We start from the raw sequence: 144,179 nt of genomic DNA, 5'->3' as shown, positions 1-144,179 counted from the left end.
TTTTCGCACATCCTTGCTAAATAGCTTACTGTGCTCAAAGGGTGCTGGTATTCAAGAGATGTTGTGGGGTATGGGAAGCTAATTATGCCACATTTAAAAGGCAGTTCAGCTCTACATGAAAGGAACAGTTCAGTGTAAAAATAAAAACTAGGTAAATAGATAAGCTTCGCAAAATAAAACATTTTTCTAATATAGTCAGGCAAAAATGTAATGTATAAAGGCTGGAGTGACTTTATAGCCAGAACACTACTTTATGCTTTTCAGCTCTCTAACTCTGATTTAATCAGTGACTTGAAAGGGGGCCACATGGGACAAAACTGTTCAGTGAGTTTGCAATTGATCCTCAGATTCAAAAGCAAACAGTTATGACCCATGTGCCCCCCCTCAAGTCACTGATTGGTTACTGCCTGGAAACACGTTTTATTATTACAGATATTTATTTCAAAATTTGCAATGATTTGATTAAAATCGAGTCTGTGGAAGATAGCCTTCCTTTGATGAGTTTCTTGATAACGGATACTATATCTGTATAATAGGAGAGGCCTGAAGAGAAAGAAGAGCAACAACAACAATAATAATAAAACTGTAGCCTTACAGAGCAATAATTCTTTTTTGACCCCTAATTGAAAGCTGGAAAGAGGTGGGCAAAAAAAATCAAAATAACTCAAATGGAAAAGCTGCTAAAAACAAGACATCTTATATACAGGTATGGGATCCATTATCCGGAAACCCATTATCCAGAAAGCTCCGAATTACGGAACGGCCGTCTCCCATAGAAACCATTTTATCCATATAATCCAAATTTTGAAAAATGATTTCCTTTTTTCTCCGTAATAATAAAACAGTAGCTTGTACTTGATCCCAACTAAGATATAATCAATCCCTATTGGAAGCAAAACCAGCCTATTAGGTTTATTTAATGTTTAATACCTGTATTAAAACATGAAGATAACATAAAGATAAACTGCCCCTTTATGACATGTAGCCATCCATTCCATTGAAATTCCCAATTGTTATTTCTTTACACCTTTTAACGAAACAGTTTCAGACAAAAGGACGAATTACTCGAGGGAGGGAACATGTAAAGAGACACTTTATTTCTTCGCAGGAGCAGGATAACAACTGATAAAAACATATGTTTTAGATCCTTTATGAGACACCAGCAGCCAACAGAAGCTACTGCCAAATATTTACATCATTATAAAAAATAGGCTATGAATGTTTGACTATAATTCACCTGTAAAAGCAATGTCAAAAGGCAACAGACTATTTATTAACCCTGAAAATGTACAGGGGCAGAACTCGGGTAGAACAGTTAAGGAGGTTGGAGAAAATAGAAAATGGTGCAAGGTTTGGTCTAATAACACTTAAAACCCCATCAGGCACTAGTTATTCTACAGTTAGGGCAGAGAAACACGCTCAGATTCGGGGAGATTTAGTCGCCTGGAGATAAATTGCCTTTTCTTTGGGGCGACTAATCTCTTCCTGAACTGCTTCCCGCCAGCTAGAATCTAAATCACCGGCGGGATGGAACTCGGAGTGCTTCGTTTTCCGAAGTCGTCCGCAGTTTCCTGGTGAGGCAACTTCAGGCGACTTCGGAAAACGAAGTGCACTGATTGCCATCCCGTCGGCGATTTACATTCTAGCTGGCGAGAGGCAGTTCAGGGAGATAAATTGAGCGAAGAAGAGCGTGTGTCTCTGCCCTAACAGTTCAAAGTCTCACCTATTCATTCACTAGGGGGAGTAATTATCAAAGAATGACAATAGAGTTCATCGCAGTTCACTGGCATTGAACTCTACAGCTCTCTATTCACCAGTGTGAATAACATAAACAGAGGTTGCCCTATTTTTACCCTTTGATAAATGCACACCCGTACAACCATATTGAGAACTGTGAAAGTCGTGGTGAACTCTATTTTCACCCCTAGCTCTGAGATACTAATGTGAATTGTCTCTCAGCCCTGAGGCAGTCTGAGGGCCTACGAACGACTAAAGGAGCTGGAATCTCAGACAGTTGGAACTGGGAATGCAAACAAAGAGTGAACATTGATTTAATGTATTTACAGAACCTGTGACCTGGCTAAATATGAGCTAATTTTCAAAAAATCCACCCCAGAGATTTCTAGGAAACCAGGAGAATGGGTTTCTTTATTCAAGAGCAAATATTTTATCAAACGGTCACAGGCAATACCAGATGCTCAACTGCGACAAAAGCAGATTACAGTTTAATGGGAGCATTATTTTGAGTGGAAAAAAATCTCATTGTAGGGCAATGACATTTAGTTACTTGCAGATCATAAAAAAAAATCCAGGGCTGGTTGTTTGTGCCCTTGAAACATCAGAAGGTTATGGCCTTTGGATGACCCCCAAATGACACTGAGGGATATTTGGAATGTGGTACTGATTGTGGCTCCTCCTTCCATTTCACTTTGAATGATTTATTATTTCTATAATCATCCTTTATAGAATGTTATATATGTATAGTACTATAGGTACATGGGGCTGCAGTCAAGGGTAGAGCACTGTTACATGTGACTCCACACCTCAACTGGGATCTGGTGGAAGTGTTAGAAGAAGGGTCCCTAATGTAATTATGACTCAGTCACTCTCAAAAGGAGACTTGAGGGCTAGTGCTTCTCAAACATGGTCCCTTAGAAGCCTGCTGGGCACTTATTTACACCACTGCTACCAGGATTCTCACAGTGTACTCCAAAGACTTTCACTCATATCCCTGAGCCCTACCAACCAGGGCTGTGATTATATATAAGTACCCATTGGTCATGCCTAGGGTGGAAAGTTTAGGGAGCCCATAGACACTTCACAATCACTGCTTTAGTTGTTAAACCACAAATATTAAGACTACTAAAAAAATTTTTTGCATCATTCTTGTCTACTCAAACATACATAAAAACTGTTTTATTGGTCTACTTTTCTATATACTACATCTTCAGATACAGGCTGGCACAAACCGGACATCACTTAGAGGTGGATGCAGTTAAAACGTAAAGAAGAAAGTACCTCTATATGGAGCCTTACACGTTTGGTGCCTTGTGGGCACTTAGTCAAAGGCATAAGTCATTGCCATTAAAGTGCCCACAAGGCACAAAACACGTACAGATTGAGATGTTTTCTTAAATAAACTACTGGTGATGTCTGGTTAGTGCCAGCCTGTAGCTGGAGGTCTGGGACATGAGCACTTGGACTTTGGTAAGTTAACCCTTGAATCCAGGATTTGGTTCAGGATTCTGCCTTTTTCAGCAGGATTCAAAACTGGCTGAATCCAAGTGCCTGGCTGAACCACTTGGACTTTGGTAAGTTAACCCCTGAATCCAGGATTTGGTTCAGGATTCTGCCTTTTTCAGCAGGATTCAAAACTGGCTGAATCCAAGTGCCTGGCTGAACCATATCCTTACAGGGGTAGTTCAAAGTTATCTTTTAGTATGTTATAGAATGGCCTAAACTAAGCAACTTTTCAATTGGTCTTCATTTTTTATTTTATGTAGTTTTTGAATGATTTGGCTTCTTCTTCTGACTCTTTCCAATTTTCCAATGTGGTGTCACTGACCCCATCTAAAAAAGCAAATGCTCTATTGGGCTACAAATGTATTGATATTGCTACTTGTTATTACTCATCTTTCTCTTCAGACCTCTCCTATTCATATTCCAGTCTTTTATTCAAATCAATGCATGGTTGCTAGGGTAATTTGGAACCTTGAAACCAGGTAGCTAAAATTACAACCTGGAGAGCTGCTGAATAAAAAGTTAAATAGCTCAAAAAACACAAATAATAAAAATTGAAAACCAAATTGTCTCAGAATATCACTCTCTACATCGGTGGTCCCCAACCTTTTTTGGTCTGGGGACCGATGTAGAGCCAATTTTGTTTGTAAGAACTGGGAGAGGGGGTCGGGAGGGGTCGGTGTCCAATTCTGGAGAGCCAGTGTCCAATTCGGTGCCCTGTGTAAATTGTCCCCTAGGCTCGGCGGCCTAGTTCAAGACTGTCCCCGGCCTGGTGGTTGGGGACCCCTGCTCTACATCATACTAACAGTTCATTTAAAGGTGAACAACCCCTTCAAAATAGTGTGTTTTTTTGGAATGCGAACAAGGAAATCACAATATTCTATGCACTTTTTGTACCTATTTTTACCCTAATTTGCATGTGCAAACTAGGGTTCAGATTTGGTTAGGGTTACTCACTGGTAACAGGTTAAAGAGCTGCAATGCAGAAAGTAGTGTTCTGGCTATTATGTGAGATATCCAGTCACTCCAGCCTTTATACATTACATTTTTTGCTCACTAACTATATTAGAAACATTATTTATTTAGAAGTAATTAAAGGAAACGATTTGATCTGGTTTGTAAGATAAGTGAAGCTAAACATTGTGATGCCCTTTGTGTATAAATGAGGCTTGTGCAGTGATTTATACTCACCCCGTAAAAAGGGACTGTTTGCTTTACTCCCATCTTAAATAACCTTCACACATTCCTTTGCGAGTACCAATATCCTTAATGGCCTCTTTATAAAAAGCATTTGGTGCCATGGAATGTGGGTGTCAACAGTGTGAGGGTTAATGGCTGTTACTGCTATATGCTCGTCCAATTTAATTGTATCATTAAGAACTCTTTAAAGAATACAGTTGAAAGGTCACTGAATATGTACTACTTCCCATATGAAAAGAGTCCTTTATCATTCACAGGAAAAGAATGTTGTACCCTTCCATGAGACAACCTTAAGATACAGTATATAACATTTCACTTTCTCTGTAGTTCAGCCCAATTTTTGTTCTTTGCACATTTCCCCGTTTTTGACCCTGTATTTTAAGGTCAAATATTCATAAACAGGGGTTTTCTTTCCATAAAGGGGGTGGTTCACCTTTAAGTTAACTTTTAGTATGTTATAGAATGGCCAGGTCTCAGCAACTTTTTCAATTGGTCTTCATTATTTATTTATTTTTATAGTTTTTTAATAAATTCTGACCCTTTCCAGCTTTTCAAATTTTCAAACAAATGCTCTGTAAGGCTACACATTTATTTGTTACTTAACTTCTTATTCTGTTACTCTCCTATTCATATTTCAGTCTCTTATTAAAATAAATGATAAATCAGTTCATGGTTGCTAGGATAATTTCAACCCTAGCAACCAGATTGTTAAAATTACAAACTGGAGAGCTGCTGGATAAAAAGCTAATCTCAAACGTTATTTTCAGTTTCATGGCGGCTACAAAAAAAGCCCTATTTCTGTTCTGGATTTTAGAGTTTCCCCCTTCCATAGATGGTATTTTAACTCAATAAAATTAGCTATGCTGGCAAGAGGCCATAAGAACTAGTTCAGAAACACAGTTTTACAGATAATTGGTCTGTTAATTTCGATCAAGTGGACCCTAGGCACAAATCTAAAATTTTGGAGCTGTTACAGTTTTAATTATTTTTCGTTTTGGGCCACTTTAGAGGTTCTTTATCTTTAAAAACGTTTTGATTTCATATTTCTTTGGCTTTGGTATTGCTGAGTATGAGTTCTGGGAAGATACTAATCCCTACAGTTCTGTATCCACAGATATGGTGGCAAGCAATCTTTTTCTAGCAGTATGGTGGTGCAATGGTTAGCACACCTAGGTTTGATTCAAGTCAGGCATGATCTGCAAGAAGTTTGTATGTTCTCCCTGTGTCTATGTGGGTTTTCTCTCAAACAGACAAGTTCATTGGGACCTTACATTGTAAGCTCCACTGTGGCAGCGAATGATGTAAAAATGCTGTGAAAGTTGAATATATGTTGTATATATCTGTTTTTTGAGTTTACCTCTATTTCCATGACTGACACTGATAAATAGGACCAGTCCCTAATTGTGTTGCTGTGTGGTTAATATACCACCACTCATAATTAAGCCAAGTTATGTACAACCAGAAATTAAACATAAATAACAAGCTTGTAAAGTACAATCTTATTCTTAAATAGTTTATGTTTAACAGTTCTTTCTATGCACACTTTGATATAGGATAAGTTGAGTTTATAAATTCTAATGGTAATGACTTGTGGAGTATTCATTATATGTTAATTGTCCTCTGCATTCCATCCAAGGAGGCCCATTTACTAAAGGTTGAATGTTAGTGGTATTAGAGCCTTTTGAAACCATGATTACACTCTGTGTTTCTAAAATCACAAAAAGTACAAACGAAAATAGTTGTCGAAACAATTCGAAAACCCTGAATTTTTCATGAACGAACAAAACATTTGTACGACAATGAACGTTTTAATCTCCGAAAACCTCTAAAACCACAAACCGAACATCCATTGATATCGACATGACCTTAACAGCTTTTACTTTCCATACTTTAGTATTCAGAGATTGTATAGTTTGTATACATTACGAAAAAATCATTGATTAAGTAGCTATATTAAAAAATATGTTTGTTTGATCTAAAAAGTAAGATTCGGAGAAACAAACGTTCTACAAAATTTCATAAATCTGCCCCATAATGTCTTGATATGGCTGGATAAGGTGTGAGCGCCTGAACTGATTTCATTGTCTGTGCAGATACCACATTGAAAGGTAAACAAACACAGGAAGGAAGTGCTATCCTTACGGTTCTTATCTTCTGTTTCAATGGGCGAACTAAATATTTTTTTGCAATTTTATGATAGTATTATTTGACATTGCCTCCCATTTAATTATTATAAAACCAAACCATTACAAGTGTGTGTAAAGATCAATGTATAGTTTATAAGTGTTTGTAAAGATCACTGTAAATTTCACCAAGTTTTTCTTAATCTTGGCCAAAACAACAGTTTCTCCAATAGATATTGAGGGGCATATCCTGTTGGTAAAGGACTAATAGGTCTGTTTGGAAACCCTGAGTGATGTAATTGTTAAGACGGCTATTTACATTTTTAGATTTTCAAAAGATTTTTTTGTTATCGTACGACCAAGTTGATTGTGAACCAATGGTTTAAAAATACTGTGCTAATTGAAAACAAAAGGGATATCGTCTAGTAGTTGAAACTGGGTCCAAATGTCCCAATTTAATAGACAATGTATGCTGCACTGTATTGTTTACTCTTTTTTCAGTTTTTGTTTGTTCTTGTTGTACAACATGTTGTACAACATTGTACTTGGCTACATGCCCCCCATATTTGCCTGGAGAGCAATCACATCCAGTGTTTGAAATTCCTATTAACCTAACATTTGTAGGTCATGTACTGCAGCTTTATTATGTGCCAAATTAATTGCACTTCTCATAAAAATAGTTACAGTTCCTATGTGCAGTAAGAGCTGCCCTGTTCACCCAACAGTTAACAATCTTTCCTGGCTGTAGAAATGACCAGCAACCCCTCAACGTGCTGCTGATGCCTTAGACTCTATTAAAACATTTCATTGCACATCTAATCAGCCGGCCATGATGTCATGTCTGGAATGATCCCGTAACGAATAATCTGACATTCTCAACACAGATTTCTCATTATCTGTACTTGATCATTCTCCTAAATTCCTTTTTCTTTCTTCTTTCCAGTCATTTTTTCTTTTAAAATTTTATATTCACTTGACTATCTGTATGCAAAATACTGTGGATCTGCTAATTGCTATGATGTTAGGAAGGACATAACCATTCTTCTAGTGTTCTTAACAGACACAGCCTTTAAAAAAAGCCCAACCCAAAGACAGATGATTATTTGCAAGTGGCTTAATTCTCAGACCAGGGATTGGCTGCCTGGGAAAGGATTTCTAGTTCATAGTATGGACGCATCCCCTTTTCTTGCTGTGCAAACCCCAATGGCAGTATTTAATTTGTAGCTGCTGGCTCAACCAGAGTGAAGTGGAGAAGGTATTTGCTGATGTTATCTAAAAAGTTTCAGCAGTAGGGTTCCTGTTAGCTCTCACAAGGTTAGCTCTCATGATTGTAAAGCTGGTCATAGACGCAAAGATTTAATTGTACGCATCTCAGTTTGGTACGATTTTCGGGCCATCTGTGGAGTGTCCCGTCATTTTTCGTGAGATGTTGTTCAGTTGATCGGACAGGTTAGAAAATTTCTGTCGGCTACCGATAATATCTCTGCATGTATTGCCGATCTGACGATATCTGTGGGAGACTGTCATCAGCTTTTGTCGGACATAACTTTCGTACGATTGCTGTCAGGGGCAGAACGTCGTCTGATCTGTTCTTTTACTACTTTATTTGATCTGATTGGTTAACGGCAGTTCAGGAGATGGCACTGAATGATCGTTTGTCCGATATGAAGGTAAATCTGCACGTCTATGGCCACCTTAAGCTGATATGGGACTTGGGACAAGGGACACACAAACAAGTCCAGGCCCGGACTGGCAATCTCTGGGTTCAGGCAAATGCCAGAGGGGCTGCTATAAGTTGCCATAGAAAGTCACTATATATTGGGCTGGTGGGAGGCTGTTTGGGCTGCTCTGTGGCCTGTTTGGGCCTCTGTGTACCTGAAATGCCAGGGCCTATTTTGAATCTCAGTCCAAGCCTGCACATGTCTAATATGATGTGGGAGAACCTGGGCTACAGTATAGCGTTACCTGAAGAGCAAATGATGAATTTATTGGACCCATATTCTCCCAGGAATTCCTACATTCTGCAAGTCATTTCTTCTACTTTATCAAACGCCAAAAATGATGAAAAAAAGTCTGAGCTTCGCATGATTATTAAAAGTCATGCACAACTTCAATATTTTCTCCAAATAACGTATTTAAGATAAAAGCAACATCAAAATAAAATGGCAACTGCCAACTGGTAGCCACTCAAGAATCACAAGTCTGCTTTAACAACCCTCACTCATACAGCACATAGTTAAATGCCTTAACATGCTTTGCTGCCTGCCATTAAGTTGATTTTATGAAGCAAATTATATACTGATTCCATTAAAACAGAGAACTACGTGTATTTATTGAATGGAAAGCAATGGAATTCAAGAATTAATCAATGCTTCTCACACATAGTTTTCTTGTAGGCAATCCGTTGGAAATCTAGAAAGGACACTACAGATGTGAATGTAATCTGGATGCTTTTTATTGCTTCTTCTCTATTTAGAAAAAGTGAAGTCAATATATTTTATAATTTTATTCCCATGTATTATTATCGATGCATCAAAACAAATGCACGTGTGCTTGCCTATTGATGCAGAGTGCATCTAAGATTTCCATCCTAAAGTGCTGGCTCTTTCTTAAAAATCATGACAGAATTCCTTTAAATTCGTCCCTTACTAAGTCTAACCTATGTCAGTCTTAGCCCCTCTCTAAATCCTCATTCTCTTGCAAACAAGGCAGCAAAACTGAATTATCATACTGGTTAATTGAGGTATGAAGGCAACAACACTCCCAAATGAATGATTGGTAGTTTATGATGCCCAGACTGGGGAGGTTATGATGCCCAGATGGTAGGCCATATAAGAATGTTTATATTAGGGATACACAGAATCCAGGATTCGGTTCTGGATTTGGCCTTTTTCAGGAGGATTTAGATTCGGCCGAATCTTTCTGCCCGGTCAAACAGAATTTGCATATGCAAATTAGGCGTGGAGGGAAATAGCGTGACTTTTTGTCACAAAACAAGGAAGTAAAACTGTTTTCCCCTTCCCACCCCTAATTTTCATATGCAAATTCGGATTTGTTTCGGTAATCTTTCGCGAAGGATTCGGGGGTTCGGCCAAATCCAAAATAGTGGATTCGGTGCATCCCTAGTTTATATACATGGTACATGCATAAAGCAAAGTTTTAGGGAGCCAAGGAGCCAATCAAACACTATGCCTGAAGATATTTTGTGTTTTGCATTTGTGTTTGATTCCGAATTGAGTTTTGCAGTTTTGTATAAAGAGGAAAGACTAGAATATTTCTTTTTGTAATGTCGACTGCAGTCTTGGACTTGCGCAAATGCATAAATCTTGTGGTCATTTCCTGTCGTACAAAACAATGAGCTGATTTGTTACTGTCTGTTAGCTCTGGAAATGCCTTTTGGATACCAGTGATTTATAAAGAAAGATATCATAATTGGACAAAACTCTATGCTACTCTACTTCTACAAAAAAGAGCTATGAAGATGGATTGCAATAGCTTGATCATCAACAGCAGTCGGGGTCTAAGACTTGCCTCAGTCTAAATATTTATACTAAATTGCAAAAAAAGATTAGAAGGTGCACACTCTTTTTCAATGCGAGTCCAGTAGGAGGCTGCCCATTAAAGAGAATGTAAAGGCAAAACAATAAAATGCCATTTTTACTTTCTTTAATGAAAAAGAAACATATCTCCAATATACTTTAATTAACAAATGTGTACCATTTTTATAATAAACCTGACTGGTTTTGCTTCCAATAAGGATTAACTATATCTTAGTTGGGCTTAAGTACAAGGTCCTGTTTTATTATTACAGAGAAAAAGGAAATAATTTCTAAAAATTTGGATTATTTGGATAAAATGGAGTCTATGGGAGATGGCCTTTCTGGATAAGGGGTTTCTAGATAATGGGTCCCATACCTGTTTATGACATACCATTTATAGACTTGAGACTGCAGATCTACTGTTATTACTGAAACTGTATTAATTAACATTTTTGACAAAGAATACATACCCCATGTGGGAAAGCTAATTGTACCTATATGCAAATGCCAAGATTAGCCATTGCGATAATACAATTTGTCAAAGTGTTTGTTTCAACTATATTCAAATCTGGCCAGTTTATTATTATCATTTGACACACTATATAGAGGCCACAGGAGGTTTCACTACCCACAAATACAATTTTAATGTAACTTGGCCACAAAACTCCTGGGTCATCTATGGAAACTATATAATTTACAAGCTACACGATATTATAAATAGGGCTTAAGTATGTTTTAATGAAGTTTCATGCAAGTGAAACATTAACGTAAATCAAAAAATATATTCTGTTGGCAGCAGGGTGTTTAATCTCAGACTGTAGATATATAGATTCTGGTGTGTTTTTCCAATGTTCCTAATCACAGACTTTCATTTCTTTAAAAAAAAATGTTGTTAATTAGTATAAAAGTATTTTTCTTCTGCGGTCTAGACGCGGAAACATCCAAATCTGTTCCTTTGAAATGTGGCCATGTGGGACAACGCTCAGTTCTTGTTCGTTGTTCTCCATGTTTTGTTAAATCCAGATGGATACCCAAAAAAAAAATTCAATGTAAAGGAAACTCACCCATGCAGTTTAATGCTTTGTGAACATAGAAAGTCTTTTCAAGGCAAGAAGATTGCAAGGCAGCAATTATGGCAGAAAGAAAAAAGGATCAAATGTTTTTATAATGAACAAGGAAACTCTCATAATCAGCATTTGGTAAAAAGTCGGCAATTCTGAGTTAAAGGGGGAGAGCAAATTAAAATGTACTTTTATTCAGATGTAGACTGTGATATTCTCACACAATTGAAATATAGGGGCATATTTATCAAGTTCATCGAATTTCGAATTGAAGAAAACGTTGAAATGCGAATTCAAAAAGACCAAGCGAAATTAAGTCAAAGTTTTTTCTTTGGTCGAACAGTTTTAGATCAAATAGGTCCATATTCAGCTGAATTTGGATCGTACGAATCGAAGGAATAGCGCATTCGACAGCAATTCAGCAGGTTTTAGATGGCGAATGGTCGAAGTCGAATTTTTAAAGAGACAGTACATGATAAATTTCAATATTCACATTTTTTCAAATTCAAATCGAAATGGGACTATTCTCTAGTCGAATTACACAAAAATAGCTTGAAATTCAAATTTTTTTCATTCGAAAATTCACCTTCTTTTCTTGTTTTAAATTCACATTTTTTTCATTCGAAAATTCACCTTCTTTTCTTGTCACCCCTCCCCATAGCCTCACCATTGTGTATCTTTTGACAAAAAGAAAGCAAAGTCCATGATCTTGAAACAATGGGGAAGCCACCAGTTGTCTGATTAAACAACTCCCAACACATTCTTTCTTAGAGAGTGATATTGTGGATTCTATAGTCTAGCTGGAATTTGAGCAAACAGCATTAAACATATGTACAGTAAATGAGTTTGTTAATATTGAAGGAAAGGTAACAATCATTTATGACATTTAAAGGTAAGTATAAGATATACAATCTACTGTACATGGAGGAGAAGAGAGATGGTATTAGGAGGATGAAGGTATTATATGTATATACAGAAAGCTCCAAATTACAGGCCATCTCCTATCTATAGACTTCATTTTATTCAATTATTTCATGTATTAAAAAAATGATTTCCTTTTTTTCTGTAATAATAAAATAGTACCTTGTACTTGATAAAGTCATGTTAGTGCTGTTGTGTAGCTCCATTTTTTTGGGTAAAGTCCAAAATAGGAAAAAAGGCAGATGAATAATGAAATATACAATATCAAAAAAGCAAAATGTTATTAAAAGATGATCTCTTACCAGGGTAACCCCCAGTTCCAAGGGTTTGCCAATTTTTTGGGACAATACAGAGCATTCAAATGTAGTAAGAGGTCATTCTGTAGTAAAGCAGTAGCCAAAGATGTTTTATGAAAGTAAAAAAAATCTTTATTAGGACATGTGTAAGCCTGACGTGTTTCGTGCCTGAAGTAGGCACTTACTCATAGGCAGTCCATCTTCGGCATTCTGACCTGGCCTGTGACCCCGACTACGCTATTGCCTCCTGATTTTGTTCTATGCTTTCCGTTTGGTATAGACCTGGCCTGTGACCCCAACTACGCTATTGCCTCCTGATATTGTACTACGCTGTCCATTTGGTATTGACCTGGCCTGTGATTCCAACTACGCTTTCTGTTCTCCAACACTGTATAACGTGCGGTTCCCTTGCTTGCCTAGAACTCTTCCCTTGGTCCTCTCATATTAAGACCTGGTGGCAACCGAGTAGCCGAGGGCTCCTCCCAATCGTAACAATAACCCTATTCAGGTTGCCCAACTATAGTCATTGTGATTACAGTGCATATGTATCAACACTGACGCGTTTCGTGCCCTTAAGGCACTTCCTCTGAGGAAGTGCCTTAAGGGCACGAAACGCGTCAGTGTTGATACATATGCACTGTACCTTAGCTGGTATGTAATGAACGAATTACCGTAATATCGAGTAAATAATAAAGACAACCCTACACAATGGATACTTTTGATCTAGTGTGCCTATGCATATACTTAACAATTGTCCTCAAGTTTGTTGATTAGCTATTGTACACATAGCAATTTCTGGAAAGCTGCCTACCACCTTTTTCCCAAACCAGAATCCACCATTAAAACACAATTTCCCCAACACATCTCCATTGGTGTCAATGGAAATTACATGAAACATATGAATCACATGGAAATCATTGTGCTGGCCTATGACATACTACAGGCCCAAAAAAACCCTACATATGCCATAGGCCTTCATGCCTCATGTAATGGAAAAACCTCACTGCAATAGATAAATCAATGTGCAACTCATGAAATGTAATCTAAGCCAAAAAACCCAATTCTGTGGTTCCTTGGGGAATGGTGGGAAACACATTTTAATTATTGGCTCACATTTCTCCTCTGTGACAAGCCATGTTTTTAAACTACTCTAACACTCAATTTATAGCGCTGCTAAAACTCATTTTCACCTCAGACTGGAACTTAAATTCAAGCAAAGGTCAGGAAAAAAATATAAATGAGCCGCAGTTGTTTATAGCTATCACGTAGGCTGAAATGGATCTGTACGCCGGAGAGACAGTATCAAGCCAACATCTTTCAACTCTTTCCAAACAAATAATAAGAGGCTGTTATATGATGTGTTTATGAACAGCAGGCAGCACTACTGTAACTTGGGTTTTGCATGCTTGTTGTATCAGAACAAAATGGAACACAGCACTGAACTACAGTTACGTTTTATTTGGTTTATTTGCTTTTTTACATACAACCAAAGACCAACAGACACGTTTTACAGTCAGAAGCTTGATCTTAATCCTTCTTTTAAGAAGTACAGATTAATGGTTTTGAAGTCCAGCATATTGTGCATGCTCCTTGAGCTAGAGTCCTGCTGTGGGTCAGGTACCAATAGGATATCTGCAAAGAGATTAGGATTTAGACAAAAAAGTCATGATGACCTGATCTTGTGGGCAGTTCTTGGGTACCCTTCATTGGGAGTTGAGTAGGCTGCTGGCGGCTGTAAAGCATTGTTTTAAAAAATATTTAGTTCCCTGGCAATCTGGCTTGTTAGTGATGTAACTTTCATTCTCCCAACCAAATAGTGATTTCACTTCTGGTTCCCCATGTCTGCCCTAACTACTCATATAATTTCCAGTTTGAGAGACTTCCAGCAGGGGGTGGGTCGGCTATGGAAAACTTTTTGGTCAGGTGGGTTTGAGCAGCCAGACACTTGTGGATGCAGAGGTCCAGGTCAGATCATGGTTGTGTAGGTCCAGGTTGGATGTGGGTCTGCTAAAACATTTAGCATTTCTGAGTAGAGATGCATCTGTCACCCCTATATGTGTGTGAGAGAGCGAATTAATAGTTAAATTGCAGTGCAATGTTTTCTGTATTTCATGTTTCTCCTGTTATTATGTGATGTAATAAAGTTTGTTATAAGGAGGAGATATCTACAGCAGGAATTGGAAGTCAACTGACCATGTATCAAGTTGTCTGTTGCTGAGATATTGTGCAGGTCAAGAGTCCAAGCCATATGGGATATACAGTATCCCCAAACAGTGGCTTGTGAGCAACATGTTTCTCTCCAACCCCTTGGATGTTGCTCTCAGTGGCCTCAAAGCAGGGGCTTATTTTTGAAATCAAGGCTTGGAGGCAAGTTTTGGTTGCTTAAAAAACAGCTTTACTGCCAAACAGAGCCTCCTGTAGGCTGCCAGTGCAGATAGAGGCTACCAAATAGCCAATCACAGCCCTTATTCGGTACCCCCATGAATGCTTTTCATGCTTGTGTTGCTCCCCAACTTTACATTTGAATGTGGCTCATGGGTAAAAAAGGTGGGGGATCTCTGGGATAGACTGTAAGCTAGACAATCAGAGCAAGACCTGGCATAGTGTTGTTCATTGTTAAAAACTTTGTAAATAAATGAAGATTTTGGAACTGATAAATGAGTCTTCTATTTTTCATTTAGAATTTTTCAGCCACCACATTTGTTATTGAATACCATAGTTAGCCGATCATTCTGCCTTTTAACACCCAACTGTTTACTTCCTAATAAGTGGCAGCTATGAGTTATTAGACCTGTGACTTTTATTACATTGAAGTCCTTCTAAGCACAGTCTGAAAGGTAAAGGCTTTACAGTATAACAGTCTCCTCATCTCTCCATTCATCCAAGCAGGACTTAAAATGAGTGACTGCCACTCTCAGGAGGGTTTTTGTCATTCTGTTTTGGACTTGCACACCTCTCAACAAGCTTTTTGTCTCACCGTCTAGTGGGTGCTCTCGTCTTATTCCTATAGCCAAGCTTTTTTTATAAACTAGTTGTTGTGGATTATTAGACTAGATAAGTAGAAAACATTATACCATTTATTCATAAAATAATTAAAGGGGACATATGCCTCCATTTTTCATGAGAATAAAGAGTGTGTGTGAGAAGAGGAGAACAACATTGTAGAGATGGTTTATTGTCTGAGGTTTTCTGGTAGGCCCCTGACATCCCAGTCCAACATTGGTGGCATGACATCACATCACTGAGGATGTAGCCAACCAAATGCTTCAATAATTGGTACTAGCTGGGGTATTGTAGTGCAGTGTATTGTAATTGCAAAAAGGTATGTTTACTCTGAAACTAAAAGTACACAGCAACCAATCAGATGTTTGCTTTCAAGAAATAGACCAGTTAATGCTGCCTATGGGTTTCTCCTTAGAGAGTTTCCATGAAAAAACCCCATAGTTAATTTAGTTTTCCCCATGGGTCACTAGAGGTGGCACAGACATTGCTCCTGATATTAAATTAATTAAAAGAAAATTATTTATATTTCCCTACTTTGCATACAAAATTGTGACACAAGGAAAAGTTGTTTTAAAAAGTACATTATGAAGAAGTTATTGTACCGTGTTCAGAGCTAAATTATTGACTTTTGCTGCCAACTACATCCCAAACACTGAGGGGGTGGCAATATAAATTTTTATTCATCTATCAAGAATGAGTCATTTGCTTTTGGAAGTCGATTGTCTCCATATAAATTCCAGATACCTTCCAGTTTCTCATACTGTAAATAGCAAATGACCCAGTTTTACAGATATATTTCCAAGAATGAAGTCCGCTGGATCTTAGAAAGTAATATTAATAATTCCAGGAAAATCCATGTTATTCTTTTATGAATATTCGGTCCAGATCTATTCCGGGGCATCTAAGGTCAGACTCTAGAAATGGTGGATCTATTTTTCATTGCATGTTCTAGGTCTTGGCTTAAACCTTTTCTAGGAAGATTGAAAGGAACACGCTACTGACCAATTATGTGTTTTCAAGAAATTCTAATTATTCTGCAATGCTTTTCTTGATGATTAAAATGAGTATCCTGACTCAATGTTGAACTCAGGCTCCTTGGCTAACACAAACTGCAGTGTTGTGAGTCATTAGAATGTCTGACTATGGCAAACGTTGCCTATTAAATGTCTGTTATTATTCTTCAAGCCTTCTTGCTTTATTGCTGGACTCCAGTAAGGAAAGTTTAGTTAAGACCTGGCAGACTCATATAAAGAAAAAAAAATTTTCTCATATTTTACCAGAAACAAACTCAACCTAATTCCCATCCATGATTTTGGCTAATTTACTAATAATTAAACTTGAAAAAAAAAAGTTTATAGGCGTAAAATATTGAATTTATCGAGTTTTCAAGCGAAAACAAATGTTATACACCCCAAAAACATAATCAAAAAACATATTCAAATTGTTAATTGTGAAAAGTGACCGCTGCCATTGCCTTTCACATGAATTCAACAGGTTTTAACTGGAGTATTTTCAGATTAGGATTTTTTGCTGCTTTGGGGCATAATAAATCTCGAAAAAAAAGAAATTTCTCTAGAAAAAACCTGAATTTTTAAAGAAAACAAAACCCGACCTTTAGAGGTTTATTTATCAAAGCTTGAGTTTGGGAGCTTCGTTAGATTTTTATGAACTCACAACTTGAATGTTTTCTGACTTATGAAAGAACCTGAATGTAAAAAACTCAAATCAGTGAATTTGGTGTGAAAAACCTGAATACTCAAATGAATCAAGTTTTTGGTGAAAATTTTTTTTCAAGTGAAACCCACTGAAAACAACCCAAACATCATAAAGGCTACAAACACCTCTGCCATTGACTTCTACATGACCTTGACAGGTTTTAGCTGGAGTATTTCTGGATTCAAGCTATTTCCAGCTTTGGGGCATAATACATTTTTTTTTCAAAAAATAAAAATTTTAGTTTTTATTTTAAACCCTGAAAATTCGAGTTTTGATAAATACCCTTGAAAACTTTTATTTTTAGGGTAAAATACAAATCAACCTTAATGAATAACCCCAGTGCATTTGGATCTTGCAAAACATAAGGGTATTATGTATTATGTATATCCCAACCAGCACCAAAGATGAAATATGATTTATTTATAATAGGATGTACATTGCCTTCATACTTCTTTTTATGTTCAGTAAATCATATTGGCATGGGATTTTGTGAACCGGTAGCCATAGCTATCCATGTATTTGGGTTGATTTGTATCATTGGGAGCAGCCATTATTACTCTAATAGGTCCTCAGCCAAGTCCTCAACTGAAAAAAATCATCTCCCTAGGCTAAATGTACATGAAACCTAATTAGAGGCATACTTGGCATGACAAAAGATTCTTCATCTCTCAGGTCCAAGGTCCTTAAAGGAAAACTATACCCCCCAAACAATGTAGGTCTCTATAAAAAAAGATATTGCATAAAACAGCTCATACAGTATGTAAAATCCTACTTCATGTCAATAAACCATTTTCATAATAATATACTTTTCTAGTAGTATGCGCCATTGGGAAATCATACATAGAAAATTGCCATTTTAAAAAATAATAGCCGTCCCCTGGGATTGTACGATTCACTGTGCACACAGACATACCAACCACCCTTACTTGTTAGGTCACATGAGCCAATTAACAGACAGAGTTTTGTCTTTTGCTTCAACACTTCTTCCTGTTACAGTTAGAGCTGCAGTATTTCTGGTCAGGTGATGTCTGAGGAAGCACAAAGAACATCACGAAATGGTGGTTCAAGGCAAGAGATGCAGTATAAAAGGGCAAGATTTATTTAAATATATAGACCAGTTTGGTAAGATTCTTTAATATGCCACTTAATATGATATAATCTATCTGTTGATTCAGTGTTCATTTTGGGGGTATAGTTTTCCTTTAAACATTTTGTGGGACCCTGAAACCATTCACATTCACCATGGCAATATGACAGCAATACACAAGGGAACAGGGACTGAACTTTTCTTCTTTTCAACATACAAGGAAAACATATGTTCTTGCTCTTCCTGGAGGTCACATCTGCATTCTAAAATGAATGAAGGCAAGTTGCAGCGTGTCTGTCAAAAATACAGCTTGCTCTTATTTCATAATGTATTTTATTCAGCGTGCTCTAGGATATATTATGGGTACATGTATCAAGCTGTCTGCAGCTGAGCATTCCAGCTTCCAGCAACTGATTTATGAAGTGACAAGCTCTACTCCTCTGTCCTACTGATAGACCCATAGCCCTGCACTAGATTTAGGCCTAGAAGTCTGGTCAAGGATGTCTACTTAAGGATTACTGAGAGACAATACAGGCACCACGAAGTATCCTAAATTCTAGCAAAGGGGATTGCTGTGCTCACCACTTATAATTTTTAAATCACTGAGTGGGGCGGCAATGAGGGGGCAACCACAATATTCATATAAACAAAAAAAAGAGACTCTCTGCACTCCCCTGTATCAATAAATTCTGCATATAATAAGGACTTGTCGCTGCTCCCATCATTCCCAGCTTAGTAACATAGTAAGTAGTAATGGGAGAATTTGACCAATCTAAATTTATTTTAAAAAAAAATCATATTTTTAAAACTCGGATGAATGGAATCGACCCAAAATCTCGAATCAAATTCGATTTTTAAAAACTTGATTTGAGTTTTTTCTCCGAAAAAAAACCTAGAATGTCAGGAAGGCAGGAAACAACTCAAAATTGTCGAATTCAAGTTCTTAAAGGGCCAGAGTATGATACATTTCGAAAATGGAATTAAAAATTTTTAAAAACTCGAATCGAATTTGACAGTTTTGACCATAAAAAAACGCAAAAATTCAAATTTGATTTGATAAATCCGCCCCTTAGGGATGTGCTATGGTGCCAAATAGTGCTCTTGCACTTGTGTTTCGGGGATTCAGGAACTATGTGTTGGAATCCAAGAATGGCTCCCACATTATACTCAGAAAAACAGGGAAATACAGGGAAATACAGTATAATTCTATGATAGCTGAGCCGTGCTTTGTAAGCATGTCAACACAGTCTAAACTCTTGCATAACTCATAATATATTTTATATACACTTGCATGTTCCATTTGCTGCACATCATGACCATTTACATTCCTGTGCATACACAAAGAACCCCCCCCAAATTCCAGGATTTTTTTTTCTTTTCTAGGCAACAATCCAACTTCACATTGAGAGTACAGTACAAATAGAGTAAGGGCCAGTCCACAAGGGGTAAGATGGGACGCTGGTATTGTACATGTGTTGGACACTTTCTGTCATTTTATCCCCTCACTGTTTCTAATTCAAACACAGCTGTGTTCGGTGAGAATGTTCAACTGCTTAAAAAGACAGGTCGGAGGAATGTTACAAGCTGTTGTTGGAAGCCAGAAGACAGATCCGTAGAAGACTACTCCATCCAGAGCTGGCATTGGAGTGGGAAAATTTCGCTTCATTTAACAGCTTACTTTTAGGGCCGGGTACGAGGCACAAGTCTTTGAAGTAAATAAACAAATGCAAATACGTTTTTTTTTTCTCCGCCTCTTGTTTCATCCACACTTCATTACAGCTGCGGCCCGAAATAGGCTTGATTATTTGATAAAGACAAACTTGTTATCCTGAAGCCGAGGGCATTCAATGCTGGGCGCTCACTCCATTAACCAACTTTGTATAGTCTGTACTGGATGTGTAAATATGCAATGTATGTATGTGTGTGTTTATATAGATGTGCACTTTATCTGTAGGATAATACTTTAACTATGTGCTATTGAGCTTGTGTCAGGGTTCTGACACATAGTAGGTGCTGATATGGAGCATACACAGTGCCTGTGGGAGACAGAGAGACACCCGACTTATAGTACAACTTTGACCCATCTACCACAGGTAGCCCATGGGCACACATGCTGAAGGCTCTGGCTGCATATTTTTTGCAGTCTGAGAGAGGCAGATCCGCCTGGAGATGCCTCCTTAGGAAAAGGCCAGACGTGGCGTTTTTAAAAAAGCTCCGCCAGGCGTAAATACGCATAAACTGCACTACCACTAAAACTAATGGAAAACACACTATGGCAATTCACACAGGCTGCTTACAAGCCAAAATCCGCCACAGGACGCCAGTATTGGCGTTTTTCAGCAGAAACGCCAATACGTCAAGAAACTACCAAATCAATAGACTCTATGGGATCTGCACGTTTGAAACCACACTTTGCGTAAATATGCAACGTATTTTAAATATGGCGTGCAAATTCTTAATGAGAACAATGAGAAGTGCATGTTGGGAAAAAAAATCTACTTGCTGAAAAACGCATGAAAAACGCATGTTGACGGTCTCGTGTGGTTTCAGTGGCGTATTTAGGCCTGGCTTTTCTCTTTTAAAAACGCAACTTAAAAATGCCACGTCTGGCCTTGCCCTTACACATATTTGGGCTGACCTCAGCTTCAGCTCCACTGTATGTGACTGCACACAGGCTGATTGTAATCATAGCAATGCCGCTGGCAACAGCCTATGTGCCCATAGCTGATCAGGAGCTGTTGTCAGCCTGAGTAATTTAGCAGGCTGAGTGACGTAGATCTGCTCAGTGCCACTGCTCCATTGATTTGTATCCGGTCACACACAGGCTGAGGTCAGCCCAATTACGCAGGCTGAAAACAGCCACTGACAACAGCCTGTGTGTCCTTAGCTTTAGGCCCCGAAAACACATGCGGATATTTGCAGCGTTTTCACGTGGTCTGAGCCGCGAGCTCACCTAAATACATTATTGCGCCAATGCCGGAGGTTGAAACCGCTAATGTATTTATGCAGCGGTCTGGTTTTTTTTTTTTTTTTTTTTTTAAACTGCGGCCTATAGAGATGCTGCAGAGAATCTGTAGCGTCCGGTCCTAGCCTTAGGCCCCGGATACACATGCGGATATTTGCAGCATTTTCAGTGCGGTCCGCTCTGCGTTTTTAAAAAAAAGCAGACCAATGCGTAAATACACTAGCGGTTTCAACAACCAGCAATGGCACGCTAGCGTATTTATGCGGCGGTCAGCTCGCGGCTCAGACCATCAGGGCCAGATTTATATAGCAGGCGATCCTATGCCTGATGTTGTTCCTGGCCCTGTCCCCACTGTTTTTTCCGCTCAAATTTTCATCATCGGGACTTGAGAAATGGGGAAGGAAATTTAAAAACCATCTTATCTCCTGTGCCTCCCCAGTATCTCTGAATCAATGTGGGTGTGGTTGGGCAGCATGCCGCCCCCTAAAATCCTCCCGCCCGGGCCTTGGTAGCCTCTCCACAAATCCGGGCCTGCAGACCGTGTCAAAAACGCTGCAAATATCCGAATTCTCTGGAGCATCTCTCGGCATCTCTATAGGCAGGGCTGATCTCGAGATGAAATGCAAAATGTTGTGTTTCAGTGGCAAAAATCGGGCCAGTAGGCGGCAGGAGCTGAAGGGCAGTGGGGGAGAGAATTCTTGGCCTATGTTTCTCCGCAATCTTCTGGCCCTAACCATACACATTCTCATGACTGCACCCTGCTATGCCCCCCCCACTGAAGAAATATCCTTTGCAGAACCACCCACTAAAAACCGTGGGAAAGGGTTTTCCATAAATGCTGAGGAGCAATGGTTTGCAGTGTAACACTGACAGGTCCACATGGATTGGCCTCAGAAGTGATGCAGTAATGGTCATGTGGGTTGGGTGGTGGGTATGAACATGGCTGGTCCTTAGGGTCTGGTTTTCCTGATCTGGATACATAGTGATGTATGGGCAGCTAGGCGGCACTGATGCTTTGGGTTCAGTTCTGACTAGCTGCATGGAAGTTGTGTGTGCTCAGCATGTTTCTATGGGATTGTAGGGGCCTCTTCTCCCACAATCCAAAAAACATGGCAGTTTATGAATCATGTGATCAAACTGAGCCGTGTGTGTGCATAACAGAGAACATAGATTGTAAGCAATACTGCGGCAGCCCTCCAGCGCCAATGTACAACCTCTGTAAAACATTGGCTCAAGATTAAATTCTAAGCCTAACTGTATTTTTCATTAAATGCCATGTTCATACAATAGGGACATGGCTGGCCATGCTTGTCTCTTAGAGATATTCTAAGCTATCAAAAAATGTGTCTCTGAGCATTCCAGCAAACTTTCAGGTAAGTAATGAAAACACAGGTCACTTTCATATATTTTGTTTTGGTCTAAACTGACCCCTGGGTCTTTCTCTCTTTTCCCAGGGTTCCAAGCAATGACATCTCATGCACGTTCTATTTGCATCACACTGTAAATTTCACAAGAGAATATTAAAATGCAGTATTGCAACGCAACTCCTAGAAGAAGTATAGTTCTTATTGATCTCATCCTTCCCCCTCCTAACGCCCCGTCTCAGTGAGATCAGGAGTCTCAGAATTCCATTCTACATACAGGCTTTACAATGCACATACTTAGAATACTTGATTTCTTGGCATTGTATGTGCTTAGTTAAAGGATATCGATGGTGATTGCAATGTAAAGAACTTCCGCTGGTAGATCTCTAAGCTTGTGATTTCATTTGTCGTTGTTTCAACGGGATAAGAAGACTATGAATAAACTAACAGTTTGAATTCTTTTGTTTGTTTTATTTGTGATAATATGCAAACCATTCGCCCTACAGCTGATGCATGGTATACATTCTCCAGGAGGAGGATTCTCAGACAGATCTCTTTTTATAACAAAGCACTAACATTGAACTCTACAAATATTCATGAACAAACATCAGAATACAGGTATGGGATCTGTTATCCTGGGGGTTTTCAGATAATGGATCTTTCTGTAATTTGGATCTTCATACCTTCAGTTTATTGAAAAATCATGTAAACAGTAAATACACCCAATAGGCTTATTTTATCTTAGTGAGAATGAGGTATTGATTTATTATAACAGTGAAAAAGAAAAACATTTTTAAAAATCTGGATTACTGTACTTAGATAAAATAGAGTCTATAGGAGATGGCCATTCCGTAATTCGGAGCTTTCTGGATAACGCGTTTCCAGATAACAGATCCCATACCTGTACACCCCAAATGGAAAAACACTCTTAAGTAGCCTTGGATCAGTAAAAAAATAAAAAACAATTTTAAACCCAACCCTCCAATTTAAATCAGAGAAAATCCTCTGGTTTGGCCAACTTTATGGTTAAGGTCTATGTCAAAATATCAGGCTGGGCAGAATATGATGCTAAATGTGACAACTGAATAAATCTTTTCACTTTTCACCCACTTATAAAGTAAACACTTTTGGCTAACCAGACATGTCACCTACTTTAATATCATGCCCCCCCCATAACAGCAATGCAAAAGGAAGGCAAGAGTAATCATTCAAATCAAGGTACAGGTATGGGACTTGTTATCCAGAATGCTCAGGACCTGGGGTTTTCTGGATATTGGATCTGTCCATAATTTGGATCTTCACAACTTAAGCCCACTAGAAATTAATGTAAACATTAAATAAACCCAATAGGCTGGTTTTGCCTCCAATAAGAATTAATTATATCTTAGTTGGGATCAAGTACAAGCTACTGTTATATTATTACGGTACAGAGAAAAAGGGAATTCAGTTTTAAAAATGTGAATTATTTGGATAAAATGGAGTCTATGGAAGATGGCCTTTCCGTAATGCTGAACTTTCTAGATAACGGGTTTCCGGATAAGGGATAACTGAACTGTTTTATTATTACAGAGAAAAAGCAAATCATTTTTAAAAATGTTTAATTATTTAACATAAAATATACCCACAGACTGTTTACAATGTACACATATATCAAGAAACAAGAATAAGGGGCTTCTAGATACACTTACTAAGCTAGAACAAAACCCTCCCATAACCCCATCCCAGCTCTCACACATTAGGAAAAATGTAAATATATAATAAATCTTGCATTTCTGGAGTCTGGCATCCAGTCTGTCATTGACAGCCTTAACTTGTTACATGAATTTTCCCTGTTTTGTGCTCATTTCACTATTCAACAGCTTTAACCACTCTTCTGTAATGGTGAAGCCCTGAATGGGGAACAGGAGATGGGACAAAATTATTCTGGCAGGAAATAAAACTGAAAATCAGAAGTCCCCTGGGCAAGTCAAGAATTTAGTGTGTCTGAATCAGCCCTGCAGCATGAGGATTTTATAGATGTGGCATAGGCAACTCCAATGCACTCTCCAGTGTGTATATAACTTATTAGAATTAGACAATAAAATAAGACAACCAGTATAAATATATACAGTACTAGATTAAAGGAGTGGTTCACCTATAAGTTAACTTTTAGTATGTTATAGAATGGCTAATTCTTCCTTATTGGAAGCAAAACCAGCCTATTGGGTTTATTTAAAGGGATCCTGTCATAGGAAAACATGTTTTTTTCAAAACGCATCAGTTAATAGAGCTGCCCCAGCAGAATTCTGCACTGAAATCCATTTCTCAAAAGAGCAAACAGATTTTTTTTTATATTCAATTTTGAAATCTGACATGGGGCTAGACATTTTGTCAATTTCCCAGCTGCCCCTGGTCATGTGACTTGTGCCTGCACTTTAGGAGAGAAATGCTTTCTGGCAGGCTGCTGTTTTTCCTTCTCAATGTAACTGAATGTGTCTCAGTGGGACATGGGTTTTTACTATTGAGTGTTGTTCTTGGATCTACCAGGCAGTTGTTATCTTGTGTTAGGGAGCTGTTATCTGGTTACCTTCCCATTGTTCTGTTGTTAGGCTGCTGGGGGGGAAAATGGAGGGGGTGATATCACTCCAACTTGCAGTACAGCAGTAAAGAGTGATTGAAGTTTATCAGAGCACAAGTCACATGACTTGACAATATGTCTAGCCCCATGTTGGATTTCAAAATTGAATATAAAAAAATCTGTTTGCTCTTTTGAGAAATGGATTTCAGTGCAGAATTCTGCTGGAGCAGCACTATTAACTGATTCATTTTGAAAAAATGTTTTTCCCCATTTAATGTTTAAATGATTTTCTAGTAGACTTAAGGTATGAAGATCTAAATTATGCAAATATCCCTTATCCAGAAAACCCCAGGTCATAACAGGTTCAGCATCGGCACACTGGGGGCTGTACAAAAAAAACAAACTTGAAAGTGAAACCCCCCATAAAACATCCATTTACCCCAGAGTTCTGAGGGCAACCCTTCATTTTCAATATGTAAATTACTTTTTATTTTTTAGTATTTTAACAGATCCTCAGGGCTTCTCAATATGTTCAAATACAGTAACAAGTGGGATAATTTAAATGCATATCTTTTTGCCAGTTCATGACTTGCTACGTACTTGCTTTTTTAAAATAAATGGAGACTAACCTTAAACATCCAGTTGGGTTAATTGCTTTCCTTTCTGTTTCCCTAGGATACACAATGCTATATATATATATATATATATATATATATATATATATATATATATATATATATATATATATATATATATATATATATATATATATATATATATATATAGACTGTCTGTCTAGCACTGTTTATTTGCATTATCTCTGAGAACTGCCACATTTTAAGGACACAGAATATATTGAAGAGCTGTGGTTTGATAACTGCAAATCGCTGTTTCCCAGAATGTCCGCCGTCGCATTCTTGGAATCTCTTTGGCTGTGATGTAATTCAAGCACTAATTGCTCATAGTAACAGACATAGCCAAGTCTGGCCAGACCAGTAAAGATAACTAGATGTCAATGAGGTGTTCATTTAATGCTCATAAGGCTTATGGAGCTTACATTTAACAGAAGCACATCATTAATACAGTGGGGACATTTGAGGAATAGGTAAAACTCCAAAGTAGATGCCAATATGTCCTCCTGGTGACCCTTCCCACAGGGCAGTTTATTTTTAATGGTTGCTAACTGCCAACTGCTGGCAATCACTGACATCACTGATGTTTTATTTATGACTGTCAATGTACAAATAAGCAAACACCTTTTAAAAAATATTTTTTTTTGTTGAAAAAATGAAGAAGTCATCATTCTCTCAATGCAGTTTTACAGGGTCGTATATTTACTGGGGCAACGTTTGCCCAAGTCCTGTAACAGCAATCAGTGATTTGCTTTTGGGATTCTAACTGCCATAGACCAGGGGAAAAAATGAATTGCTTGTTGGTTGTTAGGGGTTACAGGACAGGCAGTCAGTTTGATGGCAGCCTTGCTTTGTGCATGTGCAGATATAAGAAAATCCTTTATCCAAAGATAACTGTCCCAAGGCTTTTGTTTTCATAAAAAATATTGTTTTATTAAATTAGCATTAAAATTCAGTTACAAACAACCCCACCAGGCCCACCTTACGCGTTTCGCACCCTCCGGCGCTTAGTCATAGGTGTATCTAAGCGCCGGAGGGTGCGAAACGCGTAAGGTGGGCCTGGTGGGGTTGTTTGTAACTGAATTTTAATGCTAATTTAATAAAACAATATTTTTTATGAAAACAAAAGCCTTGGGACAGTTATCTTTGGATAAAGGATTTTCTTATATGTGATCGCCTGAGAACTGGGGCGAGTCCCTTAGGCTTAATTAAATGTAAATCAGATGTGGACTCCCAATTGATGTATAATAACATGTGCAGATATAGTCAAAGAACTCCCAGCAACTTCCACCAGCCACCCATACACAGCTTTTAAGGTCAAAGATTACCAAGGACCTAAAAAGGAACCTAGTTTATTAGAGAAAAGGAGGGATAGAATGGTGGATCATTACCACTCAACAGCACACATTCTCCTGCCCTACAGTGTTTCAAATGTTCCCAAAACACACTTTGGCTACAAAGCCTTGGCACTAACCTATTCACTTCTCAAGCTCCCTTGCAGAAATATTAAATTCCCACTTTGAACATATCAGCATTATTGCATTATATTTTACTGGCCTTAACTATCAAGTCGTTTATCCCCTTATTAAAAGTCATGACCTTACCAGTCACTCAGTTATTCCTGTACCATTGGCCCATACATTTACATACTTTTATACCTTGTCACTTATATCTGATCCCTTTAGATGATACCGTATGCCCAACCAGGACGGGACTTTACTATCTACTGTATCACTTTGTCTGTATGTACCCTTACACAAAGCATATGCTTTTTATGAATGTAATAATAATAAAAAATATAATATAGTCTGTCTCGCCTTTTCCCTTTCACTTTTGAGGAAAGGGTGTTTTCAAATCTTGCTGTTAAAGGGTTCACCTTTGCCTTAACTTCTAAAATTTAGAAGTAAATTTTTGGGTACTTCGACCATCGAATAAGCTATATTCAACCATTCGACTTAGATTCAAACGATTCGAAGTAAAAATCGTTTGACTATTCGACAATCAAAGTACTGTCTCTTTAAAAAAAACTTCGACTTCATAGTTCGCCAAATTAAAGCTACCGAAATGCAATGTTAGCCTATGGGGACCTTCCAGAGCACTTTTCTAAGTTTTTTTTGATCGAATAAAAATCCTTCGATCGATCTCTAAAAATCGTTCGAACCATTTGATTCAAACAATTTCATTGTTCGTTCGTTCGATAGAACGAAATCCCTCGAAATTCGACCCTTGATAAATCTGCCCCTATATGTTATTTGAAGTACAGGTATAGGTTCTGTAATCCAGAATGCTCGGAACCTGGGGGTTTCCAGATAACAAATCTTTCTGTAATTTGGATCTCAATACATTATAGCTACTAAAAACAACATGTAAACATTAAACCCAATAAGATTGTTTTGCATCCAATAAGGATTAATTATATCTTAGTTGGGATCAAGTACAAGCTACTGTTTTATTATTACAGAAAAAAAGGAAATTATTTTTACAAATGTTACTTATTTCATTAAAATGCAGTCTATGAGATATGGCCTTCCCATAATTTGGAGCTTTCTGGATAATGGATTTCTGGATAAAGGATCCCTTACCTGTTTTAATCATGTAGTTTTAGCGCTAAAAGTCACCTAGAGTCAGCCTAGAGTGTCTGGAGCTGTGTACTAAAGTGTCCTCATAAAACAAAAGACATAATAGGTATAGTTAGGTTATCTTTTTGGATACAAATGGAGACTGTGGCTGTCTCATTTAATGCCGTTTGGAAAACACAGTGGAAAAGGGTCTCCTTTTATTGCTTTAGCTGTCAATGATGGAGACCATATAGAACAGCTTGGAGACAATCTGTGTTGTGGAGAATGAGTAGCCTGGACTAAAGGAATACTGAACAATGTGGGCAATATGCATTTATAATAATTCTGTAAAATGGCAAATTAGTATATTTATAGCAACTTCAGAAAATGATTTATATGCACATAGCCAAGAATTCCCCAGGAATAGGAGGAAATAATGTGAAACAACAGCGATAAAGAAAGACTTCAAAGTAGGCATTTTGACCAAATCCGGTGGAAGCTTTTGGAATAAGTCCATACGCACGTTTTGGAGGAGTTAATGGTTCTTTAAAGGAGAAAAACATTTTTTTCTTTTTCCCTTTTCCAACACATGGTGTTAATTGAAAAATCTGAACGTACTACACCATCTTTTCGTTTTGTGTTCTCTGTTGCCATAAGCTCTGATCCGCTTTTTTACCTGTGAGATTTTTTATGTACAGCTGAGAGACTGGAAAAAGACCGGCAAGAGTTAACAAACTTAAAGGACGAACTTTTTCTTATTCGTTTTTATAATTATTTATTAATTAGGGCCGCCACCCTTTAGTATATTAAGCAAAAATTTGCAAAAATTGCAAAAACTTTTTTTCTGGGCGTCAATTTTTCTCGCTCCCAATGCATTAAAGTCAATAGGAGTTTATTCTTTTGCCAACGTTTTTTTGTCTCTGCAACATTTTTGTCCAAATGCATTTAAGTCAATGGGCGTTTTTTCTTATGGCGACTTTTATGTCTCAACGTCATTTTTGTCTCTGCAACATTTTTGTCTCTGCGACTTTTTTGTTGCGCGAATCCATGGCTGGCGAAAAATTTGCTCATCACTACTACTGATGCTCCACTTGTAAAACGGCACATTGCATATTGATATATATATATATGTAGGCTGGCTGAGGTCCCCTATCAATTCCTCTAAGCATCTGCCCATACCAGAGTTTAAGGGGTTAAAGAATGTTTTATTTGCTGCGAAATTATATTGAATCACCATAAATGAAGCTAAGAGTCATCTCCTTCGGAGGGCGAGAAGCATATGTAGCTTATGCAGTTACTAGAGTGTAAAATAAAATGTATTTTTGCTTCAGTGCTTCCAAATTTCTCTCACTTATATTCCAGCCTTCATTATCTTTAGTTGCAAGATCCAACTAAACTAAAACCATGAATTTATGATTCACAGTGCACCCCTTCCACTAATCATAGCTAGATGCCAATGGTAAAATATGCTGCTAGTCTAATAACCCATAGCAACCAATCAGCAAGTAGAATTTACAGGTCAGCTGTTTAAAGATAAACCTCTGATTGTTTGCTGTGGGTAATTAGACCTGGGCAAACTCTGTGCTTTTTATTACATTGCCCTCTTAGTGTCTCTCTTTTTTTGTTTTTGTTTTGAGAAACCCTGGATACTTTGCAAGGCAACCCCAAGCTTTTACCCTGATCTCTCTCTCTCTTAAAGTTTGGTGTTTGATAAATTTGTGTGTTAGGGTCTGGCCACAAGAGCAGACTCAAGGCAACATAATCCAGATTTATTTATCCATAACCACTGCGTGACCCTTAGTTTGCAGAATTTATGAACATTTTACAGTGGTTATAGATAAATACATCTGGATTATGTTGCCTTGAGTCTGCTCTTGTGGCCAGACCCTAACACACAGATTTATCCAACACCAAACTTTAAGAGAAAGAGAGAGATCAGGGTAAAAGCTTGGGGGTTGCCTTGCAAAGTATCCAGGGTTTCTCAAAACAAAAACAAAAACAGAGAGACACTAAGAGGGGTAATGTAATAAAAAGCACAGAGTTTGCCCAGGTCTAATTATGTTGCCTTGATTTTATTACATTCTCCATGACTAGTAATTCTGTACAGGTCTCATCATGTTTGCTTTGGATTATTAAATCATGTCGGGGATGAGGGATCAAAGAATTCTATTGCAAGGTGAGATCCACTTGGTGAAAGGCTGAAGAATATGGTTGTATTCATCGTACCAAAGGTTAATTTAAAGGGGAACTATTGGAAAATGAAATTTATTTATTTTTTGTAAACTTTATTTATTGTTTTCTGATGAGGGTACAGAAAGAGGAAAGTGAAAATGAAAATGTAATATTAGCTTCACCATACTGAAATAAGAAACTTTCTAAATACAATTAAAAATTCTGCATTGTTTCTGAAATAATCAAGTTTATCTTCCTCTCTCAGCATCTGTTTCTGTTCATTCTCTTTTCATGCAGCAGTTGGGTGTCAGAGGAATGATCGAATATATCTTATAGGGGGGCTCCTTTTGCCTAGAAGATGTATTAGAGCTCACTCTATTAAAATCACCAGATATCATGTCTCTCTATATGCAGAATTTGTGCAAGAGGCAGTTATTTTGTTATATTTGATCGTATGTAGAACGTTTCTTATTTCAGTATGGGGAAGCTTATATTAAATTTTCGTGATAGTTTCTCTTTAAAGTTGAACTACCCCTTTAATGACTGGTTGCATCTATTGATTAAGAGCCAGCAATGCAAATGATATAAATGACCCTCTGTTATGGATCAGCTATAATCTAATAAAGGCTCCATGTATTGCTACAATGGGGCTATACCCACAGTATGAGTAAGGGCGAACAATGTGTAACCCTAACAAACTGTCAATGACAGAACAAAATAAGAGTAAAGATTATAAATCACATGGATTGTTTTACTGCAAAGCATCACGGTGTTGTCTGTAGAAGTATGAATGGCAGAAATGCCCTGACTAAATATACAATATTTGGCCTGACAATAAAACCGACACTGGTGCACAAATTCCTTTCTCATGTAATTTATTGAAAAGACCAATCTCAGATGCCATTTCATTAGGCTGAAAGAATTTGGGACATTTCCCACCCTGTCATTGAAGCAACAGTTTACATTACGAAGGGCAACTCCTTTAAGTTAAATTACAGTCTCCTAGAAACAAAGCTTTAAACTGCCTCCTCACAAGCTGCTTATCAGCGAGAAAACAAAACATTTATGCATTTATAGGCAATAATAGCACATTCCTAGGGCAGTTACTTACACAAACTGTTCAAGGTTGCCCTTTAAAAACCAATAGATTTAAATGTACCTTTTTTTCTATTCTTAAAGGGGAAGGAAACCTAGTCGGCGCAAACCCCCCACCCCCCCTCCCATTTGTTGCCCACCCTCCCTCCTCCCCCGTGGCCTACCCGTCCCGCTCTCATATTTACAGGCTATGGCTGATCCTTTGTTCCTCTGTATTTTGCATAGCTCGTTATCATTTATTATTTCTCTTTGTAATATTATTTCCTGTTGTATCTGCATATGTAGGGCCTATGAGAGGTGATTGGCAGGGTTGCCAAAAGTGATCCAAAATACATTGATTAACAATGGAGGGTTAATCAATGTTTTTCTATATCATCATTTTTTCTCTTTTTTTCTCCTTTGTGTTTTGGGTAATAGAGTATATTAATAATGTAATGATCCATTATTTCGCTCTCTCTCTGTGTATTCACTAGCTTCTGTGAAGCTATTACTTTCTCAACTTGTAGGTTGTCTCACCGGTGCCTTCATTGTTGTTGTTGTTTTTTACCCACAACTGGCCTAGCTGGTAAAACACCTGCCAAAGCCAGGGTTGGTGCTACATATTTACTAGCTATCTACTTATCAGCAAAGTTCCATCAGGCCCATTTTCCTTCCCCAATCTGTCCAGAATCCCACCATGACCTACTGATTACACCACTGCTCTACCCCATCATCTCTCGCCCCTTTGCAGCACTGTCCCACCCCCTTTCATCACCGGCCATCACTTTCGTCTGGTGAGAACAATTCTTTAAAATTTGGTAGGGATGCACCGAATCCAGGATTCGGTTCGGGATTTGGACAGGATTCGGTCTTTTTCGGCAGGATTTGGATTCGGCCGAATGTAATCTTAATTTGCATATGCAAATTAGGGGTGGGGAGAGAAATCGCATGACTTTGTCACAAATCAAGGAAATAAAAAATCTTTCCCTGTCCTGCCCCTTATTTGCATATGCAAATAAGGATTCAATTTGATATTTGGCTGAATTTTTCGCGAACGATTCGGGGTTCCGTCGAATATAAAATAATGGATTCGGTGCATCCCTAGAATTTGGCAACCCTGCCAATCACCTCTCATAGGCCCTCTGTAGTTATCATTTCATTATTATTATTATTATTATTATTATTATTATTATTATTATTAAATCTGTATGATATTATGAATATGCATTATATTGTAATATAAGGATATTATAAGTTACAAAGGAGTTCCATGCCTATTCAGCAGGTTTTTATACAGGTTATGGAACTCCAAGGTGACTTCTAATATCCTCATATTTTGCAAGAGGGGGTACTTTATTTATTATAATACACAAATTTCAGTGAGTCGTGTGACAGAAATGACATCACTAAGGTCCGATTATAACTGATCACATCACGAAGCATAGTTTATATTTACAGTATATTCATGGCTCTTGTGTATTATAAACACTAAATGTTAATTATTCATTCTAAGTGGAAGCCAATCCAGACTGCATATTTTTAAAAAGGGATATAGACACGATTACCCCTGGAAAGTCTGTATCATGCTCAAGGCAGGAGCACAATGGGAAGCAACCTGCAAGGAAACCCTGTATTTAATGTTTGCTCAGACAAAGATGTCCTCAATGGAGTGTAGTAACACTACTCATGGGAGGGAACACAATTGCTTAGGAATAAAGGGGCACATAATAAATTAGCTTGTATGATATTTGGTGCTAAAGCCATAGCAACTGCACTCATTCCTGCATTGTGACATGTAGGGGGCGCTATAGAAAAGACCCCCTACCTGCATCAAGAAAGACTTTGTAGCCACTAGTTAATAATATAGTATATAATATTGCACGATCTGGGACATATCAAATGCTTTGGGACTATTGCATCTGACATCAAGATTAACGTACAATTCTAAGTATCATTTTGTCTTCTGAACAATTCATTAATGGATATATTAATCTTTCAGTGAATATCTTGGATAGGCTTATCACCTGTTGCATAAACGATTGTAACATTTTTCTTAGAAAGGGAGGATCCGACCTGTCAGGCTAATACAACTATTTCCATAGCCTCGAGCACTGGGGAGAAGCAGAAAACTTAGTCTAGTTGTAAAAAATTGTTATTGATGTACAAAGCTGCACAATAGCAAAATAAAACATCTGAATTTTGACACTTGGTTATACTTCTCCATGAAACATGAAGATATTTCAGACGTTAGAGATCTGCAATTTAACTTTTTGCCATACGCCCTTGGGTCATAATAAAGTTATAAAGCTTGGAGTTGTGAGCCTGCTTGGAAATGAGAATACTCTCACAGGAATCTAAAAATACAGGCAAAGTTTGGCAAGACTCGAAAAAAACATAATTCGGGTCGGGGGGGATAGAACCCATAACAGCTAATGAGATGTTTGCTTTCAATCAGCAGACCAGCAACATGCAGGTTGTATACTATTGGGGTCTAATGCAAGCGCTGGAGTGCTAAGGAACACAAAAAGCACTTGTGTCTGGGGTCTAGTTACAATCTGTACCTAGTTCAAGAAAGGCAGTATATTTAGGGTTCCATTGTGACAGTATCCTGTGGTGTTCCCTATGTTGTGTGTTATGGGCGAGTAGGGGAGGTAGATGGGGGGGACACCTATATGCCTCCACCACCTGACCCAGGCTCGGATTTGTGGGCAGGCCACGAAGGCCTGGGCCTAGGGCAGCAAAGCTTGGAGGGCATCAGGCTGCCTGCTGGCCACATCTGCAATGGGGACTAGGCTAGAGATTTTGACAGTTTTTTTAATTTTTCGCAAATCCAGTAATCAGTGTTAGGGATTGGGGGAACAGCATTGGAGGAGCAACAGAGAGTAGGTGCAAGCAGGGAGATGCAAGCAGGTGGGTGGGGGTGCAAGCAGGGGGTTGTGCGAGGGATGGTTCGGTGCAAGCATGGGGTGTGCAAGGGGGGCGGGGGTGCAGGTGGCCTGTGGCACATCAGCGTTAAATCCAGCCTTGTCCTCATGAATACAGTACTGCCAAACACAAACAGTGCAGGGAGGATTCAGAATAGTGAAGGGCACTGCAATAAACATGGGGGTGTGTGCCTGTTTTTAGCACTTTGCACCCTACCCATGTACATGACCGCTTATAGGCTGCTAGATCTGGAGCAAAATTTGCAACTGATACACAAGCTCTTTAGCTTTCAGAGCAGTTAGAATACTTTGCCAGATTTTGAGAAAATTCTTGAACAATGCCTTAATAATCCAGCAGCATTGCTTGGGGCAAGGGACCCCTGTGCTAAATACAGGGCTCCCTAAAGACTTGCAACCCAGATTGTGTATCATGAATAAGACACAAGCTATGGCCATTCAATGGGACACCTTTATGCCACCCTTCCCACATAGCACTGCTGAATACATACTTTCAATAGGTGCACATAAATATATAGTGAATAAAGTACCCCCTCTTGTAAAATATAAGGATATTATAAGTTACCGAGGAGTTTCATGACCATATAAAAACACGAGGCCGAAGGCCGAGTGTTTTTATACAGGTCATGGAACTCCGATATCCTGATATTTTGCAACTGGGGGTACTTTATTTATTATAATACACAAATTTCAATGAGTCATGTGACTGAAATGACATCAGAACTCACCGTTTATAACTGATGACATCAGAACTCACCGTTTATAAGGATATAATTTACAGGATATTCATGGCTTTTGTGTATTATACAAAATTATCAACATAAAAGCTCCCCAAAACGGTTTCTTAATGTATTCCTTTAACTTAGCTGTAATGCTGCCTGTAATAAGTTTCCCACAGCAAACTGTTTTATTCTCAATGTCGAAAGTATACGCGTCTGTAATTGAAGCCAACCTCTTGGCAGCGCCTCGCAAATAACATTTTTTTGTCAAAAACTCCTGGCATCCCTTCTGCGTGCCAAATTTTCATGAGATGCAATTGATTCATTTAGTAAAAATCTGCTTCATAACATACACAATATGGAGCCATTTATCAACTCTCCCACAGGAAACGCACAGCCCTGTAAAATATTGTTTTATAAAATGCATTAAATTCATTGTTTCTGCTTGGCAAATGTGGTTGCGTTCTCTGTGTGTTAAACAGTATTTCATTAAAATAACACGGTGCAGTCACGCAGCACAAACTCTTTGGAACAGGAGAAATAAAATATAGCAAAGTGCAGCTTAAAACCTCTCTAAAACCTCACACTATTAAACACTATTACAAATATACAATATACAGGTATGGGACTTTTTTTAGGGATTTTTCAATAATTTAGATCTCCATACTTTGTCTGCTAAAAATAAGTTAAATATTAAAGAAACCCAGTAGAATGGGGTTTCTTCCAATAAGAATTAATTATATCTTAGTTGGGATCAAGTACAAGCTACTGTTTTATTATTACAGTGAAAAAGGAAATGTTTTAAAAATTTAAATTATTTTATTAAAATGGAGCCTATGGGAGATGAAGGAGTAAGTGATCCAAAACAAGCAGCTCCTCAAGCGTTCTCCATTGTGTTCCTCACAATTATAGACATTAGCCCGTACTCAAAAATTGTTAAAATAGTAATCATTATTGGTTTTCATAATAGAAGGATCAAAAACCGAACACTTTTCGGGCTCTGGTGCCCTTAATCATTTATGGAAATCTATGGGAGATGACCTTCCTTTAATTCAGAGCTTTCTGGGTAAAGGATCCCATACCTATATTCGAATTGAATATAATATCCTAGAAATGACTCCTTCGGTCAGCACTTTGTTTAGTCTATCATCCTCTATGTACTTGCTAGCTGCGTTGGCAGTGACTCTAGGAAAGGTGGTAGCAAACCTTGGTTATTATACCTTAGGATATAGGATCTATAGCAGCTCAAAGCTCCAATTGGTTAGTGGGGAGCTAATATACTTGTGCTTTAGTCATTATAGAACATTTTTTTACTGCCCATGCACCAGGCCAACTATCCAAAGAGGAAATCTTGTGTCTTATTCCCTTCGGTTTAGATTGTAAGCTAATGTGATTTAGTTGTATAAACAAATATGCTGGCGCTATATAAATAAATGTGAATAATAATAATAATAGGAGCCTGGGGTGACCTGCTCTGCAAAAAACAACCTACTTGGGGTAAGAGGTAAGAGATAAGAGATGAGTCACTGGGGGGAACAAATTAGAACATCCCAGTTGTCCTTTAAAATATAATTGACCATAATTAATAAATTATGTACATAACCTTCAAACTCCTAAAGCTATGGAACAAAATGTTACTCCAGATCCCCCTGACACCACCCAAAGTGGGGTCCCAACCAGCCACCCAACCAATCAGTAGACTGCTATGTGCTGTATAATACAGCAGCTATGGCCCACAACGTCACATGCAGTGCAAATGTTGTGCAGACTTTATGGCTCAATGTGTTGTTATTTTCTTATAAATAACTTTTAAACTGCATTAATCTGTTTTCTCTATATAAACTTTTAAACTGCATTAATCTGTTTTCTCTATATAAACAATGGCTCTTCAAAGGTAATTCCATTTAAGGCCCTGTTTTGTTAACAATATACTAATCCATATTTACAAAGCAACAATTGCACTCTCTTGGACTCCAAGCAATGGTTTCCACTCAATGTCTTAAACTTGCTAAATTTTTTTTAATAATTTCTGACCTGACTACACTATCTGTGTGTGTATTGACTCCTAACATAATCAATTTAGATGGTGTAATTGCACCAAAGATGAAAGCTATAGGTGGCCATACACAGAGAGATGCTCTTGTTTGGCGATGTTGCCAATTGAGCGGGTATCTCTCCGATAGCGGGACCGCATCAAGGAACAGATGATGTCCGCGATCTGACAAGATTTTTAAGGTGGCCATACATGAGCCGATAAAAGAACATTGATGCGGCCCCACAAACTGACTGCCCGTAGTACTGCATTATGATGCAATTGTTGGGCCCTATGGCCCTCTATAGGACGTGGACGGGAGGTGCAAACCCCCCGAAACGTTGTTCTGTACTTGGAGTGGTAAAACTGGCTAAAATAAAGGATTATTTGCACAGCAAGAAGTGGTGAAGTGCTTGCCTTTCCTGTGAAATTTTGCTGAATGTGGACGTGGCCGTACGTCCAAGGAATAGCACCACCATATGCAACAACATCTGAGGAGTGTAAGTAGTGCTCCCCATATCTCTTATTTGCAACTATTGGATCAGTCTCATATCGCCCACCTCAAGTCGGGCATATCGGGGAGAGATCCACTCATTTGGCAACATCACCAAACGAGTGGATCTCTCTGTGTATGGCCACCCTTAGCCCTGCCCGACTTTCAGCCAGATATCGATCAGGGAAGCCCGTCAGAGGGCCCCATACACGGGCCAATAAGCTGACGGCTCGGTCTGTCAGCAGCTTTTATCGGCCTGTGTATGGCCACCTTAAGCTGAATAATGATTCAACATGTGTCAACCAGGAACAGCACGGCCTTCACTCTCTGCACTTTTGCTGGATAATCAGAATTATTTGGCCTTCAGCACATGAAAGGGTATTTTGTCCTGTGGAAAACTGTGTACTAGGACTGTGTGTGTCTCCAGGATAACATCATAAGTTCCTCTTGGCACTGATAAATATCTGCCACTTCTGAAGTTCACTATGCAAAAGCTCTTTACTTCTGTGTCTCAAAGTTCTGTGATTGTGACAACAAAGAAGCCTGGGTGCTTAGAAGGGAGCGGCAGGGAAGAGAAAGGACCAGTGCAGAAATTAAAGATAGTTGATGGCACCATTGGACTGGGTGTCAGGTGCCCACCAAGTGTACAACCTTACGAAATCAAGGAGGGTTTTTGAAATCTAAAAGAATCTAGAAAAGAAATCTAAATGCAATTAGCCTTCCATATAAAACATATATATTTTATATATTATACATATAACATATACAGTGTTATATAATAACCGCTATAGTCAACTTTACTACATTTAGTTTTAATGCTTACAAATATGTAACAATCCCATTTTAAAGGAGAAGGAAAGTCAGTTTGCACTTGGGGGTGCCGAATATTAGACACCCTCAAGTGATTGTATTGACTTACCTGAAACCCTGGGCCAGTGCTCCTATCAGCAGAAAAGTGCCAGTACCAGTGAGCACCACAGAGAGGTCTTCTTCCTGCTTTCTCTTTCTTCGCGCAGTTGCACATGCGCAGTAGAACGAACAGCCGAACTTTAGCTAAAAAGTCAGCTATTTCGTTCTACTGCTCATGTGTTTGCACAGGGAAATTGGAAGAAGAAGCCGGAAGAAGATCTCTCCGTGGTGCTCGCTAGAAAAACCCCAGGATGATGCAGTTTTCTGATAGGAGCACCGGCCGGGGTTTCAACTAAGCCATTACAATCACTTGGGGGTGCCTACCATTTTCTATATTACAAAAAGACTCCTTTTTGTGGAAAGTCACACATCCCAAGCACATCTAATAGAAAATTGCAGTTTAGAAATGTAGTGTGGCAAATCTTATGAAACATGGATGCAGGATTCATTGGCATGGCTCTTTTGAAAAACATTAATGTCTGTGGAAATTAGGAATATTTGGAAGCTGCGCATTTGCAAAGACCATAGGTATGAAATTATAGCTGTTATATATTCCCTGGGACTTTGTCTCATTCTTTTGGAATGTAATGTCTCAAGCTCAGCAGTTTGGGATCAAAGCAAATGCTGTTAATATAATAGAAGCAAAATCAAACACCAACAATAAAGAAACGGCATGAAATCAAAATGATTACTGCATTCGCTGGGATATGCCAAGGCAGGCGGCTGGCACCCCTTTTATTCATTATGTGCATTGGATTGGAATGATAGTTACATATGGATATATATATATATATATATATATATATACTGTATACACAGGTATGGGCTCCATTAAGCAGAAACCTGTTAACCAGAAAGCTCCGAATTACGGGAAGGCCATCTCCCATAGACTCCACTATAATTAATTAACTCAAATTTTTAAAAATTACTTCCTTTTTCCTCTGTAATGATAAAACAGTAGCTTGTACTTGATCCCAACTAAAATATAATTAATCCTTATTGGAAGCAGAACCAGTCTATTGGGTTTATTTAATATTTACATGATTTTTAAGTAGACTTAAGGTATGGTGATCCAAATAACAGAAAGATCCATTGTGCAGAATACCCCAGGTCCCGAGCATTCCAGATAACAGGTCCCACACCTGTATAGGTAAATATACTTTGTTTTATTTCAGCTCAGGTTATCTGTCTGCTTATTCCTTTTAACTGACCAAATAATGGGAATGTGAGGATGAATGAAGGTTAAAAATCCAGAGCCCCAGTTAATATGAAGAATAATTGTGTAGTGATAACTGGAGACAGTGGGGCTCATTTATTAACGCAGCGCAGCGCTAAAAAGAGCGCAGTGGCCAGACATTTGCCCAGCGCATGCGAGTATTTAATAATGTAGCGCACGATACCTTAACAGTGCGATTTGTGCGCTAATGTAGACACAAGACAGGTGCGACGTGTGAAACTGCGTATCAGCTGTCGCAGTGCTTATAATAAATTGTACGCACAGGAAGATACCGCAAAGGTAAGGATTAGTTGTGCTCATGTATGAATGCGCTGCTTTAATTAGTTGCGTCACATATTGCGCATATTGCGTTCACTTAGACGCATCTGCATTTGTTTCTGTGCTAATATTTGTTTGGTTGCAAAGGTGTTTAGCCTACCTGATACCCTTAAAGGAACCTTGGTCAATATAAACATGTTGGGTGGAAGGCGTGGTTAATATGCACTTTACAAGGGTTGTTCATCTTGAATATACTAGCGCAGCTGGGCAGGAATGCGCATTTTGAAGAGCGTTACTATTACGCCACGAAGAGGCAGGCGTAAAAATTGTGGTGCTGTTGCCCGGGTGCAGTTTTGCACATATACAGACGCAAATCTGCGACGGCCGCAGTGCAAGCGCATTGTAGCCACGCCCACAGCCACGCCCCTAACAACCACGGCATCGTTTGCGACATAAATGCCCAATCTTTTGCGCAATGCGCATAAACAAAACCATCGCAAAAGCTCTGTGTTATGCGCAATATCACGCAAATATATTAGCGATCACGCTTGTGATGGCGCAGACAACCTTTTGCGTCCACTTATGCGCTGCGCTGCTTTAATAAATGAGCCCCAGTATTTGGAGGGGACCAGTATCCATTGTCTCTGTGCGGAGCGAAAGGCTTATGGGGGTAAGTGAATATTCCTACTGTAAATGACTATTGTGACCTCATTATTATACTAAAGAGTTGGTGGTTGGGTAGCACCGACCATCAAGCACAGGGGATGGTGTGCAGGGTCAAATGGTAAATATTCATTATTATATTACTCTTTATTATAAAATAACAGTGCAGAATGCTGTAACTAACATGCTAAATAAATATATTGTTATACACATATGGCTTCACAATGGAAAAGTTAAAACCATGGCTTGGAATGGAATGGGACCAACATAACGTAGAAGTGCTGAACTTAAACCTTTTCCATCAAGGTCAATTTCCCGTCCTATTCACATGTGAATAAACCAGAATAAGTCACATTAGGACTGAATGCAAATAGGTCTATGGAGCTCTTGACCAATCAGGGGGCTGTAAGCCTTATTAGGGAAGGGAAGACACATCTATATCTACTGGTGCAGCCACAAAGCCACGCTTGAGATACACAGATATCCCCACCCAATGCATTCCCTTGGTGAATATAACATGTGGGAAGCACATGGTCATTTGTATCAGTGTTAATTAGTATGTGAAAAACATAGTTTAAATGGCAGATGGAACTTGTGTAAATATTATTGTTGTATAATTATAAAATCAAATAAAGTAAAGTTGGAAAGAAGGCAGCAACTAAACTCTGTCTGTCTTGTTTTTAGATCAATTACTTCATTTCTGATCTTAGTTTACTGATCTAGGTCATTAAAGAAAGCAAATATTTTCAATATGGGACAGCCCACTGTCTTAACTGGATCTAATACCAAAAAAATACCTATTTGACATGGTTTCTGAGATATTAGCTATTAGACTGCTAATTCCTTTAAACTGACCAAATAACTGGAATGTGAGAATGTATAAAGGTAATGTAGGCTTTTGGTTCAACAGCTGGCTCTGAGAGTTACCCTAGGAAGTGCTAAGATTTAGGGTCACCAACATTAGGACCTTCAAAAAGAATTGTTGAACCAAAAGCATGACACTAGCAGTCTATTACAGCTAATATTTCAGCAACCAGTAAGAATAGGAAATTACTGTAAATTACATGAGTGCTCAGAGAAAAACTCTACCCCAAATGTTTTGTTTGCATAAGGAAAGAAACATTTGCAATGGTTTTAGAGATATTTGTAAATGTAATTGGCGGTGGAAGTAGTATTTGTCTGCCCTGGTTCCTAGCTGCACTAATGGATCTGACTCTTGAAGCAATGTCGTTTCAGGTAACGTTTCTTGTACCGTGTTAGCCCGTTGAAAAAGTTATAGGGTAGAACTTTTGATATGAAACATAACAAAAGTGGTGTAAAGATGATACCTTTATTGGCTAACTAAGATGATAATCACACAAGCTTTCAGAACATTACAGTTCCTTCTTCAAAGCTGATTACAAAGAAGCAATGTTGGCTCTGACATATATACAGAATTTTGTTTACAAAAGAACTGTGAGGGACAAAAGGAGAAACACCTCAGAAAGGGACCAGCACCTTGAAACACTCAGAAAAGACTTTATTGACAGAGGCTACAACCCAAGGGTTGTAGACCACAACATACAAAGGGTCCCTAGAAACGAACTGTTAAAATACAAACAAAAAGAGAAACAGATCGGGTGCCACTTGTCACAATCTACAACCCACAGCTAAAGGCCCTTAGAAAAACAGCCAAAGAGTTACAAGGCACACTACAAAAAGAATCTCCACAAAAACGATTAGGACCGCTTCAACTCACCACCACTTAGCTGCTCCCCTGTGGTGCCGGGTGCTCAGTCCGTAGTGTCCCCACTGCCAACAGTAAATACACGAACAGGAGGACGGCACTCCGGTAAATAACAGGTTTATATTGCTGAGTACTGTTAATCATAGGCGTATGATTAAGGGAAGGTGTTCCCGAAACACGTAAGGCCTATATATTTTCACAGTACTCAGCAACAAAAACCTGTTTTTTACCGGAGTGCCGTCCTCCTGTTCGTACACTACAAAATGACACAAGACTACATACTATATTTCCTGATCCACCTCTTCTGGCATTTAGGCAACCCCCAAACCTAAGGAAACTCATTATAAGAAGTTCACTTTCAGAACCCACAAGCAATGGGATAGAGATGTAAGACATGCCCACTCATCCTCTCCACAAACAGAATACAAATTCTGGCACAAAAGAGGAATACTCTGTACACAGCCACTACACTTGTTCATCCAGCAATGTGGTTTATGCAATAACATGCACAAAGTGTCCAACAAGAGGCATTTACATTGGAGAAAGTGGACTAAAGCTGGCCATAGATGTTGAGATTTTTAAAAGATCAGATCCTGATCGTGAGACCACGATCTTCTCAGAACGATTGTACGATCCTACGAATTTACCATCAACTAAAAAGACCAATTTGCCAGGAAAACAAAGGGGAGCTGCCTGCTTGGCCCTGCAAATATAGATACATTGCACTGGGACCAACAAAGATTGTTTGACCTGCCCGATCAATTTCCCGACAGATGTCGGGCGAAAAATCGTAAGATGTACGATCGTTCGAATACCACTAACCGCACGATAATTTTGAAGGATTGGTCAGACTTCCCTAAAATCGGTCGTTCGGCAAGAAGAATCATGCGTCTATGGGGAGCTTGCGCCTCAGAAAAAGGACCAATCACCATCGGTTCACAATAAACAATAAAAAATTGGACACACCAGTAGGAAAAAATTTTAATAGTCCCAACCACCGTCTGGATGACTTCCAAATTCCTGTTATCAAAGGCAAGTGTGGGAAATACAAACTTATGCAAACCTTTAGGAGTCTGGAGACAAGACTGAATTTAGGCCATGGATTTATGGCTAATTACCAAGATTAGAAATAGATGCATACATTTTTTCTGTGGAGACAACAAACTACTACAGGAATCTGTTATCTGCTTCACACCTTAGGTCTAATTTGTGCCTGGTCTGGACTTCTTTGCATAACCCGCCTCCCTATAAGTCTGTCCCTGCTTGCAATACAAATTATGTTTAGGTGTTGTTTCTCCTTTTGTCCCTCACAGAATGCTGTATATATGTCAGAGCCAACATTGCTTCTTTGTAATCAGCATTGAAGAACGAACTGTAATGTTCTGAAAGCTTGCTGTGATTATCATCTTATTTAGCCAATAAAGGTATCACCTTTACACCACTTTTGTTATGCGTCATATCAAAAGTTCTACCCTATAACTTGAAGCAATGTACTGGTTCTTCAGATCATTGGATTGGAAGCTCTTGCGAGGAGGGCTTTCTCCCACTTTTATTCTGTAAGCCTTGTATGTTAAATGATTGTAAGACCTTTGTTTCTTATAAATTCATGTACAGCGCTGACTAATTTGTTGTCATTGTATAAATAAATAAATGATGATGGTCCTTAACACTGGATGCCTTTTTTGGGATGGCTAACCCTCCTACAGGTCAGCCGATTACTGATATCCAAACACAAAGTTTTAAATGCGTCCAGACACTCACCTCCCAGCAGTGATTTTTATGCTTTATTTATATAACATTAATACAAAAATAAAGATGATACATCATTCACATTGGTCCCTGCCCCAGGGGAGCTTACCATCTAAGGTCCCTATCACATTCAGATATTATGGCCTACTATATCAGGAGCCAAAACACCTGTGCAGGCACAGGGAGAACATACAAACAGCTTACCATGCCCTGCCTGAAATTGAACCTAGGACCCCAGCAATGCTAACCAATAAGCCACCAAACTGCCCACTGCAATTGTTCTGTGATTCATGCTTTTTGCACACTTATTTGCAGTGGTGTAACTAAATATTACTGGGTCCCATAGTAAATTATTTTTAAGGCCCCCAAAATGTCTAGAGGTTGACCTCTTTTACCAATATATATATAGAAACTGTATACAAATTAGGACCTCATGGGGCACCTAAAGCAGCAGGGTCTGCTTCCTCTGTAGTTACACCCCTGCTTCTTTGCAGTACTCTTTGATAAATATACAGTATCCCCCTGTCTCATTTCAACAGATATTTAGCAGTAAAAGCTTATGGAAAAGGAAAGTCCAGCAAATATTAATATTTTATGACATGATACTAAAATAATGTTGTATCTTTTAAAAGTCTTCTTAGATGCTTGTATTATATTGCTCACCTTCCTCATCTGTGTGCACTTTTTTTGCCCCATTTCATATATCAATTAGTCACAGAAAACACACACACAAGAAAAGAATTAAGACCAACTGCAGGTTATTGTGTAACGGCACCTGCCGCATTCAGACAGATAATTTCACACCAGGCTCGGGAATCAGTTTGTGAATTGCAAATATGCACAATTAATACTTGTGAGGTTTGGGGGGGAGTGAGCATGGGGCTCATAGAACACATATACTGTATATTAGGGATGCACCGAATCCAGGATTCAGATCGGTAGTGGGCCAGCATTCGGCCATTTTCAGTAAGATTTGGATTCAGCCGAACTGAATCAGAATCCGTAAAATCATGTGACTTTTCGTCACGAAACAGGGAAGTAAATTTTTTTTTAGCTGCGCTTTCTTTTTCCCTCCCCCTTACTGATTTGCATATGCAAATGAGGGTTCGGATTTGGTTTGGTATTCGGCCGAATCTTTCACAAAGGATTCAGTAGTTCGGCTGAATACAAAACAGTGGATTCGGTGCATCCCTAATATATATCCCTCAAAAATAGTTGCAACCTATAAAGAGGCCTGCACTGAATCCTTCTAAAGTAGACTCATCAGCAGACTGAAGCACAGGCAGCTCCAGTACAGACACACATAGGTGTGAGCAATGTGAATGGAGTTTTTATGGGTGCGAGTCTGTGTACGTTTTTTTCACCCAGCTATTTCCCGGCATTAGTAAATGAGGTTTCTAATATGTGTATCAGCAGCACAAAATAAATATACAATAGATAATGCATGCTTTCTGCTGCACAGATACAGATTTTTTATTGATACTATTTGTATTTATCTTTTATTCTGTTTAGCATACAGTCTGCTTTTCCTGCAATGTGCTGTTTGTACATCAGCCAGGCTCCTGATATGACTTCATGCCGCCCATTCATTCATCACAGTCTCCTGTATTTATGTGTATTTCTAGCCTGCGCTACTGAGACAGCTTTTACTTGCTCCGTAGACCATAACTACCTTTCATCACATTCAAGTTGGATGACTGAATATCTGAAATGAACTTTTACATTTTCCCAGGTTTGCACATTTGAGGATTCAGAATCGAACTCTTTTCCTCACGGATTTATCAAATGTTGATGCTTCCCCATTTGAAGTTTACGCACAAGACCATAATAAGTGGAAAATTCTTTTATATGCACAGGTATGGGATCCGTTATCCGTTTTGTTTTGAATTACGGAAAGGCCGTCACCCATAGACCCCATTTTATCCAAATAATCCAAATCAAAAATTATTTCCTTTTTCGTTGTTATAATAAAACATTATCTTGTACTTGGTCCAAAGTAAATTATAATTAATCCTTATAGGAAGCAAAATCAGTTTATTATATTTTTTTTAATGTTTATGTGATTTACTAGTAGACTTAAGGTATAAAGATCCAAATTACGGAAAGAACCATTATCTGGAAAACCCCAGGTCCTAAGAATTCTGGATAACAGGTCCCTTACTTGTACTCATTTTATATATATGCCAATAGTCGAGTGTAAAGACTTTTATCCAAAATAGAAATTATAGGTGCCACCAAATTTCCTCCTTTGTTAAGTTAATAGTGCTACTCCAGCAGAATTCTGCACTGAAATCCATTTCTCAAAAGAGCAAACAGATTTTTTTATATTCAATTTTGAAATCTGACATGGGGCTAGACATTTTGTCAATTTCCCAGCTGCCCCTGGTCATGTGACTTGTGCCTGCACTTTAGGAGAGAAATGCTTTCTGGCAGGCTGCTGTTTTTCCTTCTCAATGTAACTGAATGTGTCTCAGTGAGACATGGGTTTTTACTATTGAGTGCTGTTCTTAGACCTACCAGGTAGCTGTTATCTTGTGTTAGGGAGCTGTTATCTGGTTACCTTCCCATTGTTCTTTTATTTGGCTGCTGGGGGAAAAGGGAGGGGGTGATATCAATCCAACTTGCAGTACAGCAGTAAAGAGTGATTGAAGTTTATCAGAGCACAAGTCACATGACTTGGGGCAACTGGGAAATTGACAATATGTCTAGCTCCATGTCAGATTTCAAAATTGAATATAAAAAAATCTGTTTGCTCTTTTGAGAAATGGATTTCAGTGCAGAATTCTGCTGGAGCAGCACTATTAACTGATTTTTTTTTCCCATGACAGTATCCCTTTAAGTCTACTAGAAAATCATGTAAACATTAAATAAACCCAATAGGCTGGTTTTGCTTCCAATAAGGATTAATTATATCTTAGTTTGGATCAAGTACAAGCTACTGTTTTATTATTACAAAGAAAAAGGAAATATGAATTATTTAAATTAAAATGAAGTCTACGGGAGATCTGAGCTTTCTAGTTAACAGGTTTCCAGGATAACAGACCCCATACCTGTACAATAATTGGTGTAAAATCAACTGCATAGTTACAAAACTGTGTTTGTGCATTCCATATGTAAAAGCTTGATTTTGCCCATACATATACAAGTTAATCGACTAGTTATGGGAACATGACAATGGACTTTGCAGTCATTCGAAATGAATAGGAACAAAAAGCTGTGCATAGAAAACTTGTGTAACAATTGTGTAACAATTTGCACACAATTTATACACAATTTGTACAGGATGTTACGGGTTTTGACACACACAGCTAACTACAGTGACGCATCTTGCTCCAAATGCGCCCCTTAGTGATCTTGCACCCAAGGGTCTATTGCACTGAGCACCCGGTTAAAAATCGGAATGCAGAGAGCAGTGTTGGTGTTTATATATTAGGAGGAAATAAATACTCCACACTGTAAGATTTAAATGTACTGGGGTAAAAGCCTCCTGCACCCCTCTCAAAAACAAATGGACAGAAATTATATTGAAAAGATGATACCAAACACAAACTGTTGTTCCTCTATCAACACAAATTGAAATGCAAAATATAAAAAATGTTACGAACATCAGAAATGTTGAAACAATTTTCCTAATAGGTACAAAAACCTGCAAGTCGTCCGAGAGGCGGATACAAATACACTTGGAAAGACATATATGCACGTGGAATTGTTTGTATGTTTTCTCAGTAGACCTCTAAGAAAGCCTATTTATTTCAGAGGTAAACTCAAGGGCCAATGAAAACAAGCAAATCCAGATGAAAAAACAACACAGGTTTCACAATCTACTGCAGGGCACGGGCAGTGAAATCACTGCTTTAAGAAAATAAATAAATGGTACGAAGTCATTGCCACCCAAAATATGACTGTCTGCTAAATACCTGCTCAAAACTCTAAAGTATTAGTATTATATACAGGTATGGGAACTGTTATCCGGAAACCCGTTATCCACAAAGATCCAAATTACGGTAAGGCCATCTCCCAGAGGCTACATTTTATCCAAATAATCCAAATTTTTTAAAATTATTTCCTTTTCTCTGTAATAATAAAACAGTACTTTGTACTTGAAATAATTCACATTTTTAAAACTGAATTCCCTTTTTCTCTGTACCGTAATAATATAACAGTAGCTTGTACTTGATCCCAACTAAGATATAATGAATCCTTATTGGAAGCAAAACCAGCCTATTGGGTTTATTTAATGTTTACATGATTTTCTAGTAGACTTAAGGTATGAAGATCCAATTTAGGGAAAGATCCATTATCCTGAAAACCCCAGGTCCCGAGCATTCTGGATAACAGGTCCCATACCTGCAGTAGATTCAGCCAATATCTGCTGGTGGCATTCACATATAAACTCAAATTAGGTATTTCTTGGACATAAGAAAAGTAGAAGTTAGGTGTGGGATCTGTTATCTGGCAACCCACTATCCAGAAAGATTCAATTTTATTCAAATAATTACATTTTTTTTAAAAATCCATAATAATAAAGCAGTAGCTTGTACTTGATCCAGACTACGATATACCGTAATTAATCCTTATTGGAAGAAAAATCAGCCTATTGGGTTTGTTTAATGTTTACAGGATTTTCTAGTAGACTTACATAAATTACATAAATTAATTACCCACAGGGACCTCCAATGTCCATGTTCAATTTACAAGATGACTGAAAACCCCCAGCGTGTGTATTTCACATGGCAGCTGTTTGTTATTCACAGGGAAACTGCAAGGCCACCTGAAATTCACAGGAAAACTATAGCATTTATCTGTCAGGCTGCCAGTTCAAGGGAACCTGGATACCACCGCAAATGATTTTTTTTGAGGCCCCTTCTCTGAACTCCAGCCTTACTGGTAAATCATACATTGTGTGGCCTTAGATTTAAATAAAGTTTCACTTTCTCCACTTAAAGGAAAACTATACCCCCCAAACAATGTAGGTCTCTATTAAAAGATACTGAGTAAAACAGCTCATGTGTAAAACCCTGCTTCATGTAAATGAACCATTATCATAATAATATACTTTTTTAGTAGTATGTGCCATTGGGTAATCATAAATAGAAAATTGCCATTTTAAAAAATAAGGGCCGCCCCCTGAGATCGTACGATTCACTGTGCTCACATACAAACCACATGTAAGGTCACATGAGCCAATTAACAGACAGAGTTCTGCCTTTTGCTTCCTCCCTTCTTCCTGTTACAGTTAGTGTTGTAGTATTTCTGGTCAGGTGATCTCTGAGGCAGCACAGATAGAGTCACGAAATGGTGGCTCAAGGCAAGAGATGTAAAAGGGCAATATTTATGTAAATATATATTCCAGTTTAGTAAGATTCTTTAATATGTCATTCAATTTGATATAAACTATCTGTTGATTAAGTATTCATTTTGGGGGTATAGTTTTCCTTTAAGGGCAGAGACACAGTCAGATTCGGGGAGATTAGTCGTCCGGTTACAAATCTCCTCTTTTTCGGGCAACTAATCTCTGCCTCACTGCCTTCCCGTCGGCTAGAATGAAAATCGCCGGCGGAATGGCACTCGGAGCAAATTAATTTCCGAAGTTGCCCAAAGTTGCCTCACGAGGAAACTTCAGGCGACTTCAGAAAACGAAGAGCTCAGATTACCATCCCTCTGGCGATTTTCATTCTACCTGGCGGGAAGGCAGTGAGGCAGAGATTAGTCGCCCTGAAAAAGAGGAGATTTGACGCTGGGCGACTAATCTGCCCGAATCTGACCGTGTCTCTGTCCTAAAGAATTGCTGGCAGTTGCTGCTAGGAGAAGGAGTTAAAAGGTAAAATGCCATAACCAGGACCATTGTACTTTATATTAATGAAGGGACAAAGTATATTTTATCCTGTATTGTAAAGACCTTAAGAGGACCTGACACACAGACTGGGAAATGCCATCAGACTAGGAAACAAAACATGAAAACTATACAGTACGGAGTTTAGAATTTACAAGGGAATATACAAGGGAAATTGAGACATGGCTTCTGCAAATTATTGAGCATTTTGTTCATGCAAATGACCTCTTTGCTTACAGCAATTGCAAAGTATGTTACATAATATCTGCATAATAATGACTATGTTTGCTATGATTTTCAATGCAAAAGCATATGGGTGGAGAGAGAAACCATAAAGATGACACTGGCACCAAGGATACAGGTGTTAAAAGAAATCATGAGTAGATGGTCAGCACCAAGGGTAACAAAGTAGAGAGAAACTGTGAGTATGATGCAGGTACTAAAAATATAGGTGTAGTGAGAAACTATATAATATATATATATAATATGAGCACCAAGGATACATCTGCAGTAGTGCATCATTTTTCTGGTTGCTATTGGTAACAGCCCTGAACTAAATTAACAATCAACCAGCTCTGTATTTTTGTCTGGTGCCACCCTAGGTACCCCAGCAGACCCACTCCCAAGCCCAAATGCTCATACACAGGGAGTAACACATGCATACCACATCTAGGGATGCCACCTATCCAGTTCTCACCTGGACAGCCCAGTTTCTAGAAGGGCTGTGTGGATGTTCGGATTTCCAAATTAGAAAATCCAAACAGGACATTGACGTTAATGGCATGGTGATCAACCAATCACCATTCGCTATGTCATAAACCCGTCCCCTGATGCAAAAGACCCACCCCAAATTGTCACTTACCCTGCCCCTGACATCACGCATTCTGCCTCTGACATCATCTGTCCTGCCCCCTGACATTATCCATCCCTTCTCCTCCACCTCCAGGTCTATAGGCAAATATCCTGTGGCAGCAAGGAGAATTTATTTTTATGGGCAGGGCTCTTTCCCATATAGGCACCTGAGTTCTCAGTAGGCATGGGCCCTTGAGTACCTACAGATGGTATATACAGCCCTGAAATCAACCCCTTAGTCTATGCATTTAAAGGAAAACTATACCCCAAAATAAATACTTAAGCAACAGATAGTTCATATCATATTAAGTGGCATATTAAAGAATCTTACCAAACTGGTCTATATATTTAAGTAAATATTGACCTTTTACATCTCTTCCTTGAACCACCATTTCGTGATGGTCTGTGTGCTGCCTCAGAGATCACCTGACCAGAAATACTACAACTCTAAGGGAGGTATTTATCAAGGGTCAAATTCGAGGTTAAAACCCTCGAATTCGACCATCGAATTGAAATCCTTCGAATTCGAATATCGAATTCGTAGGATTAATGCTAAAATAAGCATTCGATCGAACGGTTAAATCGTTCGAATCGAACAATTTGATTGATATTCAGTGATCGATCGAAGGATTTTTATTCGATGCCAAAAACTTAGAAAATGCTTGTGGAAGGTCCCCATAGGCTTATAATGCAATTCGGTAGGTTTAACTTGCCCTTAACTGTAACAGGAAGAAGTGTTGAAGCAAAAGACACAACTCTGTCTGTTAATTGGCTCATGTGACCTAAGAATAGTATAGTTTGTTGGTTTGTTTGTGTGCACAGTGAATCGTACGATCCCAGGGGGGCGGCCCTTATTTTTTTAAAATGGCAATTTTCTATTTATGCTTACCCAATGGCACATACTACTAGAAAAGTATCGGGGGTATCGTTTTCCTTTAAATGAAACACGTAAAAACACTGACGAGACTGAAATGTGATTTTTGTATTGTGAGCTCATCTGCCTCAGTGTAAAAGGAATATCAACAAAAAAACTTCTTGCTAGACACACGCTATTGCTGGAACGTTGAGAGCTGTATTTCAACAACATCTGGGGGGCAATCAGCTGCCCATCCTTGATACTTACAGTATAATCTATCATAAAACACCCATAGGCTAAAGAAGCAGTGTAAGCTTTCCCCCTGCGGGTGATCCCGTTGTTAGCATTTTCTCCCCCGACACAAAAACTAACTGTACAGTTACAGCCCATTCATTCCAGGGTTGGCCCCTCTCTGCTGGAAAAGTAAAAAATGTGGTTTTTGTGTAATATCAGGCGATTCCCCATTTCCTCAACTGCACAGAATACAGGGATAACCCTGCGTGTGTTTCACAGGGATCCGTCTGCTGAAATCAATACCCCCCCCACCGCACACAACTATAAATCCACTGTGATCATTATACAATATGTTTATTGCCATACAGAGAAAATGTGGGATAATCTTTCATTGAGCTCCACTTGTGCAAAACCTCAGAACTTCCCTTCTTTATTTGCCTTTCTACATAGTAGTCTGAGCTGCCATGTTGGGTTGCTTTAGAAGTTGCATTAAACCTTGAAATAATCCTGGGCACTTCAGGACTTTGTTTTTTGATTCAGACATTTCCAGGCAACTAAGTAGCTATTTTACAAAGCTTCACCTTCTGCTTTCTCCATATGCACCTGTCTGCTCTTTCCTTTTCACTGGGGCAGCCCTGAATTCCATGGGGAAAAAATGGGTTTGACTTTTCATTAAGGGGCAAGATCTCTGCTCAAGAGGAACTGCAACACACATTTTTTAGCCACTACCCAACCTACAACTGCCTTATCTGCAACCCAGTCCATGACACACTGACCAACAAGAAACAGGAAGTGCTGTTGCGGTAAACTGGAAGTGACATCATCAGAAGTGGACGGTGGCAGGAAAAGTTTATAAAAATGTGTAAAGGAGTGAAACTTGCTATTGGTAAGACCCACATCCCAAAGTCCTACCCACAACCATTAGATTACCTGCTTTTTGCAGATTACCTGAGGGTACCTTAACCACTGACTCTAAAATGGTGAAACAAACAAACAAACAATGCCTCCTCCTAGTCTGTTGCAGTCTGTCCAAAAGGAGTGTTCTGTGCTTGCAACACTTAGTAATTTGTGTGTAAATGGTAGAATTAAAAAACGGTAATAAGTCAGACAACAACATTATATCCTTTGGGGTCCCTTTGCAACACCTCCTCTCTCCTCTGTAGTTTGTTGTTGCTTTTGCACTTTGAAAGTACATTATGTATCTGTCGAACTGTCTGCGCATGTATCTCTGCATGTATGTTTGTGTGTGCCTGTGTGTGTATCTGTGCAACTGTCAGCACATATATTAGTGTATGTATCTATCTGTATGTTATATGTATCTATACAACAACATACAGGGTCGAACTGGGGGGCCCGGGGCCCACCGGGGCTACTGCCCCAGGGCTTCCCTCCAACCCCCCCATGCTGCATCGGCGCGTTTGTGTTTTTGCCGCGACCGCCCGACAAAGGGAGGCATTATGAAACCTCCGAATAGCAGATCTGGGCCAGCAGGGCCCACAAGAGCCGATGGCCCACCGGGTTTTTTCCCGGTGTCCCGCTGGTAAAGTCCGACCCTGGCAACATATGTATGTGTGCCTATATCCCTATTATATTTCTACATGTATGTGTGCATACCCATTAGGCTTATTTATAAGAAAGCCGTTTGTGTTTGGAGTTGCTGTGGCTTTATCACTGAGTGCATGGAGTTGGCAGTTGATAGGAGTTGCATGGCAGCGTGTGGCTTTGCATTCCTTTATGAGGTCCTGCCCAGTACAATAACCCAAGTGTTCAGGAGTGTTCTGTTACTGGAAAGATTTATTTTTTTAACCACAAAAGTAAAGTCCCAAGGAGAAATTTCTCACAGCTTAAAGGCCATCCTTTTCATGAGCCTGGTGTGTGAGTTAATGACATAGGCTGAGCTTTACACTGAAAAACAATGGCTATTTGTGCTAAAGTAATATACAGCCTCAGTGTGGCAGAACAACCAATCCCATCATCCTCAGTTAGCCACGTAATTAATAAAGTCATTTTTTGTAACAGCTAAATGGTCACTGGCTGGTGATTCTGGGATTCTGGAGTTGAACAAAGGGTGATGTATCAGGGGAGTCTAGAGAAATAATACGCGCAGGTTGTAGTGATGTGCGGGGAATCCCGATACCCGCACGACCCGCGGGTTTACCGACCTCCATTTGCGGGTGGCTCTTCAGGTTGAGCTCTTCTGCCTGCTCTCCCCGCCCACCACCCGGAACTTTATTTTTCTTAAAGGAGAAGGAATGTCGTTTCACACTTGGGGTGCCAAATGTTAGGCACCCTCAAATGATTGTATTTACTTACCTGAAACCCCGGGCCTGTGATCCTATCAGCAGAAAACTGCATTGGCCCTGGTTACTCCAGCAAACACCACTGAGCGATCCTCTTCTGGCTTCTTGTTGCTTCTCGCAGCTGTGCATGCGCATTAGCATGAAAAGCGGAACTAAAAAAACGTCTGCCCCGGGAAATTTGAAGAAAGAAGAAGCCGGGAGTGGATCGCTCCGTGGTGCTCAGTGGTATAACCCTGGCCCAGGGTTTCAGGTAAGTCAATACAATCACTTAGGGGTGCCTAACATTTGGCACCCCCAAGTGTGAAACGACTTTCTTTCTCCTTTAAAGGAATTGTTCATTGTAAAAATAAAAACTGGGTATATGGATACACTACTACTAGTAGAACACTACTTCCTGCTTTTCAGCTCTCCTGGTTTCCACTGACTGGTTACCCAGGCAGTAACCAATTAGAGACTTGAGGGGAGGGGGGCACATGGGTCATATCTGTTGCTTTTGAATCTGAGCTGAATGCTGAGGATCAATTGCAAACTCACTCTGAACAGTTATGTCCCATGTGCCCCCCCCCTTCAATTCGCTGACTAACGCAGAGTTAGAGAGCTGAAAAGCAGTAGTGTTCTGGCTATTATGTTAGACATCCAGTCACTTTATACATTACATTTTTGCCTAACTATATTAGAATTTTTTTTTATTTTGCACAGCCTATTTACCCAGTTTTTATTTTTACACTGAACTGTTCCTAAAATAATACAAAATGTTCCAGAAAAACAGAACCTGAAGGTAAAAGAGCCTGCAACTTTGCTCAATATAATAGATTTGAGCTCCATTTATTCCCTTTTTATGGTTTGTTGCTCTAACAAGAGACTTTGCATTATCCATTCCCATTTTATTCCTCTCAACTCACTCCATTCTCACTGCACATATCATGAACCACTAACAAAAGGCGAAGTGTAAAGTCACAGAAATATAAAGACAACAATGAGTGTTTGGGGGGAAGGGGTATATCTTAAATGACAAATTTATATCACGCTTAGGATTGCTCCCTTTTCTGGCAATAGAATGCAGGCCTTCTATTGTCTCTTATCTTTCTTTCCTATTAATAACACTGGCATCAGGTAACATTTTTATTGGCTTCGCTGGTAAAGTCCCGAAATTCCAAATTTGCCAAGCTGTGCTCATGATCTGCCAGAACCTTTTCCCCATGAGCCCCAAACTTGTTTTCTCCAAGACATGAGACACATACTTTTTTTCTTGGCAAATGTTTGTAATAGAAAAATCTTGTTACAACTTCCTAAGATTGTACATGAATATAGGTATCATAGACAGATAGTATGGGACCTGTTATCTGGAATGCTTGGGACCTGGGGTTTTCCAGATAATGGGTCTTTCTGTAATTTGGATCTTCATACCTTAAGTCTACTAAAAAATCATGTAAACATTAAACCAAAAAGGCTGGTTTTGCTTCCAATAAGGATTAATTATATCTTAATTGGGAGCAAGTACAATGTACTTTTTTATTATTACAGAGAAAAAGGAATTCATTTTTAAAAATGTGGATTATTTGGATAAAATGGAGTCTATGGGACATGTCCTTTCCGTAATTCTGTACTTTTTGGATAACAAGTTCTTGGATAACGGATCCCATACCTGTATAACGATCCTTTGGGCCCAGATGATCCGAAGTGATTTCAAAGTGACTTCTTATATCTTTATATTTCTTAACAAGAAATACATTTTTTTTAAAAACACACAGGTTTCAATAAGTCAAGTGACACATGTGAGCTCACTATGCAGTGATCATACAGGTATGGGGTCCATTATTTGAAAAAACATTATCCAGAAAGCTCCTAATCACAGAAATGCTCCCATAGACTCCATTTTATCCAAATAATCCCAATTTTTAAATATAATTTCCTTTTTTCTCTGTAATAATAAAACAGTACCTTGTACTTGATCCCAACTATGATATAATTAATCCTTATCGGAAGCAGAACAACATTAAGTGCTGATTGTAACTGATGCCATCACTATGCACCGTTTACAAGGATCTAATTTACAGGATATTCACAACTCATCCAAGGAGACGCCTAATATCCTCAACATATTTTACAACAGATGGTGCATTATTTCTGGTGCTCCACAAGTATCAATGAATCACGTGACACAAATGACATCACTAAGCATTGTTTATAACTGATGACATCACTAAGCGACGTTTATAAGGATATTTAGGATTAGGATATTTTTTTAGGCTATTTTACAGGCTGTTCCTGACTCATTGTATCTGCTTTGTCTCCTCTTGGCAATTACAAGTATGAGAACTTTAAGGTGTTATTTACTAAACTCTGGTCGGGCTCTATGGGGCAAAACTCAAATTTTTAAGTTTTTTTTTTTAGAGAGATTTATTAAAGCCCGATGTTGCATATCCGCCATCTCAGACCTGCCGAGGTTGTGTATAAGTCAACGGCAGAGGTCCACTATCTTATTTTGAAGTTTCTGTGGTCTGGGCTGAAATCTGAAAAATTTGGGCTTTTCGGGAAAAAAAACACAAAAATCGTATAATTTGGGGTTTTGCTCTATTTTATTGAGTTTTTACCTGAAGTGATTAAATCAAGTTTTTTTAATAACAAATATGGGGTATGGGAGTTTGGTGTTTTTTTATTTAAAAAATTAGATAAATTTGGATTTTAGTAACTAACCCCCGCATGTCACCTTATTCTGCAAGAGCCGCAGCCTTCACTATTCCTACTTGAGATATGTGGATAAAATGGCTGCCATCCTTCCAGTGTGGGAATGGTTAGAGTGTCTCGGGGCTAGTGCAAATTGCAGGCACCCCCCGCATGCACAGTATTCCTGGGGCAAAGATGGAGAGCCATTAGAAATCCTGGATGGAGTTTGCACATATTTTGTTCCACAGACAGAGTCCCTCCTCCCCAAGCATTTTATTCTTTTTTTTTTCCAGCAGCCCATATGACTTTTTCTCTTTTTCACTTGGTCCCTGGTAAACAGATTTCTGAGAGCAGGGTGAGTGTTCCTGCCTTCTTGCTGCTGCCTTCACATCCACCACCTACAGCAGGGAAGAGGCTCCACCCCCGGCCGGCACATAAAAGCAAAGGGCAAGTCACCCACAGCTGCTCAGAGCACTTTCTCCCTCACTGCCACACGCCACAGTGATACCTTCCCTTCTGCCAAAGAGAATTAAGGTAAGAATGCCTGATATTCTGCATGAAGCTTCTCCTTTAGCCCCAAGGTTCCAAATATGTTTCATCCTCTCTGTACTCTAATGCAGCACTTCCCAACTATTCCGATTAATGTGGGACAATACATAATATTTACCATTATTTACTTATTTATGAATGAGAAATAAAAATGATGCCTGTGTAGCTGCCGCTGAACTAGACGTTGACACTTTGCGCTTCCATAATATGATCCCTTCACTTAGGGGGGCAACGGACTTTATAAGTAAAAGACATTTTAAAATTGGATATGACTTCTATAAAGAGTTTCTTGATTAAGTTCATTTCTTCGATTTAACCCAGTTGAATTTACTGTAACTTTAAGACTTTGTTAATTTTATTGCTGCTCATTGTCATTCTTGAACTTATCTGCTAGAGTCTGACACATTATTCCTTATGTACTATATCTGCTATATACTATATTTATATATCTATACATACATGTGCTGGGTGCTGTTTCCTCTGTGCAAGTGATTGGTGAGGCCGGGGCATGGGCTGGGTGCTGTTAATTCTAATGACTGGGCAGAGGTCTGTACGGTTCAGTCCAGCACATTTTGTCTATGAAGAATTTCAGCAGGTGTAATGAAGATCCAAGGCAGTGGCAATGCCCAGCTTTCTATGATATCCCTACAATGTCCAGTTCTTCAACAGGCAACAGGGAATTCAATGTTATTGTTTATTACTGAGATACAATACACAGTATATGTTGTAGATATATAAGTATCCATATTAGTAATGGGGGAAACAAATGCTTGAACACAGTCAATAAAAACCCTTACATGTGAAAAGGGTCCCACGTTCCCTTTCTGTGTTTGGGATTGTTGTGGTTATACTGTTTGTGTTTCAAATTACATGCGCCCATTGGATTACAGCAAGTTTTATACACAGATATTAAATTTATATATAAATCACATTTATGATTAAGCAGCTTCATCAGAGGTTGAATCAGTAAACCATTAGATACAGCTGTAATGACTGCTTTATAGATATAGTCATATAATAATGGTTGCCTTTTTTTTTTTTTTTGGTCTGTCTTTTAATTTTTTTTTTACACAAATCACTCTTTTTTACATAAATCTTGCACAGAGGTTGTTAGTAGTTTTTTATTGGAAATTATGGTTGTGGGACAAAATGGAGAACTAGCTGTAAAGTATAGTTGTGTGGTTTTCTAATGGGCTTCCAGGCAGCCATCTTTGATTATTCAGGATATGTAGCTGTAATGGTTTATAAAGTGAATAAAGTACCCCTTCTTGTAAATTATAAGGATATCATAAGTTACCGAGGATTTTCATGACCATATAAAAACACGGGGCTGAAGGGGGTACTTTATTTATTATAATACACACGTTTCAGGTCATATTTTGCAACAGGGGTACTTTATTTATTATAATACACAAGTTTCAGTGAGTCATGTGACAGAAATAACATCACTACTCACTGTTTATAACTGATGAAATCAGAACTCACCATTTATAACGATATAATTTACAAGATATTCATGGCTTTTGTGTATTATATATATATATATATATCTGTACAGGTATTTGGATCTTTATACCTTAAGCTTACTAGAAAATCATTGAAACATTAAATAAATCCAACAGGCTGGCTTTGCTTGCAATAAGGATTAATTATATCTTAGTTTGAATCAAGTACAAGGTACCTGTTTTATTATTACAGATAAAAAGAAAATCGTTTTAAAAAATGTGGATTATTTGGTTATAATGGAGGCTATGGGAGACGGCCTTCCCGTAATTCGGAGCTTCTACGGGTCTTTTGGATAACGGATCCTATACCTGTGTGTGTGTGTGTGTGTGTGTGTATATATAAAAACTGTATATCACATTCTTTAATATGTCTATTAAATTCAGCAGTCACAACAAGTTGATTTGCTCTGGGATGAGGCCCTGAATTTCCCTACATGTATTTAATGGAAACACTTATTTCTAGTCGTTCTTTCTGACTATCAATATAGTTATGTCTGGAATTTTGCATTTGGGTCGCCCCATCTCTTATCTGAAAGAGCCTGTAATATTCACATCTACCTATCATGTGTCAAATCTTGGCTTTCTTTTCCTTCAATTGTTCTGTTCTTGTTTTGCTAATGATAAGGTTGCCCCGGTGTTTTTGGACATGGAAGGTTGGATGTTTCCTATGAGATGTCTGGCACTGTATGCCATGCAGGTACTATGCCAGGCTGCTGGGGTGGATGATATTAGTGGAAGGAGAGAGGAAGGGAGGAGAAGTTTACTCTAGGTAAAACAATGCCCAGTAGGAACATCACCAGCATCATATTTATATATATTTATATGAAGTTTTTCTTAATTGCATGTACATCGGTACTCAGGGGTGTCATATGTTGTATTTCAGGCTCACTACATGTTTTTATGCAAAGGTGGTGTCAAAAAGGAGTTAAATGTCACAAGGATACTTGCCCTTATTATAGTAATATATATTCCCTCCTTTGTCCTTCCATAAAACAGCATTGTTTTGGCCTACAACTCTATGGAATATATGCCACCAATGAAACCAGACATCCTTACACCCCACACATTTAGGAAGGTACAACTAGGGTCAGACTGGCTTGCCATTGTACCAAAGGACTTCTAAGCGTTCTCAGGCCCTTGTAGGCCCCAAGTCTAAAGTTATTCCCATCAGGTCTATATAATAGCCACAGCAATTAAAAAAGAACATTGCAAGTGCCATGACAGTTTCTAAGAAGTCCAGTACTGAAGGCATCTGCCCTGGGTAGGGTTGCCACCTTTTGCTGGAAAAAATATATATCTGCCTTATTTCATACTTTTCCCCCTACTAATAACATTGGCATCAAGCTTAATTTTCAGCGGCCAGGCTGGTAAGATACTATCTAGATGGCAACCCCAGGTCCTGGGTCATGGTGTACTGTAAATAGTATAGAAAATCAATGGCAACTGTAATGCAATATGGTAACTTTAGATTAGTGTTAACAATCCCGTGACCATTCATTAACAGATATCACATCAACTGAAATGGTCTGTATGTCGTAGTTCAACAACTGCTAAAGGCCCATGGCTTGAACAATCCTACTACAGGTATGAGATCTGTTATCCAGAATTCTTGGGACCTGGGATTTTCCAGATAAAGGTTTTTTCCAAAATTTGGATCACAATACATTGTCTACATAAACTTAATTTAAACATTACATACACCCAATGGGATTGTTTTCCTCTAATAAGTATGAATTATACCTTAGTTGATCAAGTACAAGGTACTGTTTTATTATTACAGAGAAAACCAATATTGAAAATCTGAATTATTTGCTTATAAAAGAGTCTATGGGAGACAGCCTTCCTGTAATTCAAAACTTTCTGGATAGCAGGTTTCTAGATAACCGATCCCATACCTGTATATAAAAATAACCGAGCCCCCGCTAGATGCAGGAGCATGCATTTGTCTCATTCCAGACAATTAATTATACATATATGTAGTACTTGTATGGGATCCATTATCCGGAAACCCGTTATTCAGAAAGCTCTGAATTACGGGAAGGCCATCTCTCATAGACTCCATTTCATCCAAAGAATCCTAATTTTTAAAAATGATTAACTTTTACTCTGTAATAATAAAACAGTAGCTTGTACTTGATCCCAACTAAGATATAATTAATCCTTATTGGAAGCAAAACCAGGCTATTGGGTTTATTTAGGGGCAGATTTATCAAAGGTGGAATTTCGAAGTAATGGGAGTTCTTTTGAACTCCCATAACTTCGAAAGTAGAATAAAAAAAGACCAATCGAAATTTATTTTAAAAAAATCAACGTTTTTAACTTCGGGTGCTTAGGCTGTATTCGAATCGTTCGAATCACAGTTTTAGCGCATTTGATCGAATTTGGATTGAAGGATTTGCTCCAAAAAACTTAGATTTTTCAAAGTCCACCAAATGACTTCAAATAGGTTCTAGGCGGTCCCCCATAGACTAAAACAGCAATTCGACAAAACTGTTTATTGTTGTTTATTGTACGGTTCAGATGACAAGGTGAAAGTTTTATGTGTCTTAACATTTTTGTAGGCTGGGACATGCCCAGTGACTACAAATCTAGAACCATGTTTGTGTACAATTCTTTTCTCTGTCTCTTTTGCCTGCAAATAAAAATAAATATAAATTAAAAAAAAACAAAAAACAGCAATTCGACAGGTTTCAGATGGTAAATGGTCAGTAGTCAGTACATGATAAATTTCAATATTCGAATAGTCTAATTTTTTTCAAATTCAAATCTAATTTTGGCCTATTCGATAGTCGAAGTACACAAAAATAGCTTGAAATTCGATTTTTTTTTTTTTTTACTTTGAATTTTCACTTTGACACTTGATAAATTTGCCCCTTAATGTTAACATGATTTTCTAGTAGACTTAAGGTATGAAGATCCACTTTATGGAAAGATCCATAATCTGAAAAACCCCAGGTCCTGAGCATTCTGGATAACAGGTCCAATACCTGTATATTTATTATATAGTGTATATATATATATATGTGTATGATAAGTATCTGGACCAAGGAACGCCAACAGCAGAAAAGAGGCTCTTATTCCATAAGCCGAAATATACACAACTTCAAAGAGAAAATAAAAGTCCCAGGTTTATTTTTCATTTTGTATTTCCAGGAGGGGACAGCCTCTCAGTACTGTCTGCGTGTATACAAAGGCAATTTTATATTAGTTCTGCTGTTACCTTACATCATTTACTTGTGGACTTTAGGAAATGGGCTTAGTCAGACTGCCTTTTATTAGCGTCTTACTCAGATGCCGAGCTTTATCCAAAACTTTGCATTAAAACCAGAACTCGCAAGTAGCCCTGGGCCACAGCTGTGTGTAAAGTAGCCCACAAAATAATAATAAAATGTAAATTTGTAGGAATAACTGCTCCGGGACATGTTCATTACAATGCTAGCGCAGTTCAGCTACTGAATCAGTGCATCTGGTATTGATGTACATGCTAAATCTAAATAGTGTCGTTCCAGTGGGAATCTGGACCTGTTTGCTTTAAGACAAGCTTTTTATTGCTACGCACATACAACTGGGTTTGCCAGTGTAAAGTAAAAAACTCACTGCAAACAAACAGATGGCCAATTGTTTCTCAACATATCTCTGACAATGGAACTTGAGAGTCTGGGGTATCAGCTCCCAGAATCCTCACTGCTCAGAATAGATAGAGGGCTACAAGTACTCTTCCTAAAGATAATCGATTGTTCAATTATTTAAGCAAATTGTTTTTGGATCAATAAGTTATAACCCTGTTAATCCAGAAAGCTCAGGAACTGTGGTTTTCCAGATAATGGATCTTTCTGTAATTTGGATCTTCATGCCTTAAGTCTACTAGAAAATCATGTAAACATTAAATAAACCCAATAGGCTGGTTTTGCTTCCAATAAGGATTAATTATATCTTAGTTGGGATCAAGTACAAGCTACTGTTTTATTATTACAGAGAAAAGGGAAATCATTTTAAAAAAATTGAATTATTTGAATAAAATTGCATCTACGGGAGACAGACTTTCCATAATGAAGATCTTTCAGGATAACAGATCTCATAACTGTATTACTTTTAAAACTCTTTTTGCAATTACTCTTCCATTACCTTTTAGCCCTAAATAAATCTCAGTGGAAAGCCTTGTAGGTAATAGGGCAAAATATTAAATACTGCAGGATCTGATTTGAATATGCATTATCTGGTTTTAAACGGGGGACTTGTAGCAACCCTAAAACCCATTTAGAAATAAAAATAAGTTCAATTTAATTATGTACGCTGAAGGATTGGGCTTGAGGGATAAGTGTCTTGCACTCAACACAAGATAATTGATGTAACAATGTAATTTACTGTGGATTTACCCCTGCCTGCAATGGCTATAGAAATATATATTAGGGATGCACCGAATGCACTATTTTGGATTTGGCCGAAACTCCCAAATACTTTGCAAAAGATTCGGCCAAATATCGAACCAAATCTGAATCCTAATTTGCATATGCATATGCATATGCAAATTAGGGGTGGGAAGGGGAAAACATTTTTTACTTCCCTGTTTTGTGACAAAAAGTCACGTGATTCCCTCCCCACCCTAATTTGCATATGCAAATTTGGATTCAGTTTGGCCGGGCAGAATCGAATCGTGCTAAAAAAGGCCGAATCCTAGCCAAATCCCGCAGCGAATCCTGGCTTCGGTGCATCCCTAATATATATACAGGTATAGGATCCTTATTGGAAGCAAAATCAAACTATTGGGTTTATTTAATGTTTACATGATTTTCCAGTAGACTTAAGGTACGAAGATCCAAATTACGGAAAGATCGGTTATCCGGAAAACCCCTGGTCCCGAGCATCGTGGATAACAGATCCCACACCTGTATATATAAGTGCATGGAATAATGCACCGATTATTGTTGAATGTATTGGAATTACGTGACCATATAAAGGCTGAACACAGAGCAGCTATTTGCTCTATGGATGGTGCACATAATGGGCATGCTCAGTGTTATAAAATATAACTTCATTCACTCATTACCTACTGCCAAATGACTACTAAATTCCTTGGGCCACTTAACAAAGGCTCAGGCAAGGGACAGATATTATGATCTAAGTAAGCCCATTCACTCACAGTAGAGTAGCTTCCACAAATAGAGCAAACGTGGGTAATAAGCCGCTGCTAACAGGGAAATGGAGATACTAATGCACTGATGTACAGAAGGGACAATTATTTACTGGGATAAATGTCTCAAAGAGGGGACAGCCCCTGGGAATGAAATGGCAAGCTGGCGGCTATGAAGGCTGACAATGTACAGTGCTTGCACAAGTAATGGATCAATGCAAAACAGTAATATTTCCCCCTCTGTTCTGCTCCTTATTATTCACATATAGGGTAAAACGTAAGTTAATAGTAGATGAGCATGTTATATATATTGTACTTTTATATACAGTACATTTATATCATGCAGACAAGGAACCAGGGAATGCAGTTATAAATATTGGAATATACAAGTATAGGTTTGCCATCAAACACCCAAGATGACAATGAGGGCACTGTAAGTGTATATGATATTTGCAAACCTCTTTATGTTTCCAGTTTGAAAATCAAGATGCTGCACTCCTACTCCAGCCCTTCATATAATGTAAAACTACAGTTCCCAGCACCCAGCTAACATCCTAACGAATATATCGCTGAGCAAGCTCATAATCGTAGGTGAGATCTGAAATGTAACAATAGTTAGGGTATCCCTGATGTATTTCCATTATTACATATTTACTTTGTACTGCTATGACATAACATTACCACCCAAAGGGGTCCCTCTGTGTAACTAACCCAGAGCTAATGATCTCTCTGCCCTTAAACTGGGCAGATTTAGGTAGTACAGTAGGATTCGTTATCCAGAAACTCGTTATCCAGAGATCTCCGTATTACAGAAAGGACATCTCCCATAGACTCCATTATATTGAAAAAAAAAGTATTTCCTTTTTCTCTGTCATAATAAAACAGTACCTTGTACTTGATCCCAACTAAGATATAATTAATCCTTATTGGAAGCAAAACCAGCCTATTGGGTTTATTTAATGTTTACATGATTTTCTATCAGACTTTAAGTATGAAGATCCAAATTACGAGCTGTTATCCGTATAACCCCAGGTACCAAGCATTCTGGATAACAGGTCCCATACTGTACAGAATTTCAGGGAGCTGTAATATGGTATCAGTTTGCTCCAATAAACTGTATCCAATCAGCAATTAGCTTTCATCAGTGTTATGTAGTGTTAATGAATGGCTAATTCTAAGCAACTTTTCTATTGAGTTTCATTGCTTATTTTTTTGAGTTATTTGCTTTCTTCTTCTGACTCTTTCCGGCTTTCAAATGGGGGTCACTGACCCCACCTAAAAAAACAAATGCTTTGTTAGGCTACAAATGTATTGTTATTGCTACTTTTTATAACTCATCTTTCTATTCAGGCTTCTCCTATTCATATTCTATTTTAATTTAAAGGTGAACAACCCCTTTAAAGTGATATTTAGACGCTATAAAAGGGTAACTTGACTGGCTTATGTCAACGTGGGATTTTTGCTGTGTGAGACCCAGTCAAGTGCCTCAGTCTTTCCAAGGCTGTACATATTTTCCCTCGATCAGAAACTCTTGTTAGACTGAGCTCGTACAATTCCTGCCTGTGCCTGGCACCCGAGCCAACGAGCGGTGCCAACAATAGCACATTTTTGTTACTGTACAGTACAGTAAGTTCAACTCCTGTTCTAGGCGTCTCGGGCCAGAAGAATCTGTGCTGTGTTGCAGGACGCTACATATCAGTCCTCTCCAGAAGCACAGTTAACTCTTGCCAAAACAAAGAGAGACGTGCTTAGATTTATTTTACCCTTCAGATCTAGGCAGGAAGGCAGCGCTCTCCATGTTTTTAAGCATGTTCCACTGAAGAACATTGAGTCTCAGCAATATCTTTTCATTTGCATTTTATAGCTTATTGAAAATGGATTATGTTCCACTTCATTAAAGTGCACTAAAACCATGGAACAAGAACAGTTTCAAATCATTATAACATAGTTACAGAGCTGCTGCATGAGCATAACAAATGCTGGTCCTTTACCTACATATCAGGAGGCATCAGCATGAAGTTGCCACATTTAATGGCTAGAGAGGGGCAGTGTGGGTTACATTAAGGGGTGAGCTGCTGACATTATGGGGCCAATTCATTAACTTCGAGTGAAGGAATAGAAGAAAAAAACACTCAGAATTTCGAAGTGTTTTTTTGGCTACTTCGACCATCGAATGGGCGACTTCGACCTTCGACTACGACTTTGAATCGAAGGATTCGAACTATAAATCGTTAGACTATTCGACCATTAGATAGTCGAAGTACTGTCTCTTTAAGAAAAAACTTCAACCCCCTAGTTCGCCACCTAAAAGCTACCGAACCCAATGTTAGCCTGTGGGGAAGGTCCCCATAGGCTTGGCTAAGTTTTTTTGGTCGAAGGATAATCCTTCGATCGTTGTATTAAAATCCTTCGAATCGTTCGATTTGAAGGATTTAATTTTTCGGTCGAACGATTATTCCTTCGATCGTTCGATCGCATTATTTGCGCAAAATCCTTTCGACTTCGATTTTTGAAGTCGAAGGATTTTCATTCCCTCGATATTCGACCCTTGATGAATTTGCCCCTATGGGTTGGGCTAGTTATGTCCTGTCTGAGCAATTTTATATCCGTTTTAGTTTGAGAGTTTACATTTCCTTTAACAGTTTGTTTCCGTTGCACAATGAGGTCTATGATTTATTTAAAAGAAATATAGAGGGTATGGAAGATATTCATTCTGTGTCTAGAATCCTCCACAAACATGACCATTATGAGAAGGTGTCAGCGTTCCAAAGACAAAAAAATATTATTTGGTGGAAAACTTTTGGAAAGTCTTAGGTATAGGCTGTCTAGTAGGAGGCATATGGTCCAAATGTAGGGGCTAACTTATTTTTATGGCCTCAGCCTGCTGGTGGGCCCCTTAAATGGACATCTTATATCAGATCATTGGCTCATTACTTGCATTAAATTGGCTTCAGGCCTATGAGCCTACATGCAGGTATGGACAGAAGTCAGACAACCTGTATTCAATCAAGGTTATAAAAAAATTGTGTAGAATCAGTAAAACAAGATACTAGTACCTGTATTAGAAGATACTTTTGCAAGTGACAACTTATGTAATACAGGTATGGAATCTGTTTTCCAGAAAGCTGTTATCCAGAAAGCTCCAAATCACAGCTGTCTCATGTAGACTCCATTTTATGCAAATAATCTTATCTGGAAAATCCCAGGTTCCAAGCATTCTGGGTAACAGGTCCCATACCTGTACTAAATTGCACCAACCTCTGTATTATGTATTATATAGTGTGGACATTGCATGCACTATTCCCAATATGCCATTCTTACCCATTCCCAATATTCCATCCCCACCAATCCACAATATCCCATTGCTATAGATCTAGGAAATTGTCTGCTCTTCTTCCCTCCCTTTTACTCTCCTCTCTTTTTTGTTTCTCCCTCTTTCCTTCGTTTCTCCTTCTCTTGCTCCAGTCCCTTACATGCAAGAATGAAGGTAAGGTATAATCTATAAATCTATTTGCTCCCATATTTGACAGTATACTATAAATATATATATATATATATAGTAGTTCTTTCAAAGTCAAAAGTTGCTATATTTGACATTTACTGCCTCCTGCATCAGACCGTGAAACAGTTGCCCTCTAACATGACCGTAATAATTATGTATCAACCTTGAAGGCTTGAAGTCTATCCTCATAAACCTTATTTTTCCTGTCTTCTTGTTTCACCATGATAACTCCTACATTAAAGACCATTTTTAGAGGTGCAGAATTTGAAACTCTGGTGTGGTCTTCAAACAGCTGTACTGTCTGGGGAGTCAATTTCCTCAGGAATTTTGCAGCTAAGCTTGTACATCTGCACTGTGTGAATTGGAAGCCTCTCCGACCACAAGTCCACAGATACTCACATGTGAGAAATCCAAGTATTGTCCCAGTGCGTGACCTAAATGCCAAATTTCACAGACTGAGATGCGAGACTTTTTTTCTTAAGGTCCAAAAAAAACAGGACTTGACTTTCCAAGATGTTTAGAAACATATTTCTTTTTTTTTTATTATAAGAACATTGCCTTCATTTTTCTATCAATAATTAATTGGAGCATGGAAAATTTTGCTTGACGAGTCTGAAATTAAAAATGTTACAGGGGGGAGATTCATATTTTCTATTGCAAATGAAAGTTTAGATTCATTCGGTGCAGGTATTTGCAGTTCAATAAAAGTATATCAAATATTTTGGGGAGCATTCATGCTATGGCACATGTTATTGTTGAATTTGACCAAGAGATCACTTTTCTTATGGGACCTGCCAACACCAATTTATAGCATTTTACTTGACATAATGTTGTGTATGCCATTGCAGTATCCAGAATTAAGTAATTTCTATTTAGTGCCCCTACAGAGTGGACAATTGTTGGGCTTTTAGCAATTCAAAGTTCCAGTGGGGTTGAAATATTGTTTATACCCCCTGCTCCAGCACTGATCATTTTGCACCAGGCCATCCATCAGACAACATGATAGCAACATATAAGTAGTGGTTGAGGACTTATTGTGGCTGGGTGGAAGGAGTATGACTGTAGCCTGGCACAGATACCGGTAGTTGTAGAAATTTTATGGGGTAGGGTAATAAAAGTTGAAATATTTGCACTAGCTCTAGTAATCTATACCAACCAATCAAGAAGGAGCATTAATTACTGACATCTCGGCACACATAACATTCAGGTGATGTACTCTTCATGCACAAACTTTGCAGACTGCAATGTTACTCTGGAATGCTGGGAAAGAACATTGTATAATGTGTGAAAACATGATGTGTCTTCCATATTATTAAGATACCAAAGCACCCTCCAGCTATTAAGTTTATATACTGGTACCAAGAACATATCTTGCTGCTGCTAGTAAATATGTCCAGATATCAGAGCCTGCAACCATTTAACAGAGAGGAACCTAAATATCCTAGGAATGTACAGCTACAACCAAAAGGTGGCCATAGACGTAGAGATCTGCTCTTTGGAGATGATCCGATCACAATGCATCCGATACGGGAGGTCAGATTGTGGGACCGCATAAACTCACAGATGCGGCCGCAATTCGCCGGGATTTTTTAACCTGCCCGATTGAGATCTGCCCGACTTTGGGTCAGATATCAATTGGGGGTAGCCCATCGGATGGCCCCACACACGTGCCAATAAGCTGCCAACTCAGTCTGTCGTCAGCCTTAAAGGCATGTGAAGGCAAAAAAATAAAATCCCATTTTTACTTTCTTTAATGAAAAAGAAAACTATCTCTAATATACTTTAATTAAAAATGTGCACCGTTTTTATAAGAAACCTGACTGTATACAGTGTAATTCTCCCTTCATTTACTGCTGTTGATAGGAATTGTCAGACGGTCCCTAACTGCTGAGCAGGGAAACAATCATACTTATGTACAGCAGGGGGAGCCCCTGCCTTACTTCCCAGCCATGCAGAACTCAAGCAGCTTTGTTTATGACGATCCCTAAGCAGCCCAGAACAAACTGAGCATGTGCACAGTCTTAGTCTTGCAAAGATGTTTAACAAAGTTACAAGATGGTGACCCCCTGTAGCCTACTTTGAAAGCATAAATTATTTGTTTGATTAGGCTTGTGGTGCAGTAAGTTCATGGTTATATTTAGTATACAAAATAAAGCATTTCTAGCCTTATTCTATGTTAGACTTTAAGTCAAGACCATGACACAATCCCTAGGAACAGCAATCTAAATTAAGGAATTGTTTCAGAAGAAACACTAATAGGCATTTGGCCTTGGAATTTTTATTCAGGGGACTTTTTGCACATTGCTCCAATTTAGTCCTATCGTCTGATTGCCTGTAATCAGTCGCTGAATAACTAGAAGCTGGTCCCCCTACTGCTCCTCAAGTTCCTGGGAACTTGTATATGTACTTGTACTAGTAATATAGTGACAGTAACATAGTAATATAGTAAGTTATGTTGAAAAAAGACACATGTCCATCAAGTTCTAACTTTATTTTAACCTGTCTAACTGCAAGTATGGCTTTACTCAGGGTTGTTAACCTTCTCATTGCAATCAGAGCTGACCACAAGACCCTCTCAGTAACTAGTCCTGGGGCATCAGTCTGTCCCACATGACCATGGCTTGGGAAGCATTTGCTACAGGCTTCACCTCCTTACATAGACACCCTGGCCAAGGAAACCCCCCTTTCTAGAAACTTCCAGGGGGTCCTATAAATGGTCATACACTTCATTATATAGAAAATATACTTCATCTCCTAACAACCTGGACGTTTTACACCACTGGGCAGTGTCATAATCTGCTTCCCCTTATAGCCTTACTCTTGGTTATATGAAACAACAACAGGGTGCTTCTAGGTACAACTTATCCCCAGTGCAGTTCCACATTTAGAGGCACATTTATCAAAGGTCGAATTTCAAATTCATGTGAGTTTTTAAAGATTCCCATAAATTGACCAATCGAAATGTATTAATAAAATAGAATTTTTAAAACTCGGATTCGATTTAAATTTAAAACAGCTCAATTTGAGGTTTTTTCTCTGAAAAAACTCGAATGTCAGGAAGGCTGAAAAACAGCTCCAAATTGATCGCTGGACCTCTGCCATTGACTCAAACAGCAATTCTGCTCGAATTGAATTTGAATAATTCCATGTCGAATTTGACAGTTTTGACCGTAAAAATGTTGAAAATTCATATTTCAAATTTTAAATTTTGGCCCTTCTGCACCATAAAATATGAATGTTGGCTAATTAGCAGCGGGATATATAATGCACGGCTGCACAGATATAAATAAAGTGAAGTTGAATAAAATGGCATTTAGCCACATAGGATGTGTATTTAATAGGCAGACAAGTTTGTAGGGTGAAGCAGTGGTGTGACATGACGATGTTTGGATATACAATATACACAACGTGGTATTTTATTGTGTGGCTGCACATAGTTCTTCACTGAATGTTAAGCCTCATGGACTAGAGAAGTGTGAATCAGGCCCACAATCCTGCCGGATACTGGAATTTCCCAGACTCAAGGAAACTCGTATTCAGTCCATAAAACTGGCAGTTAGTGCCCCCCGCACAGTAGGAAGCAAAAGTGAAGGGAAATTACAAATTACTGGAAGTTTTGTATTTATTTGTTGCCTGCAGGAATACTCTATTACATATTGTGTTAATATCTCAAAACATAACATTCTATGTTGAAATCAAATCTCTTGCCATTGACTCCGGGACTGCATTATGCAGCTGCAACTTCTCCTACACTGTCTCAAGGGATCTGTGTAAAAGCCTAAGGCATCATGCTCAACGGACATTTAAAGGGCCACTACTACTTTTTTTGTATTTCCCATACATTCATTCATAGTGTGACCTTTCATGGCTCTTTTGATAACATGACAGCCAATTTACAAGACAATATCTGGGGACTGGCCAAGGGTATGGTGTGACAAATGGATTCAGGTGAAAACGACCTGATATAGAGAAATACCAGGAGGACAACTATCCAAAGTTTGCTAATACCTTTACTGATAATGAAATATTATCAATATGTCAACATTTCCCTTCAGTAAGAATATGGAAGAGTGTAGTATGAGGCCCTGTGTAGACAGTAATGTTCACCTCTGCAATTTTTTCTGTTAGATACAATGAAATTATTTACTGTGTGTACACGACATCCCTCCATGAATTTAAAGATACGCTGCAGGTATATTTCATACCTCCTAACATTTGCAACCAGAAAGAGGGAAAACACGTTCTGCTGCGCGTACCGCTGGGAATTTTTTTGTGACCACGTCCATTTTGTGACAACACCCCTAGGTCCATTTTACAAAATTTGACAGGTTATGGAAACTTTAAACACCTTTCTGGGGGTTTTAGGGTCATATTTTATGTTATTACAGTTTTGATAATGAAGGTGAAATTGTCCTTTAAAGGAGAACTAAAGCCTAACTAAATAAGTATGCTAGAAATGTTGTATATTACAAGGCAACCACAGCCCTTGAGCAGTAAAGATCTGTGTCTCCAAAGATGCCCCAGTAGCTTCCCATCTTCTTTTCTGCTGATTCACTGCACATGCTCTGTGCTGCTGTCACTTACTGAGCTTAGGGACCCACTCACAATATACAGTACACACAGAATAGAAATGTCACAATATAAGGCTGATTATTAATTAATACAGATAATTACTACATGGCAGCACATAAACCAGTGCAATTAGCATCAGCATTTAATAATTGGCCCTGTAGCATCAGTTTTTATTACAGATCAACCTCATTTTCTGCTGGATAATTAGTGACGACCCCTAAGTTTAGCTTCTCAACAGCTGCTCAGAGCCCACTGAGCATGTGAGTGTCACAGACACTTTCCAAGATGGTGACCCCCAGTGACAAGTTTGAAGTCCTGGATCATTGCTGCTATTGACAAGCTGAAACTTTAGGCTGGTGCAATAAGTTTGCAAATAAAATATGGCATTTTTATCCATATTAATTTTTAGGGTTTAGTTCTTATTTAAGCTGCTAGTCTTAGTTCTCCCAAGAGCTCTGCTTATCTTAAATAGTTACAAATGTGTAGGTGCTGACTATTTTGGGCTCTCTGCCAAAGCCTCTTGTTTAATTAAGTTTTAAAAACTTTTCTGGCGACAGTGCAGGAGATCAAAGAGAAAGCTGGGACATTCAGTAACAATCCGGAACTGCCGGTTGAGCTGTCAAAATCGGGACTGTCCCGCAAAAACGGAACAGTTGGGAGTTATGGTATATTTCTATGCATATGCAGAAATATACCATGCCCTTATACTGTTCTCTTTCAGTATCCTATTTAGAAATAGGATGTATTTTGCCCTTTAAAGAGCAGGACAGCTGTTGACAGGCCTCACTTATGTCGTTAAATCACTTTACAAAGAGCAAGTTTTCATTCCTCCGTGTAGAACCATGATAAGAACTAAAGGAAGAGGCATAAAAATGCAATAATGCTAAGAGAATGCCAGCAATTCTTTATTTCCTCGTGCTTTGTGCTTTTTTCTGTAAGAAATGTGAGTATGGGAGGTGGAATGCCAATTGCTTGCAGGAATAATGAGAATTTTTGTTTTCTGGAGGCTGCTCAGATTTATATTTGTTTTTATGAGGAAAATAATACAAAGGGGATTTTATCAAGTTTAGCCCGGCAGACTTTCAGTGATGTCTCCAAGCAGAAGCTCTTTTACCTGTCAACCAGTACAGAGACCTGGTTCTAAAACATGGCACTCTCTATACTGGGTAAGGCATTTTTTAGTAGCAGTATGCACAAAATGTCGCTGTCTTAAATATATTGATAATGGGTTGAGTGCAGAGGACTCTTGTATTTGACTCTCTATACTGGGAACAGTGTGACTACTATAATATTCTCCATACAGAGAATCCTTAAAGGGATGGTTCACCTTTAAGTTAATTTTTAATATGTTACAGAATGTCCAATTCTAAGCATCTTTTCAATTGGTCTCCATTATTTTTTTATAGTGTTTTAATTATTTGCCTTCTTCTTCTGACTCCAGCTTTCAAATGGGAGTCACTGATCCCCTCTAAAAGCAAATGCTCTGTAAGGCTATAAATGTATTGTTATTGCTACTTTTTACTACTCATCTTTATAATCAGGCCCTCTCCTATTTATATTCCAGTTTCTTACTTCAAAATCTTACTTTCAAATCAATGGATGGTTGCTAGGGTAATCTGGACCCTAGCAACCAGATTGCTGAAATTATCAATAATAAATAGGGATGCACCGAATCCAGGATTCGGTTCGGGATTCGGCCTTTTTCAGCAGGATTCGGATTCGGCCGAATCCTTCTGCCCGGCCGAACCGAATCCGAATCCTAATTTGCATATGCAAATTAGGGGTGGGGAGGGAAATCGTGTGACTTTTTGTCACAAAACAAGGAAGTGAAAAATGTTTTCCCCTTTCCATCCCTAATTTGCATATGCAAATTTGGTTCGGTATTCGGCTGAATCTTTCGGTGCATCCCTATAAACAAATAGTAAAAAATTAAAACCAATTGCAAATTGTATCAGAATTTCATTCTCTGGAGTTTGACTTTACTCAAAGGTGAACAACTCCTTTAACCTGCTGCCAGGGAAGCTGGGGCTTACAGTTAGGGCTACTGCCAATTCAGTGTCTGCTAAAAGCCAGAAGGATAGTAGAATATAGTTATCTTTCTATATTTCTTTCCTATAAATAACGTTGGAATCAAGCTGAGTCAGTCAAATACCAGACATGTGGCCACCCTTCTTACTGTTGGACAAGGAAGAGCCCCAATCCCTCAATCACATTATGTTCTATTTATTAATATATATATTAATATTTATTTGATGGCTACCATGGGAGGCAGGGGTTAACTTTACTATGCTGAAGCACAGCTCCTGAGCCCTATCCTGACCAGGGCACAATAAATCTGCATTTCAGCTAGGTCCAGGTAGTTCCCAGGTTCCCCAGTATCAAAAGCTGCTGTTGCACACCATTCATCAACTATGGTAGGAAAGAGGTACCGGCAGCCTTGTGGAAGTGCAGGAGCATGTTTGGATACAGGTATGGGACCTGTTATCCAGAATGCCCAGGGCCTGGGGTTTTCCAGATAATGGATATTTCCATAATTTGGATCTTTATACCTTAAGTCTACTAGAAAATCATTTAAACATTAAATAAACCGAATAGGCTGGTTTTGCCTCCAATAAGGATTAATTATATTTTAGTTGGGATCTCTGTTTTATTATTACTACAGAGAAAAAGGATTTTTTTAAAAAATTTGGGTCAAATGGTCTCTATGGGAGACAGCCTTCCCAGAATTTGGAGCTTTCTGGATAACGTTTCCAGATAACGGATCGTATACCTGTATTTCAATGAATTAAGTCAATGTACACTCTCCATTCTGTCCATTTTTAAGTGCAATTCTAAATTACCCATAGTATGATTTGTCATATTTTATTCCCACAATGCAAGATTCCAACTGACTTGCTCTCAGCAAAACTTTTATCACTAGTGAGTATGGCATTCACCTTTAACAACGTTATAATTGATCACTATACTACATAATACTATAAAATACACAAGAGCCATCAATATCCAATAAATTATATCCTTATAAACAGTGCATGGTGATGTAATTGGTTATAATTGGAGCTTTGTGATGTCATTTCTGTCACATGACTTACTGAAACTTGTGTAGTATCATAAATAAAGTACCCCCTGTTGCAAATTATGAGGATATTATAAGTCAAACTCCTCAGTAACTTTTAATATCCTCATATTTTACAATAGAGGGTACATTAATCATTCTATAATTATCCCTATGTCCATGATGTGCCTTGCTTCCCCTCTCCCAGCCCAAGTGCCATTATTATCATAGGGCTCTGCTAAAGCTTAAATGTGTGTTTTATCCCCTCTCCTTATGTTAAAGAGTGCAGTGTAGCATTTATACCTTGTACAATTCAGCACATACACACACACATATATTTCGTTTAGCCAAGTGTATGTGTCTGTGAAAGGGATAGCAGGGCTGTGGTGGTAGTGAACAACCTACGTGGAGCCTGTTTATTGACATAAAAAAGGTCTTTCCTACATGAAAGTCATTGACCCTCAACTCCCAGCATTCCTCCATAGGCTCCCAGCAGTTGAAGCTGCCAGTGGTATAGCCTAGTTTGCTTATCATGCAATACTATATATAACATACTACTTCTCTCATGTGGCCGCGCTTTTCAGCGCGGCCGCAGGTGGGTCTCCCCTTTTTGTGCCCCACTGGAGTTGGCTCTGGGTTTCAATAGCTACAAAAAAGGCAGTTTGTTTTTAAGAACTCCTATTCCTTAAAAGAACCTTTGATTCTTGAAGTATGACGTCTGCCAGTTTATAGCTTTGCTTTAGATTAAAAAGGATTTTGCTTTAATGTTTTATTTACACTGGTCCAATGTTCTCGGCTCAAGTCTGCTGCAATGACATTGTGGGGGGGCGGAATGCTGCATTATGGGTAAAAAAAAAACCTGATCAATAGTGTCCAAAATTGGAGTTTGCACCCTGCACTTGCAGTTGTAAATTAACTTTTATGTATTCTGTGTAGGGGGCATGATATATGAAATTGGTCCTGTATTTACCCTGGTACGTGTTCTGGGGGCATTATATACAACATTCCTTCACTTACTTACATGAACTTAAAAAAAACAGTAACACCAAAAAATTAAAGTGTTTTAAAGTAATGAAAATATAATTTTATGTTGCCCTGCAATGGTAAAACGAGTGTGTTTGCATCAGAAACTCTACTATAGTTTATATAAACAAGCCGCTGTGTACCCATGGGTGCAGCCATTCAAGCTGGAAAAAGGAGAAAAGGCTCAGGATATACAGCAGATAACAGACAAGATCTGTAATATACAATGGGATTCTTTAGAACTTATCTGTTATCTACTGTGTATCTTGTGCTTGAATGGCTGCCCCCGTGGCTACACAGAAGCTTGTTTATATAAACTATAGTAGAATTTCTATAGCGAATAGAACAGTTTTACTAGTGGAGGGCAGCAGTACATTATATTGTTATTCCTTTAAAATACTTAAATTTTTTGGTATTACTGTTCCTCTAACTCTTTCCTGACAATGCTCCTAGATTTATCAAACACGTAGATGCACTATAGCACTTTATGGTGTGAATAAATTTTATATATATACAGTATATACACATTATAAACATATATATATATATATATATATATATATATATATATATATATATATATATATATATATATATACATATATATATATATATATACATAATATATTATATTATAAACAATGGATTGTATAGAATTACACTAATGCTGTAAGATATTGGCCAACGGGGGAGGCCACAAAAAGAAGTCCTCTATAGAACTTTTATGCATACAGGCTACTTACTGATATTTAACTCTGAGCATGCATGTGCCGGGAGGAAAGCTGCATTCTGCCCCAAGTCTGAATGCTATGCAAATTAGGGGACAGGTTGGGGGTGCAATGTCTACGTAAGGATGGGAAGTCCCTTGCATTTTCCTCTATAATGTGACCTAAAATTAATTGATTTCAAGGGTTTGGAAATGATTTGGCTTAGCTAGGTGCTTGAATCCTGCTGAAAAAGAATTGGATTCAGTGCATTCCTAATTTGCACACTGAATTCTCCAACCATTTACACCCCCAAACATTTTTTACTTCCTGAAACATATTGGATTGAGGTTATCTATTTTATGGCCATGCAGTCTAAGCAAAAACAAGTAAATGTGTTGTGTATCTGGTTGTATACTCGGTTCATTTATACTGTACCTACATGTCACATTTTGATTGTGAATGGTTTTGGAATACCAGTGAGAATTGCTCACTAAAATTAGCATTTAGGTGTGATGAAATTACAAGTATAGGATCTATTCTCCAAAATACTTGGACCTGGGTTTTTCTTTTTGGGGTTTTTTGTCGCACCATACTTTATGGATACGTAAAACAGTTAAATACAGAAAAAAACCAAAGGCATGATTGTGCCAATTAATGCTAGTGTACTGTTTTATTATTATGGGCACATGCCCTATTATTTCTGATCTTTCTAAAGCAAAGGTTTTGTCAAATAAGATTGTTATATGCTGACTTTTGTCACAGCTGACAGATGAGAAAATAGTAAGCTCTGAGGGGCAGGCTCCTCTTCACTTCTTCTCTTTTTAACATTTAACACATCATTCTACATATAAATCATATTTATTTATATTTTATTATAGTTCATCCCATCTAAATGAATTTTTGCAATTATCCAAATTCATCTCTCTCTCTTCTCTTACTTGGATAAAATGGAGTCTGTGGGAGACAGCCTGTCTGTATGTAACTCAGAGCTTTTTGGATAATGGGTTTTTGGATAATGTATCCCATACCTGTTCACCAGTCATTATTTCATGGGTGAATTGCCCTTAGCTAATGATTATTGGAAACAAGTTTGGATTTCTAATTTAGGTCAGGGATGAAGGACCCAAGTAATCTGTGCCAACCGTGATCTGGGATCATTCCATTCTGCTTCATGGCATTTAACACTAAGCTAAGTGTGTCCAAGTGAGTCTCCTTGAGATCTACCAGAAGGTCAAATGTTCAGTTTTACAAGTGCCAGTGAGTTAGATGCCTTATTAAGAGCAAGTGGGCAAATCCCTAAGCTTTACTTGTTGGTATTAAGGGCTGAAGGTAGGCATTGGGGAACCATTTGCTTTGGCTTTTAGTATAAAGAAAACACCTGGAAAAATGTAGACTTGTTAAATATATTGGCCAAAAGCCCTACCAAACTGACATAAAGTGGATGAGGGTGTCATTGTATATTCAGCCTAATGCATCATGTAACCTTAAGAACCAGTGAGCACGATTATGAAAACATTTCTGAGAATGCAATGTGGTCTTGTTTTAAGACATGTTTTTCCCATCTTCCGCAGGCTTTGCCTTCAGGCCAAATCGTCTACGTCATTACTGTGAAAATCTCTGTGTTTATTTTACAAAGCCTTAAATTTCTCTTCTTTCTTCCCAAAGCTTTAATCTGTTTTCTTACATCTCATCCGTCCCTTGTTTATGAACATGTAACAGCGATACCTCCGAAATAACTCGTAATGGGATTAATTGTACAAACTGCCACAAGGCATCAAGCATTGAGCAGTTCAACATGGAATGGCAGAGATTCGTTTGTAGAAATAATAATTGATTTGCGGTCTTTATTTTCCAAACATCTGGTCATTATCAGCCCCTTCTGTAAAACCCATGTCGGGATTTCAACCCAATCAGGCGAGAAGCCAGTCCCGTTAGGAGTCTTGCAAAATCAAATTAAGATCAAATAGTATTTCAAGGAATTTGATGAATATCTACATGATTTCTTCATTTCATTTTTTTCCCCGTTTTAAATGGGTGTTTCTTTTCAGTCCTACATTAATTGAATTCTAATTTCAGTATGATAAAGCTTATATTACATTTCGTTTTCATGATAGTTCCCCTTTAAGGGGAGATTTATTTTAAGGAACATAGCTCTTGTGTAAGGGATTCATACAGAGTTATGCTGGTTTTTTTGCAATACCTTGGGCACCATCTCATTGCTAAATAATACAGGTATGGGATTCGTGATCTGGAAACCCATTATCCAGAAATTACGGAAAGGCCGTAGACTCCGTTTTATCAAAATACATTTTTAAAGATTGTTTCGTTATGCTCTGTAATAATAAAAAAGTACTTTGTACTTGATCCAAACTGAAATATAATTACTCTTTATTGGAAGAAGAACCATCTTATCAGGTTTAGTTAATGTTTACATGATTTTCTAGTAGACTTAAGGTGGCCATAGACGTGCAAATTTACCTTCATATCGGACGAATGATCGTTCAGATCATATAAAGTAGTAAAAGTACAGATCAGACAATGTTCTGCCCTGACAGCAAACGAATGAAAGTTATGTCCGACAAAAGCTGGTGTCTCTGATATCGTCAGATTGGCAATAAATGCAGCAATATTATCGGTAGCCGAATTTTCGTCTGAACGACCGATCGGCATCTCACGAAAAATGTTGGGACACTCCACAATCATAGGAAACGGAGATTCGTACAATTAAATCTTTGTGTCTATGGCCAGCTTTAAGCTATGAAGATCCAAATTACGGAAAGATCTGTTATCTCGAAAACCTCAGGTCCCAGCAGATCCCATAGATGTATTAAAGATGAAATCTCAGAAACCCCTTACCCCTAGAGAGGTTTTTTTTTCGGTTAATCAGACAAATCATAGCAACAAATTCAAGGACCACTTTCAAAAAGGACACATAGCTGCTATATCTAATTTTAAAATCCACTGAAGCATTACAAATTATTTATATTTTTACTCCTTGAAAACACTTTCATTTTTTGATGTTACTGTTCCTTTAAACCTCACAAGTGAGTCCTCCCTGATGCTGCACTGGACAAATCCAGTAAAGAGTGAAAATTAATTCTGCCTGTTATTTCTTTCAGAATTTTTAAAGATTTGCTAGCGTACATGTGTTTTCTTAAAATCTTTACCTACAAGAAAAAAAATTTCCAGCAAAGAATATCCTGAGAAGCAAAGTCCAAGCTTTTCCATTTCCACATATTTCTAATGGATTTAGGACAACCTCTTAGATTTACTCTGCAGACTTCTGCATCCAATTCCTTTTAAAATATAAGGTGTTGGGGGGGCGTGGCTTGGATGGCGGAGTGAACGGCAGCACAGAATTGGAGCTCCCGCTTCCCTGGCACATAATCAGCCTGATTATCAGAATTCTAGCCGAAACCATGAAGAAATCCCAAAAGGGTTCTTCGCAGGGGCTACCACAGAGACCCCCGATGACCCGAAAAGAAAAAGAAATTGATAAATTCTTCAACAAATCCTCCTCATCACCAGCACGCGATAGCGACTCCAATATGGCCGACGGAGACCACGCGGGTGATTCCCCGAGAGGATCGCAACCTTCCTCCCCGCCAATGCTATCTCCTCCGCTGCCGACGGACATACTGGCCCTGATTACAGCCCTGCCGCAGAAGACTGATTTAACCCGTCTGCTGGATGATATAAAGGAGGCTCAGAAGATAGAAACCGCGGAGATTAAACAGGATCTGGCGGCCTTGTCTGTGAGAATCGGCACGCTTGAAACTGCGCAGGAAGGCCTTGCGATATCAGTTCAACGCAACGCAGCTCAACTCACTAAGCAGGCACGCCACCTCTTCGTCCTCCGACGACTGCTTGAGGATGCTGAAAATCGCAACAGGCGCAACAATCTAAGGATTCGGGGGGTCTCCGAAGATGTGCCCCAAACGGAGCTACGACAACTACTCACCGATCTTTTTAACGAGCTCCTGGAACAAGAGGCGGATACGGAGATCCCCATGGACAGAGTCCACCGGGTCGCAAGTGCCAGAGCAGGCAAACCGCGTGACATATTATGTTGTCTCCATTACTTCACCACGAAGGAGAGGATCCTGCGCAGAGCCCGAGAAGCCAAGACGGTGAAACTGGGGGATGACACCATCGAACTCTACCAGGACCTGGCTCATTCTACGGTGTACCAGAGGCGCCTACTACGGGAAGCCACTTCACTCCTGAAGTCCAGTAATATAAGCTATAAGTGGGGCTTTCCGTTCGCCCTTATTGCGAACAAAAATGGGAAAAACTACGCCCTCAAGGAACCCTCCGACGCACCATTCTTCTTCAAAAACCTAGGCCTACCGGGCCTAGACCTACAAGAGTGGAGCAGATTTGTGTATGCTGATGACGACCCACCCTTGGATCGGGCTAAAATCCGGGACACGTGAGTTTTTTGTACCATACGGTACTTTGTTATTACTTGTTCCAGGCCACGCAGCTGGCCTTGTGCCGCATACGGCCCCATTACCAAGTTAGCCACCTCAAGTTTATCTAACGCACTGATACCCGGTTGAGGCCTTGTTTATCGGGGGGGACGCACTCCCTCTCAGGGCACTGCTGTCCCAATTTAACCATTCCGGTTGTGATACCGATTCGTATTTTGGAAGATCTTCCTCTCCATGGGCCTACGCGGGGTAACCCTTGTGGCATTGATGGCTCGACACTATAGCTTGGCCCACCATGAGACTGTACTTTCATGAACTTTTACCCGGGGCCCCTGAGCCACAGAGTGTGTGGGGGGTTCTGGGATAGAGTGGTTTTTTTTTTTTTTTTTTTTTTTTTTTTTTTTTTGCCCCCCCTCAAGTATTGACCAGGCCGGCCAACCTACTCAAGCCTCTACTACCGAGATGTTCTTGTACATTACACCTGAGGCTTTTGGTAACTCTGCCCCTAAGTGGTGACTAAAATGGCGTTCCGTGTCACTTTATGCCTCGTGGGACAGGGCAACACAGTTTACAGTTTACCGGTTACTGCGTCACACACCCCCATACATGGATCACATACACTGTTTTCGCACGAACTGTTTCTGTTTGGTTCTACCCCATTTTGGGTTTGCTCACCCCCTTTATGCTGCTCTATGGGACTCTCATGCTAGCCCTGGTTCCACGAAGTTTCTCCATTTCAAGTGCTGATCCACTGTACTTATGTGATTTTTTGATTTCTGTTGTGCTTATTTTATTCTGCACTGCTCGGCGAATCCTTTCAGATGCAAAACCATCGCCTTCTTTCAGCCTACTCAAGCCCTTTTTTTTTTTTTTTTTTTTTTTTTTTCCCCTTGATACCCCCATTGAAATTCTGGGACTGTGTTTTGATGTGCACATGTGTCTATATATGTACATTTGTATGCGTATTCCTTTCTCCCGGGTACATGAGTGCCTATTGATACATATACCTGCAGGACCCCTAGCCATAATCTAAAAGGGGGTTCACTAACCTCCTGGGTTTGTTAATTATTGCCATCCATACGGATAATGGGGTTACCCTCTATTTGGTTTATATGTAACTAGTGGGGGTACTTCGGTATTCCTTACTGGCTCATATGGATAGCATCACTGCGAGACAGTGGCCTGATACTTCCTCCCGCCTCGCAGGGCTTTTCTCAGCACCAAGTTGGGGATCTCCCTCACCATAGGCCTCATTTTATTTCCAACTTTAATGTGTGTCCCGGGTACTGTTGTGGTTACGATTTGTAATGCTGATCCAGGTTAGGATTTATTGCATGTTTACCTTACCCATTCTCACCTGTTTGCCCCTTCCCCCCCCCTTTTTTTTTTTTTTTTTTTTTTTTTTTTCCTTTTGCTACCCCCACTGCAACAATGGATATGTTTTTTGATGTGCACATGTGTTTATATCTGTAAGTCTGTATGCCTATGCCTTGCTTCCAGGTACCTAAGAGAGTGTCGATACCTATACTTGCATGACCCATAACCACAATTTAAAGGGGGATTTCCCAACCTGTCAATTTGTTATTTACTGCCCTCCATACCGTTCCTGGGACTACCCTCTCTTTGCTATATGTATAGCTAGTAGGGTGCCTCAATATCCCTCACTAACACATCTGACTAATCCCTACGCGGGACGGTGACCTACTGCTCTTCACGGGCACTATTTGGCCTCCCCTCATCCCCAAATTTACTGTTTGTTCCAGGTGCGGTTATGGTCGGGATTTAGTATGCTGATCCAGGTTATGACTTTTCACATGTTTACTTTACTCATTCTTGTCTATATGCTTTCCCCTTTTTTTTTTTTTTTTTTTTTTTTTTTTTTTTTTTCTGCTTGGCCTGTTCCCTCACATTTTCGCTTATCCTTCTACACTCCTGAACCCCCCACAGGACCTTTACCACCTTACTTGACTCAGGCCACCCTACTAGCCCTTCTCCATACGCTTATACTAGTTTTCCTTTCGGCGAAACATTCGCACTTCCCAGCCCAGGGAGGCGGGGCTCTACCGTTTAGTTCAGTACACCGACCACCCATACCCACCCTCTACACTTGCGCTACTATATTCATCTACTCAGGGAATGCTTTAAGCTTCCCTTGGGCAGAAGCGCTTTTCAATCTCTCCCCCTTTCTGATACTAGTATCTGAAAGGGAACTCCTTTGCTACCTTTCCTCCCTCACTTCTCCTTTTTGCTCTTTAGTGTTCGATACTACTTCCTATATTCCCACCTCTGGTGCGGCGGGGACCACACTTCTCCACAAACCTATCAATTGCTGCCAATTTGACTACGTATTGCTTCCACTATGTCAAAACATAAGTCAGATTCATTCCAGGTCGTAAGCATTAATGTTAACGGACTCAACTCCCCTCAAAAACGGATCTTACTTTCCTCGGAACTGCAGAAGACTAAAGCAAGCATAGCTTTTATACAGGAAACACATTTCAAGGAAGGCTGCACTCCCAAATGGAATAATAAACATTACCCAGATATATACCACAGCAGACCTCAGTCCACGAAGGTTAAAGGAGTTGCGATAGTAATTGCTCGAAACTTTGAGTTTCTACTTAAGGACAAAAAAAGCGACCCCCACGGCCGCTATATTTTTGTACGGGGCACGTTTCTCGGACGAATGTACACCCTGGCTAATCTGTACCTCCCTAACGTAGACCAAGTGACTGAATTCGCCCGCATAGTAGATCAACTCCTCTCTTTCTCTGAAGGCACTCTCATTCTAGGAGGGGACTTCAATCTCCCCATGGAACCCATGCTCGACTGCTCGACCACCCATACTGCGGTCCCTAGGTCGCACATTACTAAAACCAAAAAGCTCTTACATCAGTTACAAGTGGCGGATCCGTGGCGTATTCTCTTCCCAACAGTTAAAGACTACACATTTTATTCACACCGCCACCGCTCATATTCTAAAATTGACCATTTATTTCTTTCACATAATGCTTTACAGGACGTTCTCAATAGCCAAATATTGCCTAGAACATGGTCTGACCACTCCATGATCACACTTACGTTACGGACTCCTTCCGATAGACGGAAAACTAGTTCATGGCGACTCAATGAATCCTTATTGAAAGATGAACAAGTAATTCAGGATATATCCTCCAAAATAACGACGTACTTCACAGAAAATAACTTGCCAGAAACCTCACCAGTCTCCTGCTGGGAAGCCCATAAATGTGTGATACGAGGTTTCCTGATCCAAATTGGAGCCCGAAGGAAGAGAGAACGGGAAAAACGATACCATGACCTATTACAAAAAATAGTTTCGTTAGAAGCAACACACAAACTCACCCTGCAAGAGAGCATCTTCTCTGATCTGGCAGAGGCTAGAACACAATTGGCAAATCACCTCGAATACTATACTAACAAAGTGATTACTATGACTAAACACCGCTTTTATGAACATGGCAATAAATGTGGTAGACTGCTGGCTAGAGTATTGAAAGCCTCACAATCCAAAAATTTTATTCCCTCAATACGAAACAAACAAGGTTCCATTGAACATATCTCGGACAAAATTGCATCCATATTTCGAGACTTTTATATTTCACTCTACCAATTACCCGACCAGTCCCTAGCTCATTCACCTTCACTTCGAGAAAACATTGACCAATTCCTCACATCAGCGAATTTGAAACCTATCTCCCCTGACTTGGCGGAACAACTGGAAGGGGTCATTACGTTGGAGGAACTAGAGATAGCCCTCCAAAGCACAGCCTCCGGCAAAAGTCCGGGACCGGACGGATACACTATTTCATATTATAAAACGTTTAAAGAGAAACTTTTACCCTTTATGTGCTCCGCATTTAATTGCATCACTTCGGGCAAAACCTTTGATAAATCGTCGCTCGCAGCGCACATTACATTACTTCTGAAACCGGGCAAAGATGCAATAGACCCAGGTAATTACCGCCCTATCTCACTGATAAATACTGACATAAAATTATTAGCCAAGATTTTATCTCGTAGAATACAAATGTTTCTCCCGAATTTAATTCATCCGGAACAGGTGGGATTTGTCCCGGGTCGGGAAGGTAGGGATAATACGAACAAACTGGTTAACCTGATTTTCTGGGCTAAAAAATACAAAATTGAAACCATGTTATTATCAACTGACGCCGAAAAGGCGTTCGATAGGGTCAGCTGGACATTCATGTTTGCCTGTCTTAGACACCTGGGTCTCGGTCCTAATATGTTAAAGTGGATCTCGTCACTATATACTAATCCCTCGGCTAGGCTTAAAATCAACGGAGGTTTATCCGACTCTTTTGACATCCGCAACGGTACGAGACAGGGATGCCCCCTATCTCCTACTCTGTTTATACTGGCTCTTGAGCCTCTATTGAATCACGTTAGACTACATCCTCAGATAACGGGCATCCCTGTACGTAACACGCAGCATAAAATAGCCGCGTACGCGGATGATTTACTATTTTTCCTCACTAAACCTGAGACTTCTATTCCGGCGCTTAATCAAACATTTCACACTTACGGTACTCTTAGCAATTTTAAGATAAACTTTTCTAAATCCATGGCACTTAATGTTTCTGTACCAGACGCCACTATACAAGCCCTATCCACCGGTTTCCCTTATAAATGGGCCACGCGAACACTTACCTACTTAGGTCTCCTTATCTCTAAGGACATTGCGAATTGGGCGGATCTTAATTTAAAACAAGTTATATCGAAGATAAAGAAAGATCTCAATGCATGGAGAGATAAACCTATATCGTGGATGGGAAGGATGAATGTCGTAAAAATGAACATAATGCCCCGAATTCTATATATCTTCCAAACACTCCCTCTACAACTGGGAGATACCCAGTTGCACCAACTTCAAAGCCTGATAAACAATTTTATATGGCAGGGCAAAAAAGCTAGAATTAGTCATAAAATGCTAACGAAACCTAAAAAACAGGGGGGAGTAGCACTTCCCGATTGCAAGATGTACTATAATGCTGCTGTCTTACTACGAATACTCGATTGGTCTCATTACGCTAATGTTAAACTCTGGATAGAAATAGAGCAGCAGTCCACGTACTGCTATCTGTTGCATTTACCCTGGATAGATAACCTGTATAGAAGATTGAAGCACCCCGATCATCCTCTTTTATCTAACACCTTAGCTGTCTGGGATAAATGCCGTACGAAGTTCTCTCTCACAACTTATCCATCGCCCTTAATACCCTTGATTAACAACCCGGCCTTTCCCCCGGGCTTGCTGCCTAACAGCTTCCAGGACTGGCTTGTGGATGGGAACCTCCAGCTTATCCACTTTATGGAAAACAAAACACTTCTTCCCAAAGAAAAACTGCAAAACTTACCACACTTCAAGCAGATAGATCACCTTAAAGTCGCACAGCTCTCGCACTATTTTCATAGCTTAGGCGGTTCACAAACATTAGGACGAGACCTTACTGACTTTGAATTGGCTTGTTCGGCACATGATCCTCCAAGTCATGGCATCTCTCGCCTCTACAAACTATTACAATTACCTACTAACTGGGAATCAGTCTCATTTATACAGAGATGGGCTAGAGATCTCAATCTCCAGTTAGAGGAGGTACAGATTGCAAATATTCTCTCAAAACTACTCAAGAGCTCCACGTGTTGTCGCATACAAGAACTGAACTATAAGATAGTAACGAGATGGTATTATACTCCTTCCAAATTGAAGCATATATACAAAAACTCCAATGGTATTTGCTGGCGTTGTACAAGAGAAACAGGCACTTTATACCATATATTTTGGAATTGTGACCTCCTGCGACCTTTCTGGACAGAGGTCTGCTCACTAGCTGGGCAAATCCTGGGAGACAATGTGGCGGCAGATCCTTCGCAAATATTGCTCTTTCATAATACAGTACCTATGGCGGTTTTTAATTCGGGTCTAGAGCCCCAACTGCTTAATGCCGCTAAAATATTGATACCACTACACTGGAAAACGACATATGTGCCTACCATTAAAGATTGGCTTAACAAAATTACGGAAATTTGCAGATTCGAGGAAATGTCATCCCATACCCCTGATCAATTCGCGAAATTCTCTACTACCTGGATGAGATGGTTCCTATTTAAGGAAACTGAACTTTATAAATCCTACCTTTCCTGAGTTGTGGACTCAGTACCACCCCGCTGCACCCCCTCTCCTTTCTCCTTTTTCCCCCTCACCTCCACCTTCTTTCCTACTTACACTTTTACCGTTGTTTCGTTTATGTCTGTCTCCTTCTGTTTTGGAGTATACGGAGTCCTAGCTGTTCTGTTGTGAAACACTGTTGACCCGCACTTGTAAGTTTGTTATTCTGCAGACTCTTACCACCAACAACCTTGTATGTGACAATGTAGATGTTTGCACTACTGTTTAAGACATATGTGGCTTGGTGCTGTTAATGTGGTTACAGTTTTTGTATCACTGCTAATTTCCAATAAAGCTCTTTTGAAACTGGAAAAAAAAAAAAAAAAAAAAAAAAAAATATAAGGTGTTTGTTTAAAGACACTGGGGGTCATTTATCAACACTGGGCAAATTTGCCCATGGGCAGTTACCCATGGCAACCAATCAAATTGCTGCATTCATTGTTCTACTTGAAGTTGGCTTTAAAAAGCTTTTCACTGATTGGTTGCTATGGGTAACTGCCCATGGGCAAATTTGCCCAGTGTTGATAAATGAGCCCCACTGACTACTGTGGCAGATGTGCTGATATTTTAAGGGCACTCAATGATTTACCATCATTGGTCAGGCAAAGCTTCAAATTTAGCAAAGGGATAGATTAAATCACAGATCTAAAAAAGGGGTTGTTCACTTTTAAATTAACTTTTAGTGTGATGTAGAGAGTGATATTCTGAGACAATTTGCAAATGTAAATATAAATAGGAGAGGCCTGAATAGAAAGATGAGTAATAAAAAGTAGCAATAAAAATAAATGTGTAGCCTTACAGAGCATTTGTTTTTAGATGGGGTCAGTGACCCTCATTTGAAAGCTTGAAAGAGTAAGAAGAAACAGGCAAATAATTCAAAAACTATAAAAAAAAAGAAAAAAGGAAGGCCAATTGAAAAGTTGCTTAGAATTAGCTATTCTATAACATACTAAAAGTTAATTTAAATGTGAACCAACCTTTTTAAGAGTTTGTGGGGATTTGCCGAGTCAGGCTTGGGAATCTTCCATTCACTAGCACAGGCAGGCTCGAATTTCGGGCTACAGCGCCCGAGGCCACTGGGTTGAAGCGCCGGCACCTGTTCTCGCACCGCCCCTGTGGGCAAGCGTCCCCAGTGCTCCCTTGGATTGCGGCTGGGCGGCATGCCGCCCTTAAATTGTGGCCTCGCCTCATATCTGGGCCTGAGCACAGGGCGCTATATGTATATAAACAAATCTTAAAGACAAATAATCTCAGCTTGAACAAGTATATCATACATTGATATGGGTCCAAAAGTGAAAATAAAGAATAGACTATCTATGGTTTTAATTTGGGGTTTATTTGTCTCATATTATACTAAAGTGCCTGTTTCAGACCACAGTTTAAAGTAAAAAAAGAGCCTGTGTTTGAAATTCGTTCAGACGGAGTCCCCATTACCATAAAACAAATTCATGAACTCTTGAGACATCTTACTCTAATTACAAGTAGGAATGCAACTTAGCAAACGGCTGCAGAGATAAATACCTGGGATGTTTAGGTTTATTACTCTAAAATAACTCCGGCTACATCTGGACATTATGTGAGTGGCCTTAGTAATGATGCTACAGGCTATGGATATACAGTCTACCGTACGTGTATTTGACCTTCTTTTGTGTTAAAAAAAGCTCTGTCTGTAGATGACCATGTTTGGTCCAAAATTGATATTGCGACTATAATACAGGTATGGGACCTATTATCCAGAATGCTTGGGACCTGGGGTTTTCCTGATAAGTGATCTTTCCATGATGTGGATCTTCATGCATTTTGTCTACTAGAAAATCATGTAAACATTAAATAAACCCAATAGGCTGGCTTTGCTTCCAATAAGGATGAATTATATCTTAGTTTGGATCAAGTACAAGCTACTGTTTTACTATTATAGAGAAAAAGGAAATTTGGATTATTTGATTATAATGGAGTCTGTAAATCAGAACTTTCTGGATATCGGGTTTCCGGGTCCCATACCTGTATTCATATGACATTGCATTGGCAGTTAAATGGTAGTATAACAAATTTAAATTAAAAGCATTATTCAATGTATGCAAATAAGATGAGGGGACTATGTGTGGGATATGTTCCATACAAAAGTATTTCTGATCAAAACAATTGCTGTTTTTTCCTTATAAATCATTGCCTGTGCCATTGTTTTGTTTTAAACTCGTGGAGGGGTTTTAGCAAAAACTGGGGGTTGTTACGAAGAAGGAAAGTTATAATTACTGGGAGGTGCCAAGTCTTAGGTGATTCTAGTCACCCAGGTAGGTGCTCCTATTAGGGATGCACCGAATCCAGGATTCGGTTCCGGATTTGGCCAGGATTCAGCCTTTTTCAGCAGTATTCGGCCGAAACCTTCTGCCCGGCCGAACCGAATCCTAATTGCATATGCAAATTATGGGCGGGGAGGGAAATCGCGTGACTTTTTGTCACAAAATTGGATTCGGTTCGGTATTCAGCCGAATCTTTCACGGATTCGGGGGTTCGGCCGAATCCAAAATAGTGCATCCCTAGCTCCTATTGGCTGAAAATGCACCAGCCTGGAATACTAGGCCTGGTAGATATGGAAAACTAGACTGGGTGCTGCTTTCAGCCCATTGTCTCAGATAAGCCATTATAATTACTGGAGTGCCTCACACTGTAGTGATTATAACTTTCCTTCTCCTTTAAGGCTCCAACAAGTATGAATTTCCTACAGCCAAGCCTACACTAACGCTAGAGCCAGACGTTGCAGGAGACGAATCCTCTGCTGCTGCCCGAATACATTGCCTCAGCTCTGGTGCAGATAGAAGTGGTGGATTTCAGCTCTGAAATGCAGGATTTTGCATTTCACACTGAAATCTGCTGCATCCGCCTGCACCTGAGATGAGGCAATGTATTTGTGCAAAATAGACAATATTGTGTGTGCTTCAAGCACCTTATTTAACCTTGTAGGTTGGGTGCAAAGCAGTCCAGAAACCCTTGCCAGGGGTTTGCATAGAAATACAGGAAAATAAATACTGCTGCAGCACCTCTTTGTTGTTCTTTTGAAGGTTTTCAGTATAATTAAGAAATGGTGTCAGATCCCAGACTGCACTGAGGAAGGTATATCTGAAACTTTCCTATCCGGGGAAAAGGTACCATTGTTTTTATTATCCTTATTTTAACACTGTATTTTTGTATTGAGATGGACAGGATGTCTATCCAGGACACAATGAATAATGGACTATCACATCTCTAAAAAGATGAAGCAATGGACTTTAATGGACTAAGAGACTGTTGAATACAATTGGACTCATCACACTTGTTATACTATTTGATTGATGTGTGCTAAGGGCATACCTCCCAACTGTCCCATTTTGACAGCTCAACAGCTAAAAAAAGAAACAATGTTTCTAACTTAATTGGCTTTTGGCAGAGAGCCCAGAACAGCCACAAGGTTCAGATAAGATACTTTTGTAACAATTTTGAGATAAGCAAATAAGTAATTGTAACAATTTAGATAAGAGGTCCTTTTGGACCTTCATTAGCAAAACTGTAATAACTGGGGAAAAAACACAGAAATATGTTCAACCTTCCATAACCTGCCAAATTTTGTAAAATGAACATGGTAATTAGGGGGTGTGGCCACAAAAATAGGTGTGGTCAAAATTGTCCTTTTTGTTTTCAAAATGTTGGGAGGTATGTAAGGGGGCGGGTTCCCACTCAAAGAGGGTTAAATAGTTTGTACATTGTATCACCAGACAGGCTTGAGAAAGAGCAAGAGTAAGCCCGAAACGTTGCCTGGTTGACCTTATAAATTCAAGTTTTTGCAACAAAGAGGTGCTGCAGCAGTATTTTTTTCCTGTATGTATTTAGGTGCAGGAACATTGAGAGCAGAGCAGCATCAGAGGAGCAGATTCTCCGCCTGCATTTCTCTGAAAGCTGAGATCTGCATTGTCTGGCCCCCTAGACTAAAGGAATTTGTGTAGAGAATCTCTTTGAAGGGGTTGTTCACCTTTAAATCAACTTTTAGTATAATGTAGAGACTGATATTCTGGCACAATTTGCAATTGGTTTTCATTTTTTGTTGCTACGTTCCAAATTACCCTAGCAACCATGCACTGATTTGAATAAGAGGCTGGGATAGGAACAGGAGAGGCCTGAATTGAAAGATGAGTAACAAAAAGTAGCAATAACAATACATTTGTAGCCTCACAGAGCTTTTGTTTCTTAGATGAGTTCAGTGACCCCCATTTGAAATCTGGAAAGAGTCAGAAGAAGAAAGGAAATAATCCAAAACTATATAAAAAAAATAATAAGGAAAACCAACTGAAAAGTTGCTTAGAATTGTCCATTCTATAACACAAGGTGAACTAGCCACCCCAAACACAAAAATTACCCTCCATCTATATGTAGAAAATATGTCAACAATAATTCTCATTATTTTACAGCTTGATCCCTTATTAGAAGCGCCCAGTCTGCAGTCCAACCTGGTCTTCAAAAGTAACTAAGGAACAATCAGCCCAAAAGTCACGATAAGCTTCAATTGGAATGATCTTGTGGATGGACAGAATGTCGAGCAGACAATGAAAACCTGAGTGTTGAGAAATCAAAGATAAGGTAATAACTGTGCAGACTTCAATAATGTCACAAGGGAGTCTTCTCTCCTATGTGGGATCAGCAATGTCGCACAAATGAAAATTCTAATTATGGAGAGGAGGTCCAAATCCTGATAGCTCCAGTAATAACAAAGATTGTTGGGTTCCAAATATTCCGAAATTGTGAATATTCATTCTAAGAAGATATTTGATATTTTTATATATATTAGAAGATATTATATAGTCTTATATAGTTAACACTTTTAACATTGTATATTTTGCATAGTATTATGAGATATTGTGAAAGTTAGGCCCGGTTAACTAGTCTAAGCTTATGGATGACCAATGCTTCATCATTTATACTGGGGTGTATAGAGCATTTGTGCTCCATGAATTAGTCCAGGGCCCACCATTTTCCACAAAAATGGTGAAAAGAAGAAAATAGAATCCTCTGCAAAGATCTCTGTCAAAAGAGTGAAAACACAATTATATACAAAACTGTTCAACGAGTAACCAAATAAAAATAATTTTTGGGATTTATTAAAGGAACACTATACCCCCGAACAATGTAGGTCTCTATAAAAATAAATGTAAAACCCTGCTTTATGTAAATAAACCACTTTCATAGAAATTTACTTTTTTAGTCGTACGTGTCATTGGGTAATCATAAGTTGAAAATTGCCATTTAAAAAAATCCTAGGATTCACTGTGCATACCAACAAACCATACATGTAAGGTCACATGAGCCAATTAACAGACAGAGTTGTGTCTTTTGCTTCCTCACTTCTTCCTGTTACAGTTAGAGTTGTAGTATTTCTGGTCAGGTGATCTCTGAGGCAGCACACAGACCATCAAGAAATGGGGGTTCAAGGAAAGAGATGTTAAAGGGCAATATTTACTTAAATATATATACCAGTTTGATAAGATTCTTCAATATGCCACTTAATTTGATGTAAACTATCTGTTGCTTAAATACAGGTATTCATTTTGGGGGTAAAGTTTTCCTTTAAAGATTTTTGGTCACTTTGTATCCAAATAACAGCTGTCTGAGGTTGACCATGGTGCTGCAAATGCAACTCCATGCTTACCATTGTCACTGCTTCAGAATGAGTGCAATTATTATATATTTTTTACAGGCAATAAGAGAGCTTCCCTTCAAGCAAAAGAACATTTCTCAGGTCAGTGTTCCTTTAAAGGAGAACTAAAGCTTAACTAAAGAAGTAGCTAGAAATGTTGTACATTATGTTTTGGGCTTCTGTACCAGCCCAGGACAACCACAGCCCTTTAGCAGTAAAGATTTGTGTCTCCAAAGATGCCCCAGTAGCTCCCCATCTTCTTTTCTGCTGATTTACTGCACATGCTCTGTGCTGCTGTCACTTACTGAGCTTAGGGACCCACTCACAATATACAGTACACATAGAATAGAAATGTCACAATATTGGCATCCTGGGACGAAATGACTAAATGTAAGGAGACATTTATTATTACATGACAAAATATACACGGAGACGAATACAAAGTAATAACTGACATTACACATTGTTAAAGAAGTTAATTTGTTTATTGATATGAATACTACATTATGTTTATTTACATGTCAATGTGGCAATGTAGCTTTATGTAATATGTTTTCATACAATGTAATAATTCTCCTCTGCGAAGGAGAACAAATGCATTTTCTAAAGAAAAATTTAAATGGTTTGTCCATATTGATGGATAATAAATAAAAGTTTTGAAAGAAATGTCACAATATTAGGCTGAATAGTAATTAATACAGATAATTACTACATGGCAGAACAGAAACCAGTGCAATTAGCATCAGAATTTAATAATCAGCCCTGTAGCATCAGCCTTTATTACAGACCAACCTTATTTTCTGCTGGATAATTAGTGACGAGCCCTAAGCTTAGCTTCTCAACAGCTGCTCAGAGCCCACTGAGCATGTGAGTGTCACAGACACTCAGGGTCAGACTGGGGGGCCCGGGGCCCACCGGGACCAATGTCCAGGGCTCCCTCCGACCCCCGTCCCACCGCAGAGCGCGCAGGCATCGGGTGTGCCTGAGTGAGGGCGCTGCTGGCCGCGCCTGGATGAATAGGTGCACCTATAGGTGCAGATGACGCTGCGCAGCGCCTCGAAAAAAATTTTTTCTATTCCGATCTGCAGAGGGGACTGGCCCGGCGGGGGCCCATTAAGGGTCGGGCCCACCGGGTTTTTTCCCGGTGCCCCGCCGGGCCAGTCCGACACTGCAGACACTTTCCAAAATTGTGACCCCCTGTGACAAGTTTGAAGTCCTGGATTATTGCTGCTATTGAAAAGCTGAAACTGGTGCAATAAGTTCAGTATGTAAAATAATACATTTAGGGTTTAGTTCTCCTTTAAGCAAGACTGAGATGCTCAGATTTCCTTTGCTGTAGTATCTGCTCAGGGAATCAGGGCGAGGAATTTACAGTATATCCCTGCTCTTAGACAAATGAACATTTTCAGTAGATAATTAGCCTTTAATGAGAAAGCTTGATCGGTTCTGAGTATTTGCCGTATTTCATCCTTTCATCACAAAATACACACTAAATGTCTTGTGCTAAAGGTGCAGCTCATTTAATTTCGATTATCTGATACACTAGACACTAGGCAAACACAGGCTGCCTTTACACATATTATTTATTTCTAGGTGGTGATCCAAGAAGAAAGAACCCCTGTATCTGACGGTTGTACATGAAACCTCTCCATCAACAGAACCTTCTTCCGCAGGTCCAGGCGTAAATGTAAGTAACACTATTATTGCTAAATGAAGCGGCATGAAGGGTGAAAAGATATTACTGGGCCCCACAGCAAATTATTTTTCAGGCCCCAAAAATGTTTAGAGGTTGACTTGTTTTACCAAATATTTATTGAAACTGTATATGAATTTTGGCCTCATGGGGCCCCTATACCTTCTGGGCCCTCCCTGCAGCCGTAGGGTCTGCTTCATATATAGTTACACCCCTGACCTGAGTCTTTCTGGAAAGTATTCGTTTAGCAGCAACTACAGGACCACAAAATGTACAACGGAGGTGCCAATTGTTGGACAAAGTGCAAACCTACCAACAAATGCCTTGTCAGATACTTACTAAACCTTGGCAGAGACATATAACCACAGGACAGACAATAGTTCCAGGGCTAATTGGAGATGGAGATTGGACCTAGTACTTCAGTTGCAAGGAACATACAGCAGAGGGCCTTCTGTTGAAGAAATGTCTCTAAAACTCTGGTGCAAAGCAACATAGTAGAAGCACTATGGCCCCTCATGCCAAGTAGACTGTTGTTCATAAGAGGTTTGAAAGTGGTAGAATCTATCGTAATTATTAAAGGAGACAGTTTGTGTCAAAAATAACGTACCAGTGTGTTATACTCATTTAGATTTGTACTTAAAAAAGTAGTGTATCAGGCTGATTTTTTTGAATATTTCTGCAAAAACCCTAATAATCCCTCCCTTCTCTTCCACTTCCTGCTCCCTGAATTCCCAGGCTGTGCAGGGGAGCTGGAGGCACTCAGCTCACTGCACTGTAGGACAGAAACCAATCAGCAGCTAGCAGGACCTGATAGGGAACTGAAGCCTGTCTTTGCTTGTGTGACTACAGGGCTGTGATTGGCTGTCTCCCTCCTACTGTGCTTATGGCAGGGACCGTTAGGACACGCTTACCCCTCATTTGAAACAGGGACAGGGACCAGAGAACATCTATAGGAAGCTTTAATAAATGGCCTATTTTTAAAGATAATATTAATTTTTAGCACCATGTAAAAGCAACACCATATATTACTCCTAATTGCCTACAAAATAAGGTTTTTTTTTTCATTTATCCTACATGTCTCCTTTAATTTCCATAATGTTCACCCTCCCCACAACACTCTGGGAAAACAGTAAAAATAAAAAAAAAACTGTCTTTCAGACATTACTGAAACCATTTTGAAAGAGCAGGCAGTATAACCGGCTAAGCAAATAATCATAGACAAGAATGCACGATAACTCACTTCACGCATTTATTTGTGCAAAATCCCCAAAGCGATTGAATTACAAAATAGTAAATAAATTCATATCATACCACATGGCAGCGTCTTAACCCTGTCTCCATACCTCACATAAGCCACTCCCTCCTGACGCATTTTGCACCATTGGGTGCTTCATCAGAGGAGGTGTAGGAGTATAATAGGCTAGGCAATAGTGACTGAAAATTTAAGGATTCCAGAAGTTCGGTCCTGTAGTCGTTTCTATTTCGTTTTCCAACCGGTATAAATCGTACAAATCCAAACTCTGTGAAACAGCGCTTCATAAGGAAGCCCAGGAAAAGACAGCAAGAAAAAGTGAAAAACGTTCCAAAATATAGTGTAGTATATTTTGTATATTCGAACACTCTATGATATTCAATCACACGTGAAACCCACTCTCAGCGGATCATGGTTACATGTTTTTCTTAAATTTTTGAAAATCCACCATCAAGGGAAGATGGGTACTTACAAACGTTTAAAATGGTTATATGCCTGTTTAAAGGTTCTATCAATGCTTCTGTCCAGATCCCAGTCCGGATTTGCTAAGGAAAATGCGCTTCATATAGTGTAAAAAATGTTTTTAATAAATAACACGTTTAAAATTGCACACACCTAAAACCAAGCAGATTGGCACTTAACAGTCCTTTCCAGGTTCATTTGTGTATGCCCGGTACGCTGTATTCAAAGTCCAATTACTCAAGCCGGCATATTTCTCTCCTCAAGGCGTGTTCCTTTCCGGGTGCACCCTGGCTGACGTCACTAAGCTCCGCCTGACTCTAGACTTTCTCAAAGCCTTCTAAGCGACAGTGATGTGCGGGGTTGAGAAAAAACAATCTCCTCCCCTCTACATATAGACCCGTGCCAACCCGCTCCGCTGATGACATCAAAAAAGTGGCAGGGCGAGCACAAGTTTATTAAAAAAGAGTTCCGGAAGCAAGAAGCTGGCAGTGTAAGGTCGTGAGTGGGGAAAGCAGGAAGAAGAACTCAACCCGAACCTGCCTGCAACCCACAAAGGTTGTGCTAAGGTCAGCCTGAACCTGCCCGGGTCTCACAGGTTTTGGGCTGCCCCGCAACAGTTGTAGAAGGTGAGCAGATATACACGTACAGGAAATAAGTGGTCCTTATGATTTTTTGTGAAAGATCCATCCAAGGATATAACATGTTTTACTGTCAACCAGCCATCGATATTCATAATACTCCACTTTACACGGGCAATGCAGTGTGCTGTCATTACATCTGGAGCCTGGTGTAAACTCCAGGAATTTTCAGCACAAACTGTGAACTTTGCACTTCCACAGCTAGATACATTTCTGCATTCCTGCCCTCACGGGTTTATAGACCTAGGGAGGGTCCATCCTGAACAATGGTCTTCAGAAACTGGACAAGGAGGAATAAAGATAATTAAATGGGGTAAAATAGTGTGCAGGCTCTAACTATAGTAAAGTAGTAGCATAGTAGAAACTATTCATCTCTAGGGTTTCCTTAGATATATTAAAATCATCAGAGATTAGAGTCTCTTGAAGTATCCTCATTCTATTGCCTTTCCAGCAGCCTTGCATTGGTACCAACCATCTCCACTGAGGGCAGATCATACATCTTGCATTCTAGCATGTTAATCATTCTATCATTAAAGACGAAGCACAACTTAGAAGATTCTGCTACTCCCCTAAATAGAATAGACATAGTATTGGTGGTTAGGGGTGGTGAAGCCTAACAGGATGGAAGCAGATGAATAAGGGAGATGGCAACTCAATGTGCTTCTAGTTATTCTATCTGGAACATCAGAAATAATGGTGCTCCTTTGTAGCCAGCTGTAGGAATCACCCACCCTTTGGGTCCTTGTCAGTAAAGTATAATATAACTGAGCCTAAGTGGGGGTTATAAAATATCCCTGCAACTGAAATATACCTGGGCAGTAAAACAGTTCTGAACTTTTTTGGAACAAGTACCATAAGAGACCTCAAACACTGGATAATAACTTGGTTAAAGATTGAACCTCCATTGTGGATATGTGATAAGAATTCAACGAACTGGAAGGCCCCAGCTTGTGAACTGTAATACACATCACTCTCAGATTGTTTTTAGAGTCTCAGATAACAGCAGCTGGAGGTCCCTAGTTTGACACTCCTTCCTTAATCACATTTCATGGGATAGAATTTTACCTTACCGCTAAAACCTAACAGCATTTTAGAGGCCAGAATAAAACACATTCTTACCACAGGTCTATTAAACAATTTACTCGAGGGTTTATTTAAACATTTTTCCGGCCTTGGTACAATTAAAAAATCTTTTACATTCCTGGGACAATTTCCTTCCTTCCTTTGACTAAGGAATCCATAAATTTCATTTCATTTTGTTTAAAGGGAGGCATATGGAATGTTTATATTTTGAGGGGTCTGATTTCATACTGTGTATATAGATCAAGGCTATATAAATAATGTAAAAAATAAAATAGAAATACACAAATGTATTTTACACAAATAATGTAATCTTGAACAATTAACTTGAAGGTTATTATAGAACGAAATGAAAGAAGGGTCGGTTATGTAATAAAAGGCACTAAGTTTGCCCAGGTGCAGTAACTCATAGCAACCAGTCAGCAGGTAGGATTTACTGGTCACCTGTTTAAAAGCAAACATCTTATTGGTTGCTGTGGATTACTGTTCTAGGGCAAACTTAGTGCCTTTTATTATAATTGTGGAAAGTATAGTGATAGGGAAAGTAGTGATGGGCGTATTTATTCGCCAGGCATGGATTCACATCGAATTACCGCACTTTGGGAGCTGCGAATATTTTCGGAAAAATTATTAGTGGAAAAATTTGATGCGACTAAACAAATTGTCACTTGTCAAAACTGTTGCACGTCAAAATTATTTTTTGACACCCATTAACTTTAATGCATTTGGACAAAAGAGTCGTGCATGTAAAAATTTGCGCACATATAACTTATTGCTTGTCAAAATTAATTGGACGGCCATTGACTTAAATGCATTTGGACAAAAAAGTTGAGGCGTATTAAAAATTCTCGCACATCAAAATTATTCGGACGCCCATTGACTTTAATGGATTTGGACAAAAGAGTCGCGCATATAAAAATTGTTTCTCGCGTGAAAATTGTTTTTACATCCATTGACTTCAATGCATTTCACAAATTTTTTACCGTTTCGTGCATTTTTAAGGAGTTTCACTGATTTTTCTGCAAAGCAAAACGGGACAGATTCGCTCATCACTAGTATTAAAGGAAAACTATACCCCCAAAATGAATACTTAAGCAACAGATAGTTTTTATCAAATTGAATGACATATTAAAGAATCTTACCAAACTGGAATATATATTTACATAAATATTGCCCTTTTACATCTCTTGCCTTGAACCACCATTTCATGACTCTATCTGTGCTGCCTCAGAGATCACCTGACCAGAAATACTTCAACTCTAACTGTAACAGGAAGAAGTGAGGAAGCAAAAGGCAGAACTCTGTCTGTTAATTGGCTCATGTGACCTTACATGTGGTTTGTATGTGTGCACAGTGAATCGTACGATCTCAGGGGGCGGTCCTTATTTTTTAAAATGGCAATTTTCTATTTATGATTACCCAATGGCACATACTACTAAAAAAGTATATTATTATGATAATGGTTCATTTACATGAAGCAGGGTTTTACACATGAGCTGTTTTACTCAGTATCTTTTAATAGAGACCTACATTGTTTGGGGGATATAGTTTTCCTTTAAGGCCATGGTTGATTTCCCTTCTGGTCACATATATACTGCAGCCTTGACTTCTTTGGTTCAACTATACTGTATACCTAATTAGTTCTTCACCCTGCCTATTCCATTGATTGGTGAGTAAAGAACCTGGATGCAGCATTATAATGACCTGGAGTAGGCCCAAACCAATGGTAGTGACCAAATGTAGAAGACTAGGGCAGGGAAGCAGTGTGAGGTTGGCAGAGGTAAATATCAAAATGCCAGAAGTATTAAGAGTTCATGTGATGACCAAGGATGGTGGTGTTAGAAGAACATAGCAGTTAGCAAAGGAAAGAGACTTCAGGTTCCCAAAGAAGAAGAAGCTGGAAAGCACAAGATGGTTCATTGCAGGAGACCTTATAGTCTCAATGTAAAAAGATGGAAGAAGCAGAAGTGAGTTGTCTCTCAGAGGGCATGTGAATAAGGGATCAGAGTACATATAGTCATGAGTAGCTAACCCTTTTATTTGATCATAGAGATAAAGAAAGGAAACAGATCAAGCACAGAGAGTTAGGGGGGTGGAAAATAGCATTAGGCCATTCTGCATGTGAAAGGGTTTCTAATATAATATGTTGTAAAGAAATAAGATGGTGGAGGATTTGACAAGTCTTACAAAAATCGAAAGCATCACAGAGTGATTGACAATGTATCTGGTGTGCATTGAGAAGAAAAGTAGAATTGTTTGGTTAGACAGAGGGTAGTATGAAATGAGTGAAGACCGCATTTGTAGCCATAAATGATTGGATTTGTGTGTGATTTGCATAAACCCAATTTAAAAACATGCGAATGCTTTTGAACATGGGCAGTTTTTGCTGCACACCTGGCTGGGGCTGTTTAGGCCTTGTGCGGGAGGCCATGACAGGAGCCAATTTATCAAGGGCAGATGTAAGTATGTTATTGTATACTGAAGTAGCCAAGACCGGGCAGGAAGTAGTGATGATAAAGAGTCGGCAGGGGAGAACTGGAGCATGTCTAGAGCTTATGGACCATGCTGTATTTGCTTGAGGGAGCTGGGAGATTTCATTCATTTGCAAATAATAGTGAAATGATGAAGCTGGACACTGCAAAAACCTGAGAGTTTACATTCGTTTTGCCTGAGAGTCTGGTAGAAGATAGATAAGATAAGACACCTGTGTAGAAAGGTTTCAGGGAAGTGTGAGGTAGGGCCAGGAGGGCAATATATTATAGCAATAAATATGAGAGAAGATTGAGGTGACTAAACCACCACTGCTCAAACATTGTAATGGAAAGTAAGGCATAGGATGGGACAGGCAGCTTGTGTTGTTGGAAAACCCTAAATCTTAAAGGTAGTAGGTTCTGAGTAGGGAATCAATGAGATTTTGTCATATGAAGGGCCTGGGGAAATGGTTGTTTTATGGTGTCTCACACTGGTGGTTGGGAAGTTAGGGATCCATATTACAAACTCTCTCCCACTTATTAACATCTGCAGCTGGTAGAGTTAGTTCTAGTGACCCAATCTGTAGGTCTTCTGTGTGAGAGCATCATGCATAGAGGTAGCTATGGCTTACTACACGCGGAGGAAACATTGTCACCTCCATAGACTCGACAGCAACCCGTAATGAACTGAAATCTGAAATGGTCTTGAGATGAACAACCCATGGTGGAACCTGGAGCTCAACAAGACTTTGGAGAAAACTACTCAAAATGAAATGGATTTAATAACTGAATTCTCCATCCCAGTGGGAAAGGGTTTGGGAGCAGAGTGGGGTCACCTAAGGTTTCCGTTGTTTAACATTGGTGTTTGCCTGGGAAGTGAGAGAAAGAACTTTTCCCAACATACAAACTGCACGGATGTGACAGAAGTAGCACGAGGACGATACAACTCACAGGCTTCTCGCTGCTCACAGGGTACTTTCATGTGTGAGTAAAAGCATCCATGGGCGGAATCTAACCTCTGCTGCACTTCAAGTATCCTAATATGTTTTACACATATATGGGACATTGTATGGGAGTGACCTCATCTTACAGTCTCCCGCGTATGCAACCTAGCTCATTTTGTTCTTTTTACACTTATATAGGATTTTTAGAGAAACATTTATTAAAGAGTGAAAAAAGAACAAACTCCATTCACACCATTTGATATATATATCCCACAAAATCCTACACAAATGACCAAAGAGCTGCGATGAGCTCTTTTTTCACTCTAATATTTCAAATTTTTCCTTAGGCTGCAGCACAGAAAACTCGGAGGGATGCTAAGAGGGACAGGGATAGGGAGCTCATACTAATGAGGATACAGGTATGGGACCCGTTATCCAGAATGCTCGGGACCTGGGGTTTTCCAGATAAGAGACCGTTCCGTAATTTGTATTACCATAGTTTAATGGTGGCCATACACAGGCAGATAAAGCTGCCGATATCAGTCGTTTGGACCGATTTGACAGCTTATCTGCCCGTGTATGGGGGCTTCCGACGGGTCTTCCCGATCGATATCTGGCCACGATATCGATCGGGAAGGTTGGATTTTTACCCGACCGACCCGTCGGAGCTGCTTGGCGCATCGTAATTCGATCGTTCGGCCATACGGTCGAACGTTCGAATTACCCCCTATATAGCCATGCGGTTTAGTGGCATATCGGGGAAAGATCCGCTCGTTTAGCGATGTCGCCAAACGAGCGGATCTTGGAGTCTATGGCCACCTTGAGGCTCTGAAAATCATTTAAATAATAATTAAACCCAATAGGCTGGTTTTGCTTCCAATAAGGATTAATAATATTTTAGTTGGGATCAAGTACAAGCTACTGTTTTATTATTACAGAGAAAAAGTATATAATTTTTACAAAATTGGAATTATTTGATTAAAATGGAGTCTATGGGAGATGGACTTCCTGTAATTCACCACTTTCGGGATAAAAAGTATCCAAATAACAGATTGAGAGACTTATGGATAAGTAACATCTGGAAGAAGTTTAAAAAATTGTATGTTCCAAGGATGCACCAAATGCATTATTTTCTGATATGGCTGAATACTGAATCCTTAACAACAGTTTCCACCAAATATCAGACCCTAAATTACACCTTAAACATGACCAAAAAAATTGCAAAAGATGCTCTGAATTACAGAAAGATAATTGCCCATAGACTCAGTTTTATCCAGATAATCCAAAAAATTTTTTAAAATGATTTCCTTTTTCTCTGTAATAATAAAACATTACCTTGTACTTGAAACTCGTCATCCAGAAAGCTCTGAATTACAGAAAGATAATAAAATCCAATGTATCCCTGAACCTCTGTAAAAAGTACAGGTATGGGATCCGTTATGCAGAAACTCGTCATCCAGAAAGCTCTGAATTACAGAAAGATAATTGCCCATAGACTCAGTTTTATCCAGATAATCCAAAAAAAATTTTCTCTGTAATAATAAAACAGTAGCTTGTACTTGATCTCAACTAAGATATAATTAATCCTTATTGGGTTTATGTAATGTATATATGATTTTCTAGTAGACTTAATGTATGGAGATCCAAATTACAGAAAGACCGTTATTCAGAAAACCCCAAGTCTTGAGCATTCTGGATAAGAGGTCCCATACCGGTATTCAAAACAGAGGTGTAACTATAGAGGAAGAAGAACCTGCAGCTGCAGGGGGCCTAGGAGTTATAGGGGCCCCAATGAGGCCCTAATTCATAAACAATTTCAATAATACTTGGTAAAACACGTCAACGTCTAGAACTTTTCGGGGCCTGAATTTGTGGGGCCCAGTAATAGTGACTAAAAGGTGCAGTGTACTCCTTTAAGTAAGTTCTGGTTAAACCAGTGTAGAGATACACAGTCACGTTCTGCATTGTGCACATATTGCTGAGACTGCTGACACTCTATTACTTGTTGCAAAACCTAACCCTGATTTTATAAGACCCTTTAATAAATTCCACATGTAACACCCATAAAAGATAACCGTTCATAAACATTTATGTCCTCTGTTGTGGGGGAAAATAGGGGTCCCTAATGTTATAAATGTACACTTTAATAGAGCTAGGAATGTAAGCTCTTCTGACATTCTTTCTTGAGCCATTTGTCTGAAATTACATTTGTCAAGTCAGGGAAAAGTTCTCTGCTTCCATATTTTTAGAAGAAATAGTTTGTGGTTAAAAAAAAAATATTCTTACATACATAAATTTTATTTTATAAACTAGACCAATTAAGAATGGGATTTGGTCTCTTTGGTTTCCAGCATGTGCTTAACACAGCATGCCTTAGTAAATCTCTACCGCCATCTACTGGCAAAAGAATTATTTTGCACTCAACACTTTTAACGTGTATACTATAATGACAATTTATATTTCTGCAAATATCTCGTCAGTTTTGGGGATAAACATAAGAATAGAAGATTTTCATATTAAAATTTTGTATATTATGTTTTCACATCTAAATGTATGCTTGAAAATGTAAAAATGATTTTTATGGGCCCCACTATTAAGGGTAACATGACAATTATACTTTTATTTGATCATTTACTTTAAAGGGATTCTGTCATGATTTTTATGATGTCGTTTTTATTTCTAAATAACACCGTTTACACTGCAAATAATTCACTCTACAATATAAAATTTCATTCGTGAACCAACAAGTGTATTTTATTTAGTTGTAATATTGGTGTGTAGGTGCCATCTCAGTTCATTGTGCGTTCAGAAAGAGCCAGCACGTTAGGATGGAACTGCTTACTGGCAGGCTGTTGTTCCTCCTACTCAATGTAACTGAATGTGTCTCAGTGGGACCTGGATTTTACTATTGAGTGCTGTTCTTAGATCTACCAGGCAGCTGTTATCTTGTGTTAGGGAGCTGTTATCTGGTTACCTTCCCATTGTTCTGTTGTTAGGCTGCTGGGGAGGAAAGGGAGTGGTGATATCTCCCCCGTTCAGTACAGCAGTAAAGAGTGACTGAAGTTTATCAGAACACAAGTCACATGACTGGGGGCAGCTGGGAAACTGAATATGTGTAACCCTATGTCAGATTTCAAATGAAATATAAAAAAAACTATTTTCTCTTTTGAGAAACTGATTTCAGCGCAGAATTCTGCTGGAGCAGCACTTTTAACTGATGTGTTTTGAATTTTTTTTTTCCCATGACAGTATCCCTTTACTATTTTCATGAAATCTCCATTACACATAGGCAGTTTTACCTCAAAAGTGTTTAAGATCATATTTTATTCCTCTTCCAAGTACACGTGCGCTGACTCACTGATCTCAACAGATATTCTATTTTATTTGCCACTTGCTGATGCAACATACAGTTTTTATTTCAGCTGATTGGATAACGTTTTTACAGGGACAGTCCCTCTTTTGACAGCTCAAACCGCAGTCCCTCATTTGTACTGAAAAGTCCAGTTTTTTTCTGCACTGAACAGCCAGAAAAAAAAACAAAGTTTCTAACTTAATTGGCTTTTGGCAGAGAATGCAAGAACAGCCTCAGCAGCATATAAGATACTTTTGTAACAATTTCAAGATGAGCAAATAAGTAATTGTAACAATATAAGATAACAGGTCCCATGGGAAAAGTTAGACTAGCTTAAAGGGCAATTCACCTTCATTAGCAAAACTGTAATAACTGAAAAAAAACAAGAAAATGTTCAAACTTTCATAACCTGGCAAATTTTGTAAAATGAACATGGTAATTAGGGGGAGTGGTTAAAAAAATTTGGCGCGCTATGCATAACAACTTTTTTGTCCCTCTTTTTATTTCCAAAATGTTGGGAGGTATGATATACAGGTATAGGACCTGTTGTCCAGAATGCTTGGGAACTGGGTTTTTCTGTCTAAGGCATCCATCCGTAATTTGGATCTCCATACTTAAAAGCCTAAACGTTATTTAAACCCAATAGGATTGTTTATACTAATAAGGATTAATTATATCTTAGTTGGCATCATGTACAATGTACGGTTTTATTATTACAAAGAAAAAGGGAATTATTTTTAAAAATGTGAATTATTTTATTATATGGCGTCTATGGGAGACGGCCTCCTGTAATTAGGAGCTTTCTGGATAATGTGTTTCCGGATAACAGATCCCTTACACGTAGAAGAAATCACTGTAGGTTCTAGTGCAGAGAATGAATACTTTCCAGCAGAGCTCTGTGCCACTATCTCTCTCCAGATTTCCCTTGTGCTGCCCCATAGATGGGCATGTGTGGGGACTTATAGTCATTTTAGGATTTTAATGTACTGCACATGTGCCCAGAATGGGATCTTGGGGAGATGGAAAGAAGTATTTTTATAACAGGTGGGAAGTAAATTATTCCTGCCAATTGTTTTCTGCAGGTGACTAAACCTCTGTAGGAAACTTTGCACCTTTTTTCGCAATTCCCCTTTATAGGGGTAACCCATCACGCTCCTTAATACCAACTACCTTCAAACACTATAGGGGGGTTATTTATCAAAGTCCGATTTTATCTCAACATTTTCTGCTACAAGCTCCGATCAAATCTGCTCAGGTTGTTCACTCTTATTTATTATTACATTTTCCCGATAATTTGCTTTGCAGGAAAAAAAAATCAGGTCTTCAGGTTTTTTTTTCGGATTTTTTTTAACCAAAAACTCAGATTTCTTATGCTTTTTTTGCCCGAAAACTGAGAAAACTTCAGGGTATTGCACGAAACCCATCTTAATTTCATACGTTATTGTTGCGTCTTTGGCCAGCTTAAGCCTTATACAGGGGTTAAAGGGGTTGTTATACTTTTGAGTTAGCTTTTAGTATGATGTAGAGAGTTATATCCTGAGACAATTTGCAATTGGTTTTTTTTTTGTGGTTTTCGAGTAATTTAGCCTTTTATTCAGCAGCTCTCCAGTTTGTAATTTCAGCACTCTGGTCGCTAGGGTCCAAATTCCAACCATGAACTGATTTGAATAAGAGACTGGAATATGAATAGGAGAGGGACTGAATAGAAAGATGACAAATAAAAAGTAGCAATAACAATACAGCCTTACAGAGCATTTGTTTTTTTAGATGGGGTCAGTGACCCTCACTTGAAAGCTGGAAAGTCAGAGGAAGGAGGCAAATACTTCAAACACTAAAAAAAAAAAAATTTAAGGCCATTTGAATAGTTACTTAGAATTGGCCATTTTATAACATACTAAGAGCTAATATAAAGGTGAACCTCTCCTTAAATAAAGGTCTTTATTTACTATCAACATACATAAACCATCAACCGATCACATTTATATATAGTGTTCTCTGAGACATATCCCATGTCCTTATACTATTTCAGCACACCATAGGCACGGACGTGTAAATACGTAAAATAAAATCATTTATTGTATCAATGTACATAGTTAGCAATATACAGGTTTAGCCAGCAGGTGGGGCTAAGTTGACCTGTGAGCCTATATAAGACATTGCCTTACTGAGGCACATCCACTTTTGGCCTAGGAAGATCAAGAGACAGCATAGACAGTTGTGGCCAGACCTATGGGGAGGTTGATCCAGGCTAGATAGAGGTTAGTAGCCGTGTGTGAGGTCACTTTAGGAGTGACAGGCAGTGAGGTTAGCAAGAAAGTCACTTACTGAGCTGAGGGACCCACTCACAATATACAGTACACATAGAATAGAAATGTCACAATATAAGCCTGATTAGTAATTAATACAGATAATTACTACATGGCAGCACAGAAACCAGTGCAATTAGCATCAGAATTTAATAATCAGCCCTGTAGCATCAGCTTATATTACAGACAAAACTCATTTTCTGCTGGATAATTAGTGACGAGCCCTAAGCTTAGCTTCTCAACAGCTGCTCAGAGCCCACTGAGCATGTGAGTGTCACAGACACTTTCCAAGATGGTGACCCCCCTGTGACAAGTTTGAAGTCCTGGATCATTGCTGCTATTGACAAGCTGAAACTTTAGGCTGGTGCAATAAGTTCAATATATAAAATATGGCAGTTTTAGCTATATTCAGTTTTAGGGTTTGCTTCTCCTTTAAGTCTGTCTCCTTGCAAGCAATTATTCTTCAATAAAGTGTGTTTGGGTTCAAGCATTCATGTGAAGATATCTATACATATGTGTTACATCATAGTGAGTGGGGGTGGGGTCACTCAGTATATGATAAATGTACTTATGACCCTTATATCCCACCCTTTACTCAACATCTGAAAGGATAATTATCCAGGACCCAGAACAATCTCCCTTATGTGAAATAAAACTATGCACATTTAACTAAAAGTAGAAAAAAACCAAAATACTTCTAATCTATACATTATAATGATCATAGTCTATAATTCCTACCAGAGTTAAAAGTCTGAATATGGTCATTTGATAAAGGAATCTCTGCATAATGTAAAGCACTGCATGACCTGGGATAAGATGACCCTTCAATTAAAGGGGTGGTTTGCCTTCAAGTTATCTTTTAGTATATTGTTGAATGGCCCATTTTCAGCAACTTTTCCATTGGTCTTCATTACTTAGTTTTTATATATTTTTTTTAATTATTTGCAGTTTTGTTCTGTTTGTTTCCGGCTTTCCAATGGGGGGTCACTGACCCCATCTAAAAACAAATGCTCTGTAAGGCTACACATTTACTGCTATTGATACTTTTCATTACTTATCTTTCTATTAAGTCCCTCTCCTATTCATATTCCAGCCAATAATTTAAATCAGTGCATGGTTGCTAGGGAAATTTGAACTCTAGCAACCAAATTGCTGACACTGCAAACTAGAGAGCTGCCGAATAAAAAGCTAAATAGCTCAAAAACCATAAATAATAAAAAATTAAAACCAATTGCAAAGTGTCTCAGAATATCACTCTCTACAACACACTAACAGTTAACTCAAAGGTGAACAGCCCCTTTAAGTTTATGGTGTAACTGACGGTATGGAACCTGTTACCCAGAATGCTCAGGACCTGGGATTTTCTTTAATTTAGATTTTTTTGTAATTTGCATATTTCTGTAATTTGGATCTTCATACCTTATATCTGCGAAAATCAGGCCCAGATTTTGGGCTTGGGTGCCCCTAGGCAGCTGGGTCCTAGCACCCAGCACACACGCTTCATCCATTACCCCCATGCGAGACTGCGGAGGTATTACACGTAGAGAAGTACACGTTTTCTTTAGATTGCCTCTCTCTGCCCCTAAGGTGTTGCCGCCCCAAAAATGTTGCTGCCCTAGGCCCAGGTCTGCATGTAACCATTAATTAAACCCAATAGGATTGTTTTGCCTTCAATAAGGATTAATTATATCTTAGTTTGGATAAAGTACAAGGTACTGTTTTATTATTACAGAGAAAAAGGAAATAATTTTTAAAGATTTTAATTATTGGTTTAAAATAGAGTCTATGGGAGACGGCCTTCCCATCATTTGGAGTTTTCTGGATAAATGATTCCAGATCTGTACTACATAGTTATCAGGTGATGAATAAACTGGCTTTGTGCAGGGTTATATTGACTGTTAACTTTTCCACTCTTCGTAGAGTCAGCGGCCAAAACAATGCCATCTTAAAGGAGAAGGAATGGCTAAAAGTCAGCAAGCCTTATCAAAAAGGCCTATATAAATACACCAGTAAATCCTCAAAGTAATGCTGCTCTGAGTCCTCTGTCAAAAGAAACACATTATTTCTTTCCTTCTAGTGTGTACTCATGGGCTTCTGTATCAGACTTCCTGTTTTCATCTTAAACCTCCAGGGCACAGGCTTGAGCATGCTCAGTTTGCTCCTCTCTCCCTCCCTCAGGCAGGAAGTGATGTCACACCAAGCTAAAATGGCAGCTGCTATCTTAAACAAACAGAGAGAGCTTCTAGAGATGTTTACTCAGGTATGGTAAAGCATTCTGCAGAATAAATATAGTCTTATCGCTTGCACTATTGTGGCTAATAGATAAACTGCTTTCCTTCTGGTTTAGATAGCAATATATCTAGCAGATGATTTCATCGGCTGTTCCTCCCCCAAAATGTTTATACAGCCCCATGTTATCCAAATGTCCGTCTGATGAGGAAAGTTTTACTAGTGTAGCAGGGTCAGCAAAACAGTATATTTTTCCACATAAGCCTGGTTACATTCTGACTACAGTGACCTTGGACTTCAATGGGAAACAACAAAGCACCTTCCTATGCTGATATTTTTATGTTCAAATATGAATAGCATTAAGTATATTCCAGCCCGACCATCACATCATATAGACATGACTTCAGTGTGTGTTTTTGCATATTTGGACTGGAGCCATGCCTGATCTCACCGCCTATGTGCTTTTACTTAATGCTTTAGGCAATTCCAATCAACCCCCACTTTCTGCACAAAATGCTTGTGTTGAGCTCCTAGACCCGACCCTTAACAGACATGGAACCCAGCAAGAGATTAAAGAAGGAAATGGACTGTGATACTTTACAGCACGCCACTAGTCATCAACCCAAAGTGTTCATTAGAAACAGCCATTATTCACAATACACAGACTGAGGAGCAACACACAGAGGGCAGGGCATTTAAACGGCCGGGAGGTGATGGGACTGGGGGTTACTGACATGATCACATTGAAAAAGAATTTACCGTGCTTTACAGTGCTACATCCCCAAATCTGATACCAGGAAAAAGAAGACTCAATTTAAAAACAACAGAGACGTTAAAGAGGTTGTTCACCTTTAAATTGACTTTTACTACGATGCAGTGAGTGATATTCTAAGACAATTTGCAATTGGTTTTCATTTTTTATTATTTGTGGTTTTTGAGTTATTTCGCTTTTTATTCAGCAGCTCTATTTATTTCAGCAATCCAGTTACTAAGGTCCAAATTACCCTAGAAACCATTGATTTGAATAAGACTGGAATATGAACAGGAGAGGCCTGAATAGAAAGAGGAGTAATAAAAAGGAGCAATGAAAATACCTTTGTAGCCTTACACAGCATTTGTTTTTAAATAGGGTCAGTGACCCCAGTCTGAAAGCTGGAAAGAAGAAGAAGGCAAATCATTCAAAAACTATAGAAGAAAAAATGAAGCCCAATTGAAAAGTTGATTAGAATTAACCACTCTATAACATACTAGTTACTACAAGTTAACTTAAAGTGATACTGACACTAAAAATTTTCTTTTCAAAATATGAATCTCCATTAATAGTTATTATGACCTATAGGTCATGTTGGAGATGTCGGTATCTCTTTAAAGGTGAACCATTCCTTTAATAGCTTTGTGTAAATAAACCATTTTCATAATCATATACTTTTTTAGTAATATGTGCCATTGCCAGGGCCACCCCCTGTGATCCTATGATTCACAGTGCACACAAACAAACCATACATGTTAGGTCACATGAGCCAATTAACAGACAGAGTTCTGTCTTTTGCTTCCACACTTCTTCCTGTTACAGTTAGAGCTGTAGTATTTCTGGTCAGCTGATCTCTGAGGCAGCACACAGACCATCACAGAATGGTGGTTCAAAGCAAGAGATGTAAAAGGGCAATATTTACTTAAAGAATCTTACCAAACTGGTATATATATTTAATATGCCACTTAATTTGATATGTTGCTAAAGTATTCATTTTGGGAGTACAGTTTTCCTTTAAAGGAGAACCAAACCCTTAATTATAAAAACCCCTACCCCACCTACCCTACATAGACCCCCCTCCCTGCTCACCCCCAGGCTAGCTGTTAGCCCCGGTATATGCCCCTACCTCTTTACTTACCCCTCGGTGCAGATTCTGTGCAGCGGTGTTCACGGGCGCCATCTTCTTCTCTTCTGTAACCTTCGGGAAGAGATCGGCGTAAAGGCGCATGTGCAGTTGGATCAATCTTCCGGTTCGCGACAACTGCGTATGCCCCGAAAGTGACGGGAATTGCAGAATCAACGGGAGAAGACCAGAAGATTACTGAAGAAAGATGGCGCCCATGAACGCTGCTGCACAGAATCTGCACAGAGGGGTCAGTAAAGATGTAGGGGCATTTACCGGGGGTAACACCTAGGCTGGGGGAGAGCAGGGATATTAAGGGTTTGGTTCTCCTTTAAGATGGCAAACAATCAGTGGCCTTGTTCTTTAATCAGACCTAATGGAATGGCCAAATCTTGAGGAAGCCATAAAGAGCAGTTGCAACTAAGAAACCTTCAGAGGACTATGGGGACCCTTCAAGACCCAGGCTTCTCTCTTGCAACTCCTCTTTATGCTTGGGATAAATTGCCTCTAATCCCTATCCCTCAGCATCTGGTCTGTAGTGAAGGGGCTCTTCAGTGCCAGAACAAAAATCCCAGCCAGAAGGGTTGAACAGAAGGCGAGTCATTTCTGTGCATATGTGTTTATTAGAAATGATTTGCAGCCTAATAGTCCTCCCAGCCCAGTTACTGCCTTTAGACTAGGCCCAAGAAACATGAGCTTTGTGCATAGTTTCTCCTCTAAGCAGTCTCCTGGAAACGAGATAATGTAAGGAAAATATTCCGCTCATGCACATCCATTAATCATGCCATGTTCTACAGCTGTGTTTTGCTAAGGCATTTTGGCAGGCCAAACCGATTGCTTCAGTAACTGATTATACAAAAAAAAAACCCTCTTTTACTTCTTATCTCAGCAGCCGTTTATTCTGGGTTTGTAAACAGGCTTTTCTGCCTTGGGCATGATGGCATGTATATCCCACAACATTTGAAATATTTAACCCGTGGCTGCTAAATTTTATGGAACTGGTAATATTAATTATATAATTATAATTGGTAATATTAAGGTCTCAGTGTATGCTGCCAGTCTCATATTCTGTGCTAACCTGGAAGGTTGGGATGCACTAAATCTTGAGTTGATTTTAAAGGATACGTATGAGGGTGCTATTCTAAGCACTTTTGCAATGTACAGTCATGATTTAATTTTTTTATTATTACATTTTATTTTATTTTTAATTCCAGGATATTAAGGGATACATATAATGTTAATATGAATGAATTTTGTTACAACAGTGCCACCTGCTGGTCATTAATCGTTCGATCGAACAATTAAATCCATCGAATCAAAGGATTTTTAGCGATCAATCGAAGGATTTTTATTTGATGCCAAAAACTTTAAAAAATGCACTTGCAGGTCCCCATAGGCTATATAGCAATTCGGTAGCTTTAATTGAATTCGAAGGATTGGAATCGAAGGATTTTTAAAGAGACAGTACTTCGACTATAGAATATTCGAACGATTTTTACTTCGAATCGAAGTCAAAGTAAATTCGAAGTCATAGTTTCCTATTCGATGGTCGAAGTATCCAAAAAATTACTTCGAAATTCGAGCTTTTTGGACTTCCAAAATTCACTCGAGCATGTTGCATTTTTCCTGCGTTCGCCGCTTACATGCGTCTGTGTGAGTACAGCTGCATTGAAAAGAATTCAGCGTCTACTTCTGCGCTCCCCTGCGGCTGACCACATAAAACCGGAACACAGGGGAGCGCAGCTTCAAACGCCAGTGAGTAAGGGCCCTTAAAACATGCTAAAGATTCTGAAGAAGGCAAATAATTAAAAACTATACAAAAATAAAATTAAGGCCAGCTGAAAAAGAAAGCCAGGAATGGGCATTTGGCTTCTGTTTATCCTCCTGTAACAACTAAACCCATTGTATTCTACATAACTCACTTGTTATGTAAACATGAACCTTTTTCCCATTTCCAGTTAAAAGGCTGCTCCCTCTTTTTGTATTTTACAAAAAAAAAAGTAACGTTTCCTCCAAAGCTACATTATTTACATAAAAAATATTTATCATTGTTTTCTGGCAGTGATATTCTGAGACAATTTGCAATTGGTTTTCATTTTTTATTATTTGTGTTTTTTAATAATTTCGTTTTTTATTCAGCAGCTCTTCAGTTTGCAATTTCAGCAATGTGGTAACTAGGATACAAATGACCCTAGCAACCATGCACTGATTTAAATAAGAGTCTGGAATATGAATAGGAGAGGGCCTGATTAGTAAGATGAGTAATAAAAAGTAACAATAACAATAAATGTTTAAGCTTTAGGGCAGAGACACACACTCAGATTCGGGGAGATTAGTCGCCCTGCGTGTGAGCGTGTGTCTCTGCCCTTACAGAGCATTTGTTTTTTAGATGGGGTCAGTGACCCCCATCTGAAAGCTGGAAAGAGTCAGAAGAAAAAGGTACATAATTAAAAACTATAACAAAACAAATAATGAAGCCCTGAAGACCAAATAAAAAAATTGCTTAGGATTGGCCATTCTATAACATATTCAAAGTTAACTTGAAGTTGAACCACCAATTTAATCTGCAAGCAATTGTAAAAAAATTAATTATGAGCACTGCATAACCCTTGACATGCCAATAAGATCAAAGAATGAACTAGAATTGCAATTACCCCACAGAAGGCAGTAAAGTCATTTCAAATATACCGTAGACTACGAGGCTTATAAAATCACTTTAAAAATGGCTAATAGAAACTACATCAGACTTTCCATTAAAATCACAGTATGGATAATCAGCAGGCAATGGCCTCTCAGGTATTCAGAGGCCCAAACAACCCCCCACAGGCCCAATAAAGAGTGACTGTCTATGGCATCTTACAGCAGCCCCTCTGGCATTTGCTAGAATCACCCAGGCCCAATAACCAGAACTGCATTAACCAAACACTGGGTAGTAAAGAATAAATTAATATTTAAAGGGGTTGTTCACCTTTGAGATCAATTGTAGTATGATGTAGAGTGATATTCTGAGCCAATTTGCAATTGGTTTTCATTTTTAATTACATGTGGTTTTTGAGTTATTTAGCTTTTTATTCAGCAGCTCTTCAATTTGCATTTTAAACACTCTGAAAATAGGATCCGAATTCCCCTAGCAACCATGCATTGATTTGAATAAGAGGCTGGAATACGAATAGGAGTGGGCCTGAATAGAATAAAATTAGAAATAATACATTTGTAGCCTTACAGAGCATTTGTTATTTTAGATGGGGTCAGCGATGCCCATTTGAAAGCTGCAAAGAGTCTGAAGAAAAAGACAAATAATTACAAAACTTTAAGACCAATTGAAAAATTGCTTAGAATTGACCATTCTATAACATACTAAAAGTTACCTTGGTGAACCACCGCTTTAATAAAAGCTAGAAGTATACTACTGGCTTTTGGGGGTGTACATTCTGCAGTGAAATCTGGCATGGTAATTATTTAGCAGTAATGACCGATCTGCATTAGCATAGCTGTTGAACTAAAAGTCACAGAACCCACCAAAATACTGATTGAGAAAGCCTGGGGACTCTTACCTTAGATTTGTAGTTTAAATGAGAAGGAAAGTCGTTTCACACTTGGGGGTGCCAAATGTTAGGCACCCCAAGTGATTGTATTGACTTACCTGAAACCCTGGGCCGGTGCTCCTATCAGCAGAAAACTGCACAGACTATATTTACAGTGGGTGTGCCTAGGCCCAGGGCAGCCATCAGGGGGGGACAGGGGGGAGAGTTGTAGGGGGCCCGAGGGTAAGGGGGGTCCCGGCCACGCCACACTTACTTGATTAGCCGGGCCCCTCATCTTTCTGAGAGCCGCTGACTTCGGGAAGGCATGGACGTTTAAGAGGCCCTGGCCACCAATTTTATTATAATGTGGGGGGGGCCTGGCCACCAATTTTTTTTTTCTCATGTGGGATCCTAGCCACCAATATTTTTTTATGGGGGGCCCTGACCACCAATATCTTTTTATTTTTTATTAACATGTGGGAACCCTAGCCACCAATATTTTTTTTGTTTTTTTTGCTGGCTTGCGGTGGGCGCAGCACAGGGGGCCCAGTCGTATGGGGCCCTGTGATTTCTGATGGCGGTCCTGCCTAGGCCCACTGTCGTTCTTCTCTCTGTCCCCACCCCTTTATTCGTGCAAATTTTCATCATCTGGACTGGACCAATGGGAATTGTATTTCCAGCGCATCCCCAGTGTCTATGAAGCAATATGGGTGTGGTTGCTGCCCCCCTAAAATCCTGGTGGTGGCCTTTCCACAAATCATGTAAGTCAATACAATCACTTGGGGTGCCTAACATTTGGCACCCCCAAGTGTGAAACCACTTTCCTTCTGCTTAAAACCAAAAAAAAAAACAGGTCCCACAATAACGTCCCACATAGCACCAAAGCAGCTGTCCCTTAATAGGCCAGTAAATTCACTGTAAAAATTAAATTCACTGTAAAAATTAAATTCACTGTAAAAATTAAATTCACTGTAAAAATTAAATTCACTGTAAAAATTAAATTCACTGTAAAAATTAACTATGAGCAAATCATAAGCCCTGGCACACCAGTAAGGTCACAGTAGAATGGGTAATTACAGCAACCCTCCATTTGGCTAAAAAACATATTTATATGGTAAATATAATATAAAACAAAACCATGGTCCCAGGAAAACAAACTGTTAACCTGAAATACTAATGACAATGAGAACAGTAACTGATGATCTGCAGTCTGGGCACATTATACATATATACATACAGAAAGCAGTATTACAAGCTGTATAGGAAAATGTAGGTTTACTAATGGTCCCCATAGACGCGACGATTCTTCTTTGCGAAACGACCGATTTCAGCGCAGCCCGACTGATTCGTCAAATTATCGTGCGGTTAGTGGGATTCAAACGATCGTACATCTTACGATTTTTCGTCCGACATCTGCCAGGAAATTGATCGGCCAGGTTAAAAAATCTTTGTCGGTCCTAGTACAATCTATGGATGTTTGCAGGGCCAAGCAGGCAGCTCCCCTTTGTTTTCCTGGTAAATTGGTCGTTTTAGTTGATGGACAGTTCGAACGTTCGTACGATGGTTCTCAGAAGATCTTGGTCTCACGATGTGGATTGGATCTGTTGAAAATCTGTACATCTATGGCCAGCTTTAGACAGCAGGTCCTGGGTCCCAGTAGTCAGACAGGCTCTGGCAAGGTGGCTGGAAGCTCCCCAATCTGTTCTGCTGTTCCTGGACTCTTCATCACTTGCTGCTCATCAGGGGAGTGGTCTTTGCTCTACCAGTCCCCAGCTCCAATGGAAACATGGAGGAGGAACAGTTGTCCCGGGCCCCGCAGGTTTTTGAGTCTAAGGGCCATGCTTCACTAAAGCTGGCCATAGATGTTGAGATTTTTAAAAGATCAGATCCTGATCGTGAGACCAATATCTTCTCAGAACGATCGTACGATCTTACGAATTGACCATCAACTAAAAAGACCAATTTGGCAGGAAAACAAAGGGGAGCTGCCTGCTTGGCCCTGCAAACATAGAGAGATTGCACTGGGGCCGACAAAGATTTTTTGACCTGGCCGATCAATTTCCCGACAGATGTCGGCCGAAAAATCGTAAGATGTACGATCGTTCGAATACCACTAACCGCACGATAATTTCGAAGGATTGGTCGGACTTCCCTAAAATCGGTCGTTCGGCAAGAAGAATCGTCGCGTCTATGGGGACCTTTACTTGATTAGCCGCCCCCTGCTGTCACAGTGCTACAAGCTTCAGGAAAGAACACAGGAACTCCGGTGCGTGATTTGTCTCCTATTCAGATCTCGGAGTACTCTGTACCCTCATTGGTTGTTTTAGGATAATCCCCGGTAAAGCTATACAGGGATTGGATAGGTGAAGTAGGATCTTCCCCTCCAGCCTATCCAATCTCAATGCAGCTTTACCAGGACTTAATTTAAGCGACCAATGAGGGTACAGAGAACTGAATAGGAGACAAATCATGCAGGTATGAGAGCTCCAGCCTCTCTTTTGAAGCTTGCAGCACTCTGACAGCAGGGGGGCCGGCTTATCAAGTAAGTGAAGCATGGCCGGGCCCCCCCTTAGGGCAGAGACATACGCTCACCCAGAGACAAATCTCCTCTTCTTTGTGGCGACTAATCTCCCCGAACTGCCTCCCATTGGCTAGAATGTAAATTGCCGGTGGGATGGCAATCGGTGAACTTTGTTTTCCGAAGTCGCCTCATGAGGAAACTTTGGGCGACTTCAGAAACAAATCGCCATCCTGCCGGAGATTTAGATTGTAGCCAGTGGGAGGCAGTTCTGGGAGATTAGTCGCCACAAAGAAGAGGCGATTTATCGCCAGGCGACTAAAACAACCCAAATCTGAGCATTTGTCTCTGCCCTTAAAGTGGTGGTTCACCTTCAAATTAAGTTTTAGTATGATGTAGAGAGTGATATTCTGAGGCAATTTGCATTTGGTTTTCATTTTTTATTATTTGTGCTTTTTGAGTTATTTAGCTTTTTATTCAGCAACTCTCCAGTTTGCAATTTCAGCCATCTGGTTGCTAGGGTCCAAATTACCCTAGCAACCATGCATTCATTGGAATAAGAGACTGGAATATGAATAGGAGAGGCCTGAATAGTAAGAGACGTAATAGAAAGTAGCAATAGCTAAAAATGTGTAGCCTTACAGAGCATTTGTTTTTACGTGGGGTCAGGGACCCCCATTTGAAAGCTGGAAAGAGTCAGAAGAAGAAGGCAAATAATTCAAAAACTCTAAAAAAAGAAAAAGTGACGGCCAATTGAAAAGTTGCTTAGAATTAGCCATTCTATAATATACTAAAAGGGAACCACCCCTTTAAGAGCCAAACCCTGGCCAGCTAATTTTTTAAACATTTTTTGGGGGGGGGGGCCTGGCCAACACTGCTTTTATTTATTTAACTTAAAGGAGGTTCCTGCTGAAAATCGTACGGCAATAAATGCAGAGAAATTATCGGTAGCCGACAGAAATCTTCTAACCTGTCTGACCGACCGAAAAATGTCGGGACTCTCCACACACGGTCCGAAAATCGTATGAATCCACGATTCGTACAATTGGATCGTTGCATCTATGGCCAGCTTTAATGAAAGAGAGCTCAGCCTAATAGTGAGCTACCTGAGTTGATTGGCAGAGGCAGCCCACCAATGAGCATAGAGCATAGGCTGTGGGTGGGACTGTAGGGGTTTTAAAGCAGTGCGACTGTGCGCGGCCCCTAGAGCGTGGGGGCGATTGGGCCCAATAGGTGCAATCGGCCTAAGGTCGGCACTGTAAGGTATGGAATCCATTATCCAGGAACCCACTATCCAGAAAGACTGCATTTTATTCAAATAATCCAATTTTTTGGAATAATAATAATAAAACAGTAGCTTGTACTTGATCCCAACTAAGATATAATTAATCCTTATTGGAGGCAAAACCAGCCTATTGGTTATATTTAATGTTTACATGATTTCCTAGTAGACTTAAGGCATGAAGATCCAAATTACAGAAAGATCCGTTAATAGGTCCCATACCTGTACTTGTGGCCTTTTTTTTTACTTTTTGGCTCCTTCAGTGACTACAATATATTGAGACGCCTGTACAAAAAGCTAATGGAAGGGGCTTTATGGATTCATGCTATTAACAATACCTGGCAAATGTATTTAGAGCCTTGACTAGGGGCATAACTACAGAGGGAGTATTTAGATTTGAATGTGTTTCCCAGTTACTTCTAGTTACTGTCCTTCGCCGGTTCTCTCAAAGCCTACAATGAAACTGTGTTCTCAGTCCAATTATATATATATAATACACAAAAGCCATGAACATCTTGTAAATTATATCCATATAAACAGTGATGTCTGATGTCATCAGTTATAAACGGTGAGTAGTGATGTCATTTTTGTCACATGACTCACTGAAGCTTGTGTATTATAATAAAGTACCTCCTGTTGCAAAATATGAGGATTTAAGAAGTTACCTCGGAGTTCCATGACCTGTATAAAAACACTTGGCCTTCATGATCATGAAACTACTCGGATTTATAATATCCTTATAATTTACGAGAGGGGGTACTTTATTCACTATATATGTTCAGAAGTTTCAGTTTTAAACGATAAGAGCTTCCCCTGAAGTTCCTGAGTATTTGTCTGTGTATTGTATTTTTTGCCCACAAGGGGGACATTTTTGCAGAACTTTTCCAAAGCAGCCAATAAAGTAACCTTTAAGTTACCTACGCTTGAGTGATCTACAGTATCAAATTAAAAAATAAACAAACAAACTATACTCATAATGGTAAAATTCACAATATGATTGGGCAGCAGCTCTTTATCAAGTTTGAACATATACAAAATCTTGGGTGTTTTTGGATCAAGACAAGGCTACACCTCTAATTATGGGATTGTTCACCTTTAAATTAATTGTTCGTATGATGTAGTGAGTGATATTCTGAGACAATTTGCAATTGGGTTTCATTTTTTAATTTTTTGTGTTTTTTGAGTTATTTAGCTTGTTATTCAGCAGCTCTGCAGTTTGCAATTTCAGCAATCTAGTTGCTAGGGTCTAAATTACTGTAATCTAAAATTGCAGGTGATACTGGTATAACATTTAACTTACCTGTGCTGCATTACCTGGAGCAATAGTGACACAAGGCGTCTTTATGACAGAATGTGCAGCTTTAACGCGCATGTAATGCGACTTTATGTCTTCTGAATGAAGCAGGACCAGACACACCTGAAGCACGTTGCTTTGCTGCCTTTTCTGCACCCTTAGGGCTCTTACTGACGAGCGGTTGTAGCTGCGCTCCCCTGCATTCTGTTTTTCTGCGTTCAGCCGCAGGGGAGCGCAGGAATAGACGCATTACATTTTTTCCAATGGGGCTGTACTCACACAGGCGCATGTAGGCGCAGAACACAGGAAAAATGCAGCATGTTGCATCTCAACCTGCGTTCAGCGCCTACACGCACCTGTGTGAGTCCAGCCCCATTGGAAAAAATGTAATGCGTCTATTCCTGCGCTCCCCTGCGGCTGAACGCAGATAAACGGAACGCAGAGGAGCGCAGCTAAAACCGCTCGTGAGTAAGAGCCCTTAGGGCTCTTACAGATGAGCGTTTTTAGCTGTGCTCCGGTTTCATGCATTCAGCCGCAGGGGAGCGCAGGAGTAGACGGCACTGAGTTCTTTTCAATGGGGCTGTACTCACACAGACGCACGCAAGCATCGAACGCAGGACAAATGCAACATGCTGCGTCCCAACCTGCGTTCGGTGCTTACATGCGTCTCTGTGAGTACAGCCTCATTGAAAATAATTCAGTGCATCTACTCATGCGCTCCCCTGCAGCTGAACGCATGAAACCGGAGCGCAGCTACAAAACCCTCGTCTGTAAGAGCTCTAACTGAGCCTATTGGTATTATTCCTACACCCATATGATCACTTTTTCTACAAAAAGAGACATTTATATATTTTTCAAACCCACGTATAATCATTTTGTTCTGACTCATGAGCTCAAGCAGCTAAGTGCTACATACAGTATGTACAGTATTCATTGCATTTCTTACAGTGGCATGCAAAGCTGCATATACACACAGCGAGTGCCTTTCTGACTGCACCCAGAGGGTTTGTTTGAATTTATATCTTTCTTATAAGGAATGCAATCCAGATGGTTCTTATTAATGGACTTCCCATTTAAATTATTATAAACGGGGCTTCTTCTGCTTTCTGTCTTTAGAATTCCTTGAGCGTTACCATGTCAGATAAACACAGCATCTGATGGATAATGTTGCATAATGTAGCAGTGCTATAGCATGTAGAGATAACTTTTATTATAAGGGCCACAGATTACATAGATATAATCTGGTTGCTAGGATCCAAATTACCCTAGCAACCATGCATTGATATGAATAAGAGACTGGAATATGAAATACAAATAGAAATATGAGCAATACATAGTAGCAGTAACAATAAATGTAGCCTTAGGGTAGGACTACACGGATGCTTTTGACGCGATCCAACGCGATGCGTCAAATCGCGTCAAAAGGTAAATGAATGCATTGTCGGATGAAGTCGCTGCGTTGATCCGACGCAACGCAACTGTCGGATGCAGACTCGGCACGATGCGTCTGCATCCGACAGTCGTGTCGCATCGGATCATCGCTGCAACTTCATCCGACATTTCTGTCTCTTACCTTATTTCCGTCGCATGGGATTTGACGCCGGCGTTTTGTCGCTGTGCGACGGATCGAGCCGAAAACATCCGTGTAGTCCTACCCTAAAAGAGCATTTGTTTTTTTTAGATTGGGTCAGTGACCCCCATTTGAAAACTGGAAAGAGTCAAAAGAAGAAGGCAAATAATCCAAAAACTATAATGAAGAAAGAGTAAAGACCAACTGAAAAGTTGCTTAGAAGTAGCCATTCAATAACACACTAAAAGGGGAACAATCCCGTTAAGGAAGTTTGTGCTTTGGGGGTGCAGCTCTTTCTTATGCTTCTTTATGGGACCTTTTGCTGCTTTAATTACATTAAAAATGACTATGTTTCATGGTGGAATAGGCCACACCTCCAGGTCAGTAGCACCAATCACCTTTCCTGTAGATGATATGGATTCAGTTCAGACAGAGTAAATCTCTGACTCTGTATTAGGGGCCCATGTGGTGCTATCAGACTGGGGAATAAAAACAGAGCAGGCAGTAACCCTTTAACACTTAATAAAGGAGGAGCAAATAATAATACGTGTTTCATGGAATTCTAACAAAACTATTTTCTTATCAGTTTTCCCCGACTAAACTTAAGAGGGGCATATAGTAAAGGGAAGGCAACCTCTTTATTTGTGATATAGGATTCTATTTAACAACCTCCTCACGTATAATCACCATGGGGGCTCATTTATAAACAATGGGCAAATTTGAATCTGGTTGGTAACCCATAGCAACCAGTCAGTAATTACCTTTTTTTTTCTTCAGCCGACTGCAGGTGGAACACTGAAAGCAAACATCTGACTGGTTGTCATGGGTTACTGCTCAGGTGCAAATTTGCCCGCTGTTTTTAAATGAGCCCCAATATCTCAGAGTTACTGCTATATTTTATACATACCTGAATATAGTGAATAAAGTACCCCTTTTTGTAAAATATAAGGATATTATAAGTTTCCAAGGAGTTCCATTACCATATAAAAGCACAGGTCATGGAACTCCGAGGTAACTTCTAATATCCTCACATTTTGCAACAGGGGGTACTTTATTTTTTATAATACACAAGTTTCAGTGAGTCATGTGACAGAAATGACATCACTAAGCTCCGATTCTAACCAATGACATCACTAAGAACCGTTTTTAAGGAAATAATTAACAGGATATTCATGGCTCTTGTGTATTATAAGTATATTGAGCGTTAGATAACAAATCATTTCCTAAAAGTGCACATTTACTTTGTTTCAGGTAATGGCTCTCCCTGTAGGGTCTTTTCAGCAGCTTTTGGCACTAATTGCCATCCTTTCCAGGACACTGAGTCCTGCCTACGCCGGTGCCTACTATGGAGCAAAGCAGATGCCTCCACAGGTCCCACAATATCAAGCCATGGCACAACAGATGCCCCACATGCCCCATGGGAAGGAAGGCCCACCTTTGGGACCCATGGGAAATGAAAAAGCCTACATGCCGTATTATGGAAAGGACATCCCGTTGATGCAAATGCATCCCATGGATCTGATGCCAAGGAAAAAAGGGAAAGGTAATTCAAAAAACACTTACAGAGCTCTATTTGGTTAATGTATTTAAAGGGATTACACTGTGTACCTTGCACATAATTCATGCTACCATTGCCAATAAATGTATTTTTTAGTTGTAATATTGGTAGGAGCCATCTCATTTGCCTGATCATGTAATTTCAGAAAGAGCCAGTACTTCACAATGGAACTGCTTTCAGATAAGCTATTGTTTCTCCTACTCAGTGCAACTAAAAGTGTTAGTCAGACTTGGATTTTTATCAACTGAATAGCTAAATATAAGGCAACCTTAATCTTTAAAGGTTAAGTAAACCTTAAAAATGTGATGTAAAATTTCCCAGACCTAACCTCCCCCCAAAGAAACAATGCAGCACGGTGTGCTAAATCTGGAATATTGAGACAAGAGATGTCTCATTCTAGCATTCATGGATAGAAATGTTTGGATAATATGTTATGCTTCTGACTAATGATACAATTAGATCAATTTTGTATGTTCTCTCTAGCAAGCTATTCCTTCGTTCCATATGTTGCAATATTCTTTTTTCTGGCAATTAAAATTGAATAAAAATTTTCAATACAAAAAAAGGAAAAGTGATGTAAAATTTCCCAGGGTGCTTTTCTAAGAACTTTTGTAATTTATATTAAATTATATAATTATTATAATTATATAATATATATATATTTTTTTTCTGTTTCAGAGCTATTTAGGTTTTATTAACTGCCAGTATAATGAATTTTGTAACAACAGCACCATCTGCTGGTCAGTTTTTGTAACGGTACAGTCAGAGAGAGACACCTGTAGTGTTTTGATGTTGCTCTGCTCAGGAATGAGATAAGAAAGGTGACTGTTGTTACAAAATTCATATATATTTACAGTTCATTAAAACTTAAAGGGGTGGTTCACCTATAAGCGAACTTTTAATATGTTATAGAATTGCTAATTTTAAGCAACTTTTCAATCGGTCTTCATTTTTTCTTCTTAATAAGTTCATGAGTTATTTAATGTTTTCTCTCTGACTCTTTCCAGCTTTCAAATAGTGGTCACTGACCCCGTTTAAAAAACAAATTCTCTGTAAAGATACAGATTTATTGTTACTGCTACTTTTTTATTATTCTATTCAGGCCTCTCCTATTCATATTCCAGTCTCTAATTATAATCAATGCATGGTTGCTAGGATAATTTGGACCCTAGCAACCAGATTGCTGAAATTACAAACTGGAGAGCTGTTTAATAAAAAAATAAATAACTCAAAAACCACAAATACAATTATTAATGTAATTAATGAAAATCAATTACAAATTCTCTCTCTCTCTCTACATCATACTAAAAGTTAAATCAAAGGTGAACAACCCCTTTAAATAGCTCTGAAACAGGAAAAAAATTATTAATGTAAATTGCAAAAGTGCTTTGAAAAACCCTTCAGCAATTTTACATGATTTTTTTAAGGTTTACTTATCCTTTAAATAATTTAAAGGGATTCTGTCAAAGGACAACACATATTTTATTCAAAACACATCAGTTAATATTACAGCAGACTTTTGCAACGAAATCCATTTTTCGAATGAGCAAACAGATTTTTTTATTTAATTTTAAAATCTGACATGGGGCTGGACATATTGTCAGTTTCCCAGCTGCCCCCAGTCATGTGACTTGTGCTCTGATAAACTTCAGTCACTCTTCACTGTTGTACTGCAAGTTGGAGTGATATCACCCCCTCCCTTTCCCCCCAGCAGCCTAACAACAGAACAATGGGAAGGTAACCAGATAGCAGCTCCCTAACACAAGATAACAGCTGCCTGGTAGATCTAAGAACAGCACTCAATAGTAAAATCCAGGTCCCACTGAGACACATTCAGTTACATTGAGTAGGAGAAAGCAGTTCCATCCTAAAGTGCTGGCTCTTTCTGAAAGCACATAACCAGGCAAAATGACCAGAGATGCACCTACACACCAATATTACAACTAAAAAAATACACTTGCTGGTTCAGGAATGACATTTTATATTGTAGAGTGAATTATTTGCAGTGTAAACAGTGTAATTTAGAAATAAAAACGACACCATCATGACCATAAGAATCACTGAACTAAAAATGCTTGGGGTATTGACTCACCTTTTCTGTGTTCTGTATAAATGAACATTGGGAACAAGGAATTTGTTTTGTAAAGAGTGAAACATAATTAAAATGCACATTCCCATCCTGAATTTTACCGTTCCAGAGCATTGCTACTAATCTTGTATTTAAGAGTTTCTAATATTTAACGTGGGTCCAATATTGGGGATGTGTTCCAACTACCCTTGAATGGGCATTGAGATATTGACTGTGGGGGCCACTAAAACTCATAGGTCCCTGTTTATAAAAAATAAAAATAGGAAAAACAGTTAAAAGTTGGTATAAACTGATTTTTTTTTAAAAAACAAAAACATTGCTTTATTAACAAGAAGAGGACTTATACTCTTACCCATTAGTTAATTTGTCATGTGCTGCCATAGTTATTAAGCATTATTAACTAGTGATGAACTAAATCTAGAATATAGTTTGGGATTTTTCACAAGATTTGGATTTGGCCAAATTATTACTTCTTAGTCAAACCAAATCTTACTATACAGCACTACAGAACTGAACAAGAAACTATTTTTTTTTTTTAAAAATGATAAAAAAAAATAGAGAATTTTACTTACCTACTTGACGTAAATTCCTTTTCTTCTAGTCCCGACATGTCAGTACACATGGGCATTGCCCCTCCCAGACCTGGAGGTAGGACCTATAACATAGCCAATCAAAATGAATCATGACCTATAAGACCACATGACTTCCTCCTCACCACAGTTATACTTTTGCCATAGCAGTACAGTAACCAAAATAAATAATTGGGATGGGAAACCCTGTACTGACATGTCGGGACTAGAAGAAAAGGAATTTACGTCAAGTAGGTAAGTAAAATTCTCTATTTCTTCTACGTCCCTCCATGTCAGTACACATGGGATCTACCAAGCCATGCACCGAAAACAAGGGGTGGGAATAACCAACATAATGCAAAAACCAAACTGATGCTAAGGAGGCCCTGAGAAAAGGCCAGCATCACATCCATCCAACAGGGGAGCTGATAAAATGTATATCTCCTGAAAAGGGTAGATAAAAGGCACAAGAACATGTCCTAGGACATGGTAAACGATTAACAAGAGCTACAAAATCAACCACAAAATTACAGAGACCGGTACTTGAGGATCAAGCATTGCAGATAAAGAATAAACATATTCTGTTTAAAAAGGTTCCCTCAGTGACTAGAGGGATACCTGCAATATGGTTATCTGACAAAACCCCACCTGGGGAAGAACAAAAATCCTGCAACTGTTAAAACAAAAAAGGTGCCTTAGGACAAAACCAGAATGATGGCAATAGCCATCGCAGAACTAAAACACCCTAGAAACCACCAGGAAATCGATCAGAAACTAAACACAACTTGAATGCATCTATCACCAGTGCTGGAGAAATACACGATCCTCAGCAATAGCAAGTGGCCCTAAAAAGACTTGGCCCACATTAGCCTGGTCCTGCATCTTAATGGAAGCAGCTCAAACCAGTGTTGACCGGAGTCACCTCTACACCAGAGATCAGTCCAAGATCCACTAACTCCATGCTAATAATACCTAATGAAGACTTAACTAAATGAACACCAACTCTGGGTTATCATAAATCAGCATATCATTGTAACCATTGTAGAGCCATGCTGGTACAGGCCAGTAGCTCCACCAACCACCAAATCTAAACTGGGTATACAACAGCACAAGATAAGCTGCTGGAACCAACCAATGTGACTTAAAGCCATCTACCAGTAAGCTATGCTGTTGCCCCAGCCAACTGCTACACAAGCAAGCAATGGGACCCAAGCCAATTACAGTTCTAGAAAACACCCACAAAAGCCGAGGCCACTACAGCTCAAGCTGCACAATGCTACAGTTTATGCAAAAACTGAACCAAACCTGTGACCATACATAGAAGCTACTGAACCAGCCAACAGCTGGGAGCACAATCCAAAATCAGGCATGCCAGAAGCTTATAGCCTACAAAAACTGGTACCAACCAGCAATGATGCACAATCCACTGGCAGAGAGCCAGCCACCATACATGCAACCAGTGGTGGACCATCCAGCTATTATGTATACCAACATAGATGTGCAAGGCCATTGTCACACTAGCAGGCCAAGATGCCCGTCAGCTGAAGTGTTTGCAAAAAACCAGAGTGGAATTAGAATACACAAGCAATAGTAAATAAGCCAGCTATTGTGAATGCCACCCTTAGGGACAAGGTAACCAACTGCACTGGCACCTGACACAAAAGTCAATTTCCATACATGCAACAACGGAGCACGTCAGTTGTTGAACTTGCAAAACCCTGGTCCACAAGCCAGCCTTATTGATAATAAGCAGTGGCATACAAGACCAAAAACAATGCATGTAAGGCAGAAGAAAAGGATAGCTGTAAGCCAACATATCACCAACATCAGCTGCTGAATACCAATCAGCAACAAAATTAGCTATGGGCTGTGAAACTCAGAGCAAACACCAGCTGATGGTACAACCCATGCTAGATCCAACCAAATAGTCAATCATGCCTACTGCTGGTGTAACCAGAACCATACCTGCAAGGATTGCAGACAAGACAAAACCAATGGCTGTTGTCCTGCGAAGGATTGCCGCAAGGCAAACAGACATGCCCACCAAGGGCCACAGCAAGAATAGTAACCATGCCTATCAGCCACCACAGCCTGGCTGGTGACCTATGCACCATAGGTCACAGCCAAGACTGGCAGCCACAAGCCCACAAGGACTATAATAAAAACTAGCGGCCACCTTAGCCAGGGGCCACAGAAAAGGCCAACAGCCCAAGAACCCTGGTAAAAGGCAAGCAAGCACCTAAGTTAAGGGCCATGAAAACAGGCCCGCAGCCATAATAACCCAGGTAAAAGGACAACCAAACAAATGTGCCAAGGGTAAAAGACCACATGAGCCAAAGGCTCGTGCAACAGGCCAGCAGAACAAGGGCCCTTGTAAAAGGCCAGCAGACCCAGGAGCTGAGGACCATGGTAAAAAGCCATGGACCAAAATAAGGGCTCTAACCCAAGCCAAGGACCATAATGAAAGCCAGAGGCCACACAAACCCAGCTCCCTGGCGAGATGCCTGAGGCCACACAAAGGGCCATAGACTACAAGCATGTTAAGGTGCCAGTAGACATAACAGTAAGTGCCCTTTAATCTACCAACAATTAAAGAAGGGAAACCTACAGTCACAAAAACTCAGTAGATGTAGTATAACTACAACTGAGCTCCCAACAAAAGCCACCAGATGGGAATAGAAAATCTAAGAGAAGGCCTACATCACACAAAAAGACACCAAATAACTCGGAACACTGCCTGTTAAGTGTGGAAACATCATAGGAAAAAATGGGGCACAATGCTGCTACAGCAGAACAAACCCCTAGCCGGTCCTGGAAATACCAGGTGTAATCAGAGCACACTTACCTACTGTGTCTGCGCAGAGAACTCGGGCTCACAAACCTAAGGCCTCAGATGACAACTATACAAGAAGTCAGAGGAATACAGGCACCTAACCAGATAATATGCGCTAGACAATAGGAATAATCCAGACAGATCCTTGGTGACAGACTGCTTCTAAGGAGCAGACTCAGGGGCGTAACTAAAGAGGAAGCAGACCCTGCGGCTGCAGGTGGGCCCAAAAGGTCCAAATAAAGAGCAATTTCAATAAGTATTGGTAAAAAAGCACAACCTCTGGATATGTTAGGGGCCCTAAAATGAATTTGCTGTGGGGCCCAATGACATCAGGTTACAGCACTGAGCAGACTCAATGTAAGGAAGGAAGGGGCTACCATACTGCTTCAGCAGTGCAAGCCTCCAGCCAACCCTGCAAGCACCCAGTGTAATAAAAGGCAAATATAACCTCTGTGTCTGCACAGAGGACAATAGAAACAACAGTAGCAAACTGAGGAGTATCTGCACATTACCTGATAGCAATGAAAAGTCCGCAGGTTGGAAACTTCAGCTAGAACTCGGATAGGTTTCAGCGGAGGGACATAATTAGCTTATTAACATGCAGACTTAGTACCTTGTGTAACTGCAGCTCACAACATACGACTTCATATAATATAAGAAGGAACACAGGCAGCTTACCAGATAGCTCAGACTTGTCAGCAGGAATATCCAGTCCAGTGGAACACTGCTTGTTAAGAGCAGACTCATAAGAAAGGAAGGAGGTGCCATACTGCTTGAGCACATGAGCCAATATAACCACTGTGTCAGCCAAGAGGATGCAGGTTCACCCATACAAAACTTAAAATATTAAACAGCAATAGCAAAGGGGCCAAAGGAACACCTGCACCTTACCAGATAGTGACTAGTTAGCTTGATGGAAACTCCAGCCAAAGCCCTGATAGCTTTCAGCTGAGGGACATATTAAGCATATTAACATGCAGACTTCCCAGTGAAATTAATGTTTCAAATACACAATGGATACTGAGAAATCAAAATCTCTGGATTCAGGTACCACACTGCTTAGGCAGAGGGATTCACCAGCCAGTACTTAAAGTGTAGCAAGAGCCAATACTGTATTTTGCACAGAGGACTCCAGCTCACAACATAAGACTTCAGATAATACAAGAAGTCAGGGGAACACAGGCACCTTACCAGATAGCTCAGGCTTGTCAGCAGGAATATCCAGGTGGAACACTGCTTGTTAAGAGCAGACTCATAAGAAGGAAGGAGGTGCCATATTGCTTGATCAGTAAAACCTCTAGCCCTTCCTGGAGGTGCCTTAGTAACATGAGCCAATATAACTTCTGTGTCTGCACAAAGGATGCAGGTTCACCCATACAAGGCTTAGAATATTAAACAGCAATAGCAACGGGGCGAAGGCACACCTGCACCTTATCAGAGTGGCTAATTAGCTGGATGGAAACTCCAGCCAAAGCCCCAATAGCTCTCAGCTGAGGGACATAATTAGCTAATTAGCATGCAGACTTCCCAGTGCACTACACACAGTAGATAATGAAGAATCATACTCACCAGCTTCAGGCTGTTATAACTAGCCCATATGCATACCCACGGCCCTTTTGCAGAAGTTCTGTAGAGTTCTGTAAAGTCTCACATAACTCAAAAGAAAAGGGGAGTCCAAAAATCTCACAGGTAACAATGTGGGAAGCCCGCACCTGTGTCTGTTCCCAAAAAAGCACTAGATTGAATCTTGTGCCTCGCTGGGCATATAGCAGGGGGGCTGTTTTAGCACAGGGCTAGGACCATGGATATGCCCACACCTGCACTTCTTCCCAATAAGCGATAATTTACAGATTATGCGTCTTGAGGCATCAGGTAAATTCTTCTCCATTACCTGGGAATCATCCCTCTGTGTCCACACAGAGGTAAAAAATAAGCAAAAATAAATAAATAAATAAATAAAAATACAGAAGAAAAACAAAAGGCTCACAGGTAATAATGTGGGAAGCCCACAACTGTGTCTCTTCCCAAAAAGCACTAGATTGAATCTTGTGCCTCGCTGGGCATATAGCAGGGGGGCTATTTTAGCACAGGGTTAGGACCATGGATATGCCCACACCTGCATTTCTTCCCAATAAGCGATAATTTACAGATTATGCGTCTTGAGGCATCAGGTAAAATCTTCTCCATTACCTGGGAATCATCCCTCTGTGTCTACACAGAGGTAAAAAATAAATAAATAAATAAACAAAAAGAAAATACAAAAGAAAAACAAAAAACAAAAACTGTGTTTGATTTCTCTCAAAATTCAACAAAAAATAAAAAGTGAGGAGGGAGATCCTACCTCCCTGTCCAGTAGGACAAAAAATAACTGTGGTGAGGAGGAAGTCATGTGGTCTTATAGGTCATGATTCATTTTGATTGGCTATGTTATAGGTCCTACCTCCAGGTCTGGGAGGGGCAATGCCCATGTGTACTGACATGGAGGGACGTAGAAGAAATGTATAGTTTACTCAAATGTGGATATGCGAAAATAGGGTTAGGATTTGATCCAGAATTTGGAGGAAACTTGTGAAAGACTGATATTTGTGATGTTAATTATAAGTATCCCCAGTGCTAGAGCAATATCCTACTCTACCCTCTACATCTAGAAATTCTACTGGGGTAGCCCAATCCTAGAATTTTTTGGAAGTTTTAGATTTTGTTTTTTCCAAAGAATTGAATCCAACCCTTTAGTTTCATGAGATTGAAATGAACAGAGCAACTGAACGCAACAGTTTTTTGTACCGAGATGATGCCACTTTGGGGTTTATACTCATAATTGGATATTCAAATTAAGATTTGAATTCAGGAGGATTCCACATCCCACCGAATCCAAGATTTATGGATATGTTGCATTTTTAAAAGAAAAAAACATATCCCTGAACCAATGGAACAAAGGAGATGAACAGGCAGCAGAATTCACTTGCCAGGCCAATAAATCTGCCCCCCTCTCCTGCTGATTTTCTGTTGCTATAATATCGCCTATTCATCCTTCTTGCCTGTTCTACTGGCCCAAAGCATTTCATGGGGCATATTTACCAAGGGTCGAATTTCGAATTGAAAAAACTTCTAAATTCGAATTTAAAAAGGCCAACCGAAATTAAGTCAAAGTCGAATAGGTCCGTATTTGGCCGAATTAGAATCGTTCGAATAGAAGGAATAGCGCATTCGATCGAATTCCAATCAAAGTTTTTCCCAAAAAAAACTTTGAATTTTCCACAGGCTAAAACAGCAAATCGCCAGGTTTTAGATGGTGAATGGTTGAGTTCGAATTTTTAAAGAGACAGTATATGAATTTTCGAATTTTATGCACATTCAAATCAAATTTGGACTATTCCATAGTTGAGGTACACAAAAAAACTCGAAATTTGAATTGTTTCAATTCGAAAATTCACCTCGTCCTTTGATAAATCTGCCCCAATGTGTCCCCTATGCTTTTCACAACAAACACAGTGAGAGCCCACTTGCCCCACACAGACTTTATCATCAGCGATTCCCTGGCCTAACGATTGCAACTTGAATTCCAAGCTATGTGCTAGATTAAAAATTGGATTTTTATCCAGTTTATTTATCAGTGCTTCTTAGCAATGTGTTCACATAGTATTTATAGACATGGGTCAGACTGGGCCGGCGGGACACCAGAGAAAAAACAGATGGGCCCCGCCGGCCCAGACTTGGCCCCCCAGTCCGATGCTGACAACAACGAGGTATAACTTCAGAAGGAAAACAGAGAAGTGTTCTGATGTTGCATGACCCAGAAGCAACAATTACTATCATTATATTTCTTGGTTGCAAAGTCATCGTATTTAAACTTGATCTCCTGGTAGCTCAACTGAATCCAGATACAAGCAAGAATGTACTGATTGCAAGTAATCCAGGTTTCGGTTTGGGCAGGATTTGGCTTTTTTCAGCAGGATTCGGCCGAATCGTTCTGCCCAACTGGACTGAATGCTAATTTGTATATTGCGTTACTTTTTGTCACAAAACAAGGAAGTAAAAAGTGTTTTCCACTTCCCAACCCTAATTTGCATATGCAAGTTAGGATTCCGATTCGGTTCGGTATTCGGCCAAATCTTTTTGGTTTATTATTGCTTCTGAGAAGTATACTTTGCCTTCATCAAAGCCACACAAAAATAGGATAGAATTTTTTTCTGCCAACATAGACTTAGCAACTTAGTTACCACCAAGTACTAGTACTAGTAACTCTTATAGTATTGGAGAGAAAAAATAAATCATTAAAAAAAATGTAACTTTTTGTAAATGCTATTTATGTATGTCAGAACTTTTAGGATAATGGCTTTTCAGATAAAAGATTAGATAGCAGTACTTAGATTGGGTGCTAAAAATAGTATTAAATAACTTTTTGTTGTTCATTTTGTTTCACCAGACTACCAAATGCCTTCTCAGCGCGGGGAACCAGGTCCTGCTGGAGAACCAGGGATAAGAGGACCACCTGGGCCCCCAGGGGTACCTGGACAAGGACTATCAGGGCCAAAGGGACACCAAGGGCCCCCAGGCCTACCTGGAAATCCAGGTATAGGCAAACCCGGAATGCCAGGGATGCCTGGAAAGCCAGGCGGTATTGGAATGCCAGGCCCAAAAGGAGATCTAGGGCCAAAGGGGGAGCTAGGACACATTGGATTGCCAGGGCAACCAGGACCAGCTGGGCCACCAGGTCGACCAGGTATTGGAAAGCCAGGAGAGCAGGGCTTACCAGGACATACAGGATCAAAAGGCGAACCAGGATTAAGAGGGCCACCAGGGATCCCTGGAATTATGGGTCCAAAGGGAGAAAGGGGTACCGGTGTACCAGGACTACCTGGACTTAAGGGTCCCCCTGGGCCACAAGGGGCTCCAGGCCCAGCTGGCCTTCCTGGCATTGGGAAACCTGGTATGGGTGGTTTTCCAGGACCAAAAGGGCCACCAGGTCATCCTGGGTTAAAAGGAGAACATGGTCCAACAGGTCCTATGGGGCCACCAGGCCTACAAGGTCCTCCCGGTATTCCAGGTGTTGGTAAACCAGGTCCAAATGGATTTCCAGGAGAAATTGGTTTACCAGGTGGCAAAGGTGACCAAGGATTACCAGGTTTACCGGGAACACCTGGTATGCCAGGAATAGGTAAACCAGGTCTCACTGGCCCTAAAGGTGAACATGGATTTGGAGGTGCACCTGGTCCAATAGGACCCACAGGTGATAAAGGTCACATAGGTGAACCTGGTGTAGGAGGACTACAAGGTGAGCCTGGGCCTGCAGGTCCACCTGGACCAGTAGGACCTCAGGGAGTTCCTGGATTTCCTGGACCAATTGGAGAGCCTGGCAAGGAGGGCCCCGAAGGACCACTAGGACCTAAAGGTGAACCAGGATTGCAGGGAGTTCCAGGAACACAAGGTTTTCCTGGGGAAGTAGGGCCACCAGGTCTCAGGGGATTGCCAGGACCAACAGGGCCAAAGGGAGAAGCAGGGCACAAGGGATTAATTGGTCCACCAGGTGCACCTGGGCTGCTAGGATCCAAAGGAGAAGCTGGGATGCCTGGTGAACTAGGATTACAAGGTGCTCCTGGAATACCTGGCCTTACAGGATCCAGTGGACCAATAGGTCCTCCTGGACTTCCAGGTCCAAAGGGAGAACAAGGTTTGACAGGTGCACCTGGTCTACCAGGTGTAGGCGTAACTGGACCAATAGGACCCCAAGGCCCCTTAGGACCACCTGGAGCAACAGGTCCCTCAGGAGCACCTGGTTTGCCAGGACCTCCAGGACCACCGGGTGAACCTGGCCGTCCAGCAGAAATTGCACCTACACCACCAGGTATGGGACAGTATTTGCCAAATATGGGAGCTGCCATTGATGGAGTAAAAACACCTTATGAGTATACAGGAAAAAAAGGAGGAAACATTCATGAAATGCCAGCATTCACTGCTGAACTGACCACTCCCTTTCCTTTGGTGGGAGAACCTATAAAGTTTGAGAAGTTGTTATACAACGGCAGAAATGGATACAATCCCCAAACTGGCATGTTCACTTGTGAAATTCCAGGAATATATTACTTTTCTTACCATGTCCATTGTAAAGGTGCCAATGTTTGGGTTGCATTGTTCAAGAATAATGAGCCAGTAATGTACACGTATGACGAATACAAAAAGGGATATCTTGACCAAGCCTCCGGGAGTGCAGTGCTCCCTCTGATGTATGGAGATCAAGTCTATATTCAGATGCCTTCAGATCAAGCAGCTGGATTGTATGCCGGTCAATATGTTCACTCTTCATTCTCAGGATATTTATTGTATCCCATGTGAGCGACAATAACACACACAAAAAAGATTAACAAAACAAATGTTCATTTTGCTTCTAAATTGTATGTAACTTTCAACTGCTTTAAACCATGTGCTACCAGTATTACATAAAGCAGGACATTATCTGGCAGTTGGACCTTCTTTTAGCACAGTCACATTTTTTTGGTTGTATGCAGAGTATGTACAAATGGAGAGAAGTGTTTTTTACATGATATTAAGATCTTGCCCAGCCTGATATTCATGTGTCTTGGCACGTGCTAGAAATGAAAGTGCATGTACAGTGCAAAGTCATTCAGAACTCGACATTGGTCCAACAAGGTAAAACAAAAATTACAGAAACTGGCAAAAAACAAACCAAGGATGTTGTGGCGATAATTCTTATTCCATCTTCTCCAATGCTGAAACAACGACCTTTTTCATAGATGGTTCTCTACTACTAGTGACCCGATCTTAAAAAGCCTTTGATTATGAACAATAATCTAATTTATTGAGGGTTTTTGCTATGGGTGGATGATGCACTGATCCTCAACTTTTTTTGGTATTGGTATTGAAAAAAAGAAAAAATGGTGAGGGCAGATAATATTGTATCTATAAAACATTCCATCGTGGGCACTGTTCAATGGTCAGCAATTGGATTAGGCATTCTCCATAGACAACATATTTTTTTTGACTACTAGTGGTGTGGTTCTTTGGTTATCTATGGAGAATTCCACTGGTGAATCCCATAAAACTGAAAAGGAGCTGTTCTCTGCACAAATGTATGTATATGTCATCATACTTTGATGAACCACTTCTTACATGGCATACGACCCCTTACATGAGACAAAATGATCATACATTTAAAATATGCAAATTCTACTATTTTATCACAACTGATGAGCATATATCACACAAACACAAGGCTTAGACAATTGTTGGTGACAAACTACAAGTGCAATACACTAGATTTCTACCAAATATTGTCTTACTGTGCATTTTATTCCAACGATGGTTGGACAACAAAACCACAATAAACAGATTTGAGATGAGCCTCAGACTAACTGATTTGATGCATTTTTCTGGGGCATTTTGAGTATCAACATTATTAGATATAAACACAAGCTCAACAGACTTCTGGTTTATACTAATATATACAATTTGTATCAGGGCTTAGTTATGGAGATTAGAAGAGCCTAGATGGTATGAGTAGGTAGAATTGTCATCCGCAAGTCCAGTGATGCCGTGTAGTCTTATGAGCTCACCATCGTTTCAAGTGATATCATTGGCCCTATACAATTTTCCACTTGTGCATGCTAACCCCTGCACCCTCAAAAAGTAGAACAGGGCGAAAGGATCAATACACACTAGTAGAAGCATGTCGAGATTAAGGAGGATGGAGTACAATCTTGATGGCCATTTACTGTAGCAATCTAGCGCTGCTGTACTAGCTGAAGTAACCTGAGCTTTATACAACCTTTTAAAAAATTAGGGATGCATCAAATCCACTATTTTGGATTCGGCCAAATCCCTGAATCCTTCGTGTAAGATTCGGGCGAATACCGAACCAAATCCTAATTTGCATATGCAAATTAGGGGTGGGAAAGGAAACAGTGGGGAAAACATTTTTTTTACTTCCTTGTTTTGTGATGAAAAGTCGCCTGATTTCCCTTCCCGCTCCTAATTTGCATATTCATATTGCATATGCAAATTAGGATTTAGAATCAGTTCGGCCAGGCACAAGGATTTGGCCAAATCCGAATCCTGCTGAAAAAGGCCAAATTCTGGATTCTGTGCATCCCTAAAAAAATTAACTTATGTAAATAAAATCTAGGACAAAGATGAGGCAACCATTGGCGACCAACCGCCATTAATTCCTACCATTAAACTGCCATAGAGGGAGAGTTTCTGTGAAGAACTGGGGAGTTGGTGGGCTTCTTGTTCCTGATCTGGAGTCTCTACTTGTGTGCTTGGCTGAGTACCATAAACATGAGATCGGGATCCAACAATGTACTACTCATACTGCATACGCTGTTTTTTAGATTAATAGAATAGATATCATTGGATACATAGAGATCTGACATACAATTGCTGCTAATAAACTTTCACTAACTTCCTACAGACAGTATTATTAAAGGCAACTAGGCTTTCCCAACCATCAGTATACGCAATAGAAATACCTAACAAGTTGCATTTGACTTGGGTTAAGTACGTACCTATAAAACTATAGCTAACATAAAATGCACTAGACTATATGGCGACTACATAAAAATATAATAAAAGCATTTGAAGCAAACATACACAATTATAATATATATATATATTGTGACGGTTTTAAAGGGCGGTTAATAGATATGTTATAGTTGTGATGGGTTTATAAGGAGGCTTTTTTTTTCTTTATTGTGCAACTGAAATGAGACACGATGGTGCTATCTTCCAGATACATGTTAGGGCAGAGACACACGCAAAAGATTCGGGGAGATTTAGTCACCTGGCGACAAATCACCTCTTCTTCACGCGACTAATCTCCCCGAACTGCCTTCCAGCCTGCTAGAATCAAAATCGCCGGCAGGATAGCACTCGGAGCGATAAGTTTTCCAAAGTTACCTCACAAGGAAACTTCTGGCGACTTCGGAAAACAAAGCGCTTCGAGTGCCATCCTGGACAAATCGCCTCATCTTCTGGCGACTAATCTCCCCGAACTGCCTTCCCGGCTAGAATCTAAATTGCTGGCGGGGAGTTAGTTCAGGGAGATTGGTTGCCTGAAGAAGAGGCGATTTGTCGCTGGGCGACATGTAAGGGCAGAGACACACGCGAAGATTGGGGGAGATTCGCCGGCGGGATGGCACTTGGAGCAATTTTTTTCCGAAGTTGCCTCACGAGGAAACTTTGGATGACTTTGGAAAACGAAGCGCTCCAAGGGCCACCCCGGACTAATCTTCTTTAGGCGACTAATCTCCCCGAACTGCCTTCCCGCAGGCTAGAATCGAAATTGCGTGTGGAAACGCAGTTCAGGGAGATTAGTTGCCCGAAGAAAAGCCAATTTGTCACCAGGCGACTAAATCTCCCCAAATCTTCGTGTGTGTCTCTGCCCTAAAGCCCTACAGACTACATCGGATTTTCTATTATAATTTATTTTGTTAGAACAAAAAAAAAAAAAAATAATGCATAACTTGTGACAGGCTGCGTCAACATTTCTAAATAAATGCACAAAAAAACAGATAACGGATATTCAATGCTGTATTTTACAGATGGTGCTACACTTATGATGTATGTTTTATTTAAAGAATATTGTTTTAAAAAGACTTTTTTCCCCCAGAAATGATGTGATTTGAGATCAGAGGCCAGACATTCTATTGTTAAATTAAAAAAAAAAAAGGAAAACTTTTACATCCCTTTTAAGAAACTTGAAAAAAAAATTAAATCAAAAGCAAAAAATGAATGTAACCCTTAATTAGGTTAATTAAATGTAAAGAACACAGAGATAAAAAAAAAAAAATAATTGTCCATGAATGTAGTAAAAGTCTCATAGATTTTGGGGAACTCTTGAATTTTCATCCAAAAACTGGCGATTCTAGATTGTTTTCCAGTGGGGGGGGAAATGAAAATGTTACAGGACACCAAATGCTTTTGTATTTAAAAATTTTGTATGGATTTGGAGAAGTATCTTATTAAATTTCTAATTTTATTCCTGTGATATGGCTCTTTTATTCTGATCTTATTGTGAGTCTCTGTTACCTTTGATACAGTACCTTCCCATTGTAACCAGACCTTTTCACCAGACCTGTAGGGTCATGGATGCAAACACGAAGCTGTTAGTGGTGACGGAGCTATCCGAGATTATTACGGACCATATACTAGAGCACGGGTCCCCAACCATTTTACCCGTGAGCCACATTCAAATGTAAAAAGAGTTGGGGAGCAACACAAGCATTAAAAAAGTCTCTGGGGTGCAAAATAAGGGCTGTGATTGGATTGGCTATTTGGTAGTCCCTATGTGGACTGGCAGCCTACAGAAGACTCTGTTTAGCAGTACACTAGTGTTTATGCAATTAAAACTTGACTCTAAGGGACCAATTCATTAACTTCGAGTGAAGGAATAGAAGAAAAAATACTTCGAATTTCGAAGTGGTTTTTTTTGGCTACTTCGACCATCGAATGGGCTACTTCGACCTTCGACTACGACTTCGAATCGAAGGATTCGAAATAAAAATCGTTCGACTATTCGACCATTTGATAGTCGAAGTACTGTCTCTTTAAGAAAAAAACTTCGACCCCCTAGTTCGCCACCTAAAAGCTACCGAACCCAATGTTAACCTATGGGGAAGGTCCCCATAGGCTTGCCTAACTTTTTTTGGTTGAAGGATAATCCTTCGATCGTTGGATTAAAATCCTTCGAATCGTTCGATTCGAAGGATTTTAATCCAACAATCGAATGATTATTCCTTTGATCGTTCGATCGAAGTATTTGCGCAAAATCCTTCAACTTCGATATTCGAAGTCGAAGGATTTTCATTCCCCAGTCGAATATCGAGGGTTAATTAACCCTCGATATTCGACCCTTGATGAATTTGCCCCTAAGAGATACTGACATCAGAAAATAAACTTTTTTATTATCTATCATAACATTGTCTATTTTTAATTTTTCCATAAAAGTATTTGCCTGATGCTTTTACGTTATCTTTCTTACTACCATGTTCCTCTATGAGGGGTCTGCCATGTTTGTGCAGCAGGAGTCTGTTGGCATTAGAAACTCTAACTGACAGGTTAAGAAGAAACAGTCAGGTTGGCACAACAATCAGGTTTAGGAACTTCAAGTAACAATTACTTACAAAAGCAGAACTATCAGCGATAAACGATCAACATGACCTATAGGTAATTTTTCATGTAGATTAATATTTTGAAAAGAAAATTTTTAGTGTCGGTATCCCATTTAAAATAGGATCTCCCATGTCTCTCTATTCCTGCTGATGGTCTTATACCGAATACTTATACAGGGCAATTGTTTTGGACAAGGTAACTGTAAGAACTACCCATGATACCAAGAGGTATCTGGGGAATCCCTAAAGGAACAGTTCAGTGTAAAAATAAAAACTGGGTAAATAGACAGGCTGTGCTAAATAAAAAATGTTTATAATATAGTTAGTTAGGCAAAAATGTAATGTATAAAGGCTGGAGTGACTTGGTGTCTAACATAATAGCCAGAACACTACTTCCCAGTGTTGGACTGGCCCACAGGGATACCAGGAAAAGTCCTGGTGGGCCAAGGTGTCAGTGAGCCCTCATGCTGCTAGACATTTGGCATATTTCATGGCTATTCCCAAATTCTATGAGAACAAAGAGGCTCAATAGATGGAATAATAGATTATAGTATGTAAAAGAAAGAGACTAAGAGAATAGAGGTTGAGTGAGGAGAGGAGGAATAATAGTACTGAGAGTGGGCCCCTGTCTAAGATTAATTGGTGGGCCCCTAATCAAACGTTTTTAGGTGGGCCCCTGGTGTCCCAGTCCGACACTGCTACTTCCTGCTTTTCAGATCTCTAACTCTGAGTTAAGTTGGCCACAGACCCAAAGATCCGATTGTACAAATCAACGTACGATCGGACTTTCCCATCTCCCGACCTGCCACTAACCATTCCGATCAAATAAAGTAGAAAAGAACAGATCAGCTGATGTTCTGCCCCTGACAGCAATCGTACGAAAGTTATGTCCGACAAAGCTAGTGACAGTCTCGGTCGTTTGGTCGATCGGACAGGTTAGAAAATTTCTGTCGGCTGCCGATAATATCTCTGCGTGTATTGCCGATCGTACGATTTTCAGAGGGAGACTGTCACTAGTGTTGTCAGACATAACTTTCGTACAATTGCTGTCAGGGGCAGAACATCGTCTGATCTGTTCTTTTACTACTTTATTTGATCTGAATGGTTAGTGGCAGGTCGGGAGATGGGAAAGTCCGATAGTACGTTGATTTGTACGATCGGATCTTTGCGTCTGTGGCCAGCTTAACTCAGAGTTAGAGAGCTGAAAAGCAGGAAGTAGTGTTCTGGCTATTATGTGAGATATCCAGTCACTCCAGCCTTTATACATTACATTTTTGCCTAACTAACTATATTAGAAACATTTTTTATTTTGCACAGCCTATTTATTTACCCAGTTTTTATTTTCACACTGAACTATTCCTTTAACGGGGGCACAAGGGACATGACTGTTCAGTGAATTTGCAATTGATCCTCAGCATTCAGCTCAGATTCAAAAGCAACAGTTATGGCCCATGTGCCCCCCCTCAAGTCACAGTGGAAACCAAGAGAGCTTAAAATCAGGAAGTAGTATTCTGGCTATTATGTGAGACATCCAGTCACTTCAGCCTTTATACATTACATTTTTGCCAACTAACTACATTAGAAATATTTTTTTTTCACAGCCTATTTAGCCAGTTTTTATTTTTATATTAAACAATTCATTTAAGGCCCCAGTTCCCACTATCCCCTTGGATTGTCACAAAACATAAAGGCTCAGCATGGATTTATAGGCATTCATTTATGAACTTAAAGGAATCATTATTGCATCTAGTCATCCTATAAATGTTCTGGAAGAAATGACAGATATACATAGACAGATCTTCTCATTGAGCCTTAAGAACCAACTAAATAAAGAACTAGGGGTTAATAGCAAATGTATGCCATAGTCCAATCGGTCATTTAAACAGTTGGATGATGTGTCCCCTTTATAAAACCATGTATTTGGCAAATAAATTTACCGATATGTCTGATCAGATGTATGACTTTCAGAATTTGGATTGCTACAAAGGTCATACCACAATGAATGTATATTATGCACATATAACAGATTTATTGCTGTACTGGTTGTTACAAAGGTGATCGCTGAGCAGAATTAAGAAGCAGAAAGTATCAGAGATGTGAAGAAAAGGTAAAGAGGCGAAAATGGAGAGTAGTGAAGGAGAGAGGGGAGAAAAAGCAAAATAACCGTAAGGAGAGAGCTAAATGGGAGAGAGCTAAAGGGGAGAGAGCTAAATGGGAGAGAGATAAATGGGAGAGCGCTAAAGGGGAGAGAGATAAATGGGAGAGAGCTAAAGGGGAGAGAGATAAATGGGAGAGAGCTAAATGGGAGAGAGATAAATGGGAGAGAGCTAAAGGGGAGAGCACAGAGAATTCTACTGTTGCAGGTGGGCCAGTGTATAGGGTTTCAGATCAATAACCAGCTCTGAAAAAAGACCTAGTACTTATCACCTTCAACTTAAGTCATTTTTATTCTTATTCTTATTATTAAAGCTTGAAATCAAAGTGTTTGCTACAATATTTTGGGAAGGCTGGTGTGTCTACTGGTAGCATATAGTGAACAGTGAAGGACTGTTAGTTTACAAGAGGGTAAGATTTTCTAAAGAATTTTTTTTAAAACATAATTTAAGGCAGAAAAAAGTCTGATGGAACACAGAAGTCAATTCCAGAAGAGTGGTGCAGCTAGAGTCCTGCATGGGGTCGGGTATCCGCAATATAATTTGGCTGGATTTTACTCTATTTGCTCAGTGTATGAGCAGGTACCCGATCCACTGCAGTGTGGGGTACAGGTGGCCAATCCATAGGAAACACACAAATATTGAATCCTCCTAATGTTAAAACCAATTGCCGTGACATCACTTCCGGTCACCGTGGGGAGCTTGTCAGGTGGGAATACATGTCATTGCGATGGAGGGTAAGTGGGTTTAGGTCAGGCTAAGGGAAAGCAGGGACGGGTTTGGTGCAGGTCTTTAAAAAACATCCCTGTGCAGGTCTTAAATGTGTACACAAAGAGGTAATGAGCAAGTACAATTAAGCTGGCCATAGACGCAAAGATCCGATAGTTCGAATCCTCGTTTCGTACGATTTTCGGACCGTGTGTGGTCGTTTGGTCAATCGGACAGGTTAAAAGATTAATCGGCTGCCGATAATATCTCTGCATGTATTGCTGATCGTATGATTTTCAGAGGGAGACTGTCACCAGCTTTGTCGGACATAACTTTCGTACGATTGCTGTCAGGGGCAGAACATCAGCTGATCTGTTCTTTGTACTTTATTTGATCGGAATGGTTAGTGGCAGGTCGGGAGATGCATCTATGGCCAGCTTTAGTTTGGAGAGTACATAGAGATAAATTCTTTGCTGTGAATGTTAGGGTCAATAGTTGTGTGTTCTGAAAGGTAGTGGAAGCCAGACTAGGGACTGGCAGGGGGTCGCATGGTAGAGCGTTTGGTGTATGAACCTGTGTAGCTGTGATATGATGAGAGTGAATCACAATTCTGGGGGCATCTAGGTTGATAATTATTATTTTACAATTATTAATGTTACTAGTCTAGCATTTGAAGAAAACAGCCAGCATGACAAATTTAAAGGAGACCCGTCACCCAAAAAAAATATTCATAATCCTATTTTATCACATTAGTCAAGCAAAATGAACTTTAATTACACTGTATAAATTATTTGAATCTTGTAATTGTCTGCCCCTGCCTCTATGCCTAAAGTTTAGAGGAGGGGCAAGCAATATTTGATGGACAGCTGAGATTTACAACAGCTATGAATGCTTTAATAAAAAAAAGAATTTGGATTTCATGTTTAATTTGAAAAGGACTTTTATTATACAGATTTTTATGTCTGGGTGACAGGTCCACTTTAAATCTCCCCCATTCTTCCACCAGTAGTCTGCCCCAATCCCAAACAGACGCCATCCCTTAATCCGACCAGTCCCAGCTCTCTCTAAATTACCCCCAGTAATTCAACCCAAGATGGATCAGCTTCATCATTCATGCCAGTGGTGTAACTAGATATTACTGGGCCCCACAGCAAATTATTTTTCAGGCCCCCAAAATGTCTAGAGGTTGATCTGTTTTACCAATATTTACTGAAATTTTATATAAATTAGGACCTTGTGGAGCCCTATACCTCCTGAGCCCCTCTACAGGGTCTTCTTTCTCTGTAGTTACACCCCTGGTCCATGCAAGTTATTCTCCGATTATAAAAA

General features: G+C 39.4%; 1 protein-coding gene across 4 annotated transcripts; it reads left to right on the top strand.

Annotated features, from left to right (window-relative positions):
* The first annotated feature begins 57,323 nt into the window (after nt 1-57,323).
* On the top strand, nt 57,324-136,221 carry col8a1.L (collagen, type VIII, alpha 1 L homeolog). Of its 4 annotated transcripts, XM_018246002.2 has the most exons (7): nt 57,324-57,512; nt 92,103-92,271; nt 93,386-93,427; nt 94,919-95,012; nt 96,997-97,358; nt 123,066-123,357; nt 133,290-136,221. In XM_018246002.2, exons 6-7 carry the CDS (start codon nt 123,069-123,071, stop codon nt 135,194-135,196), a joined length of 2,196 nt encoding a protein of 731 aa, XP_018101491.1. In that variant the 5' UTR covers nt 57,324-57,512; nt 92,103-92,271; nt 93,386-93,427; nt 94,919-95,012; nt 96,997-97,358; nt 123,066-123,068; the 3' UTR covers nt 135,197-136,221. The 4 variants fall into 4 exon arrangements, with proteins under 4 accessions (XP_018101491.1, XP_041437554.1, XP_018101490.1 ...); XM_041581620.1 differs by lacking the exon at nt 93,386-93,427; XM_018246001.2 differs by lacking the exon at nt 96,997-97,358.
* The last annotated feature ends 7,958 nt before the right edge of the window (nt 136,222-144,179 follow it).

The sequence above is a fragment of the Xenopus laevis genome, chromosome 2L (assembly GCF_017654675.1).
Source record: "Xenopus laevis strain J_2021 chromosome 2L, Xenopus_laevis_v10.1, whole genome shotgun sequence".
Lineage (NCBI taxonomy): Eukaryota > Metazoa > Chordata > Amphibia > Anura > Pipidae > Xenopus > Xenopus laevis.
This window is presented reverse-complemented; position numbering and strand designations above follow the sequence as displayed.

What these genes read in the sequence shown, in the direction of transcription:
- col8a1.L (XM_018246003.2), top strand. Translation starts at nt 123,069, where the DNA reads ATGGCTCTCCCTGTAGGGTCTTTTCAGCAGCTTTTGGCACTAATTGCC. An exon ending in GCCAAGGAAAAAAGGGAAAG is followed by an intron (nt 123,358 to 133,289) that starts GTAATTCAAAAA and finishes TTGTTTCACCAG; the next exon opens with ACTACCAAATGCCTTCTCAG.